Below are 131,274 nucleotides of genomic sequence, written 5' to 3' on the forward strand. Positions count from 1 at the left end.
TTTTAAAGTAGTTCTGGCTCATGTCAATGTTGCTGGATCAGGAACTGTAGAAGATATTTGTTTTAGTAACTTTGTAAAGATTTACTATGAGCTGGCAACTGTGACCAGGCAGTAGTCATTTTTTTTCCTTCTGCAAGATCCTGTGACATATGTACATTAAGTACATTGGCAAGTAACGCCAAAACTGCCATTCTTGATGCATGCATAGCTTTCTTGTTATTACTATTTTGTTCTACTGTTTGAAATGTTCGTTACTTTGTTAATAAATAATAACAGGAACAAAGAAGAGTTCTGTGCATTCTTTCCAAAAAAAAAAAGAAAAAGAAGTTTATTGAAATATGAAAGACCATTACAGTGAAAGTTGCAGGAAATAAAACATTTGCAATAATTCTCCGATATTTCTTAAAATTAAAAGAGAAAACCCACTTTTCAAAATAAATCAGAAATTTCCATCACAAGACAAAAACAACATAATTGTGTCAACATTTATACATATGCTTAAAAGCAACATAAATATACGCTTAGCAAGTGTACAGGTCTTTTCAATAAAAGGCAAAACAAAATTCACAGAAATAATATTCTTTACCACAATGAATAAATCTCTCATTCAGTCTTCAACAGTAACCAATCATGTATAACAACCAAAACCATACCATACAAATTAAATAATCATCACATTCTTATGAAAACATGACTAGCATTAACAAAACAAAATAAGTGAAGTCTTTGAACAGGTTATATATTTTATTGTTTGCACTAAAATACCAACATCACAACAGAAGCTGCTATTTTGATAACAGAGTAGTGTTTGGCAAACTTTATCAGTGTCCTTAGTGAAAATAATTCTAAAAATCTTCCACGATTTTAGCAAGGACTTGAGATTATTTTTACTCTCTAACATTCAAAAATATATATACACATCCTTTTTCGCTATTTACATATGTACATGATTTGTGAACAACAAGTTCAGACCACAGAAAGTGTCATGGAAATTTCAACTTACTAATGCAGATGTATACAGGATATGGAGGCCCAGTAAATACAAAATTCAATGCCAATAACTATTATTGCAGCAGTGGCATGATAATCAGCGATTTTTCCCTTCCCAATTTATGGTCATGTAAAATATTTACTTCAATGTAACTTCTACTCCAAGGGTATATGAAAAAAAATTCAAATTAACAAAAACATGCATCACTAAAATTAATTTCAATGGGAATAAATTCCAAGTTCGATTAAAAAATAGTCCATTGTATAATAAAAATTAATTAAACCCAAAATTCATAGATGAATGAAGATGACGGAACCAGAGGGATGTAATGCCAATTTATCAAATTTACAGAAGAGAAGAAATAATGTATTCTTAAGAATATGTCTGACTTAAAGAGTGTCGGTAAATTGAAGAGACGTGACTCCACCTTACTTCTAAGGATTGGAAGTGGAGTTTGAGTTTTAAGTCCACTTTTATGCACAAAAAGGCTAATTGGGACTGAACTACAGTTTAATGTGGGGTTCCAACCACTATGTACCTCCACCGGGTATCGAACCCAGGGCCCCTTGATTACAACGTGACGACATTACCACGACACTATTGGGGAGACTGATTAGACGTGGAGATCTGAAGAGTTCTTCAGAGGAGTTTATTTAAACAAAACCGGAAACTGCATTTTTGGAGTTACGTTCCAGTGGTTCTCATACGACAAATTCACTACATTTATAAACAGGTAACGGGTAACGTTTCACAAACTTCCTCCCATATTAATCTTCTAAGAGCTCAGCTGATATCTACATTGTAGCTAATTTAAAATAATTTTTAAATAATTATGAATGGCAAAATGTCTGCAACTCCATCAAGTCAACCTGGTACTGTTTATCTGTGAAATATTCCAGATTCATGTATAAGTTTTATGTAAATGTTTAAAAATTATGAAGAGAAATGCAAAGTTGTTTAATCCAGTTTGTGTTTTTGTCCTGTGTAACAGATTATATTAAACCATATTCTAATAATAAAACTACGTGGAAAGTAATCACACATCATATGCTGCAAGTCATAACTCTTACTGAATACTTTTAACAACAAAATTCATCACACTTGTATTTTGTGTAAAGTATTAGAGTTCTAAAAGATATCAATCTGTACCTCTGAATAATTCTGAATTGATACAAATACAGATGATCAGGTGAAACTGATAGATCTGTATTGGATCAACCAGTTATACTTCTTACATGATAATTCATCACTTTTTATCAGAGTATCAATGAAACAAATGCATGTAGTAATTAAGGATAAACATGTCAAAATTTCATTTCAGAAATAATTACTTTTCACTTTCGAAAATGTCCAGTAGGAATTAATTGGAAGGTGACCCCCTAAATATATATCTCTGACCATTGAAATGATGTGTAACTCAAGCTGTTCATGAAATTTTTCAATGCTCCGAAAAGTAGCAATTTTAGTAGAATTTGAATTTTGCATGTGTAAATATAACTAGGGGTGTGGAGGAAACTGAAAAGTCGGTACCAGGACGAGGAAAAAAAAAAATCCATCCCAATCTTGACATCAGGAAATGATTTCCCAACTTTTCGGGATTCCGAACTGTCGAGAAATCCTAATTGGTCATTTTTTAAAAGTGGTTAATTCTCAATGTTTTCTTCATCATAAGTGTCAGACACTTCTTGGAAGTTGCTAGTTTTAATTTCAGAAATGCTAAAAACAATAACTTAAGGGAAAATGATGTTTAGAATTTGAGATTTCCAGTGTCGAGAAATTTTGAACATTATCCATCCCGACCAAAAATATTCTGTTCTGCACACCCTTAAATATATCATGTCTGGAGATTGCCAATAAATGGTTATTTATGAACAAATTATCGAACTAAATAGCACTTTCAAAACTGTAAAATGTGTTGAAACATTGGAGTAAATAAAACATTTAAGTCACTGCAAATACGGTGTTTAGCTTTACTGTTAAATATTTCCTTTTAGTTTATTAATTTCTACCACCTCTTTCATTCCTCAAAACATGACTTCTGTAACTTTGAAGACCAGGATAATCTGTAAAATACTGTCAAATTAATTTTAATGATGAATCAGAATTATTATTTTTTGTCCCCTCAAAAATTATTATTTGAGGCACCAAAAAATTAAAATTGTAGTCACGGACACTTCTCGATTGTAACAACTCCGTTGACTTTCAATGCTGTCACTACAACCCAGAAATGTCCGTGACTGTACATAGCTGCAAGTATTGGCTAGAGTATATGTGAAAATGCAGTAGTTATAGTTCTCTGAGACTGTATTTGTGTGTGAAGGGAAGGAGTTACAATGTGGCTAAGAAACTATGTAGTGTTTGCTGTTATGTGGCTAAAAAACTAGAAAAATAAATATGATGCTGGAAATGCAAAATAAAGATATCACCTTATTTTGAAACTGTACGAGTAGTGATCACGCTTAAATTACCCACAATGCAAGACTGAATCAGCACGATTTACCTCAGCATTAATGCTTTAAACAACAGAATACCCCTATAAAATCCTGCATACATAATTCTTCTATTTACAAAAAGGCACTTTCAGCATAATTAAACTAGAGGAAAAAGGGGCATAATACTAAAAAAACTTTGTTAATATTAACTAATGCAATGTACTCTCATACAAATCCATGTCCACACAAGAAAATATATTTTTGTTCACTTGCAGTTTTTCAAATATAAGGTAAAATTGCAGAGGTGTCAATTTTTCTGAAAGTATAAAATATATGGAGATATATAATGTTTACACTGACTATAGTTTGCATCACATTTTGACGTGCAGAAACATTTTTGTGATCTTTGGGTTTGTTATTGTGGGAGTATCATGCCAACAATTATGCATTATAAGATGTTTATCATAATTTGATGATTTAAAAAGAGCTTGTTTCTTGTTTACAATGATTAAAATATAATTTTATACCATACAATTTTTAGCATGGGCATGGTCTACAAATTATGTTAAAAATATGACAATATGAGATACTCAAGATTATTATGCAGGAAAGAAAATTCCTTTACTGATTGGACAATCTTGTCAACTTTAATTGCCTGACTGGCTTACTGGCAAATATATACAATTTTCAGCTTAATAAGAAACTCAACCTATGCTTGTACAAGATGGAAGAGAAATTTGCAAGACCCATGTTAATTGTTAAGAAGAGCAATGAGATGAAATGGAAGGATCCAAGAACTGAAAAGTGAACCCCTCTAAGATACAGGAAATTTTACCTATCTAGGAAGTGTACTTACAATAAAAGGAGGGGCAGCTGATTATGTAAATGGATCTTTGTGCAGCTTTACTCAATACGGAAAAGTTAGATCATAACTACAGAAATGAAACTGAGAAACTTGAGAATTCAAATCAGTAATGGTACACGGAACTAAATCCTGGAAAGTTACAGATCAAATTAAGATGGTGCCAAGTTACGGATGCAATTTGCCAACATTTGAACAGCGTTATGCTTCATGCTGTATTTATAATGGTCACGAGAAGCCTGCACATGAAAAATGTTGTCTGTAATCAGTTTCTTGAATTTGAGGAACATGAATCTAGCTAATATTTACTGTCAGCTTCGTGAGGTTTACGGAGAACATGCTTTGAGTAATTCGAAGGTACGGAGATGTGTGTGACTCTTTAATGAAAGACGCAGAAATATGCATAATGATCTGCCAAGCAGCCAACGGTTTGTTTAAGCTAAGTTTATGCACAGATATGCCAATCAGGACTGGACCTACAGTTTAAAGTGGGATTCGAACCACCATATGCCTCCATCCGTATCGACCCTGGAAGCCTTTTATTACAAGGCGACGATGTTACCACTGCACCATTGGGAAGGCTTGTGGTGCATGCAGTTGGAAGAGAAGATTAGAAGAACTGTCTGAAAAACTACAAGACACATGCTGCTTTCTACTGTGGAGACACCATATATGTTAACAATACAACTAATCCTGCCACTCACCAGTGTATTGAACTAGCGCAAAGCTGCCAGTCCACAAAGAAACTTCCACAATTACCAACTATTTTCTCACAACAAACTATTTCCTATATATTGTCATTCGATTTTTATTACACTCTGAAGTTGTATACTTCCCTTTTGGACATCCTGTATTTAAATACTTTTTTCCCTGTTATCTATGATTATGTGAACGCAAATTCTTGTTGGAATGAATCAAGTTATGTTACAAGCCACAAATGGCGAAGTCTACAGATATAAATGATGACTAGCATGATCAATGTTTGCCCTATTAGTAGTTTCAGTGTACACTGGGGTAAGATAATGTTGATGATTTTCATCAAAACAGAGGCAAGATGCACAACACATTTGCTAATGAGGAAAAAAATTATTTATCAGATATGGCTGACATATAATTTGTTCTTGCTCCGTCCCACAATGTATTTCCCAATCAATCACTTTCTCACCAAGAAGATCATTACTTTTCTTCACTACACACTATTATTTTATGTGTTTTTTGACATCGACTGTACCACAAATTTACACATGCTCATAAGAAGGATACTTTTCAAACAACCCTCGTACACAATATTAGCCACTTTTTCACCACACACATATAAACAAAGTGACAATTATTTTGTATTAATCTAAATAGATAAAAATTGTTACCTCTGCATATTCTACCCCATGCATACAATAAAATCAAATACAAAAGATATATTAACTGCATTTGTAACCAATAAAAATTACACTTCCAATTAGCATGTCTTAAGAATACTTTTTCAAAGGACATAGGACACAACATTCTTATAGATATTGGCAGACTGAATGGAATGTTACACATTTCTGCCTTCAAATAAGAACTCAAATTATAATATTCACTTTTGTTGTAAAATAAACTCTGGTTATAAAATTATGTCCCCCTTCCTGTAAATCAACTAGCATTTACAAGATTTATTAAGATTTACAAGACGTTTTGGTTGGCAAAAATGTCTCATTTACACTACACAAGGAGTATTATGACCATAATATTTTGGTATATCAATATCCACACATGCTCACTATGATTGTATTAATTATATGTATTATGCTACTTATAATCCCATAAGGCAAAGAAATGATTAATGCTTGCTTTCTTGTGCAGGTTTTGTGATGACTAATATCCACTTTTTGCAAATCAGTTACGAGTATACCCACCATATTCACTTAACCCCATATATACATAGTTAACCATACATAAAAGCCTGAAGTATGATCCGTTTAGAATTGAATAAGGTGAACGCTGCACCAACATGACCTATAAACATCGTAGAAATATTGACAGGTACACGGGCAATAAGAAAATAAGAAAGCAGTACCAACAAAGTGGTACGGGAGGTAATCACAGATTCAGAAAGGCAACAAACCTTTGTCACAACTCATCCTTAATATTCACCCAGTACGACGACGACGATTGTTCAGAATCGGAGAATCCTCTCGGCAGGTCGTTTACCGTATCCGATTTTGCTAACGCAGAATGTCTTGTGTATTTTCGAAAGCTCTCAAAAATATTTCTAAACTGTTCACTGTTCAAGTCAATTATGTTGGTTGTTGAAAAGGCAAGATGGATTTCTTTAAGATTCTGCAAACGCCTCATCAAGTGATTCAGTTCCTTCATCAATAAACCATGATGATTCCATAGGATCTTTAGCTTGTCTTGCAACACGACATTATCTGACGACGTCGCTAATTCAGATATGGTCCTGTTTAACGACATGCGAACGCTTCGGAGTCTGTGAGAAGTCACTTGATGCTGCTGCAAAGCTTCATAAATGTTCTCTAAACAATCGTGGCGAACCTGCTTTATGCATTCTTTGTCGCACAATGTCAAGGCTGCTTGTAGCCTGGTCTCTAGCTGAATATTTGCCAGGACAAAGTTCAATAAGTTCGTGACAGTTATAGGAAGGTTCTGTGGGAAGACGCGGGACTCAGATTTCCTGTGAAAAGGAAGTTCAGAAATGAGTTAAGTTTTGGAAAAAGAAACGCTTATTAATGCAATGCAAATATATTCCATCAACCTTAGGGCTGATCTGATACCCATACAGATTACGATACTCTTATAGATTCCCACCAATTCTGGTATCAATGATTGATTGTAACAATGAAAAGTTGTGTTCAACATATACAAGGGTTGATCAAATGAAAAGGTACGAAACGTCATAACAACGGAATCGTTTATATAATACCGATGCCGCGATGGGAGAACGTAGCGTGATATGTAGGGGTGCGATTGGAGTCGTCCACGCAGCATCGGAGCATACAGGGTAACGCGCATGCGCAGTAGAGAGAGCAGAGGCTCCGATACAGAGAGCCGTCCAAGTGACGCGGCAGTGCGTGTTTGGACAGGATGGCGTTAACATTGGCAAATTCGACTGTTGAGGAGCAGCGAGGCGTTATCCGTTTTCTGACAACGGAAGGTGGCAAATTCGACTGTTGAGGAGCAGTGAGGCATTATCCGTTTTCTGACAACGGAAGGTGTTAAACCGGCCGATATTCATCGCTGGATGGTGAACGTTTACGGGGAAGACGAACGACCAGGGCTGCTCACGGAGAGTGTGGTTCTGCTCCATGATAACGTACGTCCACACGTCTCCAGGGTCACACACGCGGAACTGGCCAGGTTCAAGTGGGAGCAGCTAGACCATCCGCCCTACAGTCCGGACTTATCCCCCTGTGACTTCCATGTGTTTGGTCCCCTGAAAAAGCATCTCAAAGGAAAGCGCTTCACCTCGGACGATGAACTCAAGGATGCTGTGAAGGACTGGGTCGCATCACGACCAAAGGAATTCTGGGAAAAAGGAATCATTCGGCTCGTTCATCAATGGGATCAATGTGCTCAGGCATATGGAGGATACTTTGAATAAAGTATTCATTTACACCGACAGTGTCGTTTTGTACCTTTTCATTTGATCAACCCTTGTACATATATTAATATTATGTTTTTCAAAAAAGCCCTCTCAGGTTTACTACGATTTTTTGATTATGAAATTTCCTGACATTTCCAGGTTTTCCAGTCCAAAAATTAAATTTTTCCAAGCATGTTTATCATCATTTTTGCCTTTGAACCTTGTGTTTTTGAATTAATTATATAATATGTTAATTATTATGAATATTCACTTTCACAACTTTTACTTAGCAAATTTCATTCTACACACACAAGAACACGTGAAAATCAGAAGAGTAAAACGTAAAATTACAATCGGCATCAAATCTATTGGGTGCTATATTGTTTATTGAATTTGTGTTTTAAGTCCACTTTATGCACAGAAAGGCTAATCGGGACTGGACCTACAGTTTAAAGTGGGATCCGAACCACTATGTGCCTCCACCGGGTATCGAACCCGGGACCCCTTGATTACAAGGCGACGACTCTACCACTGCACCATCGGTGAGGCCCACTGGGTGCTATAGAGCGACCATAAACAAAAGAACCTTTGGTGAAAAGTCTCCGTGCACCTTTCCCTTCTGTTCAGCTCGGGCCATAAGGAAGCATGCTCCACTCTGCCCCTCCCCTCCATGCGGGAGTACGGTGCACAGGAGTCGCAGGTCTGCGCAGGCTTTTTTTTGCTTATGGTTCCACTGTACAATCACATGCATCTAGCCTTCAAGCTAAGGTAACAGAGGTACATTATTTCACCATTAACAGATCTCCACAATTTAAAAACAACAGAAAAAGTTCATAAACCATACACAATTTTTCATTCTCTGGCAGATTTATAGTGTGCTAGAAAATGCTGCTTTTTTGCTTACATTTATAAGTACACAGCATCTTGAGAAACTTTTGTTCCATATAGAAATTCTATAGGAAATGCCAACAAGACTAAAATCTATAAAATAATAGACGATGACCTCATCTTCACCAACCTTTCCAATAATTATGATCATATTGTCAATGTACTTTAGTTATCAATCAGATATCTGCACTGCAAGTTTTACTTTGATATTCTTTCTAATATCTAGTATTATACAAGTGAAAATTTATTACAGAAATTCGAAGGAACCATAATTTTGCACAAGACAGAGTCATAAGAACGAAAGAAACAAGTTTCTAAACTGAATCTTTTTTGGGATTGAAATCGCAAGAACCGAATCCAGAAGTGGAAGTGAACGGCTTGTTTATTTTGCAACTTTTTCTCTTGCAGTTTCAAAATGCATGTAAATTCCATACGATCTGCAAAATTCCCTGTTTACCAGACACACAGCAAACCTGCATCTGTACAGGTACCGGTCCAAAGCAATATGAACTAAGTCCTAATACAGCTCAACCAACATGAAAAAACCTCAGCAAACTAAAGTGGACAGTCATTTGTTTTCTCCTTTTGCTTGTACTCAAATGTTACCATATGTACAATTTCCCTCCCTTGCTTCATGTAAAAAATATCAACAAGGTAATGTTATATATTTGCTCTTGTTGTTAATGGCTTTCACCTTGATGTTACATAGGAGAGCCAAAAAGTAACCTCAATATTTTTTTAATTAGCAGAAAATGTTCAATAGGATTGAAAACAATCATTTTTCAACATAATCTCTACCACATTCAATGCAGGTGTCTCCGAGTTTCACTAATGCCCATATTCCAAGAGGGAAATAAAAATCCGACTGACTGTGTAATCACTCATGCATCACCTGTTTCACTTCAACGGAACTTTTTGCCACTTAGAGCCTCTTTAAGGGGGTCAAACACATGATAATCACCCAGTGCTATGCAGGATGTGGGAGATGCTCTAAATAAAGTTCTGTAATTTTTATGCTGTTGCATGAGCGGTATGTGGCCTCGCGTAATCTTGGTGCAAGAGCACACCAGAAATGAGCAAACCACGATGTTTTTACCTGATTGCAGGTTTCAAGCAGTTCTCAAGTAGGGATGGCCAAACGGATCCGGATCCGAAAGTTCCGGATCTGGATCCGGATCCGAAAATCCGGATCCGAGAGTTTCGTATCTCAATCCCATTATAATATTACCACACCTTAAAAGGTATTATGATCTTCGATTACAAAGAATTTTTTCATTAGTTAGTCCTACAAGAATTTTTAAAACTGTTGTTCCTAAAATACTTTGCTACGCATCGGCTAACACACATGTGTACAAAAATAATCTTACTTGTTTAACATAAAATGTCAGAGGTGATTTTGTAAATGCCATTGAAACGAATGTGTATTCATTCGAATGTATTGGAAATGGAAACACACATAAATGTGAGACATTCCATTCCAGGATGCAACCTTTAACACATATAACAAGATAGAACTGTTATACCAAAATTATACAACTTTTCTACAGTTACAGTTTTACAAATTAAAATAAAACATTATAATATATGCAGTGTTATATAATTACAAAGTGTAAGACTTACAAGGGAGGTTATCTAAGTGTCCCCCTCCGATTTCCATGAAACTTGGCAGGTGTATAGTGGGGCCCAATGGAAGAAATATGTATTTTTTGTTTCAGCTCAAAAACGGTTTTAGGGGGTAAAACCCCCTCAAATGTCAAGATGAGGACAAATTGAAGTGAGGATCTGACCCCTGTGTCCCACTCTGATTTCCATGATACTTGGCAGGTGTGTGTATAAACGGGCCCAAAGGAAAACATACGTGTTTTTTGTTTCGGCTAAAAAACTGTTTTAGGGGGCAACCCCCCTCAAATGTCAATATGAGGACAAATTTAAGTAGGCATTTGACCTCCGTGTCCCCCTCCGATTTCCATGAAACTTGGCAGGTGTATAGTGGGGCCCAAAGGAAGAAATACGTGTTTTTTTGTTTCAGCTTAAAAACGGTTTTAGGGGGCAAAATCCACTCAAATGTCAAGATGAGGACAAATTGACGTGGGGATCATCTGACCCCTGTGTCCCCCTCCGATTTCCATGAAATTTGGCAGGTGTATAGAGAAGACCTATGCACCCTGTTTCTTCCTATGCCATATTTACGTAGTTTCGGCTTCAGATCCCCACTTCAATTTCTCCTCATCTTGACATTTGAGGGGGGAGTTGCCCCCTAAAACAGTTTTTTAGCTGAAACACAAAAACACGTATTTCTTCCTTTGGGCCCCTCTATACACCTGCCAAGTTTCATGGAAATCGGAGGGGGAGACTTAGACCTCCCTTGTATGTGTATTAATTAATTACAAATCGCGCACGCGTGCCCACACACTATATACGAGGTGTGGCTAGAAAAAAAACGGATTAATGTTGCTGTCGACAAACGGCTAGCGCGTCAAGGATAAGCGGTGCATGGGTGTATCACGTGATATCTTGCCTACCGGTTGTGTGATTGCCCAGGGTGCGCGGCGCTCAGTTCTTCTGTAGTTTGTGGACGAAGTGAACCGTACATCTGTGCTCCGTCGGAAAAGAAATTTAGATGTGAAAGTGGAACAGTGTATCAATCTGAAGTTTCTTATCAAACTCGGAAAATCCGCCACAGAAACTTATGGTTTGTTGAAGGAAGTGTACGGAGATGTGTGTTTATCACGCACTCAAGTATTTGAGTGGTTTCAAAGGTTTAGAGACGGACGAGAAGCGATTGCAAACGACAAGCGTCCTGGACGGTCTTGCACGTCAAAAACGGAATCAAACATTGCAAATGTCGGTAAATTGATTCAAATTGTGTACCCGAAGGTCAAACTATCAACCAACAATATTTCATTACGATGCTGACGACCCTTCGTGGGCGAGTAAGAAGACGACGACCTGATTTGTGGAAAAGCAAGTCATGGATTCTTCATCAGGACAATGTTTCTGCCCGGACGACACTGTCAGTCAAGGCTTTATTGGCCAAGTATGGGATCCCAGTGTTAGAACATCCACCCTATTCACCGGATCTCGCTGAGTGTGACTTTTTTTTATTCCCAAAGGTCAAATCAGCACTGAAAGAAACCAGATTTAAGACCGTAGAATGTGTGAAAACAAAAGCGACGGAGGTCATGAACATGGTTTCCGAAAATGATTTCCAGCACTGTCTCCAGCAATGGAAGATTCGTATGGAGCGGTGTATCGATAGTGCAGGGGAGTACTTTGAAGGGGATAATGTTCATATTGTACAAAATAACCAATAAAAGATTTTGTAGCAACAGTCCGATTTTTTTCTAGCCACACCTCGTATATATGTGTATGTATGTATATTATTATATATATATATTAGCAGGTAACAATATGTTATAAACACATTCTTACTTTCCAAAGAAGCGCATGTGGGATGGCAAAACGGATCCGGATCCAAAATTACCGGATCTGGATCCGAAAGTACCGGATGTGGATCCGAAAGTACCGGATCTGGATCCCAAAGTACCGAATCTGGATCCAAAAGTACCGGATCCGGATCCGAAAGTACTGGATGCGGATCTGAAAATTCCAGATCCGCGTATCCGGATCTGAAAAATTTTAGGATCCGCAACCAACCAGATCCGGATTTTGGATCTGCCAGGATCCGGATCTGGCCATCCCTATTCTCAAGCAGATCACAATACAACTCACTCTTAACATTGCATCCTCTGTTCATGTAATGTCCTAGGGTTGGACTTGTACAGTCCTACAAGAGCATAATTGAAGGGCGAGGCCTACCAGAGCAAGCTCTGTTAGTCAGAGTTGACACTCCACTTTTAAACTTTCTGTGCCACTCATAAACCTGCTGAAGCGACACACAGGAATCCCCATACTGCATCTTCATCCTCCAATGAATGTCTGTTGCTTTTGCACCCTCATTTCCCAAAAACAGAATAACAGCCTGCTGCTTCTCTGTGATGCGTGCGTCTCCAAAGGGGCGGCCATCTTGATGTGGTCCCCGACATCACATTTTCCATCAGAGCATGTGGTTATGTACAACCCAATAGTATGTGTGTGTGCGAGAGTGTATATATGTTATTTATATGTGATGTACATCAACTACATTATTCTGATTTTTTATTGCTATATTAAGGTTACTTTTTTTACTCTGCCTCACACAAACACCTGGCACTGATGTGTTGACGAAGTCTGTGAATTGTGGCAACACAAGGGCAGGATTACATGGTAAACAGGTGATCACATTGCCTACATTCCATTTGCTTGCTTAAGGTTGAAAATTCCACAACAGCACCAGAAGGACCCTCCCATCATGTTGGTTGAGCTGTAAATACACTATAGTTTTGTAACGACATGGAATTATTGCTTGTTACATGCTACGAACATACAATTCAATGTGCTTAATTCCCACATTAAAAAAAATCTTCACAAATGTAAGAACTTTTAGTTAGTAATGCACCACAGCCTGCAGTGAAAAAAAGGATGCACCCTTACCTGTATGCAGGGAAAAAGACAACAGTAGGATACTTCTCCATCATATACTCCCATGAAAGGTCATTGTTCTCGCCATCTATGTGGGCGAAGATAAGGTTCTTCACCCTTGAGAAGTACTTGGCAACAGTGAGGTAGGTGTGGGATATTCCTCCACAAAATCCACAGTACGGAGCTCTGTACAGCAACACCACATCCTAGAACACCAGGGGATTTACTGAAGGCCAAACAACGCATATCAGTACAGCCAACACCTTGAACCCATGGAAGAGGTAAAGTAGTCTATTCAAAAAGTTGCATGCTACTATGCCTTCAGTGTACTTTGGTAAATAAAATATCTTCAATGAATACTTTCAATTCTGAGTAAGATTTAATTATGTTTGGTTTGATTTATTTTACTTTGCTTTTCTGCCACTTTTGGCTAATTGCGAAGATGAGGAGTGCTTAGCGTAGCATACTGTTTTAACCACTCTGCCAGCATCTAATTATGTTGTTGACAAAGTTATGGATTATATTTATATTTATAAAAATTTCAAGATGAAATATACACTTTACTTGCAAAATGAATGATAGAAATAACATTTGTGCATCAGCACTTACGGGTGGGCTAATATGAAATGTTGGTCAATACCAATAAAGTACTGATACTAATAACCAATATTCTACCGATTTGAAATGGTCCTTGAAAAACCTGAATGGTTGGTTTATTGAGCTCCTTGGTAAATGACTTCAGTGCAAAAGAAGTAGCATATTTAGACATTTACTTCTTTAAAAAGTAAGGCATGGAGATTAGCCATTTGATACGGTCCAGGTGTTAAGTGTATGGCTACAAGGCATGGTCTTCACGGCCAGAAGAAGAAAAATCATAAGCAGATGTATTCTGTATGCATTCTTGCTGTATCATGATTCAATGTACTTGAATGTTTCGGACATAACGTCCATTTTCTATTAAATATGTTAATTGTTCACTGTCTGGTTTTTATCTTGTGCAACTTATATTAATCTACATTACCAAGTCCTTCACTCCGAACCTATCAATTTGGCACCGATGGCAGAATCTTGCATTAAGAAATAAGATATATATAGATAATATATCAGATCCATAAAATAATCTGTAATTTTACTGATAAATCTATACACAAAGATGCCTATATAAGCCAATACCGATAAGAGTACCAATTAATATGTCCGATCTCTAGGATATTTACATTTACTCCTGTCAAATTATATGGGGCCAAGCCCCTTATCGTAGCCAAGAACCAACATTTGTCGCTAAAAACTCAAATATCCTAACCTAGATTAAAATCTGATGCTGTAAAGGGGTGCTCAGCACATGTCATAGGTCCAGATGCTGAGCATCATTGGTCTGGAACATTGCAGTTATGGGGTGCACTATGAGGCGAGTGTGACTTTTTCGTACATTGTGAAAGGGCCACCTCTTACTTGCAAAACAAATCTGAAAATAGTTTAAGGGCGGACCAATACCGATGCATATGCCCAGTATTTTGTTAATTTGAACACCCACAAGTTTGCATTGTCCTCCTTGATGGCACAGTGGTAATGCTGTCAGCATGTAATCAAGGGTCCCAGGTTCAAGTTTTGCTGGAAGTATATTGCACAATGGTTTAGACCCCACTTATAGGTCCAGTCACAATTAGCCTATCTGTACATAAATTGGATTTAAAATGAACTCTGAGAAGGCAGGGTTGCCTTTATATTAATTCATGAATTTTTTTAAAAAAATCTTTTATCACTGTTATTGTACAAGGCATGTTTAATAAGTAATCATAATTTTCCGGCTGTATTTCATCATCAGATGTGAAGTGTTTCACTCAATGAGCCTCCTTAAGTGGTCCAATAATTGATAAGAGGCCAAGTCCAGAGAGTAAGGAGGATGTTGGATAATCGCATTCATAAATCAATAATGGTGAGCCAGTTTAATGCACTCAGCATTTCAGTAACAAATCACCAATCACATCTCCAGTTTCGAGCACACCACTTAGTGGTGCCACACTACAGGGTTTCAGCCATTAACACAAGGGCCTCACGTAAAACAAGCATGGACTTTTAATTTCAAACATCCTTTGTACAGATATATAATTGTAATGTTATTAGTGTTCAAAGTTATTATATTAACACATCCGAATAGTATTTCAGTTTCGTTCTCAACACGGAGGATAAAAATAATGATTTTTATTTTAAAAAATCATTTATGTTGATCTTTTATTTCAATCAGATTTTTTTAATAAAACACACTTAAAATTGCTTGCATGGTTTTTGGCACCACACATATAGATAAAGGCTTTTTCTAGTAAATGGCCCTGTAAAATATTTGAACAGTTTGATTAAAGCAAATAAAAAAAAATATATGTAAATATACATTTTTCTTTTTCTGAAATGTTTGTTGAGTGTATTAATAAAACTATAATAATTTCAGCAACTTTTCTTCCAGTGAAAATAAAACACACTGGATTTACCCTATAATCGTAACAAAATATTAACTTAAATATTTTTTATAGTGTTTGTAGCTGAATTTTGGAGATTTATTTAATGGTAGTTGCAAAAATATCAGCTGCCATGTTTATTTACAGTTACATGATAATGACACTATCCATATTTTGTATATTTTTCTACACAAAATGTTTGCTATTGTTGCCTATAAAAATCATTGCATTTTAAAACAAGAGAAATGTGTGTTTACATTTCCGTTCGTATGAGCTTCACACCATTAGTACATGTATTCTATTTCCTTTCTTTTTCTTTCCTTGACCCTAATAAACATCATTAAATGATTATGAGATTAATGTACTTTCACCAAAAGTGATTCTCATATCTACAAAATCATTGTGTATATTATTCTGTGAATTATTTATTTAAAGTGATTTTTTTTTCAAAATATTGGCTGGTTTTGGTAATATAATTTCAACCAATAGTTTCTGATAGCGATACCAATACAGCATAAGTATTGGTTCTGCCGTAATATTTTCCTGAGAAAAATTTAAAAAATACATGTAACTTACCTTAGAATCATTTAATGCAACTTGTTCAAATGTCTCAGTATTGAGCTCCTCTATGCAGACCAAAGAGCTTTCATCGCAAGTTTTAGTGGATGTTGTTTTGAAACGTAATGATCTTCTCAGTTTACCAGAAGTGAAATCCACAATAAATTCTACGAGTGAAGCTTTACCAAATTGTTTCTCCATGACGTAGTGGGTCTCATGCTGAAAAATAAAACAAACTGCAAACTCTCAAGTTCTAAACAACAGGTTATAAGACGATCACCCGGCACTCAGCCAGTCATTTAATCTGGTATTACTCCCTTCATAAACTCATGTCTCAACATCAACAATTGCCTCAGCTTACTATCGGATGTTGAACTAACTACAGCATGTTCAAAAAGTGACACAACCTTATGGGAAATCTCCTGAATTGCTCTTGTTTCGTTATAGGTGCTGAATAACTGAGCAGCCATGGGCTATACGTTGCAACAGTGTATATGCATTGTGACAAGAGTACATCCGCACCAGCAGTTATGCTTTGACCCAGAGGACCTACGCAGAGAAGTACGGAACAAATCCTCCATCAAGCGACTGTACGACAAGTTCCAGGTGAAGGGAAGTGTAGTGGACGCACCGAGAAGTGGTCGATCAAGGTTGGTAACAGAAGAAAAGTTGGCCGATGTGCGAGCTGCATATGTTGACAGTCCAAAAAAATCAGTCCGACGTCTTTCAAGCTAGTCCGGGCTCTCCATTGCCAGTGCACACACGGCATTGCGGAAGTGTTTGAAATTGTACCCCTATAAAGTTAAGAGTGGTCCAGCAACTTGAGTATTTTCCAGGACGACTGATCTCAGTGGGGTTATGGGCACCGCGACCTCCAGATTTATCGCCTCCAGACTTCTTCTTGTGGGGTTATCTTGCGGGCTCCGTCTACGTTACTCATCTGCACAGTATTCCAGAATTGAAAGACAATATTTGTATCTGTGTTGGTAACATCTCACAGATAACATTGAAAAGGGTTTTCAACAACATGGTTCGTCGTGTCCACTTGTGTGAAGAACAAAACGGCAGTAACTTCCAGCACTTAATGTAAAAAAATGTAATAAGAAATGTTTTCCCATAAGGTTGCATAACTTTTTGAACACCCTTTATAATTGTACCAAGCAGAGTAAACACAGGTTGTGCTATTAGCCTCAAGCATCAGATTACCAATGCAAATGAAGGTTGGGGCATAAGTCATGGAAACTATTTTTTTTCGCAAGAATGCGGGATTGCAATGAAAATCCGAAATACACAAATGGAAGTGCACAGTGTGTTGTAATGTGGAATGTATGAACACTAGGGATGGGCCAATATGAAATTTTGGCCGATACCGATAAAGTAACGATATAAAATTTACTGATACCAATAACCGATATTCTACTGATACGATATAATATTAGAAATTGTCCTTGAAGAAGCTGAAAGGTTCATTGACCTCCTTAATAAATGTGCGTTTTGAGGTGACTGCAGTGAAAAAGAAATTGCATATTTAGAAATTTACTTTTTTAGAAATTAGGGCATGGAGATTATCCATAAAAATTACAACAAAATGGCAGAATTTTCCACTAAATTATCAGATATTTATCGATATATCGGATCGGTAAAATAATCGGTAATTTTACCGATAAACCGATATGCCTATATCGACCGATACCGATAGAGTACCGATTAATTGGTCCCATCCCTAATGAACACCCTTTAAGATAGCATCATTCCACATGTGTTTACATGTCACAAAGCATACATTAGCATTACAGGAAGAAAGAGGCAAATACTACGGTAGGATACTATTCCCTCAGTTTCCACCAGCTCCCTGTGGAATTCTCTCGCAAAGAATGGCTATTTTAATACACGGAACGGCATTACCACCGCCCTCTGTACAATAATCGTTCATCACTTTGCCATCTAGTGACATGTCCACATACTACGGGTGCCATGTCTCTGGGACATACAATCATATCGTGTTACCACCGTTTAACTTTCAGAAAAATATAGTTGCCATGACTTATGCCCCAGCTCTTTTGAAATTCAAAAACATATAGTGCACAAAAGTTGCACTATTGTACCAATACATCACACAAAAAAAATTAGCCAAATTGAAAGATTTCTAGCCGTGCCTCTTCGGGCTTGAACTTTTACTTCTTCAATGATACTTGTGGATTTACAATGTATTGTTTAATTAAATTCATGGGAAAAGGTGAAGAAAATAGCTTTGTGTTTATCTACACAGTACAATGAACCAGCAAGAATAGAAAATTTTGGATCAATAGGGTTCGGAATGGGAAGGGGGAGGTGGAGCAGAGGCCAGAGACCATCGTCACCACATGTTACTGCACGGGCGAAGGGTTTTTGCCAAAGTGGTTCACGAGGTTGTGCTAAAAGTTTTCACGTACACTTAATTTCAGCCCTGCATTGTAGTTTCGACATTGAAGTTTCAGAATGCAGTAGTGTTTGTACTGAGAACAGATTTGGATGTGTGCGCGTTTGTGGTGACCATGGCTACTGCTAAATTATCTGTTCGTACAAGAAGCAACATAAGTACGAGTTACGAATCTTTATTCGGAACTCCTTCTGCTTTCAGTTCCAGGACGTTACCTTCATACAGTGATGTGATTAGATGCTATAGACTTACTCGTCTACAATTGAAAGGGGAGGGGAGCAAAGAACCAGCAATTCGTTCCATTTGCGAAGAAGTGGCAAAAAAGTTGGGAGAAGTGTGGTTGCGATTCTCAGTTCCTACAGTTTCCTTTTATAGGATTTCTAGTATGATAGATGAATATCACAAAAGTGTCAGGGCTATTGAAAAATATGAAAAAAATAACCAACCAGAAAAAAACGAGAAATTTAAAGAAGATTTCCAAAAACTTTTTCATATTGCTAGTTGCAAATGTGCGGATTTCAGTTCGTGCAGATGTGAAAAATCTAAGAAAATACCTGAAAAGGAGAGACAGTTTATTATAGATCAGAGAACCGACAGAAAAATGGCAATAGGTACCGTCGATGTACTGGAAACTAAAACTCTTCTGAAAAGGGAAGAAAGGAGAGTAAGTAAACGTGCTGCCGTAGAAGATCATTTGCAAGAACCGTCGACCAGTGGGATGCAAGCGACAGCATGTGATTCAGGCAGTTCGTCAGAAGTGGAAACCGTAAGTGACAGTGACTTTAAGTGGTCTTATCCCCTAGAGTCTCGACCAAAGAGGCGAAAAAGACAGTATTCAATACACATGAGGGCACCACTCCAAAACTTAGATAAAGTAAAGGATAAAACTGGTGTGACTTTAAGAAAGGTCGCTGCTATCGCTTCTGCCGTTTTAGAAGATTTGAACATAATTTCACACAAAGATCAACAGAAAGTGATAGACAAAAGTAAGGTTCAAAGAGAGGTTGCAAAAAGTTTTGTGCACAAAAGAGAACTTAATGAAGGCATTAAACCTCAAAGTTTATATTTTGACGGTAAGAAGGATGAGACTGTAATGTTAAAGAAGACTGGCTATCAAAAACACAAAAGAACTGCAAATCAAGAACACTATGTGTTAGTTGAAGAACCAAACAGTCTATACCTTGGCCATGCATCGGTGTCAGGATCATCCAGTTATTAACATTGGAATTTCGATAATTCAGAAGCTGAAAGATAATAATGTGGACTTGATAGATTTGCAATGGTTAATTTGCCTCCTGCATTTCAATGAATTACCACTTCGACACATGCTAAAGACAATTGATGGACACACAACAGAACCTTATACATTTTCGGGCCCTGTAGGAAAAATGCTCCATAATTGCGAGGAAAGGCCAGTTACGAACTTCCGAGGCTATACCTGCCGAAATGCCAGCCTTAGATATACATGATTTGAGCTCAAATCAGCAGTACCTTCTGCAAATATGTGAAGCTGTAATCAGTGGCAAGTGCGACACACGTTTAGGAAACAAGAAGCCCGGAAAATTATCTCATGCTAGATGGCTTACTACTGCCTGTCGCCTTTACATTTCCACAGAAAACGCAACAGAAGAACTGAAGATTCTTGCTAAGTTCGTTGTGTATGTTTATGCCCCTGTTTGGTCCTCTGTGAAATCAAACCCGACATGCAAAGATGGGGCTAGGCACTTGTATCTGGCAATTAAGCTCTCAAGGTACCTTGAGGAACCTTTGAAAACTGTAGTGAGTAAGGTGATCGCCAGGAATTAATTTTTTGCACATCCAGAGAATTTGTTGCTCAGTATGCTGACATGATAAGCGTGAAGTCTGAGAAATATCTGCGAGAAGGGATTTTAGATGCTTGGGCAAGGAAAACATCCAGTGAAGGGTCAATACGTAAGTTCAAAGTGTCAGAAATAAATTTCATGGCAGAGGACTACATCAGCATGATAGACTGGGATGTGTGCCTTGTAACAGAGCCTCCCTTAGTTGCCCATTTGAATTCCGAGGACATTGAGAAGATGGTGGATGACCAGAATATTGCAGAAACAACAATTGCATCCTTCCCGTGTCACACTCAAGCAGTTGAGACTGGTTAAAATAGTGAGTGAGGCTTCAGCATCTGTTTTTGGTGAAAGATGCTTGTATCAGATCTAAACTTGATGCAAGAAAGCATCTGATTATTTTGAGCAAGGAAAGAAGTAAAACTGAAATTAAAATAACAGTTTAGGGGAGGGAAAAGTGGATGGAGGAAGGGTGGGATGGAACTCGCTGGCAGCCACCTCCACGCGGTAAGTTCTGGATTGGTGCAACCTGCAGCATTATACTAAACTAGACCAGACATGCACGCACATGGATATATTTTGGTTTCAAAGCTATATTTGTTTCTGTTGTAACTAATCTCAATAGTTACATTTCGTTATAAAAGTTGCCGTTTGCATCAAGCGAAGAACTGCACTTTCTTCCATTGGGCACAATAACTAGACCCCTGGGAGGCACGGCTAGATAATCTTCAATTTGGCTAAAAAAAAATTGTGAGATGTTCTGCTACCATTACACAACTTTTGCACACTATACGTTTTTAAATTTTTGAAAAAAAAATTTGGGGTCCTATTATCAGTGGACCTGACGCATGAACAATGTTGAGTGGAACAAGCTGAATACACAAGAGGGAGTCACCCCAAAGAAGGTCTGTACTCGTGCTACTCCATCACGTTGCATGGCACCTGCTAAATGACCGACTTGATGTTCTATGGTGTAGGGATGCAAGTGGAGACACAAGTCAAAGATTGAGTTGTGGTCACAATCATCCCCACGTTCCGATTGTGAACGGAAAGAGAGAAGCAAGGCACCAGACATTCAATGCCCAATTTATAAATTAAGCAATCTATCCTGTAGATGGCAGTTAAAAAAAAAAAAAACCTACTGAAAGGTTGACTGCTGACATGAACACATGAAATACTTTTTACGTACTCCTTTCATTAAATAATTTAGGTAAATGTACACTTTATGCATAAATAATTTCCTTAACTTCAAAGCCTAACATACTTTTACAACAGGATATTCACTGGAGTTTCTCATTTTTCATTTTCATTGTACCTGTGCAGCAGGTATGAATCTCACCATGAACATGATGAGAACAGTGAGTGTTTGGGACAGATTAGTGTATGTATTATTATTTGTGTTATCAATGTGTGAAAATTTGTGTATCTTAAGTATTCATTATACTTGTCGCCACTAGGTGGCAGGACAGTGCAGACTCTGCTTCGGAGACTGTGCAGGGCGTGGTACATTACGGGAAATACCCGCACTGTACGAATAACAACGAGAGATCAGCGAGAGACATTGCTACACGGTGGTCGACTCCATTCCAATGTAGTCCAGTGTCAGTGTACATTAAATAGCGTATATAATCAGTCCAGTGTTTAAATAAGAAACGCAACATTTTATGGTCATCTCCGGGCAGGATTAGTTTCCCAAGTGAACAATCTCTGTGAAATATGACGTGTTACGCATCAGAACAAACGTCTCGACTCGCCCGCCATGGAAAGAACAAGTGTTTTCGCGCGGTGTCGAAGTGACTTTGTATGCAGTGTTCCAGTTACAGATGTGTACTGACATTCGTACTTACGTCAATGTACGGTTGCATGTTATGTGCTCAATCGTAGAACTTTCTGTGTTACAGTACTTATTTCGTATTACGTGTAATTTTCGATCACAACCGTTACGCGTGTGGTTTGAACAGACATTCCGTATCGTTATCGTGCGTACGTCGAATGTTTTGTTATAAGACCGAGTTATACACGGTTGTATTCAGTGGACAATAAGTTATCTGCTACGATAACTCATCACGGGACTGAGTATCATAAATTTGGACAGTTTCAAGCATCCACTACAGTATCCTGCTGTCGGCTGAAGTGACGTCATCGCCAACACCCAGGGAAGCTTCAGGTCAAGGTCAGTAGTTAGATAGGCTCGCACCATATTTTGTTTACTCTTTCCTCACGTACAATTTCCTACATATCTTTCCCTCTTTCTTTCGCGATGGATGAAGAAGAGAAAAGAGTGTTGATACGTAGGAGAGCTGGATTTAGGGGCCAGTTAACACGAACACAAGCATTTGTCAATGCCTTTGAAGATACGGGGGAAGTTCAAGAAGTAAGGGTCCGTTTGCAGAATTTAACACCTTTGTGGGAAAAATATGATGAAGTTCAAACACGTTTAGAAGTAGAAGATATAAACGAGAATCATGAACCTCACAGGGGGGATTTTGAAGAAGTTTACTACAAGGTACGGGGTAAAATGGAATCCATTATAGAGAAACATAAACAAGCACAAGCTGCACCTACAAATGGATCGGATGTTGTAAACAATGCTTCATCATTAGGTACCAAGCACATCAAATTACCCACGGTATCTTTACCCACGTTTCACGGTAATTATCAGGATTGGTTAGCATATTCAGATGCATTTCAGGCTATGGTTCACACAAATGACAATATTCCTAAAATACAGAAATTCCACTACTTACGTTCATCATTGGAATCTGAAGCAAGAACACTTATAGATACTTTGCCCATGACTGATTCAAATTACGATATTGCATGGCAATTGTTGAAAGATAGGTATGAAAATAAACGACTGATAGCAGCAAGTCATGTCAATAACATCTTGCATGTGAACGCAATTAACAAGGAAAATGCCACAGAATTACGTCAGTTCATCAATGACGTCACCAGTAACTTAAATGCTCTTCGAGCCCTTGAATTACAAACACCGTTAGAAGATGTTATTTTGATACATCATTTTTTGGCTCAACTAGATTCTCACACAAGAAGGGAATGGGAATTAAGCCATACCGATCAGTCGTTCCCTACACTAAAGGAACTGTTCACCTTTCTAGAACAAAAATGTCAAGCTTTGGAATCAATGAAGTCTGTTCACGTAAACAAAAATGTCAATGAAAACAAGGTTAGCCCTAAACAGAAACACACCCGTCAGTCAAATTCTTACCTGACAACTACAAATACACAATGCTATTTCTGTAAATTAGCACATTCCTTATATTCATGTAAGTCTTTTGCAGGCGCAAGTCTGAAGCAGAAACAAGAGTGTGTGCGCAACAACAAACTTTGTTATAATTGTCTCAGATCGAATCATAATTTTAGGAACTGTACTTCAGGGAATTGTAGACGCTGTGGATTGAAACACAATTCACTGTTGCATCCAGACGAAGGCGGTAAACGAGGAGGTCCTCTAAGGCAAGACCAGCCAAGGAATGACTCACCAGACACGAGGAACGAAGCTGCAAGGACAACTTCAGTACAATCTTCATACTGCACATTTAAGAGTAAACCAAGATCACACGTTCTGCTATCAACAGCTTTAGTAGAAGTCGTCGATTCTAGGGGACAGCCACATACATGTAGAGCTCTCCTGGACAGTGGGTCTCAGTCAAATTTCATCAAGGAAGATCTTGTTCAGAGACTACAGTTGCGAAAGCAGAAAAATCATATTCCAATCAGAGGAATCAATAATGTTTCATCGGAAGCCAAGCACAGTGTCGACATTCAGCTGCGCTCAAGAGTGTCAGACTTCCAGACTTCACTTACTTGTCTGATACTCCCACGCATCACAGGGAACGTACCTTCTCAAGTTATTCATCATGAACATTGGAACCTACCAACCGACATTGAGTTAGCAGATCCAGATTTCTACAAACCAGAAGGGATAGATCTACTAATTGGATCGGAACTTTACTTGCACTTACTTCTTCCTGAGAGACAAACGAGAGATGAAAACTATCCAGTTCTTCAAAACACTGAATTAGGTTGGATTTTAGCTGGTCGGATGGAACAGCCTGTACAACCTAGTACACCCACAGTAACATGTTTTGTACGCATGGAGGATAATTTGGATTCTCAATTACGGCGTTTTTTCGAGTTGGAGGAAATGTACTCGAAACCAAAAACAGCTGAAGAAGTAGATTGTGAAAACCACTTTAATCAACACACCACCAGAGATGAAACAGGGCGTTTCATTGTTCGTCTCCCATTTCGATCAGATCATACAGAGCTAGGACATTCATACAACCAGGCATTATTCAGATTACATCAGTTAGAGAAGAGGTTTCAACTTCAACCAGAGTTGAAAGAGGAGTATAGCAGAATACTCGAGGAGTATGAAATGCTGGGACACATGAAGCCAGTACAACCAGATCCAAATGAAGCTGATGACGACGTGTCATACTATTTACCACATCATCCAGTATTCAAACCTAGCAGCAGCAGCACGAAGACCAGAATTGTTTTTGATGCATCAGCAAAAACAACAAATGGAGTCTCATTAAACGATATACTGATGGTCGGTCCAACCACACATGACGATCTTCAGTCTATAGCTCTTCGCTTCAGAACGCACAAGGTTGTATTTACGGCAGACGCCGAGAAGATGTTCAGACAAATTCTGATTCATCCAGATGACACTAAGTTTCAACGCATACTTTGGAGAAAATCTACAGATATGCCAGTACAGACGTTCGAGCTCACAAGAGTCACATTTGGTTTGGCATCATCACCATTTTTGGCGACCAAAACATTGCAGCAGTTAGCTGAAGAGGAAGCAACCAAGTTTCCGAATGCATCCAAAGTTTTACAACGAGATGTTTACGTTGATGACCTTCTCACTGGAGCCAACAGTATTGAAGAAGCTAGACAATTGCAAGGAGAACTAATCGATTTACTGAATTCAGCAGGATTCTCTTTGAAGAAATGGTGTTCTAATCATCCAGAACTTCTTGAAGCAGTACCAGCTACTCATAGAGAAATGCAACTACCATTTCAGTTTGACAAGGGAGCGAGCGTTACGGCTTTAGGCCTCACGTGGGATCCAGTCACCGATAAATTGCAAGCAAATAACAAGGAGATAGTGTCATGTTATGAAGACAACATCACTAAACGACAAGTAGCTTCTATTATCGCATCAATCTTTGATCCTTTGGGACTAGTGAGTCCAATAGTAATTTCTTACAAGATGTTTCTACAACAATTATGGTTCCATAACATGGAATGGGACGATAAGTTACCAGATCAACTCAACATGGAGTGGAAACGTTTGTTTCGACAGTTACCAAACATTAATCAGATACAAGTTAGCAGATTTGTGCTAGTTCAAGGAAAAGTGGTTGACATTCAACTCCACGGATTTTCAGATGCATCGCAAGTTGCATATGGCTGTTGTTTGTATCTTAGATCAACAAATGAAAATGGTGAAACCACTGTACATTTACTTTGTTCACGTTCGCGTGTGGCACCTATAAGAAGAATCACTCTTCCTCGTCTTGAATTGTGCGCTGCCTTGTTGCTGGCGAAACTAACACACAAGGTGTTACAACTACTACAATTGGAAGTCAGTAGAATGAATCTATGGACCGATTCGAAGATCGTACTGGCGTGGCTTGCATCACCTGCAAGACGATGGAAAACCTTTGTAGCGAATAGAGTTTCACAAATTCAAGAATGTACGAAGCCTCAGTACTGGAAACATGTAGTGTCAGCACAGAACCCCGCAGATTTAATCAGCAGAGGGACAAATGTAGACTCACTACACACCTCTCAAATGTGGTTTCATGGCCCTGATTGGCTATCACTTCCAGCAACAGCATGGCCTTCGAGTCCAACATCGTCAAGGGATGATGACTTCGAACTCGACGAACTTGAAGAACAAAGAACAACTACAGTAAGTCTAGTCATAAATGCACCAAAAATAGAATTTATCAGCAGATTTTCGTCGTTATTGAAACTTCAAAGAGTGATTGCATATTGTTTGAGATTTCTACACAATGCGAGGAACAAACAAGAGAAACACATAGGATCATTGTCAGCAAGTGACTTAAGATCAGCATTGCATACTTGCATTAGAAGCGTGCAACACGAAGTTTATGGCAAGGAAATACGAGAATTGTCTTCTAACAGTCAGGTGTCAAAGGATAGTCAACTTTCAGACTTGCATCCTTTCCTAGATGACAAACAAGTACTCAGAGTTGGAGGAAGACTTAGGCACTCACAGCTACCATATGATAGCAAACATCAAATCATATTGCCACCGAAACATCATTTAACTGAATTGATCATTCTTTCAGAACACCACAGGTTATTACATGCAGCACCACAACTCCTTATATCTTCATTACGACAGGAGTACTGGATACCAAGAGCCAGACAAGTGGTCAGAGCTATTCTGCATAAGTGCCTCATTTGTTTCAAATTAAGAGCATCTATTTCCAACCAACTCATGGGACAATTACCACCATCCAGAATACAGTCCACTAGACCATTTCTAAACACTGGAATTGATTACGCTGGACCAATTATCATAAAGCCGTCAATCACTAGAAGCAAATCAAGGCTGAAAGCATATGTAGCAGTATTTGTATGCTTTGCCACAAAGGCCATACACCTAGAATTGGTCGGAGATCTCAGCACCAAGTCATTCATTGCTGCTTTGCGAAGATTTACGGCACGCAGAGGAAAATGTTTGAACTTGTACAGCGATAACGGAAGAAATTTCGTCGGTGCCAATCGTGAATTACAAGACTTGAAGAATTTATTCCAATCATCAGACTTCAGCAAGTCTTTAGAAGACCATGCAGCTCAGGAAGGATTCAAATGGCATTTTCTACCACCCAATAGCCCAAATATGGCTGGACTTTGTGAAGCAAGAGTGAAGTCCATGAAGCATCACCTGAGGAGAATCGTAGGGAACTCTGCTCTCACTTTCGAAGAACTTGAAACACTCTTAGTTCAAATCGAAGCCTGTCTTAACTCCAGGCCCCTCACAGTATTGTCACATGACCCTACAGATCCCAGTTTTATAACCCCTGGCCATTTCCTTATTGGTGCACCCCTAACTAGTTTTCCTGAGCCTAGTCTAACTAACATCAAAGAATCCAGTTTATCCAGATGGAAGAAATTGCAGCAGATGTACCAACAACTATGGGACCGTTGGTCAAAGGACTACTTGCATTCCCTGCAGCAGAGGGCCAAGTGGAACACCCAAAAGAAGAATTTGGAACCAGGAACAGTGGTCTTAGTGAAGGAAGATCACCTACCTCCACTTACATGGAAACTTGCTATAGTTGAACAAGTGCATCCTGGTGCGGATGGACTAGTGCGTGTTGCAACTGTTCGCACTTCGTCTTCAACTTATAAACGTCCAGTTAACAAACTAGTGCCTCTTCCAGTAGATCATTAGTGGTACTTTTGTTGATCGACTCGATCAAGAGGGGGGACTATGTTTGGGACAGATTAGTGTATGTATTATTATTTGTGTTATCAATGTGTGAAAATTTGTGTATCTTAAGTATTCATTATACTTGTCGCCACTAGGTGGCAGGACAGTGCAGACTCTGCTTCGGAGACTGTGCAGGGCGTGGTACATTACGGGAAATACCCGCACTGTACGAATAACAACGAGAGATCAGCGAGAGACATTGCTACACGGTGGTCGACTCCATTCCAATGTAGTCCAGTGTCAGTGTACATTAAATAGCGTATATAATCAGTCCAGTGTTTAAATAAGAAACGCAACAGTGAGAAAGGTATTCTTGGGAAAATGTCTAGTTACTGTCAAGTTGAACCTGGTAGGAAATACAGAAGTAGTAGTATTGGAAAAGAAAAAAGAAGGGGAGTGATCAAATCAGAGAAATCAACACAGGAGAGAGGTGTGTCCGAGATCGGAGAGGTATATCAGCTGAGAGATTCAGCCTGAAGAGACTGGTAACTTCCATCTTTCATTCCTTATAGCTGTGCATCCTCAACAAGAGAATAATATTGGACTTCAAAAATATATATTGTTAGACATGGGAAGATCTAATCTTACATTTACTAGAACCAGTACCTCCATATTAACAGAGAGAGAGATTATGCGAATATTCCATGCTCTTAAGAGGTTTGATTTGTTATTTTAGAGTAGTTTTTTTTTCAACTTTTGGCTAACTGCGACGAGGAAGAGTGTAAAACCCAGAGTTTTTTGTGTAGCTAATTAAATTTTTTGAATGTGTCAGATACCAAGGTGATGCAAGTCTGACGGCAATGGCGCAGCGACTTGAACATTACTCCAAGGAGGAGGTGCGCAGTGTTATTCGTTTCTTATGGGTCAAGGGAAAGAAACCATCTGAAATTCATCGAGAATTGTTGGAGGTCTATGGAGAGAGTGTTATGTCGCAGAAACAAGTGTATGTGTGGTGTAACTCATTTGCAAGTGGTAGGAGTAGCGTGACAGATGATGACAGAAGTGGCAGACCAGCAACGTCCATCACAGACAGCAATGTGTGAGACGTGGATCCGATGATTCGTGAAGACAGAAGAGTCAGGTTGCATGACATTGCTGATGCATTGAACATCTCATATGGTTCAGTGAGGGGTATCGTCCATGACCAACTTGGCTTCAGGAAAGTGTGTGCATGCTGGGTGCCCAAAAATCTGAGTGAGGACCAAAAACACCACCGAATGGGCATTTCCCTGACCCACCTCAAACGATATGCCCACGAAGGCAGTGGTTCCTATGTCGAATTTTAGTGTGATACCATGTGTTAAACATACTACAGTTTCATATTTTTTCTATGCACGTTTTTCAATAAATCGAAAATTCACCTTACTTTTTGATACAACCTAGTAATTAAATTGATTAAGGGACACACAAAGAATACCCATGCCGGGATTTAACAGGGTGTCCCATTTTTTAGAAACGAAAATCCCTGACTTTTCCAGGGTTTCTAGACCGATAACTAAACTTTCCATGTAAAGTCATTAGGTCAATTCATGTATTTAAATATGTGTAAGAACCTAAACACACATTTTAGCTAAACAAGACTTAGAATCAAACTTAACCAAGTTTTTAGGATATTCACTTTACATGTTAAAAGTAATAAGAAGAGAAACTGAAGAGAATTTGACTGCTGGATAGATGCTTGAGGGGTGAGCTTTTATATCTTGACTAATGGTAAGAAAGAAATCTTTTAACAAAACAATTATAAGAAATATAGCATAATTATAGTGAAATTTAGTAACACATGTTACTAACCATACAGAAGTCAAAAATTTCAATAAGAAAATGATAACAGTTAATAGCCACTTACTGTTGTAGATTTCTACTTCACAAGATTTCAAAACATGAAACATTTTTCGGCAGTAATTAATATGCAATTTCTACTGCAACTACCACTAATACTCAGTATACCTAATTGAAGCGCAGTTGGTCCACAACAAATTAAAAATTTCTTGCTTGTCCCTTGTTTAACAACCTACTTTTAGTGCACTACTACAATTTTATTTCCAGAAATGCAGTAAAATTTCTGACATTTCCATGACTTTTCCAGAAGAAATTAATTCCCTGACATTTTCATGAGTTTTCCAGAAGAAATAATTTCCCTGGCATTTCCATGCCTTTTCCAAAAGAAATAAATTCCCTAACTTTTCAAGGATTTCCAGACTGGTAGACACCCTGTTCGAATCTGGAAATCCTGGCTCAGATTTGAATCACAGCCTTAAGAGGTACGAGACTGTACAAATAATCAAAGCTTCTACCAAGTATAGTGATGAAGGAATTGGGAGCATAAAAATCGAAATATCAATTTTGTTAAAACATCGCTCTGAAGCTCGCCAGTTGAACGCTCATTCACCCCAACTTCTACTGTATACAGAACCGAGCAACACGAAATTTCCACTCGGCTCTGAACAGTCAGCAAGGCAACGACCCTTACTAGCAGTGAGTGCACCTCCACTGTAATTTCCACCAGCACCAAGGATACCCCAGGTCAACAGCTGGAGGTGCAAAGTCCACCACGTCACAAAGAAATTCTGAAGTATAAAAACACCTGGAGATGGTAAATCGACACCACATCATCTACAACACGAGGCGGCAACAAGTGTGCAGCACGATTGCAGCGGTCCGGACTACAGAGAGCAAGAAGCCAGCCCGAGTCCAGAGAACTAACGTTCCAACAATAAAGCTGTTCAATCTACTGCCGCCTCTTATCACCGTCAACATCTAGGCCAGCGGTCTCTCCAGCGTCTCCCACCATCTCCAGGTTACCGATCTCCGTCCAACCGTAGCCAATGCCAGAACCAGAAGGCCAGATCATCAAGCAAGGCGTGAGTAGCGTTCAAACGACTAAGGCTCCCAACATCCTTCATCCACACCATTCAGGGTAGAGGTGGTCCAGCGAGACCCAAATTGAAACTTTAACTTTAACTGAGGTATGTCCTGGTGTGACTCAATCCTGTACCTAACCTGATGTCACTCTACAATATACATGGTATCTATTTACCCACATGTACATACCTCAGCATCAAATATGACCACAGCAGTTTTGTCTTTCCGAGTCATAATATCAATTCCTAGCCTTTCAGCAAATTTATGATACTTGAGTGAATCCATGGCCAACAGGGCAAGGGTCTTGTTCGTCCTGCATGCCAATGCAGTGATATTAGGTATGGTGTTCAAGTGCACTTCTTTGGGGAAGACAACCCCATGCAACAGCTTCCCGTGGTATATCCTCTTGCACTTCTCCTCCTCAAAGTGTGCCGTCAAGTCATCAATTTCACTGCTGATCGACTTCTTAATCACTTCTTCCTCTCTGCGCAACAATTCTTCTTCTCTGCGGTCTCCTGAAGTGTCGTTCGACTGGCAGCAAATGGACAGGTACGAAAATGGATTGTAATGGTTTGGAAAAGTTTCCTGACATCCGCCGGAGAACATCACGGACAATCCCTCCAAGCTTCCCGAGTCTATCATGCTGCACGAAATGCTCTCCCCGAAAAACGAGAAGGAGTCGTGGTTCCACGTTTGCATGCAAACATCACATATTTTATCCTGCTTTGTTTTCGTGACATGTTCGTTTACTACCACCGTCTGGCAACAGGAGTCATTGATTAAGGGCTTTGCACTGCCTGCATGAGAAACAACTTGCAGCTTTTGCTTTATCCATGGGATGCAATTCTTTTCAGCACTCTTGTATCTGTTCTTATTTCCTGTGAAAGTAATAAAAATGTCATTAACGAATGATCTACTATCATTTATTAACTGCAACAAGAACACTTTTGAATTGATACTTGTGTTAATGTTAGCGAAAAAAATAGAAATAAATATCTGATGAAGGGAGTGTGTTTTCTCATGAAAAGTTACATAAAAAATGTTCAAATGCTTGTAATATATAACCTAAACTAAACAGCATTTTGTACATCCTGTCAAGTTTCCTGAGATCACCGATCGTTGGCATTTCTAGCAGAAACCACACGGTATTGCCGCCGTAGACCAAGTTGGGGAAAGCCGAGGTCAGGTTGTTTGTAAGATATGTGTGAATGCACAAATTCAGCACCACACATATAAGACAAACTTCTTGCAGACACAAACAAAGCATGTGAAAGTTAAGAGCACAACATGGCAACAGCATCTGTGTAAGTGCTTCTCTTCAAGCTTCCACTTGCTCCCTGCTGCCCAGCAGACAACTATTTCCTAGCTTTTCATTGCCACCGAAACTGTCGAGTGCTTGCTGGTGCATGAAACGTGACAGGTTGTAACATACGCAGTGTACAAGAATAATTCTACATGCAAGCAATACATACATGTAAGAAAAAATAATTGGACATTATCCACCATCTAGTTTACTCTTTGTTTAACTTAACATTTCGAGAGTGTCTCTCTCTCATCAACTTTTGTTACTTGAAATGACAAAGTGAACATTTAATAAAATGCATACACATTTATCATTCCTTTATCAATTTGGTAAATACACACAGAGATCATCGATACACATCAACATTTTTTGTAAGCGACTCCATAGCTGTATTTTATCAATGTTTGTTTTTACTTCATCCAAAAACTTTTATACACCTTACGTTTAAGTAGAGCACAATTTTCTTGTTTAAGGTTTCAAAAATATCCCCATAGACAAAGTTAATGCCCAGGTGTAATTTTCATGTCTCTATCACTTTTTGTACAAAAGTTACATGCGTTCAAAATCTCTGTTGCACGAATTTTTGGACGGCCTGTAGAAGGTTCATTAGGTGAACCAACCACATTAAAGTACATAAACATTCCCATAACTGTACTCATGAAATGGAGTGTGGTATTGCAGTGTATTGGGAAAGAAGGTTATTCCCTTCTTAATATTTGCAGTCCATTGCACATAACAATTGTTCATATCCCATATGTGTATCTTTAATTTTGGTTGCAAAGTATTGGAACTGAATACTTACTCCTATGGTTGCTTGGAAGGTGTTCTAAAATCCACTTCACATAGCCAGTATCAACGCAGTTGTAATATTCCATTCCAACCTCCTTCAGCTGTAATAAATTTGTAAATTTAGATAAAATCCTACAAACACCGTTTCTTTGCATACATACTGAAAGCCAACCTATTTCTTCAACATTGCCATTGGGTACATAATGCCTGCCAGATGAATCTAACCTGTAATAGAGCAAATATAATATCGCTCATCAGTGCATCATTGGGAGGGGGGGGGGGATAAGAAAATTCTCAAAAAGCAACCTCCTCATGTACTTCAATCATTGGGTCATATGTTACTATCTTAACCATCATAAGAAAAATACAATGTTGTATGGAAAAAGTTCCACGTTTCCAGTCAGCTGTTGCTCTTGAGATATGAAGAATTGTTACCACTTATGCACACTTCTGCTACTGGTGTTAAAATCCAATTACTGTATTGTGATGTGATTCCCAATAACTCACTGAAAAGAGAAAATTGGGACTACACCAAGGTTTAAACCTGGGACAACAAGATACCAACCTAAATGCACTGCCATGAAAATAGATGGTTGGGTAGAATTGCACTGGTGCCACATATGGGGAGAAGCAAAGTGAGAGATGGACAAAAGCCGCTGGTTCCCGTGCAATGCGTGACAATGTCAACCGAGCTGCGTTGCCTAATTCGAGCATCAGACAGACCTCTCTCTCCGGGGCACTTTTGTGCCATCCGTGAGCTTTCAAGCAGACACTGTCACTTTGTATCACATGGATTACAAAGACCAACTCTACAATGAGATCTGTCATTCTCTTAAACCTCCAAACACACGGGGTTGTGCTCTAATGTGGCAACAGCTCGAACTTCTGCTACCTGCCTAATTTCATGACTGTGTGTTTAGTTTTCCTTTCGACTCAGATTGCTGTTCTAGACATTATACTGTTTCTGAAATTGAAACAACTGATTTCCAAACTAAATTAGCTATTAGTAGGGACATGCATATTTCGTTTTTCACGAAATGTGAAATAACACACTGTAAAGTTCATTTTTCATGTTTTTGAAAGGTGTAAAGTGCATTTTGCTACCATATTCTGTCATGAAATGAAATGAAAAATAAACTCCTAAACACAAAATTTAGAGTTTATTTATTGACATGACACTTTCTGAAGTCTGAATTATACAAAACAGAAATTTGGCTATAGTATTATATTGATGCAAAACTTAGTCCCTAACATTGAAAGATTGATTGATTTGCTTTATTTCACTTCACTTTTTGTGCCACTTTTGGCTAATTTGCAAACATGAGGATGAGTGATGATATGATGAATAGACTTTCACAAACATCCATGCCCAGGCTGAGATTCGAACCCGGGACCCCTGGTATCATATCAGGATGTGCTAACTACTCCGCCATGGGGGCAGGCCCTTACATTGAAAGAGGAACATAAATTAAGAGTACTTGAAAACAAAATCCTTAGAAACATATTTGGACCTAAAAGGGATGAGGAGACAGGTGAGTGGAGAAGGTTACATAATTTAGAACTACATAATTTGTATTAATCTTCAGATATTATTAGAATCGTTAAATCACGAAGACTTAAGTGGGCAGGCCATGTGGCACGAATGGGAGATGAAAGAAGAGTTTGCAGGATTCTTGTTGTTGAAACATGATGGTAAGAGACCTGTAGGAAGGCCAAGACGAAGATGGAGGGATATCGTTGAGATGGGCCTAAAGGAAATCGGTAAGGATGGAAAAGACTGGATTGATCTTGTCCAGGATAGGGACAGACGGAAGGCTTGTGTTGCTGCAGCTATAAATCTTTGGGTTTTTAGAAGGCTAGAGAGAGAGTTAGAATTATCCTGAGTGTTATTCAAATCACAGAAAATTGATTAATTTTGCTGGAAATTATTGAGAAGCAGTAATTGAGTTGTTGGTGTTTTTAAGTCCACTTTATGCACAGCAAGGCTAATCGGGACTGGACATACAGTTTAAAGTGGGATCCAAACTATGTGCCTCCACTGGGAATCAAACCCGGGACCCCTTGATTACAAGGCAGCAACGCTACAACTTTTGAGAAGCAGTAGTTTTGAAATCAAATTTAGGGTTACATTTATCATTTTAACATCAATAGGTCCTTTTATATACAACTTTTGATCATGAAATGTGCCCAGTTTTTGTACTGAAATCCTGCTATTTTATTCACCATAAATATGAGACTCTAGCCATTAGCTATATCTTTTGAGGGGACGAGAAACAGTTTTAAATAAAGTGCCCATCAAGTCTCTTAAAATGCCTACATTTCAAGGTGTGAACAGCTGCAGTTGCAACCTGGAACACCATGAATTATTAAGAAACACAAGTTATTATTATTAATTATAAGAGAAATGAGGTTGCACCAACAATTGAGGAGAGGGAGAGAGGGGGAGGGTATCCAGAAAAAAAATTAGCTTCACCATATATCTGCAGATGGATAACGACAATTCAGGACAAGCCTCTGTTGTTGCAACATGCAATACAGATAAATAAATAACCAGAATATACGATACACAATAAGAAAATAAATAACACCATTAAGCCTTGTTTCCATGATTATGAAAAATATAAATATGCTGACCAAGGCCTATTTATATATTTATATTTTTTAAGAAAATGAATATTCAATTACAACTAGCATCGGACACTTCACACTCACCACATCAAAATTAGGTGTAGAGTCCAAAAATGGATTTCTTGGTGTAAATAGGAACAAAACTGGTCCATCACCCACAAAGGTCGAGAGGGACATGCTCTTCACTCCGGGAGGGGACACCCAAAATGCTGGTTGATGAATGTGGCTAAAAATCCATTTCAGAAGAGATTCTGGAGTAAATGGTTCTTCCTCAGGGTAAGGCTGAAAGAAATACATGGAAGTGTGAATTATACATTTGTAAGCAACTAGCTAATAATTACTACATAATACATACACAGGGTGTTTCTGTGACCTTCAATCAAACTGGCAGCGTGGATGGCGACTGGCCCAAGTATCAATATAAGGAACCCCAGGCATTGAAAAGTTATGAACCAAAACAATTTGGGGCTGCCTATGAGTGGAATAAGAAAACTCACATATGCAGCTTCTAGATTTAAGGCAAAGAGGGACAATTACGCACCAGGCATGCATTTATTCCAATATCGTCGGAATGAGCAATGCTACTAAAAAGATCTCCGCCAGAAACGAAGAGTATGAATTTCTCCCCATGTGGCAAGTGGAAGCAGTTTCCTAAGTTGACTATTAAGCCTTATACGATTTTTGAAAAATATGATGAATTAGTATTTACCGAATCCCATGTATTCCTTATGGGACATCAACTTCAACTTCAAGTTACGGCTCATCAAATGGGAGTTTCGACTTTTCCTACTACTATGACATAGTTCAACGTGTCCTTTTTCCGTCCATGTACTTTTCTACGTCATCGGATGTTTGATATTCCCGAGAGAACGAATAAAATAATGGTCCCATAAGCCTAGTGCATTTCTCCTTGCCTCCTACGGCCATCCTGGCAGTGTTGCCAAACCTGATGTGCATAATAGAGCTAAATTTCACCATTAATATAGCTAAAGAGAACTTTCAAGGAGCTAGATTAACGAAGGCTGCATAAAGTGCCTACTAGGGTAATTTTAGTTGTCAGAGGGGTGGGGGTGCTGCTATTACCATTAGCTTTAAAGTGATGGCAATTTATTCTTAGTTTTCACCGCCTAGATTCGGCGGCATCACCCATCTCTATAATCCAATGATGTTAATATAAAATCGAAAATAAAGGGTTCCTGGATAACAAAATTGTCATCTTCATCTTAGCCACAGCGCTATATATAAAAATACATGGGGAGGAAAGAAGAGGTGGGTGACGCAGCCTATAGCTATACGAATATCACGTCACGTGCAAAAAATGTACACTCATGCAAAAGTTGGTATTTATGGGCCGGAGCCAGTGGTGGCATCATAGTGGGGCAGAGGGCGGGTGCCACAGTTCAGTCAAATGAGTGCACGAAAGAGCCAGATCTGGCTCCAAAGAGCGAAGTTGGCAACAGTGATCAGCAGCTGCCCCAGCGAGAAAGACCTAGGGGAAATTATCCCTCCTCGCCTTAATACGGACATTACTAAAGTGTATCGTAGCACTCTACGTTGAGCATCGATGCAGGCATGACAGCATTGCAAGAAACTCTGTTACATCTGCTCTAACATCCCTGGAGTCGTTATGACGATATCACAGGCAGCAAGGATTCTTGCCAGGAGGGAGCTGCCATTTGGATCAACTACCATAATGTTTTAGTCATAGAGTGCTATGACACACTGTAGTTATGTCTGTATTAAATATAGAAGCTGCATCTTTCAGTTGTCTTAATTCACTGTCATAGACAGCCCCAACTTGTTTTGGCTTACAACTTTTTAATGATGCGTTTCTGGACTAGAGTTCCTTGTCTCATATTGGTACTTAGGTCAAGTTTCCATCCACAGTGCAACTTTGACTCAAGGCCATTGAAACACCCTGTATGTAAGATTCTCTTCCAAGGAAGTGTTATTGTGTGTTATTGTTATATTTCATCCCCCTAATGAATCTCCTAAATTATAATTAGTGATTGAAGTAGGGGGATGCCATTCCTCAGTCAGAGAAATTCGAATCAGCTAATTTGCTTAATACATCTCACAGTCAGGATATTTTGCACATGTATCCCCTCTATGAATTGTTGTTGAGTTAGTGGTTTAAGTCCACTTTATGCACAGGAAGGTTAATTGGGACTGGACCTACAGTTTAAAGTTGGATCCGAACTACCGTGCCTCCACTAGGTATTGAAGCCGGGACCCCTTGATTACTAGACGACGATGTTACCACCATGTTATTGGGAGGCCCATGATGAGCACTGGTTACAATTACGAAAAATTTAAGTTAAGAAATGTGTAAAGGGATTTCTACTACATGAAAACGTAACGAACTGCTGGAGAAGAAAAAATATAATGTTGGAAATTTATTTGACCAATTATGACCAGCTGTCATATTTCTCAATAGGGAAATATGAGATATCGTATTTCACTGTATAATGGTCACACAGATTTTATGTCATTTTTTTTTCTTTACGTGAAGCTTTCTATTTTAAAAAATGTGATTAAAAATAATTTATTACTATGCAAACTGTCTTTGGGCAAGATTAGGATGTAGGGAATACTCATGTATATACGATAAAATTCAATTGTGCAAATCGACGCACATCGTTTCTTCGTGACAGTTGAGTGAACATTTTTTTGGTCTGAAATAAAAGTTAACACATTAGTTGTTATTGATTTGTACATTATAGTCGAAATGTTACAGTTGAGAAAATTTACTAAAGTGTTGCGATGTACGTATGAAGTTAGAAATATTAAATCTTGTGTGTCCAAAAATTCTGTGCCACTGCCGTGGTTTCATTATCGGATGCGACAGTTATGCAATGAAAGGTTATAAATCGATTCTTGAACTGAAAAAGCAGGGTGTGACCATTATGCAGTGGTGGTGATTATATGGTGAAAAACTGTAAATCGTTTGGTTGCACTAAGTTCAATACGACTTTATAACATACTGAACTGTATTTAGCTTAACACTTTCGTTCAAGCTACAAGCAGGATTTTCAGTTTTTCACAAAGCCAGATTTACTGTGTAAAGTAGAGATGAAAATAACCTTTTACAAACTTTTATTTCTGAATTTCTAATTGACAAACAATTATGAGTAGGTCCTTGGTAAGTCTCCTTCACCTGATTTATACTGAAAGGTTGAGATACAGGAATTTACGGAGAATGCCCTGATTGTCTTGGTGAAGATTAAAAATGTAACCATACTTAAAAATTAACACAAAATAGAAGCTAATACACACATTGAGAAATATTACTCATGGTTGTATAGTTCAGCGCTGTACTTTTAACTTTGCAATGATCGACGCTAAAAAGGCCATATATTTGAGAGCTTTCAACACTTAAACAAGACTCACTATCAAAATCACCGAGCACTTATATTCTTCAATCTGGTTAGCACTTCTTCCTGTCTGTATCCTTAAAAAGTTGCGGTAGAAGCCACCTCTCACTGATCCATCACACTACAAGTGTTTTCTTCTTTCAAACTACGAGTTCAACATTCGTGTTCTCTTTTGGGCTCGAACTATCCATGCACTTTTGTGTTCCGTGGTGACGAAATCTAAAAAATGTCAAAAGCTCGAACGACTGCTAACTTTTCACGTTTTTCCAGCAACGTGCACCCGGACATCAACCACAAAGACGTGACGCTGTAACTCTCTTTCGCAGACTGTTGCAACTAACTCGTGTCGAAATTCACAAGCGCTTATTTTCCATTGTCTTTGGGACTCAGTCTATTATTTAAGAGGGGAGTAAAGTCTTTTTCATCCTCATTCGTTCCAAAGCATATGCCCTACAACAATCAGTTATAGATGCCCCTTCCCCAAAAAAATAAATTTGATGGACTGATCAAGGAGAGCTAATGTCTTTACAATTCTCTATATCTCCTTAAATTTTTGACCAGACCTCGTATATATATTTCTTTACTCAAATTTATTTCAATAGAGTACCATCAACCTTTCCATCTGTTTTACATAACAATTGTTCCATTTTTATTTTTTGAACAAAAATTTCAAAAGAAAGATAATATCAGATCAATTTTTACAATCATAATAGTGATATTCAATTCAATTTTTTTTTTCTTTTCCAACCTCATAGTATGGACATTTTCAATTAAAATATATGAATAACCGCCATTTTGCAAACATTCAAGAGTATTCATCATCCTATACAATCTTTTCATCACATAGTACATACCTTCATACATTACATATCTCTAATCAACACCATTACAATATTTAACATTATATATACTCTTATGTGATCAGAAGTATCCGGACATCCACCTGAAAATAAAGTACAAGTTTGGGCAACCATCCATCGGGAACACTGGCAGTCAATACAGTGTTGGCCCACCCTTAGCCTTGATGACAGCGTTCGCTCTCACAGGCATACTTTCAATCAGGTGCCGGAAGGTTTCCCGAGGAATGGCAGCCCATTCCTCGCAGAGCGCCAAAATGAGAAGAGGTATTGATGTGGATCGGTGTGGTTTTACACGAAGTCGGCATTCCAAAACATCCCAGAGATGTTCTATGGGTTTCAAATCAGGACTCTGCGCAGGCCAGTCCATTAGTGGGACGTTGTTGTCGTCAAACCACTCCTCCACAAGCCCTGCAGTATGGACGGGTGCTCGATCGTGTTGAAATACACAATTGTAATCCCCGAACTGGTCTTCGATGGTAGGCAGCATGAAAGCTGTTAAAATGTCAACGTAAGCTTGTGCCGTGACATTGCCATGTAAAGCAAGAAGGGGGCCAAGCCCCCTCCAGGAGAAACATGACCACACTGTAACCCCGCCACCTCCGAATTTCACTGTCGGCACTATACAGGCTGGTAGATGTGGTTCACCAGGCATTCGCCACATCCACACCCTATCATCGGATCGCCACATTGTGTACTGTGATTCATCACTCCACACAACTGTTTTCCACAGTTCTATGGTCCAGTTTCGACGCTCCTTGTACCACACGAGGCGACGTTTGGCATTTTTCTGTGTGATGTTTGACTTATGGGCAGCTGCTCGGCCATGGAAACCAAATTGCCGGATCTTGTGCCAAACAGTAATGGTGCTTGGAGTAGATCCTGATGTAGTTCGGAATTCCTGTGTGATGGTGGCGATGGATGATTGACGATAATGCTGTACGACCCTCTTCAACACTCGATGGTCTCTGGAGGTCAACATGGGAGGTTGGCCTGCACGCTTTTGGGTTATACACATACCTTCACTATGACATTGGAAACAGTGGACAGAGGGATGTTTAGGAGGGTGGAAATCTCACACAGAGACTTCCTACACAAGTGGCACCCAACCAACTGACCACGTTGAAAGTCTGTGAATTCCTCAGACCATCCCATACTGCTGTCTCACACTGTCTGCAGAATCCTGAGTTCGCCGACTGATGTGTTCGACACGGTAGATGGCAGTACTGTGTCGCCCTCTATGATAAACAGACGTTTCGCGGTGTGTCCGGATACTTTTGATCACATAGAGTATATACATATATTTAAATTTTACAGCCTTTACTTTATCAACTTGACTCTATGACTGATAAAATTTGTCAAAAATTATCCTTTCTAACAATCATATTCTGAAATATCCTCTTCAGCGGATTTGGGTAGAATAGTACCAAAAATTTTTATTCTTGATTTTACTACTATCTTTTAAATAGGATCAACCACAAAGAAGTGACGCTGTAACTCTCTTTCGCCGACTTTTGCAAATAACTTGCGCCGAAATTCACAAGCGCTTATTTTCCATTGTCTTTGGGGTCTCAGTCTATTATTTAAGAGGGGAGTAAAGTCTTTTTCATCCTCATTCGTTCCGATGCATAAGTCCTACAACAATCGGTTATAACTTATGTACAAAATTGTATTGTATAATATCTTTCAAGTTTAGTCCATTTTTTTAAAAAAAAAAGTTACTGTGGCAAAACGATGTTCATTAAAGTTAAGCATAGTGAAAAACAGAAAAAAATATAATAAAAATAGTTCACAACTACAAAATATGCCTAAAGTTTCAATTATATTTATAATTAGGGCCTAGGACTTTTACATATTTTACCAATTTTGCATTTTTACAACATATTTCTTCAATTTTCTCGTAATAAGACATAGTTCTGTATCATTTCATAATTGTCTTGCATATAATCGGTTATTTTATAATTTATTCTTTGTATCTTTAGCACAAGGGATAGTTTATATTATCGATGGCAGGATACGGAAAGTACAGATGAAGAAATTAAAAGAATATGCAGTCTTTTCTTACCAACTAGAACTGTACAATACACCCCCCTTTTTTTATCCCGCTGACAATTGTTAGCCTTGCTAACATTATTGAGAAAAAATGTTCTCTGCCATTGTTGTGCGGAAACTAGAATCACCGTAAACAAGTTTCAATTGGTCTAATTTCTTCACCTTTTTTTCGGTTCTCACAACAATCAGTCGAAAGTAAAAATAATATTCGGTACATTACAGTCCCTACTCTATCGGCAATCGAGTATGCGAGTTTCAAGATCACTTGTCGTTTGAGCCAAGCACGTATCAGTGTATCCACCTATCTCTGGAGCAGGCGAACGAAAAGTCGTCTCTGCGCAAGTAGTGACGTGAGACAGCTCCACCAGTGAACACGTGAGAGGAATGGAATTGCATGGAAGGGGAAAAATGATTGCAGTTACCAGCCTTCGTAGCACTGTGAACTGCTTTGCTCTGCCCACTTCCACCTTCTTTGTTGTGCACATTTTTGGCTTTACTTGGAATATTTCTGCAATTTTCTGACATATTTTTCAATTTCTATAACATAATTACATACAAAATTTTCAATTTTTATGACAATTACATATATATTTTACAATTTTATGCAACAAAGTCTCGGGCCCTATTTATAATGTATTACACAAGAAACACTTCAACAATTTAAGAAAAATTTATTGGCAATTGGCAATTTCATAAAAGTTCTCAAGCACCATACTCACAATTGAACTATTCCACAACTGGAGAATAACTTTTGGTGAATGAAACCCAACTATGTCCTTTGGCATGGTGATGTTGGTGCCCACAGCGAAGGCCACTTCATGCGCCGGGTCTTGTTCCATAGCCCTCAACGAAGCTACGTAGAAAGTATTATAGAGCTGAGATTCTCCTGGTGTGTTGAAATCAAATCGACCGACAACAACTGCCTGTCAACGACAAATAATGGATTATGAACTGCCTTAAACTAAAAGTAAACATATTGCTAGCTATGTTAGTTTCCAAGGTTTTGTGACATGAACAACTACAGGGTGCGGAAGAAATACAGCGATGATTTAAAAATTGCGCCACCAGAATCTCCCGACATATGGCGTGCAAATTTGTGTGTGACTGTGTGCAACAGTGCATAGCCTTCAGTAGCCATGGAGTGTTGGTCAAATGGTCATAGTGCATTCGCAGCGGAATGTTACTTAAAGAATAACGATTCTGCCACTATAACGCAACGTAGAATCATGCGTCAGTTAAACAATGGGAGAAATGGGACACGACAGACAATTTTCAATTGGAAGAAACTTCAGAATGACTGTCAAATTCCTCTGGATATGCTGCACAAGGCTAGACTGCTGTACGTTGATGTGCAGAGGTTCGTATGAAGGAGAATGCTGCCCACCTGAGTGACACTATTTTAAAGACACAGGCATCACATTAAATGCTTTTGTATGTACTTTTTAATTATGTAAGTGTTTTCATGGTTATTCTGAAGTGTAATATAGATTTTGCAAAAATTAAATAGTCTCAATATTTCTGCCGCACCCTGTAGATAGGTGAATAAGAGAATTTTTGTTGTGCTATACTTCCATTTTGGTACTTCTGACAAGTTTCTCAGATGCAAATGTATCACATCTTCCAGACAATCAAACTTAATGTTAGAAGCACCTGTTTCAGAGATGATAATGAAATTGACGCACAGTTGGACATACCCATCAACCTATTCATCTACAAGATGTTTTAAAAAATGGGCATTTTAGTTTGTTGTGGGAAATATTTTGTCATGGTGTTGGCAACACTCACCGACATTCACTTATGTAACAAATCCACATGATTTGTTGAAACTTGGGACTGATGGAGTGGATTGAAACATGCAGTTGCTGTTATGACATTTTGTAAAAATATTTATCATATTGCAGATTGGTGCGTATTACTCACTATTAAATGAAATAAACAATGTTAAATTGTATAAAGTTAAATTTAACACTACTTACGTTAGTAAGTATGAAGCTTTTTTTGGAACAACGTTTTCAGGGTCCTACTGCCTTCTTCATCAGGTTCGTAAATACTTTCCTAAGCACTGAACATAGAACATAAAAATATTAATTGTACTGTTGCTGTTAACACACTGGGGTCTCACGATGGGCATAGTCTGCAGTGCACTTAAAGTCAATGTGGACAAACGACGGGCATAGCCCGTACTGCAGTATGCAATCGCTTTGCCGATTGAACGACGGGCTATGTTCGTACTTTGTCTCATGTGCATTTTCATTCAAGCCCATCTGTTGAAATTCCGACCGCTAGGTGACTCACGTGCTATTTTTATCTCGCACCTGTGACTGTTTGTTGTCGGGTTGATGTACGTTGAATTGGAATGGCGTCGTTAGATCCAGACTGCATAGCGTAAATTCTGCATGAGGATTCCGCCTCAGAGTCTGAAGTTAGCGACAATTTTGATGATGCAGATGAATTTGAAGATTTGGAAGGTAGGTTATATTCATAATAATTATTGTCAACAATATAAACAGTGTTGCAAACTTTAGAATTTTATGAATGAAGTGAGAAGAGGTCATTTTTTTGGGTCTATTCATCTTGCCTCTTGCTTGATTCTCCTACATGCACTGATGTATTTTTAGTTTTTCCATTTATTATTTTGTATAGTGTATGTCAAATGAAAATTTATTTTATTTATTTATTTGTTTAATTTTTACAGATGACCCAGAACCAACTGATACATCGTCTGGTCCTGTCCTGCAGCCACTTTTTCATACAAAAGATAGTTACGTGTAATTTGTAATTATTTTTTCTTATGTGCACATAAGAAGTATTCTTATGCAAGATTCAAAAGATGTATTGATAGTTTATGTAGTTAATTATTGAAATTTGCAGATTACGAACTTAAAATATCTCTATATACAATGTTGTACTTTTTTTTCACAAAACATTCCTGAAAAAAATAATTCAAAAATGTCTGAAAATGAAAAGAAAAACAAATTTTTGTTCATTGAAAAGAGGAAGTTTTGTAGATTCAAGAAATGTGTGGTAAATAAAAACAAATTAAAAATATTTTTTTTCTATGATTTTTTGAAAAGCAACCGAAAACCGCAGTCCAGAGGTAAAAATGCTGTATTATGAGGCCAGACCCGAATGTGTTAAATTACATGATTTAATTCTTACTGATTATGTCTTCTGTGGAGGTATTGGAACATGTCATGGTTGTGTTCTCAGACTCTTTGAACGTGAGCATTAAGATTTTTACCAAGTTGGGTTTAACCTAAACCAAGGATAGAAACAGTTTTTTCTTTCTCATTTTAATCAACAGTGAAGTAGATAAAAAAGAGAAGGTTGAACATTACCACATTAAAAGCAATAGTTTGATACAGGCTGCATATAATAAACTTGAAACATTATAAACAAATTGTAATGTGCAATTTTCATGAAGGCGGTGTATTTATGGCTGACATAAGAAAACATTTTTCAATATTTGCAAACTGCAAAGTAGTCTGACGTTTAACCCATTAACTGCAGCAGAGCTATATATACACACACTAAAATGGGGGCTCTTTTGCGGAATGTCTATATATAGATGGTATTTCAAAATTAACGGTTCTTGTATTGCGGCAAGTCATTTTATAGACAACACTTTTTCGTGCTATTATTAGTCTATGTGGGCTATTGGCTATCAAAAAAATATTGTGGGTGCTCTCCGTTACTGAAAAATATTTTTTGCAATATGGAACTAGAGCTGCGGTGGTCTAGTTGGTAGCGTCCGGAAGAGGGGGCAAGGGGGGCTGTGCCCCCCCCCCGGAAAATGAAAGTCAACCAAAAATTATGTATTTCACACATATAATTTCATTTTAGCCACAATAATATGTGTTAATTATTGTATGAACATCATAAATTTAAGCAATATTTTTTTAGGAACCAACACTTTTGTTGGAGAAAATGTGCCTTGTTCGTCCCCCTCTCCTCCCCTGGAAAAAATCCTGCAGACGTCCATGGTTGGTACGGTGTATGAATGCCATGTGGGAGACTTTGATCGATTCACGCGGGTTGGTGTTCTGAGGTCGGAATTTTACCAGCCTAGTCCTTGCACAAAGCAGCCCTGGGACTCAACCAGCCTCAAATCAATGTGTACTTGGGGGGCACCCCTGGAGGGTAAAGGTGGTCGGAGCATGGTGCTGATCACATCACCTCCAAAATAACAGAGATCAAAAATATGTAGTGGGGGAGTGGGTCCCTACCCCCCCCCCCATCCCCTTCAAGGCATGGTGCTGCATCCAGGCGAAATCTCACCTTTCACCTTACCTAATATGGAATGTTTATTTGCGGCAGAGTCTATATATAAATTGTTTCCCTTAGCTTCATTTTGCGGCATGACTTTTTATAGTTAGTTTTTGCATTATTTACGATGACACGAATTTGCAGTTGCATCTATATATAGATGATTTTTTTCCTTGCACATCCCTTCAACGTCGCCCCAGGGAAGGGGTTAAACTGAGAATTAAGATAAAGATACTATTGACTTAAGAAACAATTACATTAATTGTAAGTTTCAATAGATTCTTAAACAGTGTCACAAGGTTAGCTAATAAACAATAGAGAGTTCCACTCCAGAAACTAGTGGCTTTGCAGTTTTCAGTGGGTTCTATTAGCCATGCGAATGTGTCAACCTATGGAATAAAAAGTAGCAATTTCGGCTAAAAATCTGGAGGTTTCAAGTTCGAAGAGTAGTGCAACCACATAACAGATTATTCCATCAGTCATCAAAAACACTTTTCCCCATAAAGATTCCAATGGGGTCAGACTTAAAATGGGAACATGTATTTAAAAATTAAGTTTTCAAAACCAAGATACATGTATTTTACCATTTTACTCAGAAAAATAAATTACAGAATTGTCCTTCCATCTCCAGTCATTTCTAAATTTACCACGTACCTAAAATTATCAGTAATTTTACAGATAAATTATTGATCAATTTTTCCTCAACCTTTTGTTGGTCGCTTATGTTGGAGTAACAGCAATGGTCGACATGTTAGCGTGACACTAACACCTTCATTTTTTTTCAAATTTAGTTTATCTTTTTTGGTTCTCAATATTATTTTTGTTCATAATGTGAATATACCACATTGTTGTTTCGTCACGTCCAGTGTACTGTGGCCCATGGACATTTCTTTGAGTTTGAATGATATCTTAGCTGGCTGATACTTTACTGTTGCTGCCATGATCACTTATGCCAGACTGCTCCACATCACTATCTTCTGAATAGAGAATATTGCTCTGCCCCTCATGTATACTTTCATAGTCTCTATTGTGTATTAACCATTGCAATGAGTATTGTCCATCATGAAAAAAGTCACTTAAACACAAGAAAGACAATAAAAATCACAGAAAAAAAATGAAAAAGAAACCAACAAAACAGTCCCGCGGTTGGTCAACATGTGAGCATCACGCTAACATTTTCACAATTTGTTGACAGGATCACGGCACAGCTCCTAATAATGGAAGGAAGGTAACGCTCCCCCGATTATATTTTCCAAACTGTAATAAAACAAAGAACTTTCTTATTTTACAATAAACATATAAGCAGATGAATTTCAATGTTAGCACAGTGCTAACATGTCAACCAATGGCAAGTTAATCCCGTGCTTCACAGTTACAATCCTGTACAGCCTTATTACAACAAACCAAATATGCTGTATACTATTAACATAATGTTCAGACTTACATCATAAATGCTCATCAACTCGACAATGTCACGGTTGGAGGTGACACGTTCTAACGGACGAAGCACTGCTCTGAGAAAGCGTATCATCTGAGGAGCATCTCGTATCCCTCGGTACTGTATGCCATTTAAGCGCTGCGGGTACACAATCAGAATCGGGAAACTTGGGATCTTCGTGAAGTGATGGCGGCATTCGCCCTCTGGATACCAACAGTTTATTGCTGCAAAATATATCTGGAAAGAAAACGTCAAACTCTTACTTCAAACAGGAACATTTTTAGAATATGACAGTATATTTTTCATGGGCTTATAATCATGACTATATGTCAAATCACAAACCCTGACACCTTCTGTAAACAAAACCACCTGCATGCAGAAAGCATTGCAAACTCATAGAAGTATAATAATCCACACGAAAATCCAGCGTTGTTACAGGATTCATTACGTAAGGTAAAACAATGGCTAATTTGTAGTATGGGATACGCTGCCGCAAATGACGTCTCACTTTAAACCCAATGCTCTTTCTTTTTTTACTTATTGCTTCACCTTTATGGTTAACTCTTTGCACCAGTAATCATTTCCCATAAATTTGGCTTCTTTCTTTGAATATATTTTACTTGCATTTTTTAGACAAAATGATATAACATGGTAATGTATATTTCTAAGGATGATATAGATAGGAGTGTATTTGAAATTTGTTTGTAGATTTTATGTAAATTGTATCTTATGTAAATAAAATATATAATGGGCATAAACAGCCATATGCATTGCTGTAAGTCCAATAAATATATTGATGATGATCAAAACAAGACAAAAAGTTCGTAAATTTATTGCGGTTGGAAACTTTGACAAGCATCCTAATAACGATTTTTGTTCCGCCAAATATAGTGCAATTCGTAAAATAACTTGGTGACATGGCAAGGCAAGGTAAGTGTGAACATTTTGTAGTAATATAACTTTCAATGAGCTTAGAGATTTGTGTACATAATGATATTTTATAACATTGGTTATTTTCTAAAAATAATCATGTGAACAGCAAGGAAGTAGTGCAACTTAGTAATATTGCCTGACTTAGCCTTAGAAAAATAACATGCCGAGTTCTATGCGTGAGGGAAAGTCTCCGTGTTCTCCGAGCTTGTTTTCAAAACACCAGCAAGGACAGCCTTTGCAAAGGGGTGAGAAACAGATTCTACTCAATATTTATGTAACGTTCTGTCAGTAGTATCCTGAGAAACCAGTAAATGAAGTGGTTAAGTTGGTATCCCAGTGCAGTGGTGTGTCAGTGTCTGCAGTTTTAAGGGTTATGAAAGAGAGAATGACCGGGAGAGTAACAATGTATGCGGCTGCATATTCGTCTGATGTTTTGAGAGCGGGTTCTCACATTCAGAGGCTCTTATATAAAATGAATAGGTGCGGCGAACTATGAGTGTAACAGCAGATGATTGCGGTCATGGATCAGCTGACGCGGAGTGATACATCGAATCGGTGAGACCGTTTGTTTACAGAAGGTCTCAGGGATGGTGATTTAGACCTTAGAGTCATCTATTTTATGGTAAATAAAATATCATAATTTCAGTACAAACACTGAGCATATTTCAGGATCAAAAGCAGTATATAAAATAATATTTTGGTGTTAAAAATGGTGAATAAAATCCCTCAAGTAGGGTAATAGTTAGAACTCTTGCATTTGCTGCAAGCAGACCAGGTATGATTCCAGAGTGGATAATGAGTTCACATTTCATTTTTCCAAGTAGTTTATATTCACGATTGATCATCAGGCATGTGCTCAATAAATAGTGTATGGTGGTAATTAATTTTACTTCCTTAGCAGGAACAAACATTAGATAAAAAAAAAGTTGTGTATAACAGAGGAACCAGATAATATTTTTATTTTCTACCATTTAATCCAAAGAATAAATGGATCCACAGCTCTCAAAATGTATAGTTTTCTTTGTGAGAGGTCACACAATATGAACTTTATGAGTAACTTTTAAAGCGTTTTCTTTAACGGAATGTGTAAAAGTTAATAAAAAATACAAAAACTATGAATTTCAGTACACTAACTGTACAAAGTGTAAGAAAAAATAATGAACAACAGTGTTCGATAATCACTCATACGGAGGATCGAGTAACAAAGTATCTCCATTTATATAATAATAATAATAAATATTAATAAATTTGGAATTAAAATTGGTTATTTTTAATAACTTATAATAGTTATTATTTAAAATGACAAGTATAACCTTGGTAATAATTACTCTTGTCGTTATTATTTCTACTAATCAAATTTTATCAGTGGCCTCCCCCTCCCCTCTACAAATATTTCTGGTGACGCCCATACTGAAAAGGGTTGAGCCTCCTCCTGAAATAATATCCTGGCTACGGGCCTGAACATATGTGTATGACCATCAAAACCTTTTACCTCCTCATGGTAGTACTTTGCAACAGCCTCGAACTGCCACCTGACTTCTAGACTCTCAGCATCCCAAGGGGCATAGTACATCACAAAGGAGACATCCGATTCGCTGATGTGGCGAAATGCCTCGCTCAGCTGACCCTGGTAGAAGTCCTCCACGAGAGACGATTGCTGGAAGAAAGGTCCCGGAGCTGGAGCCTTGGAGATCTTTGGTGGTCTGTTAAAAGAACATAACAGAGTAACAACCATATTATAAGGGTAGGGGTACGCACAATAACCATAAAATTCAAAATCCTGCAATACATTTCACTCTTATTTGTGGTCAGTTCAGATCGTGTAATATTTTTATTTCAAGTTCTCCATGTATATAAGGATGACATTTGCAGTATTCCTACTTATTGTGTGAAACCAAATTCCCTGCTTTATCAATATTCCAGACCATAATTTGTTCTGGGATTTTGGACGTTCGTTCCTCAGAAAGTCACTCATCCATGAAGATGAGAGCATGTCTGTGAAGAGAGTAAATATCCCAGTTTTTAACCCACTTTGCAAAATATATGGGATTACCCCCTTTTTTAAAGAAATGTCCCGGTATCCCGGAAAATGTTCTCGGGATGACCATTTGTCCCGTATTTAGCTAAAGGAATAACGAATTCAAATTTCAAAATCATTATATACAAAAATAAATTAATAACAAAAAAGGTCCTCTTAAAAGATGCCGAGAGTTTACTCAAATATTAATATATTTTGTCAAAATGTTAAAAATTAGGGATTAACAATGCTTTAAACAGCAATTGATTTTGTAATGTTTAAAAATTTTATAAAAAATAAATGGAACTATATACATGTCTATATAATCTGTATGTCCAGTTTCTTTATTTTAGAAATCTGACAACCCTATCTCTGAGCAACGGATTCCGAAATCCTGGAGGGAATTATAAAACACATATAAGTACTTTTTTATAGATTCCTTACTCAGAAAATACGAATTGGGACAGAAATACAGGATGATTTGAACGATAAAAACATGTTCCATGAGCAATACAACATAATCATCGATTAAATATGCTGTGATGAAACACATTTGAACATATCCTTTAGTTTTTTTTTGGAACAGTCACAGTAGATCTAAATTCTGCCACCAGGTGCCAGGCTGAGCAGTTGCAAAATGGCTGCCATAACTGGCGAAACATTCTTGAACATGTTGACTACATGGCTTATGCCACAGCTGACACATGACAGTGCAGACTTTATCTATCAGCTCGATGAAGCCCAATGCCGCCACCACCCTAACGTAAGGGAGTTCCTTAATGAGAGATTGTCACATCACATTGATGGACTGGGCGTGCAGCTAACAATTACTGTGCCGACGTGTGCAGAGTAATGAAGGGTGCTCACCAGGGGAAAGGCTAAGGGGGTTGAAGCCTCCCTCCCCCCGAAATCCTATAAATATCTAATTTAAATAGTGTATAGTGGTAATTAATTTTACTTTCTTAGCAAGATTAACATTCAATCGAAAAAAGTTTAGTGTATAATAAAGCAGCCAGCTTATATTTTGATATTCTACAATTTAACCCAAAGAATAAATGGATCCACAGCTCCCAAAATTTATAGTTTTCTTTGTGAGAGGTCACACAATATAAACTTTATGAGTAAAATTATCCCTTATCTTTTAAAGGAATGTGTAAAAGCTAACAAAATACAATAACTATGAATTTCAGTATACAAACTGTACAAAATGTAAGAAAAATAATGGACAACAGTTGTGTTGTATATTAACTCATGGTAGATCGAGTAGCAAAGTAACAACATTTACATAATAATAATAATAGTCATAATGATAATGGGTAATTCCATGTCAAATCAACCAGTGAATAAACCTATGATGTCATGGATTTGACTAAATTTTGGTATACATGTTTCTTATCTGAAATATAGAAAATATTTATTTTTATTTTTAATGTTGCCGGTTTTTGAGTTGTTGAACTTTAAAAAATTGACAAAATTGCCCAAAAACCACTTGCCGCTGAAACCTTAAAATACAATTTGCAAGAGACCTGTTTCAACTACAGGGCTGGGCATGGTCTCATATTAAAGCTTATGAAGAGAGCTTTCATTTGATATACAACATGCTTGGTTTATAATTATTTTTTTTTGCAAAAACAAATTTTTAGTTTTTTATTTCAAAATTTTATTTTACAATTTTCAAAAATGAATTGGGTGCAAATACAAACAAAGAACATGTGAAACATCACAATAACATCTTGTTGCTGAGAAAAATAAAGCAGATATGTACATAAAAAATATGTTCTCTCTCACACACAAGTGCAACTTTCTACAGTGTTTTTCAGTGAAATATCAGTGTTCATTATAATGTGCACATTGCAAACATACTTTATTATACAATTCTGTGCATAATCCAGTGGTGCAAATATGAGAATCAATATGTTTTGTATTCAGAGAATGATAGGAATCGACAATGAAAGAGTAAATAAAAAAAAAAGCATTCTCCATACATTACATTTATATAGCAATTACCTTATTCTTCTTGGATTAAGCCTGAAGCACAGAAAGCAGAATGAAGTAAAAAAAAAAGCAAATTACACAGATTACATGACTGTTGTTAAAACCAAATGGGTTATCATCTTGATGTGCAAGGTGCCTGCACCACATTTCTCTAATTTTGATATGATTTTGGTACTATTATCGTATGAGGGAAACACCTACGAATCATATATTTCGGACTTCTTTACATTGCTAACGTGTTATTTTCGAATGCGGAACATTTCTTAAGGTGAAATAATGCATTTCTAACTAAGATAATGTCTATTTCTTCTATTTACGAGTACTTACTGTTACTTGTTGTTTCGAATCTGTAACACATTATGGCCGTGATAGCGTACTGGTTTAGGGGGCGTTCTGAGAGTGTTTTGTCGATTTATGCAGTGTTGCAACCTCGTTCACCGGAAAATATCTACTTTCGTGCCTGGATTTGAAATTATGCTAATACGTCGCAAACCATTGACGTTAGCCTCACAAACCATTCACGTTAGACCCAAAAACCATTTTCCGTAAGGTTAGGTTAGGTTAGGCAAGCATAGTTAAAAAAAAAATTAAAAATACTCGACACGGGGTTCTAGTGAAAACACGGCGAGGCTGAAACACTGGCTACGGGGTTGCATCATCTTAACACACGGAACATTGCACCCTCATGCAGAAAGCAAATGGCGGGACCAGAAACAGCGTGTCGGACAGAGATTTTCGCAGAAAACAACACGCATTCACATTAAAATGGATCAAATCTATATTCAGGAACTTCCACAACGCTAAAGAAAAGATTTCCGTAAGTACTTTCTCCGGTAAATTTGAAGAAATCCGTTTCCCTCATACGATAATGTTACCATGATTTTAACCCTCCATCAGTTGTGTTGTATCTGTGAGATACATGCAAGGAGTTAGAGCCAAAGCGTAATTGGAATAAACCAGCAACCAAAATAAATATGTTCTTTTTTTATATGTAATATTCATTCTTTGCAAGGTATCATAAAAGGTACTCATTGGTAAGTGCGACATTTTTTTTTACTTTCTTGGAAACGATTAGGCTTGCGCTTCTAAGCCTCTCAGTAAATGCTTTCCCTCTTTGTCTGAATACAGATAACTACAGCCTCTGCCTGGTGCCCCTTTGTCCATGGGCTTAGTAGGCTGTTTGTATCTGTGAGATACAGAGTGACCGATCTAGTTCTGGTTAATATTAGCACACTTTCCTTATAGAATTTACTGTTAGCATACGGAAAAACTCCTGAATTCATTCATTCCATGCTCTGCAGCAGTGATGGTGAATGCAATTAATACAATATCATCAGTGATAAGGGTCTGTCTGCGATTGTGATAATGCAGAGGTAAGAGAAGATAATTTGGAGACTGAACTGGAATGTGATGACTATGCAATGAACAGCAGTGTTACCCAAATAAATACATTTGATGTACGGTAACAATAAATAGCATATGGAGTGCTAAAGAAATGTCTTTAAGGTGCTTAAGAATCATCATGTGTAGTACTGAAATAAAATAAGGTAAAAATTAAAAAGTAATCATGAATATGTTAGTGAAACCGTACTAGTATCTCACAGATACAGCGTCACCAATCTTGTTATTTTTCAGGTATGACCGATGAAGGGTTAAACCAATCAAACACATCAGATAGATCATCACATATCAATATTTTTACGTAAGAAATATTCCCATCACCTGGCTTCATAATGCTAATAGACAAGCTTCCAGAGTTAAAAATGACAGGACCTTCCAACATGTTTTTATTGCTTTTTAATTATTAAGAACTTGACCATCCTCCTGATGAAGCCTCATGATGTGGTGAAAGCTACATGTCAATCTATGTGCTGTCAAATATAAACAGGCTCGTGAAAATTGCCTGGACATTTAATTTTCATTGATATTTTTACTGGGGCACAAGTGCGAGATGTACAATTCCTTTTAGACCAACATTTTATTGCCAGTGATGAAGTGAATTCTGTAGTTTTTCTGCCAACCATCTCGCAAATTATAAAAACAGATATCCATAAACAATCATGATAATAATTATATTATTTGTCACAATGCCTTTAAAGATGATAATTCTACTTCAATATTAGCACCACCATACAAATATCCAATTGTATAATTTTAGGACTAAATTCTATGTTAAAGTAACAATACTACAGAGCATTCCCCCGACATTCGCTAAAAGACTCGGCAGCAAGCGGCTCGGCATCAGCGCTTGTCTTTTCCGGGGAACGGGTCCGTGACAGTCACTTATATTAAACCTCGTAAAAAAGTTTAGAGTAACAGGGTCAGTTCTGAATAAAAGTGGAAAGAAAAATGGGGAAATAAAGTATACAAAGACATTCCGCACACCATCCTTGAGCTAAAAGAGAGTATTGTATGAAAAATCAGGAGAATTACAGTAGACAAACTTGCACGTGTAAATGCCAATTTCCTTCGGAGATGCCAGGAATGTGTTGCAGCAGAGGGACATCATTTTCAACATCTTCTCTAGTCAAGGTTAGTACACAATATGAAAACGGTAATTTTAATGGCCGACTCTAGCAACTGTCGCTGACCCGTTCACCGGGAAAGACAAGTGATGATGCCGGGCAGCTTGCTGCCGAGTCTCGTAGCGAATGTCAGGGAATGCTCTGTATAAATTAGCCATAAAACATGCAAAATTAAACACAGAAATTTAAACAAGCCATAAACAATAGTACATTGTTGAGAAAATCTACATTAAATTTATTCAATAAACAAATAAACCGAAGTCAAGGTTTGATTTAACTTACATAAGATCAGCATGGAGGGGGGATCAAGAAACTAATATAAGTAAATAACTGTAAAGAAAGGAAGAACCATAAATAATCCTTTTGTCTGAATTTGATCCAAGTACAAATGAATGTGTTCCAAAAAAGCACTATGCCATCCAAAAATTTTCACTTTTCAAGATGCATCTCCGTGTGAAAATAAACGTTTTACTTTCAGACAGTATTAATTTTATTACTCGTTAAGTGGTCATCCCGCAAATCATAGAAATGTAACAATATGCTTCCAAAATTTTATACATTAGTTTCTGCTCACGAATCACATTTTCATGCCCTAAGTTGACAGTTCTGGCACCTAACTGATACATATTAAATGTCAAATGGCAACCAAATATCGAAGTCTGGTTTCGTGAACCTGGGCCTCTCCTCGCTTACGAGAAAGTCGACAAGTTTTGAAGATTATGATTGTTATGAATGAAAAATGTGTTTTTATGTACTAAAATTTTCTGCATGTAGTAATCGTTTAGATTCTGCATGCCATTGGCTTCCTACCCAGTGTGTTACATGCTGAATTTGATGAATTATGAATTACAGTAATATTTATGTTGGATTTAAAATTGCATGCATTTTGCCACAGTCCACGGAAAAGTACCCTTCCTTACATTTTATTCATATATTATCAGTTCCTTATATCACTGAGAGAGGCAGGATACACTGTAAAAATGTAAGATTATATTGTTAAATCAGTGTTATCAGTGCTTCAAGTGAAATAACTACACTATAAATGCTCACATGCTGTGTCATATCAGTAGGAATGTGACTTTTCTACAAAAAAAGGTTTAATTAATTTTTAAAAAAGTATTATCCCAATGAAATGTTTAACTAACTTTCAATGACAAAACCAAATTGTGAGCACCTGACGAGACCACATTCAATAATAACTTTTCCTGTAAAGTAATACTATTAAATTATGAGTTGAGAAGATTAAATTATACGCAATGATTTAAAAAAAGATCTGTTTGCAGAGTAAGTAGGGATGCAGGCAAGATATGAGTATCAAAATATTAAATGTAGGAATGTCTAAAACAAAGCTCTGTAACTTTTAAGAAAAGAAAAAGAGGAAAGTTTTATGTTCAATCCTCGTGCTCAATGTCAAATTTACGTTTTTTGCAGACTGTCTCTGTAGTCAGATTCAAAGTAGAACTACTAAAAAATACACTGGCACTTCTTAACCCCTTAAGTGTGGCTAGCGTATATATACACCATCTGCATTGTGCTGATGTAGTGCGGAAGACGTATATATACGCTTTATGTTTGTTTCAACTATATTCGATTTATTGTGGCATATATAGTTACACAGACGTTTGGTGAGATAGTTCTAGCTGTAGTAGAAACAAAAAATAGTAGCAAGAGACGAAAAGAAATTAGAAGGGGAAAATTAGTTTAGTCTTCTTCTTTTTCATCTTTTTCCATACTGAATTTGATGAAAAAACCTACATTTTCCAGTAGCAACGTCTTCAACAAATTCCACACTTAAGGCGTTAACCTATTGAAAATAGCTTCAGCATGTCATTCCAGGAAAATAAACTGACAATTACTACATAAGCCCACATGAAAATTAAATGTATTCCATGGCTTGTCAGAAAAAAACAATTGACATTCCATTTTTTTAAATATAAAATCACACATTTCCAGATTGGGCAATGGTTCCGATTGTCTTATGATTTTCTTTCAAATCCCCCTAGCGGAAAGACTAATTACACTGGTCTACAAAATTCAACTTTGTAAGATTTTCGAGCACCAAAATGGGTTATCCTCATGTATTTCGACCTGCTGAACACGAATCTGGCATTGGTTTTTCCACAGCACCCTCAGTTTTTGTGTAAAGTGTACTATTCGCTATGTAATGCTATTAGGTTTCTATGATGCTCAAACAATATGATTTTGTCTCTAAATACTAATATATCAACACAAAAGTCCATAAAATGCTAGTGAAATATTTTTCATACATATCTAGATTACTTTTGGACGTTTGCTGCGCCTCTTATGGGTGCCACTACTATCCTGCAGTAGTGTCCAACAGTAGTCAGCCATCATACTTGTTGCACATTGCCCCTGATAGCATTGCTCCAATTTAGATATGGTCTGATGAAATCGTTCCCCATGTTCATCGGAGACTTGTCCAAGAGCACCAGCAGGAAAAGAATTCAAGTGTGAGTGGAGAACGTGCATTTTGAAAGACATGTTACAACAGAGCTTACGGTAAGACTGTAGTAGTTCGTTGACAAACACATCACTATTGTCTGCTCTCTTGTTTCCAAAAAAATCAGAACACAGTTTTTTGAAAGAATTCCAGCAGTCCAGTTCAAGAGTGCTCAAAGCTGTGACAAAATCAGGATCGTGAAGAAGCCGTCTAATTTGAGGGCCAACGAACACACCAGCTTTCACTTTGGCTTTAGTCAACGCAGGGAATTTCTGACGTAAGTACATAAAACCAGGTCCATCTTTGTCCATTGCAACAACGAATGACTTCATAAGTCCAAGTTTTATGTGAAGTGGTGGTAACAAAATGTCTTTCAAGTTCACCAATGGAACGTTTGCTACGTTCTTGCAACCAGGTTCCATTTGTGTACGGGCAGGCCAAATCCTTGTGTCGTATTGACTTTTTCGATCACGGCTATCCCACTCACAAAGGAAACAGCAATGCTTTGTATACCCAGATTGTAATCCTGTAAGTATCCCAATTACTTTAAAGTCAGCACAGATTTGCCACTTGTGGATGTTATATTGAACTTTATTCAACAAAAGTTCCATACTGCTGTATGTTTCCTTCATTTTAGTGGCATAAGCTACGGGAATAGGAGGATAAACATTGCTATTGTGCAGGAGTACCGCTTTGAGGCTAGTTTTGGAGGCATCAACGAATAGTCGCCATTCCACTGGTATATGTTTCAGTCCCATAGCATTAATTAGACACTTCACATCATTGCAGTAACAGAGTGAGTCTACCATGACAAAGAATGGTGTGAAGGCAGCTGACGATTTTGAAAGAAACAAACCCTTAGCATTTTTCTGTAGTAAATTCCACTGTTTCGGACGCGACCCCAGAAGTTCAGCTTGTGCCTTAGAAAGATTCAGGACCCTAACAAGATCATTCAAATCGTTTTGTGTCAGGAGATGTGGCGTCATTTCTTCGTAATCGAAATCAGAGCTTTCATTCTCCGTGTCTGTATTAGCATCGACCTGGGTTTCATCTTCCAATGACCATGTCTCTGGAGGAACGGGGACAGGTAAGGAGGAACTGTGCACTACGGGTCGAATAGCTGACTTGATGTTGGGATACTTGATCTTCTTTCTATCCTTGCCCTTCATCCCTGCTATTTTAATCATGCAGAAATAGCAATCATCTACGTGATTAGTCGGCTCCCTCCATACCATCGGGATAGCAAAAGGCATTGCAACTTTACCTTTGTTCTTCATCCAACCATTCAGACGAGACGAACAGTTCACACAGACAATATGTGGTGCCCATTTTCGATCCTTCATCACCTAACTTGCACCCGAAATAAAGATCATACAATTTCTTAAGTACGGGTGTCACATGTCGTCTGCATGATTTAATAGTGTACTCCCCACAGATGTAGCAAAAGTTATTTGGATGATTTAAACATTCCCGTGATATTGTACAAACACTAACACAACTGAACCAATAAAAAATAGACAACGAAACACTCAGCACAAGGTATAGTTACATCGCACTAATCACACTCGTCAATGAACAGTCAAACAAAGGAAGCATTTCCTCACGACTGAGAACATGGTGTTCAGAAACAATAGACAATGAGTCAGATGCACTGTTGCCATGTTGTGTACAATCGATACGCCTTGCACGAAGCTCTTTCAAGGTACTCTGTACCAATTCTCCGGCTCATATCACATTTCTCATGTAACTTAAACATTTGTCGAGTAAAGGAAAAGGATGGGGGGGGATTGGCTGATCCTGTGAGCCTAAGACTCCAATGCATTCGTTTCGAGCCCGCAGTATTAAACAGTACCAGTTGGGGGAACTTAACATGCGGGAACAAACGACACAATCTTCCTGTCAAGCGTAATATGTATGTATAGCATTGCTTATTATAACAATTCTTATATAATGAAATATTTTTAAAACTGTGGGTGCTACACAGAAACTAATAACATTTTCGGGCTTAGGGGGTCAAAATACATAAGAAACACCCATTTCTATTCTTGAAAATTTTTCATTGTTGACCAGTGTTATCGTAGAATCTTGGCAATCATTGTCACATGTGACTTGAATCTTCCTTAAAGTAATGAGCACTGTGTGAAATTTTTCAAAAAAAGTAATTTTGAACCTTCTGAAACTAATCAGCACAGTCTTCATTTTGAAAAAGTCCAATTTATGGGTAAAATAAGATGTTAGAGGTACCTTGCACAAAACACCCCATATTGCACCGTTCATGCATTGCACAGACTACCACCTAAACTAACTATGACAGTATTTAGCGGTATTATTTTAATAAGAGAACCATTTAGGGTTGTTATCAAAATTCTAAGGGAACTAAACCTGACCCTTCTACCCTAACTATGGAAGCATGTATTGAACAAAATCTTCGAAAATTTTGGCAGCAAGAATTATATAGAAATATGTGGGGCCCAAGTTCCTTTTGTTTTATTGCGACTGCGGAGTTTTAGCGATTACTTAAGATATTGTTCAATATATGCTTTCGTAGTTAGGCAGGCCAGATTTGGTTCTCTTAGCATTAAAATAAAGTCGCTAAATGCATTCTTCTACGGTTCCGATTTACTTCTACATTAATTTCCAATGTCTATGATACTTACAGTCGCTTGTCAACTGAAAATACATTGTCCATGGGAAGCACGCATGCTTCCTTAAGGTGATTTTTAAGTTGTTTCTTTGGTAAATATTTACTATCACCCAAACAGGTTTCCGATGGACAGTTTGCACTTTCCATATGTTATTTACGAAGAAAATATTGGAAGCCCTCTTGCATACTTCAGATACACCATAACTAGACATATGATGGGGAAAAGGCAGTATGTGATACTTTGATGCAATTTAAACCATAGTACAATCAACACACAAACACAACGTTATCATGTTGTTATGAATAATACAACAAATTGTAGGTGCAAGGTAGATTACTATCAATCGTTTATGAAGGAAGAGGTGGGCGTTTAAGATGGTTCAATGCTCTTTGGAAAATTTTAAATATGGTGAATACTTACGAGTTTTGCAAAGCTGCGTACGATGTAAATACTATAGCTAAAACGAAACATAGTTCTCTCCCGTATATGTACATCTTGGTAGCAAAATGACTCTCTGATGAGCCACGTGTGCTATCTTCTGCATCTCGATAATCTGAATCTGTCGACATAATCAAGGGCATTTCCAAAAAGCATGGCTGTGTTCACAATTATACGGAATGCCACCAGTTCTTGCAAGTGTCTCATAAAACCATCATCTCGTCTGTTACAACTACATGATCATATGGAATATTGACTGAATGAAACACGAAAATTATTTCCCAACTCTGAGATATTCTCCAACAGCTGATGACACTTTGCATAACACTCACACCCACCAATAACACCGGAACACGTAATCTGAAAAACGATGACTTTTCGTTCTTCTTCTGTCTAAAAATATTGAGTCGTTTATGAACGAACTGGTTCTCTCGAACTGTTCATTTCGGTGAATGGCTGTCTTTCTAGCGGGACAGGGGTGTGCGGTATCATAATTTTTGGCAGTATCTGCTGCCACGTTCTTTTTCTGCTGGAACCTCAAAAAAGATGCGCGTGGCAGTAGACTCGGTCTTTGTTTTATCGTGATTTCATCATGCTATGCAGTGGCGAAGCTTGGTCTTAAGGGGAAGGCAAGCAATGCAGTACTCCGAAAGAGTGGGAGAGGGGGTTGTTGTCCCAGTTTTTCTAGGAGAGAAAGGGCATTTTAAATAATAATAATAATAATCCTCAACTCCTCTCTCAACAGCCATGCTTGTTAGTTCAAATTCTTGGTCACGTTATTGATATAACTTGCTATTACTTACAGTTTCCCGTACACAATTTGAAATATCCATGTTTGTTTTGGTAAATTCTCAGCACACCAAACAAAAGAGAACTCTTACTTGAACCACTCGTTCTTCCCACACAAATGGAAAATGTTCCGAAAAGCTCCGAAACTAACAGAAAAGTGATACCAACTTCGTTGTAAAAATTATTGTTCACGGTAGAATAAAATAACTGACTTGAAGCTTAAAATTATATGAAGCATTGGAATAATAAGTCATTAGAACAGGAATAAAATACGCCGGTTCTTTTTTTTGACTATGTATCATATTAATAAAAATAGTATTTTGAGTTTGATAGCATTTAGGACTTAACGTTTTTGCTATTTGCAGGTCTCAGAAGAGTGTTTCATTGCTTTCTTGACATAAGTGTTATCGAAAAAACATCAGTTTATTGACTTCGTTTGTATGGAAACTCACGAGAAATATCGTGTAAATTATTTAGTAGTAGTTGTCAACACTGGCGTGGCGTTGCAATTTGAGATGAGAGAGTGTGAGGCGGACAATAGCCAGCTGTTCTGCAGATTCCAGTTCTCTCCAACGCCGGGGACAACATGTTTACCTGCACGTTTTACAAATCGTGAAAGTTAAAGTAATGCTTTAAAGTATGTTTACGTGGAATTGGAACAGTTATAATGATTTATTTCAATAATTCTGTGTTTATAATAAAGCAAATATCCATCTTCGATATCGTGTTAACACTTATATGCTTTCTGCTAGTAGTGTCTGCTGTCTGCTTGGCTCGGCTGTTTTCGAGAAGCCGAAAAGCTCCGAAAAGCAGAGCTTTTATTAGTGGTTTGGGGACCGTACCTTCACCAGCATCTACCCTTCGCCATATGATACTTCAGAAGCGTTGGTTTCCCGCGCAGTGGCTGCAAGCAGAGAGTTTGGTGCTTGCCAACGGGCTGCTGAGAGAGTTTGCGGCCGTAAAATTTCGCGAAATCGAGTGCGATAGAAACTAAATAAGGCACTCAACATTAAATACATTAAATAGTATTTTAATAGTGCAAGCAGTGCTTGCATTGCTTGTACTATATCTTCGCCACTGATGCTATGTATGCAATTACGTCTGTAACACATACTGTGAAGTTGTAGCGATTACTTCCACAAAAATGTTTGGCCGAGTCTGCTGCCACGCACGTGTCAGCAGTAAGAATAAGCGTCAAATTTGCTGCTGCCACGTAATTCGTCTGCTAAGAGTATGTTACAAATCTTAAGAACTGATTAAGACGAGAGAAATGCAAATTTATGATTAGTGGGAATGAATGTACAGGCAATTTAGAATCTTTTTTTTTAGAAAGCATTTAGCGATATTATTTTAATGCTAAAGCCCCTATCACACGGAACTGGATTTCTAGTTGGAATGCCCTAGTTGGCGATGAACTGACTTTCTGGGTAGTAATCATGGCCGCCTGGCTGACTTCTTGACTGGTTTTGAGGAATAGGACATGTTCTAATTGCTAATAACTTCTTCGACTAGATTCTGTGGAACAGCCAATCAGAGCAAAGTTTGGCCATGTGAAGATAATCTGTGAGTTTGTAAAGTAGCCTTTTTTTGTCTGTGGCTTCCGAGTGCATACAACACGAAAGGCATGTGTACAATTGAAAAAGCTAAAATATTCTTCCATACGTGTAGAGTAAACGTTGTAAAGTATGTATTTTATCAGCGCCGTTCTTCTCTACCTAAAACCATTTAATGCGATGCGATATTTTTCTCGGTTGGATAGTTATCGTATTTTAAAAGTGTGAAGTGATACGTTGTTTACATCTCGCGCGGCCGCCATTATAGGAACGAAAGACTATCGACAAGTACGGTATAACAAGTACCGTGTGAGGCGAAAACTAGCAAATGGGTAGCCAGTCCAGCGTCAACTAGAGCATTCCAACTAGAAATCCAGTTCCGTGTGATAGGGGCTTAACAGAACCTAACCTAACTACGAGAGCATTTAGGTTTATTATTAGAAGAATGCTGAGGGACCTAATCTTAAAACAGTTTTGTGAAAGTAATCGCTGCAACTTCAAAGTATGTGTTACAGACGTAATTCGCGATTAAAATTAACCGATGCGCCATCTGGTGGGATTTTCAAGAAGTACTCTAAGTAGGATACGTTGTGTTGAAGTCCTTTAAAGCATGGGGAATATGCGAGAGAGTAAGGTATACTGTTCAGGTTTTTTTTTGTTGTTCTAAATCGTTTTATGGGTCAGAACAAATTAAAAGTTTTCATCCGTTTCCACCTCGTGGGGGGGATATAACACTGTAATTCGGCAAGGAAATTACGAAGAATGCACGAGTCTGCTTACTTTATTTTTCGAGAGGTAAATATATATTACCATGAAAGTAAAGTTTCAAATTGTACTTTATAAATAAAGTTGTTTTTTTTTGTTTTGTTTTTTCTAAAAACCATGAAGCGTCTTACCCAATGCGTCCATGTATTATCGGTATTACGTATGTGTGAAATTTGGAACAGGTGCGAGTCGATTAAGGGAGAAGATGAAAATAGTTTGAGAATGACTTAATGTCAAATGTAACCAGAAAAAAAAGTGGACATGCTAATGTTACTGTTTCATTCAGTACGATGTCCTTTTTCAGTGAGTATAGCCTGGTCATGAAATCGTGAATATTATTATTAAACCAGCCATTCTATTTCGAGAAAGAACTGCAACGATATGTTCGCAATTGTCTCCTGTCCCAGCTTTTCAATAACAGGTCAATTTCAATTCCTTTATTTTCAAATAATTTCCGAGAACCCCAGTTACAACATGACGTGCAGATGATACAGCACTGCTTTAGACAACCAGTGAGTATACATAGTTTCGTCTGCATTTTTCGTGTTATTTTTGCCTATCATAATTAAATGCTTCGTTCTCAGTACAGCTTTACGTTTGTTAGAGTACCTGAAATTCACATCGCATTGGCAATATTTAAAAATAATGCGTAATTTAAACGTTCTCTACCACGCCAGTCATGACAACACGCTGCTATTTTGTACTACTGCTGAATGTAAACAAAGATTAATCCTACTTAGAGCGGCCCTATTGGAAGCGACACTAGCGCTCAGGTGGTAATTTTAATCGCGAATTGCATACATAGCACGATGAAATCACGATAAAACAAAGACCGAGTCTACTGCCACGCGCATCTTTTTTGAGATTCCACCAGAAAAAGAACGTGGCAGCAGAGACTGCCAAAATGTTTTAAGATTAGGTCCCTCAGCATTTTTCTAATAATAAACCTAAATGCTCTCGTAGTTAGGTTAAGTTCTGTTAGCATTAAAATAATATCGCTAAATGTTTTCTAAAGATAAAGGTTCTAAATTACCTGTACATTCATTCCCACTAATCACAAACTTGCATTTCTCTCGTCTTAATCTGTTCTTAAGATTTGTAACATCCTTTTAGCAGACGAATTACGTGGCAGGAGCAAATTTGACGCTTATTCTTACTGCTGACACGTGCGTGGCAGCAGACTCGGCCATAATAATAATTATTGTTATTTTACAATAATGACTATTATAAGTTAATAAAATATTCGATTTTCAATCCTAGTTTATTGTTATTATTACATATGGAGAGACTTTGCTACTCGATCCATTGTATCAGTGTTGTCACAATTGTTGTCCATTATATTTCTTATATTTTGTACAGAAAGTGTACTGAAAAACATAGTTATTGTAGTTTGTTATTTACCTTTACACAATTGTTCAAAAAAAGGCTTTAACAGTTAATATTAAATTTTATTAATAAAGTTTATATTCTGTGACCTCTCACAAAGAAAACTATAAGTTTTGGAAGTTGTAGATCCATTTATTCTTTGGATTAAATGGTAGAATATAAAAATATAACATGGTTTCTATATTATACACTAAACATTTTTCGATGTAATGCAGTTTTTACTGTGGTTATAACTTCATTTCTGTTATTAACAATAACATTCAAATTATATATTTGCAGGATTTTGGGGGGGGGGCCTTGAGCCCCTTTAGCCCTCCCTCTGGCTACCTGCCTGCTCACAACCCTACAACAGCTCCTATGTAGGCGCTATAATAGACTGATTCATTTTACTTCGCATTTCTGTCATTTTCTGCTAATCGCGAAGATAAGGATGAATGATGATTCAATTGAAGAAGGAACACTCACAAAGAACACCAAGCCAAATCCGGGATTCGAACCCGGGACCTCTGGCGGGCTGTGCTAATCAGCCGCCACGTAGGTCGGCCCAAACAGAATGAGAACTAGTTGTTCTTTCTTGGCATGTCTAGAAATTTCGCAAAGAGTGTAAAGAGGCAAATTTTTAGTCATAACTGCTATGTCTTACCTACCATATTTTTCATGCACGTCTTGTTCCATCTTTATTTTTTCTAAAGCTACTCGAGTGAGGATGAAAGGGTGATTTTTAGTTCAAACCTATCAGTATTTCTTAGACTGCCAAATGTTTGTTTTTTCTTCTGAGATAGATCAATTATATACATTTCACACATGTAATTTCTTTTCAGTCACAGTAATTTATGTTAAGTCTTAGGCCTATACGGTGTTGCAGGAATATATGATCACTTCATATTTAGACTGAAGTAGAGTTTTTGAGTGGGCAACACTATTTATTATGAGGGAAAATATGTCTCCTTTGCCCCCTCCATGGAAGAAAATCCTGCGGACGTCTATGTGACCTTGATTATATCTTTTGCCTTATACATAAAAGGTGCACCTTGCTGTCAGACAAAAGCTCTTTCTAAACGGTTCATTCTTCACCCAATATATCGTACCACCTCACTCAATAAACCTTGGGCGAAATCATTAATATTGTGTTTATCCATAATTTATTACTCAACGTGAGTACAATTAAACTCTCTATATTTTTAAAAATCAAGTGTGGTGAGTTTGTACGGTAAGATGCTTACTTTAGTAGATTAAAATTTAACATTTGTGACTATGAAATCATATGAATAGTTTTCGAATCAATTTCAGTTTGTTGAGCATCATTAAAACATTAATTTATGTACATTACATTTATTGTCTACAATAATATATTGAATGAAAGAAGCAGACTCCTTTTTTACAGACGTTAAAACGTAAATAATATATATAAGGCTACATTAACTTCACAGGCATACAGTGAATTGGAAATAAGTGTAAGGTTACATTGAAAATAGCAGAATTCAAGCAGGTATCACAGCCAAAACAAACCTAACCTAGTGCTAGAAGTCAAATTTGTTCGAACTAAACCTAACCAATTGTATACTACACTAGATAGATCTCAGTGATCTTATTGCTAGCAGATGAGACAAATCCGAGACTATCTTTACTCTTCTAGAGCTAAGCTAACATTCTATTTCTAGTCTACAGGCGCGGATCCACGGGGAGGGTGATAGGGGCGGTCGCCCCTCCCAACTGTCAGGTGTTAGGTAATATTATTACGCCTAATATTTTTGAAGACTCAAATGCTCTGTCTTCTGTTTAACAGGCTTGAGAATATTTTTAATGTTTGATATAAATCCACTTTATGCGCGTTTAAATTTGGATCCGCACCACTGTGCAACATTTCTCCAAAGTTGATTGGGTCTGAGAACCCTTGATATAAGTTTTTGTTTTATTTTTTTTGATTTTCCCCAGATTCAGTTTACCGTAACAATAGAAGGAATTATGATAACGACATACAACAATAACTATCTATTCCAGAGACCTGTAACCCTATATTTGCAAAGCAGTAATCTCTAGAATATGGAAGTTAGCATGCTCCCTGTTCACACACGCTACAATATATTGTTTACATAAAACATTGCTTGCAGGTTAGAATTGTTTCTTGGTGAGGTACGTGACTGAAAATCGCCCCTCCCAACTGTAACTTCTGGATCCGCCACTGCTAGTCTAATGCTCTGCCTCAGAGGGTGTAATTCTGAATGATTGATTTAAAAGTTTTGGGTGCGTCGACACGCATGGCTATTTTGCACCCTTTAACTGTATGTGTGGAAGATTCCCTTATCTAAAACCCTTACCTCAAAATTAAAAAAGGGGTGTGAAAACCCCCCTGGGAAAGGTTAAAAAATGCAGTTTGTAAATGGGCTTGCATGGGACAAACACAACACATTAAAAAGGTAAGACGACTTGAAAACCTACCTCAGATACAGTGGAAGAGGCTAACTCTTCTCAAAAAGCTAAAAACATTGGGTAAGACACATATAGAAGACAAATCGTGGGGAAAGTTAAAACCCTGTCTGGGGTAATTAAAACCTGAAGAATGTTCCGAATACTTAAAACAACGTTGCAACTACTACACAAACGAGGTTCCAATCCTTGCAGCAAATGACGACGTGTGAGACGGCTGTGTCCGATACGGAGCCGCGTTACTATGACTTCTTCCCGGCGCGGCGGGAGGGACGGGACGAGGAACGCTAAGCACCAGCTTGTTCCCCCTTATCCCATTCAACTCCTCCTGCCACTGATTGAGTTAGTGTTGTAAGTCCACTTTGTGCACAGTAAGGCTAATCGGGACTGGACCTACAGTTTAAAGTTGTATTCGAACCACTATGAGCCTCCACCGGGTATCGAACCTGGGACCCCTTGATTGCAAGGCGACGACTGGAAGACAAGAGTTAGCTATGAAACCAAAATTGTGAAGAAGTTAATGATTCTTATTCTCGTTCGAAAGTTATGTACACTGTTGTAATTTAGTATTTATTTCCAGATTTTGATAAGAAGCAAGATGGTGATAAAGCTTCAAAAGGCTTGCTTTCGATTTAGCTTGAAGAGGGCGTCCATCTTCATTGCTCTCTTGGACCTAGTAAGTTCTAGTTACATAATCATTAATATGAAGTCTAATACTTATTTAAGTTAATTATTGATGATAAGGATGAATGAGGTGGTCGCGGTGGCTCAGTCGGTAACGCGTCTGACTACCATGCTAAAGGTCCCGGGTTCGATCCCCGGCCGGTTCAAATCCGGGAACTTTTCTAACGATGGAAGCGGGCCCGGCGCCCACCCAGCGTCGAATAACATGGCTACCTGGGGGAAACCCTGGGGGGTAAAGACGGTCAGGGGCGTGATGCTGATCACATCACCTCCACTGACGACCGGATCAAGAAAGTGTGGGCGTTACCCCCACACCCCCTATATGCCTTCATGGCGTTGTGCTATGCACAGGGGAGCACTTTACCTTTTTACCTTTTATGAGGATGAATGATGAGAGGAAAGAACAAATGTATACTGTTTTATTTTCCTATAGTTTACGGTTATTGCAAGCATAAGAAAATAGTTTTTCGTTGTGACGTTTCAGGAGAACACACGTTCCCTTCATCAGACACTTATTTTAAATAAAAAATAATGTCCTCAAATTTATTTTTTTATCTGAAATATAAAAAAAAAGGACTGCTTCTTTTCACAGTTAAGTTGCTATATTACAACAATGTAACATTGACAACATCCATTACATAACGGATTTAAAAAATTGCTAACCATTGTTATAACTGTATTTTTAGTCAAAATGAAAATAAATGTCTGATGAAGGGAGCGTGTGTTCTTCTGAAACGTCACAACGAAAAACTGTTTTCTTATGCTTGTAATAACCGTAAACTACAGGAAAATAATTGTACAATGCAAGCAATGCGTACATACAAGAAAAACTAGTATACTGTTTTATTGTATTAATAGGTATGAAGGGCGTATAGTGTTTGTGCATGGACATGGGCGTCGCCAGAAATTTTTGCAGGGGGTGGGGGAGGGTCGGGCTAATGATAAAAGTTGAATAGTAGATAAATAATAAGTATCGTTACCACGGTTATAAATGTTGTTATAAAATAATAAATATTACAAACTAACAATAATAAATTTTATTCGAAATAATTATAATTATGTAAATGGGGAGACTCAATCCACCAAACGAGTTAATACCAGCACTACCACAACTATTTTCCATTATTTCTTTTGCATTTTATGGAGTTAGAATCTGAATGCATTTTGATATTAACCTTTGCACGTCTCGTTCAAGAAAAGGCTTTAAATGTTAGGGGATTTTTCTTATAAAGTTTGTTGTGTGGCCTCTCACCTAAAACTGTAATTATTAGAATTTTGAAAACTCTGAAACCATTTGTTCTTCGCATGAAATGGTAGAATATAACCTTGTTCCTGTATTCTTCACTCAATGTTTTCGATGCAATGCATTTTTACTTTGATTATTCTGAACTTTATTTGTATTCTTAACAATAAGAGTTAACAAACTTTCGGCTTTCTTGTATCTTTAAATGGAATATGTCAATTTCCAGGGGGGTCCACCGACCCGTTTGACACCCCCTCCCGACGCCCATGTGCGTGGACCCACCGATAATCTCTATATTAGAAGAATTCAAACTTCCGTGGCACCAATGTTCTCTGCCCCCACCCTCCTTTTCATTTCTTCTCTCTGTGGTTCAGAGACTAATTTACAATTATAGCACCATTAAGCCTTGTTTTCATGATATGAAAAACTCAATATGCTGACCAAGGCAGTAATTTATTGAGTTTTTCTAATTTACAAGTAAATATAGTTTCTTGCAGCAGATTCAAAACAACTACAGATAATTTATTATTTTCCAATATTAGGCAATGTATTCTGCTGACACACAGGTATAACACAACTAACGAATAAAGGTGTATGGGAAAGTTAACACGAGATATCTGCTAGAGAACGAATTAGAATAATTAAATTATATAGGAAATAATGCACACCCTTCTCTTCGTAGTGCTTGGAACTTGATAGGTTTGAAAATACTTAAATTGTATTTAAGGGCATAATATTGTTTAGTAACGGTGATAACATTCCTCTACACGAAATTTCTAAGTGAGAGTACTAGGGGGGGGCAACTGACCCCTCTTGACCCCCGTGCGCACGCCTATGAACACAAATCCACATCCAACTTGGAACCTCACAGGGTGACCGAGAGCGTTGAATGGTTGAGGGTTCCTGGTTCGAATCTTGGCCTGGAGATGAGCGTAAATATCCCAATGTCCCTACCTCAGTTCCATTAACGTCTTTCGAAGCTACAGATTACTCACACACATACTCAGGCACGTAGCCAGGGGGAGGGCTGAAGCCCCCCGAAATCCTTCAAATATCTAATTTAAATAGCGTACAGTAATAATTAATTTGACTTCATTAGCAGGATTAAACATCTTGTGTAATAAGTTGTAACATATTGAGAAATTCATCTTTAGTTCTTCTACCCCCAACCTGGTGGCTGCTGATAAGCGAGGAGCCAGCTCCGAAATAAATTTCTGGCTACGGGCCTGCCTGTAAATACTGTACAGTCACAGGCAATAAAAATGGGACACCTAGATCCTGAAATACTCGCTTCCCTGCAAGGCGTTATGTGTGTTGCCTAACTCTACGGTGTTGCAATTGAAAATTTGCTATTAAAATAATACATTTATCACCGTAGGGTTAGGCAACACACATAACATCTTGCAGGGAAGCGAATATTTCAGGATCTAGGTGTCCCATTTTTATTGATGGTGACTGTACATTGTGTTTTAAAAGTCCTGCAGGATTCTAAAAAGCTTTAGCTTTTAAAGTAATAGGTTTATTACAACGAAATATTGTTTGTTACACAGAGAAAAGTTTAAAATTAACGTTTGATGTAGTTTGCTGCATCGCCAGATCTCCAGCTGTGCACCATTCACGTCCAAACACTCTTGCAATCTTCATTTGAATCCGCGAATTACGTTCTAATGGTGCTCGTCCGGAATGTTGTGAATCATTACACGTACCTTGAACTTCAGGTCGTCAAGATCTGTCGGTTTCTGTGTCCCCACAACCAGTAATCGCAAGGTGTAAGGTTTGGTGACCTTACGGGCTAAGGTCTTTTTCCCTGCATCGACGCCATCTTATAATCACGTGATCGCGTGATCACCTGCACACACGTCATTCTGCAGTGTGGGCAGAACAATATTGAAAAGTTTCCTCTGTGTAAAGAAACAATATTTCGTTGTAATAAACGTATCACTTAGAAGTGATAGCTTTTTAGATTCCTGCAGGACTTTTAAAACACGCTGTATATAAGGGTGAACAAAAGGCATGGAACCCACATATAAAACTGGCTGACACACACTAATAGAGTTCTAGATAAATGCAAGCCCACTTTATGCCTAGAAAGCCTAATCGGGACTGGCCTATAGTTTAAAATGGGACCCAAAAAGAAATTCACAAAAACGACGTAGAGTCAGGGAGTATGAGAGTGAAAATTAGGTCGGTCGCAAGATTGACAGGATAGATAAACTTAACTTCTGAGAACTTTTCTGTCAATGAAATGAATATTTGAAACCAGAAGGAGGATGCAGGTAAGCAGACGCAAATACAAATACCCCCTCAGTAAAGGATATAACAATATTGGCAACTTACTTTGTTGCAGGTCGGTTCCTTGACGACTACCGTTGCGGCGATTGAGAGTATTCAAAATGGCCGCTGGCAGGAGGACAAAGTTGCGGAGAATGGGGATACGAAAGGTAGGCTACATGCCCAAACTGCAATCTGTATCTTAATATTCAATCAAATTACTTTTCCTTTCCATTGGTATACAAAGAAAGAGCTTTAATGTTTCAAAAATTCAGATTTTTATTTGGTGTCGTGACCCAGAGATGGAAAATGTTGAAGCTGTAACTTGCTTTCAAATCTGTGTCGCGTGGTTGCAAACATGCAGGTTGAACTGTCTACGCTGTTAGAAATTACTGTAAAATTTACAATATTCTATCGTTAAAATTTAACAGTGTGCCTGTTAATTTCCTAATACGGGAATCTCGTGAGGGCATGCGTATTCGTGACGTCATTTGTCTGTGCTGTGGCTAGAATGAGAAGCAAAGATGGCGCTACTTACCGCTTGAAAATATCAGACTTTTAAAAACTCAATATGCTGACCAAGGCAGAAATTTATTTTATTTTAAAACATAAACTAAACGTAACGTTTCAACCTTCTACAGTAGCAAGGTCTTCTTCAGACTCTGTACCAAGAACAAATGAAACAAGGTACAAAACAGGAAGATATATATATACACAAAAATCACTCCCCTCCAGACACAAGATTATTAGAAAGTTGTTTTTTTCTGGAACATTCCAGCAGGTGACCTTCCCTTGTCAACTGTACTTTCACCTGACAGACGATTTAGCTAACCATTTCCTTTCATCTGGAAAGTGGTTGGACTCTTTATCTCACGCTCTTTTTCCTTATCCTTTTCTTTCTTCATTCCTCTTCCTTCTTCTCTACTCTTTCGCTTTTGTTCTTTCCACTATTTCTAACACCTTTTTCCATTCTTTGTTTATCTTCAGTCAGACTTTTGTTTCTTAGTCTGAAATACAGGCGTCCTATATAATCATAATTAAAGAACGGAACTTTATGTGCTAAAACACTCAGAAATATTTTTTTTATGTGTCATAAATGTTGAAAATATGTGATAAAAACAGGAAAATATGTGACAAAAAAAACCATTTGGTAACAAAAACAAAAGATTACATGCATTTTGAACACCTGAAATCAGTTTCTAAATGCTCACCTCTTAGTGAGCTATTTTTTGGAGGAGTTGCAGTGGAGCAGCATAGTTTCTTCCAAATTCTCCATTGTAAATCTGTGACGATCATCTCTAAAAAGCATCTTATATTGTGAGAAAGATCGCTCCACGTCACAAGAAACAATTCTTGCATATTTGAAGCACGAAATGTCACTAACGCTGAAGTTTACCAAAGCTTCCTCTTCCTCTACTTCACCTTTCAAAACACGTGCAACTTGGCACAAAGTTTGAAAACATTGTTTTTCCCCCCAAAATGTCTGTACATTTAGAGATTAGCATTTGTATGTTAGATCCAGTAGGAGTAATATTTCCCCCCAATAGGATCGTAGGCGAGGTGCCAGAAGTCTGCCAGCGAGCGTGTTCAAAGACAAAACAAACCTGACACTCTCAATATGAAAGAGGTGCGGAGAATAAACATATTTCCTTCGAGGATTTCGAGGTAGCTGAAGTCAATGAGCGATTTTATGTATTTAAAATGAAAATTCGCAAAATATGTATTTACATATGGAAAACTGGAAAATATGTGTTTTTATGTAAAATAAAATTTGCTGTGTTGACATATAAGGCTATGATCAGAATTTTGGCAAAGACGAGGGGGTCTATCTTATCGCAGAAAAAAACATTTATTTACCTAAAGTTCCGTTCGCTAATCATAATATATATATAATATATATATATGTATATATATATATATATATATATATATATATATATATATATCGTATTATTACGTGACAGCAATAGACAGAATATGTTTAAGGTTAAAACCAAGAATTATTGAACCTAATAAATGTTTCCAAATTGTTGTTTCTTTTAAATTTCAATGCAACACCGGTGTTTAATCGTATCGAATAACAATCTCTATCATATTTTTATTTTGAATATTTTTCATAGAATTTTGACGCTATAGTAAATTTACACGATTTTATTCTGTAATGAAACGAATAATGAATATTTACTAATTGGGATTAAAATATTTTAACACTATTTTTATGTAGATCTTTGTTTAGAATATAATTTCTGTAATTTTGGATATTTTTAAGTATCAAAACAATCCACGAAGGTAATATGATCAAATCAGTTGCTTAATTGGAATCAATAGCGTCATAAACCTGTAACAAACCGTAGGCAAACTATTATTTCTTTGGAGCGACCACAAAGAAAAGAACATTCGGCGAAAAGTCTCCGTGCATCCTTCCACTCTGCCCCTCCCCTTCACGCGCGATTACGATGCACAGGAGACGAGTTTCTGCCAAGTTTCTTTTGCCTGTTGTTCCACTATATCTGTTCTCCAAACAATGATATTCCCCCAACTGACGTTTGTGCCTTGCCTATCAGTACCTTCGGATTTTCAGCGCTGAAGGTTCAGTGAACGTCATCGCCTATTCCACCACTTAACGTTCGAATTTTCATCACAAATTGTTTCAAAATGGAGTTGCTCTTTTCTCTGCAGTTTCGGCTGTTGCTTCGTTTTTTTTATGGAAACACCGTTGTTGAATGAATTTAAAAGAACAACTAAGGATAGTACGAAAGAAGAGGAAGATTTATTTCTACTTACAAGTGCAGTGACAGAACACACACATTTATTCTGTAGATTTCCGGCCCGTAATTCACTTCCATCGTTCTCATCGACGCCATTGTAGCTCATCGTTAGCGACTACAATTACCCACAATTCCTAAAATCCACCGCTTGCACCAGCCCCTGTTTGTGGTGGAAGAGGTGGAATCTGATGGATTCATCGATGAATATCCTAATGAAAATGTAGAAGTCAGAGCTGAAAATCCGAATGTGCGGAATGGTTCAAACAACTCGGCGCGCATGCGCACCCTAGCGATCGCAGCGCTGCTGCGGCACAAATTGCAAACGGAACTTACTATGCACATATAATCAATTGCTTCAAATTGTCTTACAGCATCAAGAGAAATCCTTATCGGAGGCATGGCACTTGCAGTCACTCTGTTCCTCTTCAATGTCCTTCTTCTTGTGGGAGCTTTAAAGGTAAGAAAGTACAGTCTTAGAAAAAAATACCTGGGCCACGGGACGTAGAATTTCGTAACGTCTTAAAGCCTGTTGTTTATGCAACCCAAATAACAAAATATTCGCTTAAGTTTGCCTGGTGATTCTGAGTTTTCGGGAAGGATTGAGCTTTGATAGCATGAGTCACATGACTCGTGCCCCAGCCACAACAAACAGCTGGGTGCTACGATGCCTCCAGAAGAAAATTTCAGGAACTGGTTTCTTGACAAGAGCTACTCGTAAGGAAATACTATTCTTTCAAGTGATATTAGAGTCATCGTCAAGAAGGTTCGCTGAAATGATGGTTCTCATCACAGACCACATGCCACACGTTAATTGTTTAAGTCCAGTTCACGCACTGGACCTACAGATTAAAATGGGATCCGAACCAAATGCCTCTCTATTTTTATTGAATTCGGAAGCCTTTCATTACATGGCGAAGACGTTACCACTACGACATCAAAGAGGCAATGGAACCCCTTGAGAAATAGATAAGCGAAAATTGCTACGTGACAAACCATATTTGCCCGTAAATTTTAAAAATAAGACAATATTTTGTACTGACAGCTTCGAACCGTGGGAGAGGCATATATTTTTTTGTACCATCGTCCATTTCACGAGTTTATAATTCTTCCTCACCGACACAAGTAACGCGAGTGGTAGAAGAAAAGCGAAGTAAAATAACTGAAACAGAAATAAAAGGAAAAAGCGAAATGAATTTTATTCATAATATTCTGCAGTCACTTGAGTTGTATTCACGGGATGCTATCTTTAAAGAAAGCCGTGGTCTCTTCCTTGTTTCGCTTTCTTTGTGCTCTTGCTTCCCCCATCACGATTGGTCTAAAACTAATTAATGCGACGTTAATTAAACAATCCAAACAACGAAACAATGCACAATCAACTGCACAAAACAACATTCCAAATGTTTTCGAATCGGAAACAATTGAGATGCTGTAAAATGACTTAAGATGCAGTAATAAAGTGGGAATTCGGTACCGTATAGAATTAAATCGGTAGAGATGTTCGATTTGATTGGATGTTTGTTATTTAGATTTGCTATTCTTTCACTTTTGGCAAATAGCGACGATGAAGATGAGTGATGCTATGATGAAATTGATGAAGGGACACTTACCAAGGACACCCACGCCCAAGTCGAGATTCTAACCAGGGACCCATGGCATCGTAGCGCGCTGTGCTAACCACTCTTCCATGGAGTGGACATTATAGCATATTTTGTGTGCTCAATTGGGATCAATCAATGGAATGAATAGGCATATTATATGATTAATAAATTCATATCATAATACCACGTCATATTATTCGGCACGAAGTAACATCAGAGACATTCAATCTTGCATTTTTGCCTTTCAACTAATTCTTTGAATTCAGGTTAATCACAACAATAAGATAAATTATGAAGCAAATGATAGTGAATGTGGGATATTATTACGAATTACCTGACAGAAACAACATTAAGCAGGCTCGGTGGTCAAGCTCATTAAGTGATTGACATTCGATATCGTCGCAAAAGTTCCCGGGTTTGAGTACCGTCCTTGTCGGGGGTATTTGATTATTTCGTCATCAATTTCATGTAATGGTCACTCGTCCTTATCGTCGCGATCATCGAACAGGGAATAAAAATTATAAAAATAAATACGATGGAAGAGTACTTATTTCATCTCTCACGAAATCTCCTACAAAACCGGAATATATAAAATACATGTATATTCATTCACATACATTTTCGATTTCTATATTTAACTAATGGAGACCGAGAACGGGAGAGCAATTTTCAATTCGACAAACCGAGAGACGGAGAAACTGTAAAGTCTCGTTTCTTCTTGGCACCTCCGTAATCGAGTTGTTCTGTTTGTCATTGGCTTTGTATTGACAATTATTCTCATTATTCTTCCCCTGCAGGTAAACCATAACGATGAATTATGATGAAATGAAGCAGATAAAAGGGCAAGAACAAGAAAGTCATGCCTGTTCGGGACTCCAACCCAGAACCTTATGTAACGAGATTTGAAATTCTGGAGAAGGCGTCCGTGTTTCGCTTGGTTTTCTCTTTATATTATCATACATGTATAATAAAAATGGATCTGATACGATATGTTGCGATTCATAATTGTGCTGGTTAGATGCTACAGATGTGAACTCCATCCTGCAATATATTATTCCCTTTTGTTTCGTATCTGGTTGAACATGAAATTTTCTTGCACTGTGACAATTTCTTTCTTAGTTTTGGTTTGGTGTTCAGATATGCTAATCTGGACTCGACCTTTAGTTTAAAGTGGGATACTAACCACTATGTGCATCCACCGTGTATCAAACCCGGGATCCACTGATTACAAGGCGACGACGTTATCACTACGCCATCGAGGAGGACCCATGACAAAATGTTATTCACTCGATCTCTACCATAATTTATTTCAGCATTTACATTTTCGTTTTCTTCTTCTTTTTTCCTTTTGTTAACTACTCTTATACAACTCTTTTTGCGTCTTCGAATTTCTTCTTGTTTCAGGAAAAAATAATACATGCAGGCTGTATAAAAATCATCCGTTCAAATAGATAAAACGTTCACTCTCGAGAACTCATTTACATGTTTATCACTAACGTAACCATTAGGAAGGAAACTATTGAAATGCTAACTGATATAACTGCAGATGAAACAATACTTACAGCCACTGACGAAATATCTATTCTTGTGTAGCCTCACAGACAACAAGTATATGGTGAGTCATTCACTCTTGCTGACTACGGGCGAAGGTCACTGAACTAAAGGGTGGTGGCAAGCAAGCAGGCTTCTGCTCTACCAAAGATGAGGTCACGTGTTCCAGTTATCAATGGCGTACGAAATAAGGAGGAACACAGCTATCTGACGTATGTTTTGGTCCCGTCATTGCACTTTATCGTCGTGGCCTTGAAGTTCCCTCAGGGCACTCCTACGTAAAGGCTTCTCAGCTAGAAGGATATCTTCCCCATTGACTGGAGGAAAAGTGGGTGCGTATAGAGGTCCTTCAACTTTCGTATTCTTTTTCATTTCAGAACCCGTGCTGTATCGTCGACTTAATCCAATCTATCCGATGTGGGTTTTAGGTTCTGTTTCTGTTCGGTTATTTCACGTTGTCTTCCTGCTTATGTTATTCGCGACGAAGGTTCTGGATTCGATAATCTGGACAATAACGGGATTGTGTTGGTTGCTTGATTTGGTGTCTTAAGTCCACTTTATGTCCTGTTAAGCTAATCGTGAATGGACCTACAGTTTAAAGGGGGATCCGAACCACTATGTTCCTCCACCGAGTATCGAACCCGGGATCCCTTAATTACAAGGCGCCCACGATCCCACTACGCCATCGGGGATTGTGTTCGAAACGAATGAATCAAATTTGAGTGATATGATATGCAACCATTGGAAGACTATTGAAAGAAAAGCTATGGGAACCTGCCAGTTTTTCTACTGCAGACAGGAAACCATAAACATGGAGGAGAAGCTTATATTCTATGAAACCTGACGCTATGTGCTCGAATACTTGCTAAATATAATCCATAGAGGCATAGCAACGTTAAAGAACCTCTTATATGATACATATAGGTTTAAAAAGATGGAAATACAAAGATTGTGTGCGCCTCACTGATGGCGTAATGGTAAGGCCTTGTAATCAAGGGGTCTGGGGTACGATACCAGGTGATCGCACATAGTGGTTCGGATCCCACTTTAAACTGTATGCACTTCAGATTAGTCTATCTGTGCCGGTGACTTATTCGGTAACGCGTCTGACTACCATGCTATAGGCCCCGGGTTCGATTCCCGGCCGGTTCAAGCCCGGGAACTTTTCTAACGTTGGAAGCGGCCCCAGCGCCCACCCAGCGTCGAATGACATGGGTACCTGGGGGAAACCCTGGGGGTAAAAGCGGTCAGGGGCGTGATGCTGATCACATCACCCCAACTCACGAACGAATCAAGAAAGTGTGGGGCGGCGTGATGCTGATCACATCACCCCCACTCACGAACGAATCAAGAAAGTGTGGGGCGTTACCCCCACACCCCCTATACGCCTTCATGGCGTAGCCCCAACCACAGGTAAGAACTTTATTATTTATTATTTTTTTTTTGCATAAAGTGGACTTACAACAAAATTTAAATTTGCGATAAAGATTATGATAAGGTATTAAAGAATTGGGTCTAACACATTTTTTTATTGTTTACCAATGACATTGTTAACTAATATTCTTAATTTCAGTTTCAAGATGAAATCGGCTACGAAATAAAAGGAGTGGGTTCATATTTCTGTTACGAAATTCCACTTTTGTAGTAGACCTGTGCCACACTAAGATGTGACAATAAACAAATCTGAGACACTTTCAAAGTATTTAATTGATATCTACGTATTTGGGAAAAATCTTTCAATATAATACTTTTTTTGGACGCGTCAAATCATAGTATTTAATTCCTGTTTTAGCAGCTTTAAGAAACCTGATTTGGGGGGGGGGGGGTTACAAATGCCCTTTCTGCTCCCGTCAAGTTACGCCTATGACAAACAGGAATTCAAAGTAAAAGACTGTCCCGACTAAATCGGGAGACACATCTGATAGATTTACAATTGGGAAAATCATAATTAAGCGTGTAGTTGAAAACAACCTATTTTCATATATTGCATGCAGCTCTACTTTTTCTGCAATGTGGATCAAGAACTGGGGACGTGGAGAAGCACAACACTCCACGTAACCAATAGTCACGTGACCCTCTTTGCTTTCCTGCCATGTTGACCTTCGCGTGGAACACATTTCTCGGTGTTAAGACAGGCAAAATCACCCGATCTTCGAAGGGTGCAATATGTGTTGCCTACCCTCCTGCATTACTTGCTCCTATTAAAGCCTTATGGGGAAGAACTTTTTTCCATGACTGTACAATGGTGGAAAAAAGTTCTTCCCCTTAAGACTTTAATGCCATTATATAATGCCGGAAGGGTAGGCAACACACATTGCACCATTAGGTGATCGGGTGATTCTGTCTGTATCAAGAGCAACTCGTCTTTCATGCAATAGCCAACAGACACAGGAAATGTAGGAATGTCACGTGACTTGTCAGGTGGATTGTTGTTCGTCAGAAAATCGCCTTTTCTCTAGCCAGGTCGCGGAACCGACAAGAGCTACACGTTATATCTTCGAAAATGATTCGCTTAAAAACGTTGAACGAAACGCTAAAATAATTCTTGCCTTAATTACATAGTCTACTATATGTGCCGCAGTAGCTCAGTCGTTAGGGCGTTTTATTATCATGCGAGAGATCTGGGTTCGATCACCGACGGGGGAGAATCGGGATTTTGTCCACCTGTTCAAGCGACTCCGGTGCCCACTTAGCGTCGTATAAGTGGGTACCTGGATGGAACTCGGGGGGAAGTAAGGCGGCCAGGGGCGTGGTGCTGATCACATCATCCCCACTTTGTGCCAAATCAAGAAAGCTTGGGGCCTTATCTCCACACCCCCTACACGCCTTCCTTCAAAGCACAAGGTAGCACTTTGCTTTTTAATTTACTATATACATCCCGATTTTGTCGGAACAGAACTTCCCAATCTCTACGTGGACTTTCTTCAAAGTTCCTTAGGGATGTGAATAGGCTCCAATTTTTCTTCACACAATATGTGATATTTCGTTATAAGAACAACAGCCGATATCCTTTGTATGCGTGTGTGTGCGTGGGGGGGGGGGGGTTGTAATCCAAACATGTGAGGCGATCATTTTCCAACTACTCCATTCTCAGAAATAAATCTCAGTTCCACACACTGAAAATGTAGCACTTTCTACATCTTAGCATGCAAATATCAATTAGCAAAGCAATGTGTGGAAAGGAAAAAAAATAACGATTTGTAACGGCACTCTGAAAATTTCGTCGTTTTTTTTTTTTCTAATTTGAACTGACATTCATTAACAATCCCAATATTGACGAAAGAATAGCTTAGTCGTTCTGCTACTTTCAATTCTTCATAAGCGTAGTCACCGTAACTCTCTCTCTCTTAGTCTTCCCGATGGCGCAGTAGTAGCGGAGTGGCCTTGTAATCAAGGAGTCCCCGGTTCGATACCCGGTGGAGACACATAGTGGTTCGGATCCCACTTTAAACTGTAGATATCAGTGCCGATTAGCCTTACTGTGCACAAAGTGGACTTAAAATACAAAATGAAAATAAAGATAAATATCACCGTAACTCCCTACAAAGCCAGAGAATCCAGGTTCGAAACCTGCTGTGGCTTAGATGTAGCATTGCATTCGTATCATTACCCATCATCTTCATCGTCGCGATTATCGCAAGAGGTAAAAAGGCGACACAAAATCTGAATATTGGTTACGTTGGATACGTGGTAGAATTGTCTTAAAAATCACTTACTGTGATGTAATAGGGATTTTGATTAGAGACCATGTCTATAATACATATCGTTGTTGCGAACAATAAGTAGTTTTTCACGTTCACCACACTCTTTAGTTGTTTAGAAATCGTAAGGAAGAAGGATCTATAAATTTCTGCTTTCACATGTCAATGAAACTTTAACATAAGTTCAGTGTAGGTCACAAAAGAGATTTACATATTGTTATGATATCTATCACGAAATCTAATTCCAAAAGACTACACGATACTGCACCTTACGTTCCTATAAACGTTGACCATTAGTCTGGAGGAAAAAAAAGTAAGATTTCTGTGCTTCCTTGAGCAGAGATAAGGCGCCTGCCTGCTTATAGCAAACAAGGACCAACCGCTTCGATCAGTGACCTTTATTGCCAGAGTGACTCACGCCAGGCTGCGCTCGTTCCAGTGTGGGTATAAAACAGGTATTTTATTTCGTTCGTTAGAATCCACAGTTATATCAAGCTAACATTCTAATATTTTCGTAAAATATGTAGTAAACAAGTTGTATACATTATGGTCTTCCAGAGTGTTGTTGCCTACACGCGGGAGATGGGGGTGTTGTAAACATTTCTGAACCCAAAGGTCGAGCACGAAGGAAAAGTCGTATAAGCATTGGAGGTAATAACAAGGTAATAGAAGTTGAAGGAAATGTTGGAATACATTATATTAGAAATTGAGTAAAAACAGTTTTCATCACAAATAGGGCTATCAGATCACTCTTCAGCGGAAAGTAGGACAAATTATCTCAAAATGTTGGACAAGAACGCATTTGCAGTAAATATAATAAGTTACTATAAAAACGGCGTACGCTTTTAGAAGGAACATGAGTTCGGCCAATACCCGGCCAGTGCTACTGCGCCGTTGCCAAACTAACCGCTAGCGCAAGGAAAGGACAGAAGATTCGCGATGTATCCATTATTTTGATAATGCATGTACAGTATATATGAGTACAGTGAAATAATATACAGTATACCCTCGTTAACACGAATCCCAAGGGACCGAAAAATCAAGAGTTCGTGTTAAAAAAAAATCGTGCTAACCGGGGACTCAAATTTTATTGTTGCAATACAGTTCTTTCTACACATTAACCATTTACAATACTTATTTTGTATGTCACCATAGAAAACACTACTACATTAATTATTTTTTAAAAAAAGTACTCACAGATCATTTTCTGGTGAAAAACAGTTCTGTATGTGTTGTGATGACACAGATTCCCAGGATGCGGTGATAGTTTTTATTGTATCAAGCACACTCCTACTTGGGGTTTCAGTCTTCTACGTTTTAAAGAATAGAAAAACACATCGGAACACACAACTGAATTTGTTGGTTAAATACGTATAAGCTCATTGTTGACGCGGTGATGGCGATTGTCGAGCAATTGCACCCAAGTTTTAATATTTATGTTACTCGTACTGGCTATGTTTTAAAGAATAGAAAAACACCTTTGAACACATTGTTGATCTTAATCTGTTGGTTACAATACTGTATAAGTTGATTGTTGGCAAGATGATAGAGATTGTTGAGCGATTTCTTACATACCTAGCAGAGGAACGACAGAGGAACAACAAAAAAAAATATGAAAAACTTTGAAAGTTCGTGTTAAATGAGATCAAATGACACAACGGACTGAAAAACAGTTCGTAATTCGTGGTAACCGAAATTCGCGTTAACCGATAAAACTTTCTATAAGATATAATACATCCCTGCCGGGACCAACATTTTGTTCATGTTAACCGAGTGTTCGTCTTAAGCGAGTTTGTGTTAACGAGGGTTTACTGTAGTGAATATTTCTACACAGGATTATAATATCATATCACTGTAGCATATACGAGAAACCCATACCTGAAAGAAGCTCTCGTCGTCTTCCTCGGTCTCCGTGTCACTCATTTCACTCATTTCCGAGTCACTCTCCTAGAGGTTAATGATTAGATTTTGCACCCTTGGTGCCTGTACTACTGGTGCTAGGTTTCGAGAGTGACATTACTTAAAATAAAAAGAACACACGGAACACACATTATTGTACGAAAGGGCTGTATTTAATCTTTCCACAAACTGTTCTTTGTGGCGCACGAGTGAACGATAAGCGAATAATTTTACATCAGCCTTGCTACGAAAACGCTGAACTCAACCTGACCCAGACTTTCAATGTTCGAGAACAATGAAGGGTCATTGTTTATATCGAGACGAATTTAACACCCACAGTTTTCCTTAGACACAACAACTCAGCTGCGTCAACACGGTGGCAATGAAAAAAAAAGGCTGAAGGAAATGAAAGGTGACGTTTCCCTTGTTTCTTCAAGGAACGATAACTCCGTCTGTAGGCGACGGAAATTCATGGGACTTGGACAGTCAGGTTCAAAATGTCTTTCCCCATCTTATGATGAACCTTAAAGTGGTGAGTTTTATGAAAACATCTTGCGCGCAAGAAAAATACAGAACACGGCTTTTAACTTCCGCGCCGCAGTCTCCTAACTGTACAACGTTGCACTCCTGCCATTGGCTCATTGTCACGCACACCCTCTACGTGGCCCCTCCCTATATCGCTTCTAAAAGCGTGCGTCGTATAGGACATCTTAGCATTTTATAACGAGAAAATTAATGTTGAAGTGAACGGTTGAGTTCAAAATTCCTCAACTGTTAATTAATAGCACGGCCGTATGTGATATCAACTTGTGTATGCAAGACAGAACGTTTTCCGTCGAGACGGGGCCAGGAAGGGAAAACAATCCATGAATTCGGGAAGGAAAAAGTTCACAATTTCGTAAACAAACTCTGGAAGTTCTTGCTTATTGAAATATAAAAGACTACTATACACTGGGAAAAAACAGAATTGTGTGCTTTATTTCTCCAATAAGGACTGTTTATGTAAATTCTGTTGAGTTGAGTTGAGTTGAGTTGGTGTTTTAAGTCCACTTGATGCACAGTAAGGCTAATCGGGACTGGATATACAGTTTAAAGTGGGATCCGAACCACTTGTGCCTCCACCGGATATCGAACCCGGGACTCATTGATTACAATGCGGCGACGCTACCACTGCGCCATCGGGGAGGCCCTATGTAATTTCTGGAATGAAACTTGTTACTTAGAACAAATTACCCACACTTAGAGTATCGATAAAATTTCACAAAGTAAGCATTTTTATCCATATATCCGGACTTCTCCGGATCTAGAAAATCGGGAAGTATTTTCTGAGCTTGGATTGGATTTATCTTTTTCAAACATCCAGTAGTAATCGTGCACACTCTTTGTTTTAAGAATACTTCTCCAAGGAACCACATTTTCTCAGACTTCCCTCAGATTTTCTGTTTCTCAATATAATTTGAAGTTACGTGATGCACAAAATACATATAAGACATTTGTGATTTCTTTCAAATCCCTTCCGGAGGCCAGACACAACTCTAAAATCTAAGACACGTCCGGAAATAAGAATGCTTCTTATCACCTCTTTTTGTTTTCTTATTTAGCGTCGTTTTTCTTTCACCTTTTGCTAATCGCGAGGACGAGGATGAGTGATACGATGAAATTGATGAAGGGGCACTCACAAAGAACACCCATGCCCACGACGGGATTCGAAACCAGGACATCAGACATCGTAGCGCACTGTACTAACCACTCCGTCACGGACGGAATTCTTATAGCCCTAATCGTTCCACAAGCATTTTTCCTATCTTTAACTACGCACGAAACATAAAGAACAATCACGTAAATAAACAGTTGCCAGTTCACACTCTAACCATAAAATAAACATACGCATGTGAAAATGCAATATAATATTTATTTTTAGGTAGTTGTTGATTTATTATTGTATATTAAGGAAATATATTAATGATAAAATGACGGAAGTAGAGGAACATCTCCAATGAAACACTCATGCCTTATGGATATTTGTATTTCTTGCCGAACAAGGTTCCGAATTAGAATTCCGACCAAGGTGGGTTCATTGTGTATGTTCATTCATGTGTTTAATGTAATCATATATCGTCGTCATGAATAATTTAACTTCAGAGGAATTAAACTGAGGTAATTACTAATAAAAACAATAACAAAACAAATTTGATCTTAAAGCCCTGGCTGGTTTTGCGCTACATACTCCATCACGGGGACTGGCACTTTACGTAGGTGTAGACACGCTTCGTACAATTTGATGATATCGCGATTACATAATGGATGTGCAGCCACTTAACTGGACGCCCAAAATTCCCATTTTATTACTAAATTCTAAATTAGCATCATATCAGATAGTTTACCTATTCATAATACGAGTCGCTTTGGTGCACCTTGTGGATTGTTTGGTTGGTTGGTTGCGGCAGGCAAAGTGGAGGCAAAATGACAATGAAGCAGAAGGAGAGGGGGGGGGGGTTAAATAAATCTTTCTACATGCAACTGAGTCGCTGCGTGAAATCGCTGAAAATGTAATTTATTAATTTATTAATTTTGCTTATTTTATATTGCTTTTCTAGCCCTTGCGTCAACAAAGGCGATGAGGATGATTAATCAAGTTATGAAATGGATGATAGGACATAATGATCCATGCATTACACAAAATTCTAAGTTAGGACTAATGAATATCAATTCGTCTTTTGATTTGTCAAGTAGTTGTCTTTAACTCCAATCTTTTTCAAGGAGTTCTGGGTTGACAGCATATGTATTGCTCTATGATGATTTGATGAAATCCATCACTTTAGTGAACTTTCTTGACAATGACTCTAATATCAGTAAAGAGAACATTTCCTCACGAGTAGTTGTTCAGAAACCAATTCCTGAAACTTTTCTGGAGGTCTCATGGCACCCAGCTGTTTGTTATGGCTGGTCCTGGGGGTATGACTCACGCTGCTGTCAATACTCAATCGTTCCTGAGAAGTCAGGTTCACCAGGCAAACCTAAGCGATAACTTTGATATTTGGGTTGCATAGACAACAGGCTTTAAGATGTTACGATATCGTAGTTCACGTGGCCCATAAACTACTTTCTCTGACTGTACATATAATCTAGAATTTCCAGGTATCTTTTTGTTTCAAGTTCCCCATAAAAAATTCCCGGTGCCTATAATAGTCATTAGCTCCATTACAGGAAACCAAGTTTTTGCCCAAAAATTACTCTTCCATCCTCAAATCTGTGTTTGTAGAGTTCACGTATACATAGGATATAACTAAGGAACTCCTCTCGATAGAGACTTAAGTGAATATTACAATAATGGACGAGCAATCTAATTCAGGAGGCCACATTGGTCAAATCCGCAGACAGTCTCTGGGAATGAAAATATAATTTCCTTTCATCAGTACCACCCCAGAGAAATGCTAAGGTGACTAAGGCCACGGACGTAACCTTTCATTTCTTTGTCCACTTATGTTTGTTTTGCCCAACAGAAGGTTCCATAATAATTAAAGCAAAACAATTAAAACTCAGAGAATTGCCCCTCTTACACCGGCATACAAACATCTGTTAGTCAAACTTCAACCTCCCTATAACGCCACTAGTACAAAACATCCCATGCCATTGTAGTTTGTATCCCCTTAACCCACCTGGTACAATACATCTCGTGTCAGTGTAGTTCCTACCCAAACACCATCAATACAAAAACATCTCACAGCAGTGTAGTTTGTACCCTCTATAACGCCACTAGTACAGAAATTTTAGAATTAGAATTAAAAATTATTTATTCATGGGTGAAGTTCAGTGTTGTGTCAGTGTAATTTCTACCCCCTGTATCACCACCGGTACAAACGCATCCTGTGTTATTGTAGTTTCTACCCCCTGTAACATCACCAGTGCAAAAGCCTCTCGTGTCTGTGCAGTTTCTACTAACTACAACATCACCAGTACAAGACACCCTGTATCCATGTATTTAAAGTCCATTTTATCATCGGATAAAGTAATCGAGACTGGACCTAGACAAGGGGCGAAATCATTGAAGATTGGTGGTGGGGGGGAAGGGAGATCTTAATCTACACACGCACACACACACACATATACAAATATATACATATTTATACATATAATACATATTTATAATAATAAATATACAAGTAAATTAAGATTTAAAATACATTATTATTATTATTATTATTATTATTATTATTATTAAGTATATACATATACTTTTATATACTATATCAGATAATTAAAAAGTAGAAAACTAATTCCTATACTGACTGGTTGAAGATGTCAATAAATGACAAAAATTGTTCAAATATTTTTATTATCTTGGGTTAAGTTTTTGTTTAGTTTTTCCTTTCTATTAGTATAAATCAATTAGATTTCATAGTTATATTTGTCTTGCATTGTTATTTTACCTTTATTTTGATTATATTATATAAATGTAACAATTGTTATTGGTGTAAGATCTGTAAATAGTCTCTTGAATGAGAGAGAGAGAGGGAGAAAGTATGCAACACTCACAAACACATTACTTTGTGTGTTTTCGATATTATCCTTAGTAAAGGAAGAAAACGAAGAAAAAATAATTGCTCGCCTTGTGTTTTTATAACAAACAGTCTCTTCCCCGGAAATTTTTAGTGGGGGGGGGGGTTGAAGCTTAGACTGTAGGTGGGGAGGGGGGTAATCCCCCCTTTCCCCCCAGGATTTCGCACCCTGGACCTAGACCTATACAGTTTAAAGCAGGGTTGTTAAAGGTCCAGGAATTTTAAATAAATTCAATTCCGGTCCAGGAGAGAAAATCATCAAGCGTAAATGGGTTCTGGACCGTAAAGAACCTTTTTATCTGTAAAGTATTACAGTTCGGTCCAGGAACCTTTTTTCCCGATCAATTTAAATACGGTCCAGAAACCTTTTTTCAGGATGAATTTAAATACTGTCCGAGAACCTTTTTTCCGAACTAATTTAAATTCTGTCCAGGAACCTTTATCAATTTAAATACTGTCCAGGAACTTATTTTCCGAATCAGTTTAATAGGGTCCAATACGCAACTTGGACCGAATACGGACCTGACGATAAACAATTATCCACTTGTGAGCATGAAAGACTAATCCAGGTGCTGGCTGCCTCGAGAATCTAAGGTACAAGGTAGAAATGGGCGAAACGCAAACGCTGCAGTCACGTTGCCCCTTTCCATGTAGCCCCATTCTCTCGCGCGCGTTTCTTCACTTGGTTGTAGCAGCACTGCCCTTCCCTGTTTGTAATATCTGCTGGGAACGCAGCAGCCTCACGTTACCTCATCGACGGCTCCTATTGGCTGCGGTTCCTGGATCGGATGCCGGAGCAACACGTGACGGGTTTGCTTGAACTCAATGTGACGCCATATAGTCCATTGCGTTATGTACAGTAACTCTTCGACAAGGGGGTTTTTGAATCTTGCCCACGAGAGAACAACAGCGTTTTGATTTATTCCCTGCGCTACGTTTTCTACAACCGCAGTATGACAACGTACTCGCGGACATTTTTAGAAGGCAACTTTTAATCGGTCAAGCCTGGTCTGTAATTGTAAATAAATTCAATCCCGGACTGGGAGAGAAAATCAGCAAACGTAAATGAGTTCTAGACAGTGTAGAACCTTTTGATATTTAAATCATTTCAATTCGGTGCAGGGACCTTTTTCCGGATCAATTTAAATACGGTCCAGGAACCTCTTTTCCGGATGAATTTAAATTCGGTCCAGGAACCTTTTTCCAGAATGAATTTCAATTCTGTCCAGGAACCCTTTTTCCGGATGAATTTAAACTCGGTCCAGGAACCTTTTTTCAATGAAACAATACGCAACATGGACCGAATTTAAATTATGCAAGAAAAAAGGTTCCGGTCCTGCAGCGGAACCCAATAGAACCCATTAGAATTTATAGGTTTCTGGACCTTCAACAACCCTGCTTTAAAGTGGAATCCGGAGCGCGCTATGCAATGCGCCATCACCCGAGATCGAACCTGCGAACCCCTTATTGCAAGACGGCAATGGGGAGTGCCATCATCGAATCCCGTGGTTTCTTTTGAAGCATAATACAGCGTGTCCAGATATCATTCACCCCATAAATGTTGTCCACAAGAAACTTTCTCCGCAAGTGGAGTGGAGGTCGCATCTAAAAGAATGTCTTCCATGTACTTGGCAACACTCGGTACCATCATGCATTGCGGCAAGACACTAAAATGGCGACGGTGGAGCAAAAGGCAATGAGTGTGTTGTGTGGTTGTGGGAAACAAAATCTGTACAAAATTCCCTAGATTTCTTTTTGTGGGGGTTACGTGAAGGACATATTCTACAGCAAGGAAGTTACGGACTTGATGGAATTGAAGTCCAGGATCGAGGAGGCCGTGGCACGTGAAGTGAGTTCATCAATACACTTGATATTGTTAAAGTCACTCGGGGTGTCCATGTAGAGGTTTATTAATAATGAGAACTATGTTCACTAAACATTCTTTGAATCAGTAAATGCAATGCCACGTATGTTGTTTCCGAGATACTTTATACAGTAAAGATATGTGGATCTGTTATCGGATGAATATTTTATGGACACCCTGTAATCAAATTTAATGCACTTCATCAGAGCCGGCCCTAGGGACTCAGGCTGAAAAGGACCCGTACTTCAGGGGCGGACGCTGGTGGTTTCAATAAGCAAATACAACATCTCCTCAAATGATAAAATAATAATAATAAATATAGAATAAAATTGGTTTATTTTTGTTAGTTTATTATAGTTATAGTTTATAATAATTATCATAATAATGATAATAATTATTGTTTATGTTATTATTTGTAACTATTCAGGTTTTATGTATAGCCTGACCCCGCATACTGAAGAGAACCTTCCACAGTAATATTTCGTATCGTTGTAGGAAGAACCAAAATATCTACTGCCATGGATTATATGGAACTCCTTTCTGGCGACCATTGTCTTCCTCTACCACGTGACCGTGTCTGTTGCTCGTTTGACGTTGAACCCGGGTTGGAAGTCTGCAGGGTGGATGATGGTCGCTTGGATAAGCGAGGGTGAGTAATGATGGGGGCAAAAGTTCACTTTATGCCACTGGCATACGCGGAATTTTTTTTGGGGAGGAGCTGGAATTGTAAAGGTGTAGCTGCTTTCTAAGGGGCGGTATACACAATAAGATATTTTATATCCTTAGAACTTGACTCTAAACAATGGGATTTAAATGGGGAAAGGTGCATTTACCATTCCGTTTTCCCCGAATTCCTCACTGCTTTTATTTGAAAATATTGATTTTTTTCAAAATTTCGGAGCGGGCTGCAGCCCCAACAGCTCCCTTCTGCGTACGCCAGTGTTATATTCCAGGGGCTTATCCAGAATTTTCCATCCGGGAGCACAACGTCGTTTCTAGAGGGGCGTGGTAAAGGCACTTTTAGCGCTAAAACCAGTGGCGTGCCAAGGGAGGTGTTAGTGGGGGTTATAACCCCCTTCCTTTTGGCAGTGCAGGTTAGGCTCGATTTAGACGAAAGCATTTCCTTTAACATTTTTGCTTCCAAAAGTGTTATAGCAGATAGTACTTCACACGAAAGCATTTTATGTAAAATTTCAGTAAGCTTTTGCGATTACAATGTGTAATATATACAGCACGAAAGGCACGTCGAGTTACGCCGTCTATGGTGAGTTCATGTTGTTTACAATTGAAAGAACTAAAATATTCTCTTCCATGCGTGTAAGTAAACGATATAAAGCATGTATTTAAGCAGCGCCATTGATTAGTACCTAAAACCATTTAATAGGAAACCTTATTCCTCTTGGTTGAATAGTTATCGAGTTTTTAAAATTCGAAGTGATACATTGTTTACATCTCACGCGGCCGCCATTACTTATACACTCGTGACCTAGAGGTCGCTTCTGATTAGTTACGCTACGAAAAATGCTACGGACCGAGCCTATCGTTGAGAAATGCCATGAAATATGCCATGGCATCTGAAACGCAATAAGATTTTTCACTTTTCATGGTAGCATTTTGGTCATGCCATATATGCTTTCGTCTAAAGCCGGATTTAGAGTATCCTGGGGGAAGTGTAACAACTTTCCCCCTGAGATCTCGGCCTGTGTATGGGACCGGTGGCCATCCACCACCGTGAGAAAATTGGGTAGCTAAGAAAGAGTAGCGGTAGCCCTGTCATGAAAATCTACAACAACGACTGGGGGTTCGTCGTTCTGACCACACGTCACCCTGTAACTGGTTGCATGATCTTCCACCTCGGAAGGAGGGAGTGAGGCTGGCAGTCGGTAGGTAGGCCTTGGCCCTTAAAGGGGTGTTGCACCAAGGGTCATTATTATTGACTGATTGATTGATTGATTTGCTGTTTCAAGCCCAGTTTATGCAACGACGCTACCACTGCGCCATCTGGGAGGGCCCTGGTTATTATTATTAAAAAAAGAAAGATACATGGAATTCTAGTTACATATAATTTGTATTACACTATATGTTTTTTTTTGTGTAACAGCAGCTCATTTCTTTAAACATGTCAATATGGTGCTTGAACTTTACATAATATTTCGTATTTTTTTACATAGCTGTTCTTGTGTACTTCATTCTGGTGGTGTACAGCTATTACCGAGATTTGAAGGCAATGAAATGCAGTCGTCAGGTTTACATAGATGAGAAATCAGTGCTGCCTTAGCTGTTGGACAATGGTTTTTACTTTTATAATAATAGTGCATTTGTATTGTATGATTCAATTTGCATGACGAATTATGAATTTTTGAAATATCAGTTAATAAAGGTTGAAGTAAACTGACTTGGAAAAATGAAGTTTAATTTGCATCATCTTTCTTTTAAAATTAGGATTGCTTTTATATGTTTAGACAAATGCATTTCGTTCTTCTTTTGTTATTTTAGCAATGTTTTCTGCGGTGGTCTTGTTTACTGTCAACAGTACCGTTTTGAGAAACTAACAAAACTAAAGGAAGCACTTTCATGTACAGTCATGGACACTTCTGGGTTGTAACAACCCAATTGACTACCAATGTGATCATTACAACTGAGAAGTGTCCGTGACTGTACGAACAATCAGTACAATAAAAAAAGTGAGCCATGCTTTCCTGTTTGGTGTTATGTGTGTTGTCTAACTCTAAGGCGATGGTCGGTTGAAGACTTGCTATTGAAGTTCTCTCATCGCCGAAGAGTTATACAACCCGCATAACGCAATGCAGGAGACTTCCGTCTCGCACAACAAGAAGCACCCAACCTTCCCGATGGCGTAGTGATAACGTCGTCGCCTTGTAATCAAGGGGTCCCGGGTGGAGGCACATTGCATAGTCGTTCGGATACCACTTTAAAACTGTAGGTCCAGTCTCGATTAGCCTTTCTGTGCATGAAGTGGACTTAAAACAACAATTCAAACAAACAAGAAGCACCCAACTTTTCGCTTCATTATGCCTCATCCAGCGTTCCCTGTTTCATAGACTGCCCAGCTAATAATTTAACAAACCAAATAGAGCCCGATACGCTTTAAGGGTGGGGTGATCATTCGACAGAAGAAAAACATACTGTTGCTTCGGAGAACAGAACCTCAAATGTTTACCGTTACAGGTGGTTGGACGGATCACGATGTCAACTGTACCCATTTCTCGAAATTTCTGAATACATTTTGTAAGTGACATTTTTATAATCTTTTACAATAGCACGATATTATCGGAAAGTCCTCCACTAGTTTCTCCTGGGTTAACATCTTCCCCAACCAATCCACCAAGAACGAAATATATATTGGTTCAAACAAGTTAATAGTGAAAGTTACGTTAAAATGAAGCACACCATCATGTTTCTCGTGAAATTCTAGTCCATTTTGATATGCTACATGACCACTTTTCCAATTAAAAAAAATGAAATTGACTCCAAGATGGCGAGTTTTAAGACTGCCGCCATGTTGGTTTCTGTATTAGTACCATGTATTAGTGTGTATCTCACTGATGGCGAAGAGGTAATGTCGTCGCCTTGTAATCAAGGGGTTCCGAGTTCGATACCCGGTGAAGGCACATAGGGGTTCGGTTTTTCATTTTAAACTGAAAGTCCAGCCCCGATTTGCCTATCTGTGCGTAAAGTTGACTTAAAAATCAAACTGAAAACTCATGAATCAGTGTTTTTCCATCCGTGTTTGTTGTAAATGAGTTCTTCCACACTTATATGCAGGCACTGGCGTAAGCAGGATATTTTTTCGGAAGGAACTGGAATTGTAAAGGTGAATAGTGCTTAGCTGCTTTCTAGGGCCATATATGAGGGGCAGTCAAATGAAGACCGAACACTCACCATAAAACACATTCCTCGCAAGAGTTGGCAACACTGTTGTTACGTATCGATAATGCCATCTGTAAGGTAGGAGAAATGCATAGTGAAAACGCACAGGTCGACACAGTTGCTTCGTCATTGCTCAGGAGGTGAGCGTAGTGAAAAGTGTGTTCATCCAGAATTGGAAATGGAGGCAAGCAGAGAAGAGCAGAGAGGTGTGGTTCGTTTCTTGGTGGCTGAGGGTGCTGGAACATGCGAAATTCATCGTCGCATATCTGCAATGTATGGCGAACACTGCATGTCCCTGACAAGTGTGCACGAGTGGCAGAAGAGATTCCGCGAAGGGCGCACATCACTGCAAGACGATCCGCGCCCGGGACAGGCCCATCGAGCCATTACGCCTGAGGTGATTGCGAGGATCGATGGTCTGATCCGGGAAGACCGACGAATCACAGAGGAAGAAATTCGTGTTCAGGTTGGCATTACTCATGGCTCTGTGCATGCCATTATCAAAGATCACCTGCAGTTCCGAAAAATTTGCACGCAGTGTGTTCCGCATCAACTGACGGAGGGACAAAAGATTGACAGAATGACTGCATGTCTGAGTCATTTGCAGCGGTACCACGAGGAAGAGTATGCGTTTCTGTGACGTATCATCACAGGGGACGAAACGTTGTGCCACCATTTTGAGCCCGAGAGCAAACAGCAAAGCCAACAATGGAAACACGTCGATTCTCCCCCGCCAAAGAAATCCAAGGCTGTCCATACGAGTTCCGGTAAGGTCATGTTGAGCTTCTTCTTTGACTGCAAGGGCCCTCTGCTTGTCGACTTCCTAGAGCGTGGAGCCACAATCAATGCACAGCACTATGCAGACATGTTGCAGAAACTGCGACGCGCCATAAAGTCAAAACGCCCTGGAATGCTGTCGGACGGAATCATCCTTTTGCATGATAACGCCCGTCCCCTTACTGCCAATCTGGTCAGGGATAAGCTTCAGACATTTGGCTGGGAAACGCTTGAACATCCTCCGTATAGCCCCGATATTTCCCCTTGTGACTGAAGAAAGACATTCGTGGACGTCGGTTTCATTCGGACGAGGAAGTGCAACAGTGGGTGAGGTTGTGGATCCGTCAGCGACCTACCTCTTTCTACAAGACTGGAATTTATGGTCTAGTCTCCCAGTGGGATAAATGTCTTAACACTTGTGGCAATTACTTTTGAATAGAACAAACTCCATTGTCACTTTGTAGCAGGTGTTCGGTTTTAATTTGACTACCCCTCATATATCTGCATACGCAATAAGATATTTCGTATATTAAAAACTTTTCAGTTTCAAAAATTTCAATCGGAGCCATTTTAAGAAGGTTTCCCATTTATTACTCTGATATTTCCCGAGTTCTTCACTGCTTTAATTTGAAAAAAAATATTTTCTCAAAATTTCGGAGGGGCCCCTCTTCGTACGCCAGTGCATAACGGGATGTAAGGAGTGTCTCTGAAAGCACTCAAATGTCAACCTCTATTTCACGCAGTACACAGCAGGCTGCAATTTTGCAGGCTGACGAGGCTCTGGTGCCTGACCCACAGCTGTAACACAATGAAGCCTTGTCTCCGTGACGGAAAAAAAACACTACATATGATGGCCAAGACAGTCTATATTTCAGTAAAAAACACTTAACAACATTACGTTTCAACCCTCTCTCAGGGTCTTCCTCGGTCTTGAAACTCTAGAGGGTTGAAATGTAACGTTAAGTTTTTATACTGAAGTATACTGCCTTGGTTAGCAAACGTAGGTTTTTTTTTTCGGTAAGATTTTACAATACCGGACGCTTCCGTAATTTCTACCCTACTTTTTATAGTCACGAAATACGTAGTCCCGATGAAGTATCTGAGGTTAACATGTGGGGGTGACGTGTAGAAATTGTTAATTGACGTGTAGAAGTTGCAAAATAAGCTTTTCAATTACCGCGATCATTCTCCGTAAACAAGCATGGAGACCATGTTTGAGATGTAGAACGGGGACTGCTTTGATTAGAGGTAAGTTTGTCAACAGTGCATCGAGCGTTCAATTGTAATTTACGAAAATGGCGTCTTTCGTGAGGAAAAATTGTTTGCTGTTATAGTGCTACAAAACTAAGATTTCGTTAATGTATGTGCTCACAATTGGCCATCAAACAATTCCCTGATATCCCCACGAACCATTCCAGGTAAGGTTAGGTTAGGTTAGGCAAGCATAGTTAAAATTCTGTTCTTAAAACAATTCACATGGATTTCGAAAAAAAAAACACATTCTTTTCTTTCCGCTTATTTCCTATTTTCAAAACGCGGCCCCACATTTTAACTTCATATTCGTGATTACGAGGCCTCAATTAATGGTTATGCCAAATATGAAAGAAATCGTAGAGGCGTCCGGTATTGTAAAATCACTCCCTTTTTTCTGACCCATTGCCTCTGAAGGGCTTATACTGTATCGTCGATATGAGCTTGTGAATAGTCCTTCACTTATCTGATCTTATCACCATTCATACCCATCGCCGCGATTCGCCGGAACTGGCAGAAAAGCAACACGAAATAAATAACATCAAAACCATATTTCCAGACCACGTTGTAGTACTTCTAGCTTGCTACTGGCGAGCGTATGAGGCTTCACCACATCTAGCTTCTGCACATGCGCAGAACGAAATGGTGGGAGGAGCTTTCCGTGCTGCGTCATGCGGCCGTTGTGCAGAGACATGCGCAGTAGGCTTTCTGCGCTTGCTCAGTAGAGCGAGAGGCTATAAAATATGTGCGTGAGTCACGACCTGAGATTTGGCCAAATATAAAGCAACCAAAACACAACAATGCTGTGGCACAGTGTATGGTTGCCAAGAAATGTGGTAAACAATATTGCGTTCTTATTCAAGAAAGAAAAATGAGGAAAAAAAAGTTGAGGTAGTTCTTCGTCCCGTCCACTTACCCTGAGCGCCGTCTTGTCAAGCCACTAAACGACTGTAATTAGAATTGTTAGTGCGTTTCACAGGCAGAACGTAACCCAAGTCACCAGCTTCTTAGTTTCATATGCTTGGTAACTAAGTTTATTATGTCCATAATTATTGGTATAGTAAGGTTATTAAGCAAAGGCATCGCTTGAAAACTTCGCATGGAGTGCGATGGAGTAAATGTTATCAGGTAGATTCCTGCTATGGTGATATTACAATATTCTCCTTGTCTTTCTTTCTTCTTTGTCTTTCTTTCTTCTTTGTCTTTCTTTCGTTTCTTCTTTTTCTGTTTATCTCTCTCTCAAGGGCGCCCGCAGGGAGGAGCCAGGGGGGCACTTGCCACCCCCATGAGATTTCTGGTAGAGTTAATGTCTAATTCGAATGGTGAAATTTTAGCGATATTTTACAACAAAAAATATTGTTTTTTTGGGACTTACAGTAACAACTGTTATTATTATTATTGAAATAGGGTTACATTGAAACTTACAGTCTCTTTCACACTCAATCTAACTACACTAGTGTCCAAAATTAAAGCCTGAGACACTAATGTACTCTCCAAATACATTATAGCCCCATGTTTGGTCTTTTGCCTAGTGGTAGTCTTCCTCTCAGAATAGATCCAGTCTAGCCGGATTTCTCCCTTGGGGAAGCCTCCATTTCATGCAGGCATGCTCTAGTAACGAACTACCTACAGGATATCTGGTATCATGCTTCCTGGTTTATAGTCTTGTTAGAAAAGACTTTTACCAAGTGTCGAAATTTGAAAGAGTTGAAAAGACTACAAGAGAGTGAATGGGAACTCCCAATAAAAACACAGCAAGCTGGGGAAAAACCTCGGCCGCATCTTGAATTAGCATGAGTTTAATCTAAATCCTAGTGTGGTAGGATCCCGCACGTTAGAAGGGGGAGGAACTTCTCACACCCTAATGGTTCAATCCTAGGAGAGAGGATGATATCGGGAATTTAGAGATGAAGGTGTAGGTTCAGCCCGAAGGCCATCAGGAATTTCTAAGTGTGAGTAGGACCTACACATTCCGACTGACAACCGTAATTTTGGAGAAGAGCCGAACGAAGGTTAATTTTGATACACAGGCCGAAAAGTTAGCCGGATCGAAGATTTAAAAAGACGTATGTGTAAAAGGAGGAGAAGTTGTTGTCAGGTCAAGTCCGTTGGGAGACATCTCGTCTGCTTCTCCGGGCATCGGCGCTTCAGTTTCGGGTCCGGGCGTTGGACAGCATTGGCTTCTCCTAGCCTCCAGAAACCGATTCGGGTTGCTCTCCTACCCGGGGGCACCATTCTTGATTCCCATGTGCCTGCCTATACCCCTTAGGTCATTTCCGAGTCGGAGTAATTATCATTTTAGGATGACACGACAACCACATGGTCCCTGGTGCCTCCTCCCAAAGGCGCGAAAGAGTGCGGTGCTGTCGGGGTTAACCAATCCCCTACAGACTTGGGTGAATCGGCCCTTTTGAGGGCCACTTGCCTTTCGCCCGGTTCGGATTAGCTTCTTCTGCCCTTCGCCTTTCTCCTCCTCATTCCTGCTTTTTGCCCAGGTCCACGTGCTCCTCCCTCCTCAGGATGAGCTTTCGAGCGGCTGTTGCTAGGTAACTTCCCCTCCCGCGACATCCTCGTTTTTGCGTTCTTCCCGGCCTTATTTTTCACCACTAGGGCTTGTGCCGGGCGCCCGGTGGTGCAGCTACCCGCATCGGGAGTTGTTACCTTACCCTGGGTTACACTGCTTGATCCCTAACGCGACAATGGTCTCTTCCTTAAGTTCCCGGCAAAAAGTACTTTGTCCTGAAAAGGACTCAGCGCTTAGTGGCTTAGTGCTTCCGGTCCTGAAAAGGACTTTCAGACACTGACGGTGTTTGTTCTTCCCTTGGCAAGGGCATCTTGAATTTCTCTACGAGCGTTGGTTGCCCTAAGAAGGACCGTCCGCCACTCGGGAGGTATTTAGGGTCCTTGCAGTAGCATCCAGGGAACTACCTACTCTAAGCTTTCCCCGTTGGATGAGGGAACTTCAGAGTCGTCTCGTCCGGCAGGCAAACGTGAACGTACGTCCGGGTACGTGAGTCGTGTGTCGAGCTGTGCGCTTGGTTGTCACCGTTAGGTATCCACGCACCCCCCTCCCACCAATTCGCTGTGGGGATCGAAGTGGCTGCCGAAGTCCCACGATGCTCGCAGACTACTGCCACCCGTCGGCTCCTATCCTGGAAAATCGACGTGGCTCTCGCGGCCTGCGGTCTGGTACTGGACTCAATCATGTTCTCTATGCAAGCTGCCACTCTTGCCCTGCCAAAAGCTCCCTTCCCAAATTTTGATAGAGAGCATGTCCAGCGCCGGCGCTTGGAGCCACCAGTCCATCGACGTCTACCAACTGAGCTCCTAGCCAAGCTCTCGCCTTTATAAAGGGTCGGCGACGCTAGCGTAAGCGAGTGGAGGAAATTAGAACTATAAAAAGTGTATTCAACCCTGAATATTGACTATATACAAAAATTAAATTCTCAATTTCTTAGATTCTAAGAAAGCTTATGCATATAGAGGTGGATCCCGTACAATTTGTAACGAGACGGGTTCGTTACACTCTCCTTCTTTCATCATTTCTTTCTTTCTACTTTATGTTTTCTATTTTTCTTTTCATTTTCTCTCTTTCTTCCTAGTATAACTCTACTCTCAATTCTTGACGCACGAAAATCGTAGCAAAACCACTAGATACAAACATTAGACTACTCATCCAAACAACTTCACACCAAGATGGCGCCGTTAAACCCAAGTTGCCGCTTCCTAAGGAAGATGGCAGCACCCACCAATATTTGCCCTAGAGATTGAGATATTCCGCGCTTTCCAGAATTCATCAGCGTGCATCAAACTGGTGAACCAAAAATGATGTCAAATTCGGTGAAATCCTGAAAGCTTCTACTGAAACAAATGAAGACTACTTAGGAAAAAGTCACTGGTAGTGACCAAATCACAGAAGATAGTTTATCTATTATATATTTTCATTTAACGACATCTCATTTTGCATGTGCACTACGAATTTAAGTGGTCTTGTTTGTAAAAATATCGATAATTGCAAATGAAGGCTTTCCTGCATGTTAAAGTAGAACACGGACGCATGTTTTGATGCATCAGCAAACTTTATTTCACTTTGCGTGCAAGTGAAGGAGCAGTAGGCTACTATTATAAATACCGACAGTTTATGCCTGCATCCAGTTTATTCGCCCTCCGTGCAACAAAATCGGCGTGACATTCCGTACTATTACCTACAGAACGCATACCATGAACCAGAACAAGTTTCAAAGCAGACGACGCCATTTCGATTGACTCCCTCTGGAGGCCGGTGCAAAATGATGACGTCACGGTTTAACCTGGGGAAAGCTTTGCCGAAGCTTTTCCCAGGTTATCGGTTAGTTCGTATGAACTTTCCAGTGTGTGGTTAGAGATCGGTTAGTTCATTGAACTCTCCAGCCTAACTATTGCCTATTTTTGGGGGGAGCAGGAAAAGGTTTTATAAGCTCTTGCCTTGACTCATCTCACCCAATAGGTCAATAGGTGCCGGGGGTTGCCAAGAGTTGATATTTTCCTGGAGATGAGACCTGCTCGAAGAAAAGGTTTTATAAGGTTTTGTAAGGTTAAACCGTGACGTCAACAATTTGCATCATTTTCCCGTGCACCGGTGGATTCTGAAAAGCGTCTATTGTGGTGCACGGTATTACCCGCAATACCCCCACCTTACCTATTATCACGAGATTCGAGGTCGAAAACTAGACAGGCTCAGTAACATTTCTACTTAAAGAGTGTAAAGGCTTTTCTCCATGTCGAAGTGTAAATGCTTAACAAGTGTAGGATATTATTTACGACAACCTGAGAGGGTATTTTACTATTATTTCTAGGTTCAACTAGGTAAGTGGATAGACAAAAGAAGAAACAATGCAAGGCCTCACCCTACGAACCACGCATATTCATGCAAAGACAAGGTAAGCAATACAGCACCCATTAGTCCACAACCAATATTGTCATTAGAGAATATAGTATAAAAAAGATTAGATTTGTCCAGAATAAATAATCCATAATAGCATAGAAGCAATAATGAAATAAATTCATACACATGTTAATGAACACATGTTAATGGGCACATATCCATAAGCTCATCCACATACATATATTTACATTATACACACACACACACATATTTATGTCGATATAGGAATACACATAGAACATATTCTACAATAAATAATAAATACAATAAATAATCAACCATTTGCGAAAGTATCTGTCAAGTGTGGCTCTTATAGCATTTTTATATTCTAAAATATTAAGATTAAAATCAATATTTAGATTTGTGGATGTTATCTGTCTATTATACATACTACTCATTCTAATTAATGATGAGTCAAATAAAGTGCACGAACATGGTGATGGACAATTTGCACGGTAATATTCATGGATCCCAGTGCCCACTGTACGCAGCTGATTTCTAGGAGGACGGCATACACAATAAGATATTTCGTATATTTAGAACCAAATTTTCGGAGGAGACTGCGTACGCTAGTGGCCCAATCACTCAGAAATGGTCAAATATGTATGTCCCCTCAGTTTTTCTTCATAACATGCGTTTGTGCATATTTTACCAAAAAATAAGCCAAATCATGATTATAAGCCTGTAGCGTTCAAAGGTGAGTTCATCTTCCAATGCAACAAGGTGAACTTGCCTTAACCATTACAGACGTCCTCTCGTTAATTAGAAATGCAACCCCTTACGTTCTACTGTAACACGGTATTTCCTATCTCTTGCAGAATGTTATAGCTGGTTGTGACATGATGCTTCTTGAAATTTTGACCGCCGTTGTCTTTGGGGTCGTTCTGTGGTTGCTTCCAGTGCCTGGAATCTCCAAAGATGAGGAGGAGGAATTCCAGAGCGCTGTGTTGGAGTTATATAACCTAGCTGTAGGATATTTCACCAAGTCCAAAGGTGAGGCTTGTGATAATCTGTCGTCGTCACCTTCATTGTTAATGTAATCATCATCATCAATAAGAGGCAAATAGGCACCAAAATGATTGGAATCACAGAATAAAGTTTGTTAGAAGCTGCAAACAAAATGACTTCTCACCAGAACTTAGTAGAAATCATGTATATTCATTTAGAGTTACCAAATACTTTAATCAGTTTCCAAATTAAAGCCCGCGTCACACGGAACTGGATTTCCAGTAGGTATGCCCTAGTTGGCGCTGGACTGGTTACCAATTTGCTAGTTTTCGCCTCACACGATACTAATCAGCATACTTGTCGATAGTCTTTTGTTTCCATACGAGGGAAGTTGTAATGGCGGCCGCGTGAGATGTAAAAAATGTATCACTTCACATTTTTAAAAGCCGATAACTATTCAACCGAGAGGAATAACGTTTCGTATAAAACGTTATTAGGTACAAAACAATGGCGCTGCTTAAATACATACTCTACAAGTTTACTGTACACGTATGGAAGAATATTTTAGTTGTTTCAAATGTAAACACCGTGATGGTGTAACTCAATGAGCCTTTTTCATGCTGTATACGTTATACATTGCTGGAGTAACACTAGGAAACCACAGACAAAAACGCTCCTTTGCGCACTCACAGATTATCTTCACATGGCGAAACTTTGGTCTGATTGACTGTTTCACAGAATCCAGTCGAGGAAAGCAAGTAGCAATTAGAACATGTCCTATTCCTCCAAACCAGTCAAGCAGTCAGCCAGACGGCCATGATTGCTACCTAGAAAGTTAGTTCAGCGCCAACTAGGGCATTCCTACTAGAAATCCAGTTCCGTGCGATAGGGGCTTTAGTAAGGACTACCACTATTTTTGGTTTACGATTACCAAAACGCTTAACCCAATGTGTTTTGTTAATTCATCTTTCAAAGGCACCAAAATAGACTATGAAAACGGGCTTGATATTTCAGTTTTCTTTGTCTTTTGTATACTTACGATTATTGTGACTGCCGAGAACAGCCGAATGCTGCCGAACATAGTCGATTATCGCTCAACTCAGCGATGACTTCGTCCAGCTAACAACATTGCACTCGATAGGACATGCAGATGGAGGGTTGGGCACGGAAAGTAGTACTAGGCTCTCATTTCGATGCTTTAAACATAGCCCCTTGTATATTTCTAATTGTTTCATGCTGTCATCTGACTAATTTCGCACAAATATAAGAATATCCTGGCTTATTTTTTAAGTCCTTCTCTACAATATTTCAAATGCAATTGTTTTATCATTTTGCTTTGACATCGCCGCATCTCCCGATGACCGGACGTCTCGCCCCTGGAACCAGGATTAGTTCCAGGAACCCATAAATTGTAGTGGGTTCTCCAATTTAATTTCGGTCCAAGTTGCGTTTTGTTTCATTGAAAAAAGGTTCGTGGACAGAATTTAAATTGATCCGGAAAAGAAATGTTCCAGAACCGAATTGAACTTATTTACAGATAAAAAGGTTTTTTACGGTCCAGGACTCATTTACACTTGCTGATTTTCTCTCCTGGACCGGAATTGAATTTACTTAAAATTCATGAACCCTTTAACACTGCCTGGAACCCAGATACTTAACTGAGTCCACCAAAATGTGTGGACCTCCTGGGGTCATTAGGACTCCTGGTCCTGGTGCTGGATTCGGTACTCGGTCGAGGCACATAGTGGTTTGGATTCCACTCTAAACTGTAGGTCCAGTCCCAATTAGTCTATCTGTGAATAAAGTAGACTTAAAAACTCAAACTCATACTCCTGGGACCATTGTTTCCGTCCTTTTAACAGCAGTGTATGTTCTCAAAGTCCCAGAAGACTTTGATGCCAATATCCAGCTGCGATCTTCGTATATCCCAGAGAGAGATTAAGAGTAAATTACTGACCTAATCACAACCAATCTGTTTGTTACAGAAATCGACGAACCTGAGACAAATTCATGCTTTCTGAATGACATCGACGCGCTGGCTGTGGTGAAGAGGGATAAGCCGTTCATCGTACCTTTGAACTTGAAGAGACCGCCGCAGCCAGAGTGGTTGGTTGAGCTGCAGAAGGTGATCGAGAAGAACCTGATGCTGGCCGTCTCCCAATTTGGCGAACACCAACTCATAGAAGATCCCGAAGCAGCCGCCCACAGCGTCTACGTGGCGGCAAAGTCCTTCTTCGATTACCAAAAGAGGCGCAGGATGATTCGAAAGGTACGGTTCGGTTATATTCGTAATATCTCTGTCTCGCACAAGCAGGCCGAGAGCGAGTTACCGCTCTCGAATGCTCCAATCGCTGAGCGTGAAACCTAGCGGGCAGCTGACGTCTTCCACGCTCTACACAAGGCCTGGGCAACGAGTCTTATTTGTGAAAGAGCGCTCTCTTAAGCACGCGTTGAACTCTGAGCGAGCAGGGTTTCACTTATCGCACGCCGTATTAAGACCGTCGTCTACTGACGTCAGCGAGGAATGCCTTCCTTGTTAGGTTAGGTCTGTTAGATTTATTTACACACATTCAACGGCACTATGGTTAGCGTATGACTGTCGGCACGGGGTATAATTTTTAGGAGCAAAGAAAGTAATTACATATAGTAAAATGTGTAAAAAAGTCGGCGTTCAAATAATTTAAATTTTCAAAAGGAATTTTTGCATAACTTGCATTGATAATTATTGGTCCTTGTTTTTGAGGGAATCTTAAAGGAGAAAATAGGGAAAATGCCGGATAGTGTTAATTCCCAGGAATTCAAGGTTGGCCTGTGTCTTGTACTTTGCCGGGCTCTCTGGTAGAGTGGTTAGCGAAATGCTAACAATACAAGGATCCCAATTTCGTATCCTTGATAAAACCTTGTTAGATTTGACAATTCTTATTTTATGCCGATTTACTGTCACGTGTGGCTAATCGCGACAATGGGATTGAATACTGAGTAGTTAATTGACACTCACTCATGCCCAGACTAGGACTCGAAAGTGGATTTCTTGGTGCCAAGGGTCACTCAAAGATCTTGACCACGGAGGCCACTCCGTGCAGAGGTGTAACTTGGGAGCTTAACTTTGGGGGGAGAATCAAAAAGTTTTCAAACCATAAAAATATAACCCAGGAGTATTTTGATAAATAACTATTACATTTGCGAAATCAGAAAAAATACTCGTTATATCGTTATGCTTTTATCCTCAGGTTCCAAGAGATTAACGAAGTACCATTAACTTGTAAGTTTTCATAAACCTGAAAATTGGGAAATTATGGAGGGGCAAGAGCCTCCCTTATCCCCGCAAAGTTACGCCCATGGCTCCACGTGTACACTCCATTTTTATTTCAGCATTCATTATCCTTCCAAATCAGTGGCGTGCCCAAGGGGGGTTAGTTGGGGTTACAATCCACTCCATTTGGCCCAGTATTCCTAAAAAAAGAACATCAAATGCAGGAAAATGAGGGCTGACTACTAAAAAAAATGTATACCTAACCCCCTCCTTTCGAAAATCCTGGGCACGCCACTGTTCCAAATAACCAAAGAAGTAGATGAGCGAGGGAAAATAGTAATAGTAATAGTAATAATAATAGTAACTTCTGGAGTGAATTAGATTTATATTTCTGTAATAGTAAAGGATCGTTTTATAGTCTGGGATGCTAAAATCAGATCGAGTCTAGCTCTGAAAAAAATATTCAAAATTGGGGATGTTTTTAACCCTCTGTCTGCTCAAGTTGCCAGTGTTTCTTAAGTCTAAGATTACGGTTGGCTACAACTGTCCATTGCCCCACTGGTGGCTACGCATCTGTTTCAGTCAACAAAGCCTTGTTCAGTGGGATGCACAGTGATTGCCCTGCAAATTGTCCATGACTAATTTCATTAATTTTTCTTTGGCATCCTACATAGTTTTAAGGAATTGGCTTTTAAGCGTTGGTACAGAGTTGAAGCTTTGATTGCATAAAATAAACTAAATTAACATAGTGATGGACAATTTACTTGGTAATACTTATGGATACCACTTTACCTAGGGAAGGTTACACTTCGATACAAGAAAATCAAATTTAATCCACTTCTGAAAATAGATAGGTTCATAACAAAATGTTAAAATGTGCTGAATATGACCGAAAGATTGTTCAAATATGCTAAGTCATACAAAAATGGGCAAATATACATCCATATGCCCTGACGAAGAACCTTACTCTATATAATTCAGTAGAACATGTTTCCAACAACACGAATTTCTATATAATTCAGTAGAACATGGAAGGTCATGCTAATTATACCACTGGTGATTTGTGAAATTAATGTCACAATAACATTGATATTACATCATGTTACTAGATTCGCTGGCTATTATTATTATAGGTATTGGTTTCTACACAGATCACAATGCGTGATTTAAAGTAGCATAATGAAATAAAATAACGTATTTATAACTATCAATTCATTACTAATTGGCTTGTTCATTGTTTTTACAGCTAGCCAGGATGTCGAAATATAAACCTGAGTTTTACTTCATTCCTGCTCAAAAGGGAAGAATCTTCTCACAATAGACAAATTTTCTAGGCTGCTTTTTCCCTAATACTGTATCCACCATAACAAGTTGTATACATTTGTGGGGATTTTTACTTATTGTAAATAAAGATGCTAATGTAATGTATAGTAATATATTTTTGGTTCTTTGGTTAGGTGATAATTAATTGCATTTTGATGCATTCTAGCGCTATGACTTATCTATCATCATCTATGATATCATTACCGTATGTTAACTTTGGCCTTCGCACAGGGTGAGCACAAAGTCTCGTCACCCAAAGGTGTACCAAGGTTTTGGGGGTTGAACACCTTCCACAAATATTTTCGAAACAATAATTGCAGTTAATACGAAAGAGTGAAAAAAAGCTTCCCTTGTTCACTTATTTTCTATTATATGTATATACACATGTATGTGTGTATACACGCGCACACATCATGTAAAATTATTTAGCTACTTCCAAAATATGACATTACGAACCTCTAAACCCTTAACTGACACTACAAGTGCAGTCCTCGTTCGTAACGAAAACTTGGCCATCAACTATTAATTTATTGTAACTAATGAAGGCCCGTCTTCCCTCTCTCCTGGCATCCCTCATGTGCTCCGTGAGAAGTTGCCTCTGCCTCAGGATCTGCGGCGAGAAGTCTTCTCGGAGGAATATGGAGGTGCCCTGTAGCTTCTTCCGACTTGCCAATATCTCTTCCTTCTTCTTGTAATGGTGGAACTTCACGATGATCGGCCTGCAACCCGAGACTTTGTAGTTGAGCCTGTGTGCTCTCTCCACCGCGAGATCGTCGAGGTCCACGTTCAGCTTCTCCCTCGCCAGATCCCTGATCTTCTCCTCCGACTGTTGCCAGGTCTCATATCCGGTTTCTTCCACACCATCGAAAATTAAATTATTACGTTTCGAATGGCCCACAACTTTGTCGACCTCCGTCTCCGCCGAACACAATCTCCGCCACAGCGCGTCGTTCTCTTCTCGGAGCGCCCCGTTCTCGTTCTCCAGCTCTTCCAATCTCCTTCCAATCGCGGCCATCCCCGCCTCGATGTTGGCAGTCTTTTCGTAAACATCTTGCAAAGTTCCTAATTTTTCATTGATGTTCCGGATCGCCGTTGGGACACTGTCCAGCACCTTTAGTCTATCCAGAATGCAGTCCAGGTCATTCTAAATGGGCAGGGAAATTATGAATGGGCTCTACCGGAAGGGGCTGTTTCCGGAAAAATGGTCGGATACCATCATTTGCCCCATCTACAAGGGTAAAGGGGAAAAAAGTAATCCTAACAATTACATGGGGGTCTCATTACTGTCCGTACTGAGCAAAGTGTACTGCCAGATATTATATAGACGATTACAAAAATGGTGCGAAATTTTTGATGTTCTTTCTCCTCTGCAAGCTGGATTTCGGAAAAATGTTCAGACAATAGACAATGTACTTTTATTGCAGACATTGATACAAGAAAAACTAGGGGTCAAAAGGGGGAAATTATATTGCTGCTACGTGGATTTCGAAAAGGCTTTTGACACGGTAAACAGGCAAATGTTGTGGGCAAAATTGTGGGACGTTGGGGTATCCGCAAGAATGATCAGAGCTCTCCAAGCGGCATATGAAAAAGTTAAGTTTTGCGTGAAGTGCGGGAATGAGGGCGTAACAGGGTCAAATGAATCAATACTGGGGGTGAAGCAGGGGTGCGTTCTCTCCCCTCTGCTGTTTATCCTCTTCATCACGATATCGTGGAGGAAATAACGCAGAGGGACACGGATCCACCAACGATATCCGACGTAAAGGTACCACTTTTGTTATACGCAGACGACCTGGTACTGATTTCGAACACAACAGCAGGTCTACAGAACGGTCTAGACACGTTACACGGATATTGCGGGAAATGGGCCATGCGAGTAAATATGAAGAAGACCAAAATAATGGTATTTAAGAATGGGTACGTATTTGGTAAGGATGAACAATGGAAATACGGGGAGTCAAGTGTCGATAGGGTGAAGCAGTACGATTATTTAGGCATGGTGATGACAATGACGGGTAGGTGGGCAAAGCACGTACACATGAATAAATGTAAAGCAATTTTTGCGTTATAAAAAACAAGAAAAATAAAATACAAAGTACCAAATATTCCAATCAAAATTCTGGAGAGTGTCTACGAGGCCACAGTTAAGGCAACACTATTCTATGGCATCGAACTATGGGTCTGGGAGGGAGGGGAAACCGTAAACGTCGTACAGTCTAGATTCCTATAACAAGGGCTAGGAGTAGGGAGGGGTACGCCAACATGTGGGGCGCTTAGGGAAATGGGAAAATTAAGAGAGGAAGTGGATGCCAAAATGAGGAGCATTAAATACTGGGCAAAACTGATCACCACGGAGGGGGGAAATTTGAAGAAACTCTGTGTACAATCACAGATAAGGGGGGGGGGTAATGGGAGGCACTGGGTAGCAAAAATAAAGACGGAATTATACAGTATAGGGCTAGGATGGATGTGGGAAGGGGGAATAGAGGGGAGGATTGATACGCAGATGCTAGGGGCCATACGTGCCAGGCTGGAAGATATTTCCAAACAGAAAATTTTGACAGAATGCGACGCAAAAATATTGTTACCATCGGCGAAAATAGTAGATACGGATCGAGAATGGGGAAGGAGGAACTACGTACATTTGTGTGGGGCAAAAGAAAGGTCAGGTTTGGCCTGGTTCAGACTGGGGGGATGGACACAAGTTAGACTTAAACGGGAGGACGGGAGCGTAGAATGCCCGTTATGCGGCGAAGACGAGACGAAATTTCACATTTTCCTCCAGTGTAAAGAAACAGGGGAGGCAAGACAAAAATATATCAGGGAAATAAATGAAGATAACATTGAGATTATAATGACAAGCGTTATTAGGAGGGAGAGACCGAGAGGGGGGGAGGCGCAAATAAGGAATCTGGGAACTTTCCTACACTACGCCTGGGTAATGAGATCAAAGAAGCTCAATGGGGATAGCGAACATGTGTGAAAGGGGGGAGGGGTACTAAATAAATAAATTAATAAATAAATTTGAGAAAATTTAGAAACCACTCAGGTAACAGGGCAAGTATAGGGAAAGATTTCAAATGACATAGTGTTTGTGAACTCCCAAGCAGTGGTGAAGGTGGAAGCAGACTAAAAAGGAGGAAGGGTATAGGGAAAGCACACGAAAATTTTGCACTTGTATGGTATGTATAGCTGTAACGGCTCATACTGGAAATAAATTCTATTCTATTCTATTCTATTCACTACAAGTGAAATAGGTTAACCGCAATTAGTAAATGCCAAAAAAGCAAACATTTCCGTTCCCCACAAAAGTGGCTATTTATCGAAAAGAAAACGTCCATAAAAAACGGATTTTTTTTGCATCTCAATAACTAACTGACTAACTCTCTAACCTTCTTAAACCCGAAGGTTTATGACTGCAGCAACACAAGCCTTCCATCTGTCCCTATCCTGAGCAACATCTATATACTCTTTTCCATCCCTACCGATTTCCTTTAGGTCCATCTCAACGTTATCCCTCCATCTTCGTCTTGGCCTTGCTACAAATCTTACCATCAGGTTTCCCAACAAGAATCCTGTAAACTCTTCCCTCTCCCATTCGTGACACATGGCCTGCCCATCTAAGTCTTCTTGATTTAATTATTCTAATAATATGTGGACAAGAATACATATTATGGATTTCTAAATTATGTAACCTTCTCCACTTACCTGTACCCTCATCCCTTTTAGGTGCAAATACTTTTATAAGGATTTTATTTTCTTTATTTATATTATGTTCCTCTTTTAATGTAAGGGGCCAATTTTTACATTGCTTTACGTTGTCCTAATATCGTCAGAAAATTTCTGGGTACGAAACTGATTGCAGATGAGTCATCGCGCCTCCCCTCGAAAATACCCAAAGTAATATTTTCCTCCAAGTATAAATCCAAATTGAACATTGGTTGAATGAGCAGAACAAATTTTCTGTTAACGAACGAGCCTTTTATTTGCCTCGCAATTTCACTGTATTATCCAAAGTCCCTGCATTTATAGTTGCTGTTGAAGTGCTGTTGCGATAAGAGGAAGCTGTTGCTGTTCTACAGCTGCTGGTAGTAACGGATGACCACGTAAATCATATACGATGAAGCAGCTGCAAGGAGAAAGAGAAAGAAGAAAGTGTTAATTACAGTAAGTACGAGGATCATTTGAAAAGAAAGTGATTACATGTTCATTCTTATTGTGAAGGATAAGTCACTACGTTCTTAATAGCCAGCCTCCGGCCTAGTATAGCACATGTTACTAAATTTCTGGCAATTTCCTCACGTCAGCGGAATCGTTTTCAGTATTTCACTAAAGGACCTAAGGTATGCACTATCCTATTGATGGTCTTGAGCTGCGGCTCGATTAAACAAAGGAGAAACAGTTGTACTGGATTTTCATTCATACGGTGGGTCTAGTACAGTCAACGGCAAAGATAATGGTAAGCAAATTGTCCACCACTATTTTAATTACTTTTTATTCTACATCCTGTGCTGTGTAAAGGAATGAAACTATGTTGGTTCGAAGCAGGCATTCTTCTCTGCTTATTGACGTCATTATTCAATTAATTGTCATCACATTGTGTAATACAGACCGAATGAAAATGGTGGTGGACAATTCGCCTACTGTTTCTTTCGCCGTTGAGTGTACAAGTCTCCTCAAAGATATAATAATAATAATAGTAGTAGTAAAGTAAAAAGTTAAAAGTAACGTGCTCCCCTGTGTTTTGCACCACGCCATGAATGCGTAACGGGGGTGTGGAGTTAGGGCCCCACACGTTCTTGATCACAGTTGAAGGTGGGGGTGATGTGATCAGCACCACGCCCCTGACGCTTTTACCCTCCAGAGCTTCCTCCAGGTACCCCTTTATACGACGCTGGAGCCGCTTGAACAGGTGGGAAAAATCCTGGTCTTTCGAATGGTAATCAGACGGCCTAACGATTTTTTTTTAAAGGAATACCCCTAAGCAGTAGTATCCCCCGTTTTTTCACTTTTTTCTCAAGTTTTACATTTCTCAGTCTCTCTCAATTTTCAGTTTTTCTCATTTGGAGAAACACAAATATCTGTGTCTTACCCGGGATTCAAACCCGGAACCTCTGGCATCGCAGCGCGCTGTGCTAACCACTTCTCCACCGGGGCCGACAACGACTGAGCTACCGCGGGCCTGTAAAGGATCTTTGAGCTTCCGAAAAAGCTGACTATAGAGGGACACTCTAGCACTTTCCAATCCCAATGTCTTGCAGTGGACTTGAATTTTTGTAAAGCTCAACTAACTCGGAATGAGTTGAAATTTCGCGATCTTGGCAGTAAAAAAAAATACAGGGGAAATAGAAAGTCAATACGGGAGCTGGAAGAATAAAAAAATAAAAAAATAAATCGAGAGTTGGTCAACTTAATCGTACACGATCACCATGCGAAAAAATAAACCGGTGCACTTCATTACAACTTCATTCACAACGCAGTATTGTCCTAAAATATACTTAATTATATAGTTAGTAAGGCACGTATTCTCTTTAAGCTCTCCACTTACCTATATAAAGCCCAATAGATGCTGGGATGGAGACCAGGAAATTGATCTTCGTGTTCCAGGAGTGAAAATGCTGAATCATATACATGATGCGCAGGAGGTCACTAATGTACTTAATGATGTCCTTCGTTGCTACAACTAGCCATGGAATGAGGAGCCATCTGTTTTCCTGAAAAAGAACTAACGTTATCGAATGACGTTACCGTCTGCTAGAGAACGTTTGCCTAAAATAGGCAGTTTAAGCTCATTCCCACGATCCCTCACTGGTGCGCTCAATTCTCTCTCCCTCCACAATGGTATGGCGACAGTGTTGCCAGTGACATAGGACTACAGACAATGGAAATAGTCTGATATCACAACTTTAGGAACATGCTACCTCCATGTTTCTTAATGGACGCCTGGTGCTGCCATCTCTATTCCTCTTTGGCAAACTATTTACATTACTTGGTCTTATTGGGTACGTAACAAACATTACTTCGTTTTGCCATTTTCTTCTTGATTAAGGCCAAAAAGGTAGTTCCTTTTGATCCAATTCTAAGCAGATTCACAGTTACGTGAATCGTACTTAACTTTCAAATCGGTGTTTCAAGGTCAAGTTGTCTAGCTACATGCTGGGATGGAGACCATGTTGCCATATGTCACAAAAACTGGAGTCTGTCTGAAGTACGAATTAATGTGCTTCTTAGGGGGGAATCAGTCATGAAATGCATATAATTTGTGGTTGAGGTTGCCAGTTCTTGTAAGGGGACACACAGAGAATGGGCAGTGGTGGTCGGTAGTTAAGAATGAGGTACGGGGGAGAGTGTGGTGAAACACAAATATGTAGCAACGCCGTAAACCTAACTCCGAGCTATGTGTTGGAAGAGTAGAGAGGTGCTAAAACCTCATTTTTAGAAAACAAAAAAACAAAAACAACTCAGTCATAGCCGGACTTCATTTATGTTACTGCATTAACATTTTATTGTAGCACCTTTACTTAACAATTGCAAATAGACACCCAGCCATACTTAACTCGCAAGAAAAAATAGTTTAAAGGAAGGGAGAAAGGACGAAGAAACAAACAGAAGGAACAGAGAAGGAAGCAAGGAGATAAGGGAAAGAGAAAATAATGAAACAGAAGGAGAAACAGAGAGAGAGAAACAGGAAGAAGGAAAAGATATTAAATTAAAGAGAGAGAAAGAGCACGAGAGAGAGAAAGTGATAAAGCAAGAAAAAAGGAAATAGAGATAATGAATAGAGAAGAAATGAAACAGAACGAGGGAAATGAAGTAAGGAAGAAGAAAATATAAAAGGAAGGGAGAAAGAAACAAAACGTGGGTGAGAAAGAGAAAAATCGGAAAGAGAAGGGAAATGAAAGCATAGGGAGAATGCTAAAGAGAGATAACAATAGGGAGAGGAGGATATAGTTGAAGGAAAGAGAAAAATATACGAAATTAAAATTTACTTACGAGCATAGCCCCGAGGAGGAGAAGCGCGTTTACTGAAAAAATCAAAGAAAACTAATATTAATATTACATATATGAATTTAATATCCATTTAACTTCTATACTCATATAATGTTCGTTAGAATATCGAAAAATAATCTTTAAAGATGAGATAAACTATATCTATAAAAATCTATGTATGCGTGTATATACAGGGTGTTTTCGGGCTGATAATACAAACTTTCAGGGATGATGGAGAAGGGCAAATGTATCGTATCAATTTGAGATAAGGAGCCCTGGTCCGGAAACGACTTAGTCGAAAGATATAAGCGAAAATCGGTGTATGAAGATGTAATACTTTTATTACCTGCACAAGTTTCACAAGCTGCTACATTCACAACAGTTGTTCAAAGTGGCGTCCCCCAGCTTCGCTGCAGACATGACATCGTCGCACAAAGTACTGACGTACCCGTTGGAACAACCTCGGGGTCGTTCGAACAATGTCACATTCAGCGAGAGTTCCTGTCAGGAGATCCTCTTCAGTCTCGACAGGTGTCTGGACAAAACTTTGTGCGACGATGTCCTGCCTGCAGTGAAGCTGGGGGACGCCACTTTGAACAACTGTTGTGAATGTAGAAACTTGTGTAGGTAATAATAGTATTACATCTTCATACACCGATTTTCGCTTATAACTTTCGACTAAGTCGTTTCCGGACAAGGGTTCCTTATCTCAAATTGATACATGTGCCCTTCTCCATCATCCCTGAAACTTTGGATCATCAGCCCGGAAACACCCTGTATGTATGTTTGTTCTGGCATAACTCTCGAACGCCTGGAGCGATTTCAACCAAACTTGGTACACATATCACTTGCAATGTTTAATTAAAAAAAAGAAGATATCTCAGAAGTGGCAGATTAAAATTTTATTGTATTTCAATGTAATGCTATTCAATGAAGTAAGAATTCATTCTGAAACAAAATCTTAGCATCTTGTGTGAACGAAGGCTGACAAGACTTGGACTAACTACACTCGGGAGTATACGTAGTACTGCATGAAACCATTTTCGTGACAGAAATCGTATACACGTATGTGTAAAATATCCGTCCTGGTAGTTTCAGCCCACAAACATCTATGTCATTTTCATTTATCGCTGTATTGATAAGAGACTAAACTACATTTTAACATGGAGATAATTACTATATTTACTTATGTTTCAATTTCAATGCGTCTTTCACATCACGACCCATATTTGAGGACCCAATACCACAGACAAATTACGGTTTTTCTTGTACTACTGGGCTTCGGGAGTATACCGCTCGTTTTGCCTGTTCGAGCGTTATTCGCTCGAGCGAAGAAGCTCTAAGTTCCGTACGCTATCTAGCGTCATCTGTGCGAACTATTTGGCGCTCGAGCGAAATCATCTCGCTGCAGTACTCGTACTCTACTCAGGAGGGTTCATGTTTTAGTTCCATGACGTACCTGGTGCATGAGTTGAATTATTCACATACACAGGAATGAAAAACTGTGCTATAGTGTTGTACAGCAGTGTGCATAAGCATTACCAGGCAAGATGTCCGTCATTATTTTCAATAATTTTCTCTTGCATCTTACACATTTTTTAAATTTAATTTTTGTTATTTAGCGTCGCTTTTCTGCCACTTTAGGATAATCGCGACAATAAAGATGGTGATGATATCACAGCGCGCTACGACCCCAGGGATCCCGTGTTCGAATCCCCGCCCGGGCATGGGTGTCCTTTGTGTGTCGCTAGAGCAATCAGCATCAAACGTATAGGGCCCGAAGTCAGCCACTGTTGAAAATGAATGCTGGGATGGTACTTTCAATGAAGATCATGGGCACTTCCTCCCACTTCCCTGTCGCCCTCGTCTCTCCGTCGTGGTGACCTAATAGACACATACCTGGTATGTTTATTTCCGAGTGCGTCTGGGTCCACCAAATGGTGGCTGTAGTGTTGTCATCTTTCGCCGTGATGGTCACTTTCAGGTCCATGATGATTGGGATCTGCAATGACGGCGATGAAGACTTTTATGCACAAGAATAGAACATAAAATCTTGTACACAAATCGTTAACTTATTCTGGCACATGTTATCCCATTAACTGGACATAGGCTATCAGGCCCGTAGCCAGGATTTTATTTCGGGGGGGGGCTAATCCCTTATCAGCACGGGCGTCGCCAGAGATATTTGTGGGGGGGGGCAGGCCACTGATAAAACTATTAGTTGAAATAATATTAATAATAATTATTATTATTACCACGGTTATAATTGTAATTTTTACAATAATAACTATTATAAGTTATTAAAAATAAATCATTTTAATCCAAATTTACTGTTGTTGTTATTGTTATTGTTATTATTATTATTATATACATGGAGAGACTTTGCAACTCGATCTACAACTGTTGTCCATTATTTTTCCTACATTTTGTAGTTAGTGTACTGAAATCCATAGTTATTGTATTTTGTTATTCCATTTTTACGTATTCCGTTAAAAAAAGGCTTTAAAAGTTTATATTGTGGGACCTCCCACAAAGAAAACTATAAATTTTGGAAGCTGTGGATCTATTTATTATTTGTATTAAATGGTAGAATTTAAAAATAAAACCTGGTTCCTGTATTATGCACTAAACGTTTTTCGATCAAATGTTTAATCCTGCTAACGAAGTAAAATTAATTACCACTCTATACTTTTTAAATGAGAAATTTGTAGGATTTCGGGGGGGGGGGTGGCTTCAGAACCCTTCGGCTTCCCCTGGCTATAGTACTTTACATTTAAATCGGTATTTCAAGGTCATGTTGTCTAGCGCCGCCTTCAGTGTTGCCAACTCAGCAATTTTCTCGCAAGATCTGGGGGTCTGTTTGAAATACGAATTAAATTTGCTTCTTAAGGGGAATGCCTTCCATTGATAGAGGTAGAGGTTTATAGTCATGAACATGAAACGCATATAACAAGTGCACTCTTTAGAGGAGACAAGACTATTATTATTAACATTTGCGGGAATAAAACATTAAAATGATGTAAAACTACATATACATTTTCTCACCAAATATTGTTAACCCTCGATATTCAAAAGAAGGGGGGGCCTTGAGCGCATAGATTATCACCTACGATACATCTGCAATCCCCACCACCGACAAAGAGAGGATAGATGGGAAGAGGTGCTTCCTTGAAAGTTGTATAGAAGCATTAGACAAAGGATAATAATAATATCCAATTAACATTGCGTGTTAATCAGGCGTGCCTAATAGCATTGAATTTATAATTGGGCTCGCGCTAGTCTTTGATGCGAGTTGTCTGGGCCTTGAATCTGAGTGAGAACTACAAAATTTCGGCATTTGCCCACCACAGTGAGGACAAAAAGTAGTAGAAGGCTCCGACCAATTGAAAGCCAGAAAACAGCTGCGATGGGACTCGAAGCGCTGACCACGTACACCCAACGAAAGCCAATTAGAAATTAGGATAAAGTAAAGGTCATGCTTACGTACCATGCACAACATGGCGACAATTATGGTTCCTGCCCGGGGTGATCTACCGAGAAAGCTGATTTTCTGCGGCTTGGGCTGGTGAAAGACTTTCTCCTCGGCCTCTGCCTCCTTCTCTATTGGCACTTTCACCGGCTGCTTTAATGGAGTGTGGCCTCTCTTGTTCGCAGACATTTTGCTGAAATTAACAATTGGACACACACAAAGTGAATACTCCAATATTACTAATTTTACGTTTCTCTTCTGCCTTTTAGGCAATGAAGATGAATGATGATTACATGCAATTGATGAATGGATACTCACAAAGAGACATGAATAAGCCGGGACTCGAAACTAGTACCCTCTGTCGTGAGATCACGAGTCTCGAGTGCCACACATATTGCCTACAACTCACAAAAACCATAATAATTTTTCATTAATGCTTCTTGTTTATGGAAGTGCAGTTGTTTACTAATTATAATAATTACGAAGGATGATCGAAAAAAAAAGGTTACAAAGCCTATTATGACGTATGTGTTAGACATAGCTGGAAGATCAACACACCTGATGATGGAGGGCACTCAACACTAGTCCTCGATGTAATCATCTTTTTTGTTCAAGCACTTGTCACAACGGTAGATGAGGTTTTCCATACCGGTTGCACAGAAATCCGCGTCAAGTTCTCGTAGCCACCGTGAGGCAGCTCTTTTGACATCATCACATGTCAGATAATGGTGGCCAGCCAACCAAATGGTAGTCCCAGCTCAGCTGATATTGAGCGAAATGTTTTTCTTCTGTCCTCACGAATACACTCATTCACATGAGAACAGTTCAAGTCAGTGGTTGAGGTACTGGGCCTACCGCTGTGTCCAGGGTTGTCATTAACAATACTGGTCATTCCTTCGTTGAAGCCACGACACCACTTCGCTACATGTTGCCTTGAAATTGTCCCCTCTCCATACACCTCCACAATCTGCCTACGAATGTCAGCATGTGTAGTGTTTTTGGCCCACAGGAACCGCACCTCTGCCCTCACTTCTACTCTTGACCAATTTTCTAGACGAGTCACCATTTTAAATGTCCACTTCTCGGGTATATATGGTCAGAATCCGAAGTCCTCAAACTCGCAACAAGACAAACATGTTATTAATTTACACATAAATTTTCGTTACGTTACAGTGAATAAAACTAAAGTTATATGCTTTGTAACATTTTTTTCCGATCATCCCTCGTACATAAATTACCACCATTGCCAGCCAATTGCACACTGTCACTGGCATGAGTGTCTTGAATGACATTCAAAGGCCCACCATGTTCATTTTGCCTTCTATTTACGTAACATTCATATTTTTATGAACCAAATTAATAGAAAAATATTTGGAACACCCTAGGGAACAATGTAATTGATTTTCAATTTTTTTTAAAAAAAATCACAGCAAAAAAATCGAAAAAATAGACAGCCCCTTCGGGTTAAGACAGAGATACAGTCACGGACATTCTGAGTTGTAACGATTCCATTGAAAGTTAATGGGTTGTTACAACCAGAAGTGTCCGTGACTATACAAATATGTCGGTGGATCAGTAGCAGATGCCCTTGATGGTTAGGTATCCAAAAATGTTATAGCACCAGTGCATCGTTGTTGAAACAGTAATTTTTTAAAGTTTTCCATGATGGAGAGAAAGCGAAAGATACCTTATGTCTTACTCATCATTAAAAAATTCTCTTGGGAAAATGGACCTGAAGATAGTCCTTAACCTTCAATTTCTACCATGAAATGCGTATATTGGAAAGATCATTTAGTTGTTAATTTCTTAGAGTGGATGCTTACCTCAAGTCTGCTGAACGCAAGTGTCGTGTGATGTCAACTGTCACTGGTTTAGCCAAGTGAACATCGTCCAATTGTTTACTTCCGGGCGCTGTGGAGAGTGTGCGTTTGAGCTAACCGTTTCGTGGCCCTCCAAGAATCCATCCGCCACTGGTCACCGGGCAACTCTAACAATGTAGATGCTTCATTGTTGATGACATTGGTTTGTAAATGGGAACAGTTGAACTGATGCTGTTTGTCAGTAAAGTACGAAAGGTTTACAGTCATTTCTGTAGGATTGTTTCAAGGTGACACGTGTCTCTTGTCATCCCGGTCTGAAAGCTCGGTTAGGCGTTGAACAGTCTCCGGCAGTGGCGAAGCGTGACATTTTTACGTAGTCATCGGAAGACTTGCCAAACGTCACGGTCAATCTTTCAACCGTGGAGGGGGAGGGGGATTTCTACCTTGATAATGATGATAACAGTGTTCGTACAGAAGTAGACATGGCATTCATTTTCTTCTACGTTGTATATGATCGTAAAATGAGGAAGACGAAACTTTCTTAAATTCTACCCGAAAAATGGAAAAATTGTTAAACGTCTCTCTCCAAAATCCGGGTAGTAAAATTTCCTAATCGAGATTTTAAATTTTCTGGAATCCTGATGTTGTTGACCATCCCTGGTGTGAAAGTAAGATATGTTAGGGAAAAGGTTCTGTCTAAGTATGTATGTCTGTCACCTCGAGAACAAAAATCTTGATCAGTCTTGTCATTCATAAGCATAGTAAACACAAAAAAACATTGAAGTACTTCGTGTTTTGTGAAGTAAGAACATTATTTTCAGAAAACGATATTTGAACCGCAGGATCATAAGAAAGAAAGAAATTGAAAAGGAGAAATACTGTGAAGGAAATACAATGGATCCAGAACTGCTCTCCCCCCCCCCCAGCTCTTTCTAGCACTAACTGTGGGGAAATTTATGCATTTGCTTACTTATGACGTCACTGAAAGCCTGCCGTGTTTGTAAACAAGGGGGCTGAAAAAAAGGCCTCTTATGACCAGACCTTCAAGAGCGGGGGAAAAGCGGTCGAAGGACCTTGGATTCACAGATACCACCCTGCCACCTACATAGATGACAAATTAATTGATTGGTTGATTGATTTGGTTTATCTCACTTGCATTTCTGCCACTTTTGGCTAATCGCAACGAGAATGAATAGATGATATGACGAAATTGAAGATGGGACACTCACAAATAACAGCCACGCCCACGCCAGGATTCGAACTAGGGATCCCTGATGTCGTAGCTTGCTGTGATAACCACTCTGCCAGGGAGGTCAGCTGGTGACGAATTAAATGGTCACACTCAGCACAACAAATGCACGAACTTCCTTAAATGTACGTAATACACCACAAATAAATACATGCACTATAATGTACGCCAAACACCAACATTCTTCTGCTAAGCATCACATAAAAATATACAACCAAAGAGAAATGTATACATCAACAATACCTTTACAATAAAGTATGAATTTCCCTGTGGTACAACTTTTGTCTCGTGACTGCCACATGTACCTTTTACCAACAGTCGAAGCTTGGAAGAGAATGCGATTAAGATTTTGTCTTTAATAAGATTGTTTTAGTGTAACTTACAGTGCCATAAGTAGACTATGTAAATTATATGCAATGTAATGTAATCTACGCATGGACTACCTACGTGTAGACAAGTCGTGGCAGTGGTGTGGTGATGTTCTCAAAATTGTAAGCAATTGTAATAATAACCGCATAATTAACCAGCGCCTTCTCAGTAGAACTGCAACCAGTTCAAGAACAGGGTTGGCAAAATTTGTGTTTTTTTTAAAAAGAACAAAACAAACTGTTTTTTTTGTTTAAAACATGTTTTTTTTGTTTTAAACATAGTTTTAAACATGAGTTAAAAAAAACATGTTTTAAACATGTTTTAAACAAAACAAATTCAACCTTTTCCCAGCAAATTATAGTTAATGTCGTTAAAGAGAAAAAATACTCATTTTTATGAGTACAATGGCGACAAGGACAGTTTATTTACCTTTGGAGATAAGGTTTACCATACAGCAGGGTCGGGGTGTGCAGTACAGAATTTTTTGGGTCGGGACGGGAAATTCTTTAAATCCCGACATTCGGGACGGGGAAAATTCTAAATTTCCCGAAAAAGTCGGAAAATTTTCGGGACGGGATGTGTTCGAAATTTCCCAAAGCTCTTGAAATCTCGTATTCTACCCGTAATTTCCATCTTAAGTGCTTGTTTTTGCACTTCTGATACAAAACCACAACGCAGAGAACGTCTAGAATTGACGACGTTTTAAAATGACCATTCGGAATTTCCAGACTGCTTGGGATCCCAAAAAGTCGGGAAGTCGGGATCGGGACGGAAATTTTCTTTCCCGATCCCGGTCCCGACTTTTCGGGATCTCGCACACTGCAGGCATAGGCGCCGTCTCCATGGGGCTTGGGGGGGGGGGCTCAAGCCCCCCCAATATTAACAATGTGGGGGCAGAGCCCCCAAATAATTTTGCTTAAGAGGATCTAATGTATTATTTTGCTTCTCTTGTAAAGTTTACTCTGAATTGTGCCACATGAACTTAACTTTAAATAAACATTTAAAATTTTCTAAACCATCAACTTTGGGATACTGAAACCGCTAAACCATCAACTTTGGGAAGTCTATGACCAGAGACAGCAAAACGCATGATTTATTACTAGTATATACTAAGTATGTAATTATGAGTATTGTTAAAATGTTTACTAAAAAGGAGTTTCAAAAGACGATGTGCATGAACTAGGGTAGTGGATGGGACGTTCGGGCTACAAATGGCTCTCGCATGACATTCAGAACGAGATCATTGATATAAAAGGGAGATCTGTTTTGCGCTCCGTGGTAACAGATAATAAAAGTCGGGAATATTTTGCTATTATGGTTGACGAAACTTGTGACATATCCATCCGTGGACATTTAATATTCTGCATTCGAACTGTGAATAAAAAAATGATATTTTTGAGGAATTCATGGGCTTTTATTAGGGGTGTGCGGGATGGGATCGGGACGGGAAAAATTTCCCTACTGAGTTGGGAAATGTTCAAAATTTCCCGAAGCTCTGAAAATCTCGAATTATACACGTCATTTTCACTTTAAGTGATTTCTGGATTAAAAACTAACAATTTACGGTAAGTTCCAGAAATTGACAATGCAGAAAACGTCGAGAAATAACGACATTTTCAAATGAGCATTCGGTATTTCCCGACTGCACGGGATCCCGAAAATTCGGGAAATCATTTCCCGAAGTCCGGATCGGAACGGGACATTTTTTTCCCGATCCCGGTCCTGACTTTTCGGGGTCCCGCACACCGCTAGCTTTTATGAGATTCCGAACACTGAGGCCAAAACTTAAAAAACGGAGAGAGTGAGTCATTCATTAATTTATTTCAGTGAGCAGAGCCCCCCCCCAATAATTTTGACAAGTCGGCGCCCGTGACTGCAGGGACAAAAGTTGTGGGTAATAGCCCCCCTTTTTCCGCCACTACTGAAGTAGGTTAGGATTTATATTCATCTAAATTTCAAGAAACTAAATATTAGAGAATTCCTATCCTGGTCCTGAAAAAATCACGGTGAAATATTTCCTGCTGCCTGAACAGTTTATATAGCAGAAAACAACCTGCAGTGTCATAATAGATTCTCCAGATGAATTTTTTCAAAGTACAAAATTATGTTACCAAAAGTAAGCATCTGCGCTTCATTCAGTTATACAGACCAATGAATCGTATCGCAAAAAAAAAAAAAAAAAAAAAAAAAAAAAAAAAAAAAAATCACGTCATGATCAAAATCACGCATTGGGCCCGTTCCGAAAGTCGCACGAGTTTAACGCGTTAAACGAGTTATGGTAACTGGCCGTTCCAGAAGTGCTTCCGTGCGTTTCGTGAGTTTCATTATGCTGTCCCAAAAGTAGCATTCCGTGCGTTTCGTGCAAGAACGAAATTCACCAAACGCACGGGCCAGGAGGCTGGTTTGTTCCGTGAAAATCGTCTGCTCCTTGCAGACAATGTGCGTGCTGATTGATTCAAACTGCACTAGTTCGGAAAATGTATTATAATTTTAACAGATAGCGATATGAAGCAACATGCACAAAATGAGTATGCCTTGACCGTTCTTAGAATGTGATTAAAATGAATAACAGTGTACATAATAGAGTTTATTTTTGCCATAAGGACATTCCTTCCGCTGACGCCATGCGGAAACTTTCTCTAAACAAAACGCTGCGCCTGCGCTTTCGCCTTGAGTGTCCCATAAGTTCGTAAAATAACTGGTTTCACCAGATTCACGAGCCCAGTTATTTTCGCTGAATGCGTTCGTTTCGTTAAGACTTTCGGAACGCACCCATTGTGTATTTAGATATTAGTTTCCATTTCAAGCTTCCACCGGTCTCAAACTTACAGGACGATACGAAACAAGGAACTGAGAGGTTTCGATTTCTACAGTAAAGCACGGGTCTTTCTTGTCGCACAACAATTTTGCTACCTTGTGCATACATAGCAAGCCTGTCTAACCTAACAACATAGGCATTTGGCCTAAAATTAAAAAGCTTTCTCCCGTGACGTCAGAACATAAGGTTGCTCAAGTGTTGTGCGATAAGTGAGACCTGTAAAGCACGGATTAATTGACACAGATTAAATGAAAAACAGGGTTGCCAAACAAAAAAAATTATCACAGACTATAAAATATCTACCACCAAAATGTGTTTTAAACACTTGTCAAAAAAACATGTTTAAAACACATTGTTTTAAACGTTTAGAACATTTGTAAAAAAAACAAAGCCGTGTGTTTTAAACGTTTAAAACAAAGTGTTTTAAACACTTTTGTTTTAAACATGCCAACCCTGTTCAAGAATAATGAATTTCACAAAAGTCTTCATCAGAGGCACAATAACTAGTAGATTATTCATATTTACCTGAGAATGGAATAACAGAGTGCAAAGCCGTAGCATGTACATACACTCCTTTCACAATCAGCTGACTTCCAATCATATAAGGAGAATGACAAGTGTTACATTATCTGCATCATTTCCCAGTTTAGTGTTGCAACGTGTCCATCACTACAGACAGTTTCATAAATAACGTTGCACTCTTATCATGAAAACCTTAATTTTCTTTTGTTTTTTAACTAGTAGAGGTTTCTGCATGTAGGGTTGCGCAAGTATGCTGCAATTTAGGGAAGACCCATTGCTGATCCACATGTATTTTCAAGTCTGAATTAGTGCCCGTATATCTCAAGAGGAGGAATGTTTGGAATCTATGTGCAGTCACTTACGAGCCACCGCGAATTTCTTTCTACCCATCTGCGTGCGGTCTGAGGGCATCGGCGAACTTCCTCCTCTACTTGTAAACTTGCTGGCATGGTAAGCATGCATAGACACACTGAATTTTCATTTGCCCAGTGGCGTGGCGTGACTTTTTCAAAGATGTTACCCCCCAACCCCGCACCGAGAAAAAAGACCATGTCTTCCATCTAGCCACAAACACTCCTAGCAAGAACTACCACTCATGAGACAGTTACCGCGAAAATCCAACGAATAGTGGTCGAGCCTTGTCAATTCTTTATCTCTTGTTTCTTTGCAATTGCGGTGGAAAGGGGGAGAAGAATAACCACACATTTCTAGGGTCAGTTTGACCTTTGTGTGGTGAACAGACGACAGAACTCCCCTCCTCCAGTGACAGTCAATGTGGAAGGGAAGCCCAGCTGTACGTACTACTGTTGCCAACTTAGTATTTTGGAGCAAGATTTGTCCAAATCACGAAAAGCACCAAGGAACTACGTATCTTCTCGTCTTAATACCTAACTGGTCTCAGTTGTAGTTAAATCCAGCCTTGGCTTGGCAGTCTACCTCTAGTTGCTTCACAGAAATCGTATCCCCATTTCAGGCGGGATTTAGCTCTTTCTGCCAATGCAATGTGACAACACTGGCCTGTGTCCGGCAGGTCTCACCGGACCAACAATGGATTAAATTTTAATAAAAACTTGCTGTGTTTTAGAAGTTTCCACCAAATATGTGAAATTTACCAGAATAGAACATTTGCTCAGGTATGTACTATATATATATTTTTTTTTCAATAAAACGTGTATACTCATGCGCCGAACTTCATATGTGCGCCTTACTAGAACAGCATTTTGTGATGGTGTGATGAAGACAAGGGTCATTGGCCTCCCTAAATCCAATCTCTGTTTGTGTGTTTTGCTTTTTACTGACGAAAATCTTCAGTTGCCAACTTTAACATAATTTTAGCTTTCATCTCAAAACAAAAAAAATTGGCTTGGTTTAGCAATAAAATCTAAATCTTCCAAAAAAGCATTTAAAAGTTATTGATTTTATTGTTTATTGATTTGGTTTATTTTACTTCGCTTTTCTGGCACTTTTGGCTAATTGCAAAGATCGGGATGAGTGATGATATGATGAAATTTATGAATGGACACTCACAAACAGCCATGCCCAGGCCGGGATTCGAACCCGGTACCCCTGGCGTCGTAGCATATAAAAGTTACATTGATTAACATTTTATACATACATAGGAACATGGGTCAAGGATACTATTTAATTATTAATAATAATAATTCTTTAGATGAAGGGGAAAAATGGTCGAAAATGGGAAATTTTACCCCTTGGAAAGGGAAATTGTGATTACAGATTGTGGCAACACTGGAGCACACTTACCCCAAAGTCTTTCCCCGCTATTCCTTTGCATTGGCGCCGTCCCCTCTTGTTACCTCTTGAGGGTAGCGGTACGGCTTGCCTCTTCGCTTGTGTCGGCTGCAGAAGAAAAAAATGTCCTCTGCAATATCTACTCGACGGCAACGCTATTGGTTAACGTGTATTTAACAATATTGTCATTTTATTGAAGCAACTTTTTAATTCTTTACATTTTGCTGTTACGTGCGGTAACACCGGTTATATGCACGCCACGCCGCTGCATTTGACGTAGAATATCTATAAGTTTTAGGTTTCCAGAGGGCAAGAAACCACATCGCTGTATGACAATAAAAATAATACATTGTCATAACTACATTTGAAAATGGTTAGGCTAAGTCCAAAGTTCCACATTTGTGCTATATCTATAATAATTTAGTCATATGATTACTCAAAATTTATTCATATAATGCAATTAAATGTCTGAAATTATTATTTAAACTAATTTTATTAAATATGATGTTTAAAAAAGCCAATTTGTATATAATGACAAAATTATCGAATTGTGCAATATGTTGAATCCGTATTCATAACAGTTATTTTTGACTGACAATATGAAAAAACAAATATCTTCAATCATATGTGTTCTTTCAGGCAAGCAAGATAAGTTACATTCAAATTTATAATTAAATTTATTGAAATTATGTACATTTGCATTGACATCAAGGTTTATATACAAAGGTCAACTCTTTAAAATTGTTCAATGTTTAATATGATGTCATACTTGGTATTTTGTACCAACATTCAAAAAATAGTAATTGTAATCATTAGATAAGTATATTGTGATATACATAGTAAAATAGCTGTAACAGAGCAAATATGTACATTTACAACACAAACATTCAAGCTGTTAAGCACTTATGGACAAAAATATAAAACAAAAACAATTGAAGATAACACATACTAAAAAATCTGGCTTGAACTAGTTGCTCTAATACTAGTTGTCTGTGACTTTTAAAAAGAATCTCAAGATGGATGGTACATGAGTAAAAATGTGACGATTGGTGAAGGTTTGATATCATTAAAAATCTGGATCTTTTGAAAGATTATACTTGATAAGTTAATCTTTAATAGTTTGTTGAAACTATATAGAGACATTTTGTTGATAACAGAAGCTTGAAAATGCTTTTATAATGGAATAATCTGTATAACGAAAAAGGAAAGCTTTGGAACTGGTGTAAATTGCCTAGTTTAATAATTGAGAGCAGGAAATTATTATCTGCTGGCATCAGCATTAACTAGCTAGTAAATGAATATTGCAATTATCTAAAATGAAATGTTATGAGAAATAAGACTAAGTGAGTGTAATATTTTCTGCATTTTGGATGTGAACAAGCCAAATGTGAAGTTTTGAAAATTGAAGGAAGCCATCTTGTGGACCTGATTGAGGAACCTGACATGTTGAGTGTGCTCAGATGTAGAACTGACGCATGCCCAAATATTTAGAGAAGGACTTGCTCTGCCTCGCAAGGAGACAGTAAAGAAGTGTTTTCTTCATATAAATGTTCTTTCAAATAATTGCATAATTTGATGCTATTGTAATTTTTGTTGTTTCTAGTTTTTTTTAAATTTTTATCAATATAATAATTATAAAGTTATCAGTATATGTAAATTTAAATTTCCTTTTCAATATAGCACCATAGCTACCTATTGTGCTGATACTGAGTTTGAATTATACTGACAAAGTCGTTATATATTTAAGATTATGAGACGTCAGGTGATTAGTTGAAAAGGTTCAAGCTTATAATAATCTTTGTATTGTTTTGCTTCTTGTTCTGGTTTCTGAGGTTAGGTGTTTTTACCTTTAAATATGTCAGATCCAAATGGTGATTTCTGCTTGGCAGATGTTATGGCTGCTCTCAATGCTATCAAGGATGGCCAAACAGATCTCAAAGCTAATCAGGAGGATCTCAAAGCTAATCAGGACAAGACTAATGCTCAATTGACAGAGCTGAATGATATTATTAAAACTAGTATCTCAGAAGTCAGAGTGTTCAGAGGTGAAATCGAAGCTACTTGTACAGAGCTTAGAGAAGAGATCAAAGATGAACTCAAGGTGGGCGAAAATACAAAAATGGCGGCTATATGTGTGGAAAGAGCCCAGTTAATGTCAACCTCAGATAAGTTAGAGGAAATATATGATATGTCCAGGCTTCTGCAAGAACAGGGAGATAAAAGTGAAGAAGATGCAATTTATGTCAAAGAACAAAGTATCTTGAAACTAGGAGAGACTTACAAGAAAGATGGCAAAGCAAAAGAACTGTCTGAACTTATTAAGCAGACGAGACCCTTCCTCTGCACCATTAGTAAGGCAAAGGCAGCAAAATTGGTTCGTGCTCTGGTTGACATGTTCTTGGATCTGGAAGCCACCATTGGCAGTAAAGTTCAGTTGTGCAAGGAATGCATTGAGTGTACAAAACAAGATAAAAATACTATCCTCGGGCAGTATTTGGAAGCCTGCCTAATAGCTTTGTATTTTGACACTGGAATGTTTACTGAAGCTCTTCACTTAGGATCGACCTTATTAAGAGAACTGAATAAGTTTGATGACAAAATGTTATTGCTAGAGGTTCAACTTCTAGAAAGTAAAACTTACCATGCCTTGAGTAATCTTCCAAAAGCACGTGCAGCACTTACCTCAGCTCGGACTACAGCTAATTCAATATATTGCCCTACAAAACTACAAGCATCGCTTGATATGCAGTCAGGCATTCTTCATGCTGCTGATGAGATAGACTTCAAAACAGCATACTCTTACTTCTATGAAGCATTTGAAGGCTATGATAGTGTGGAAAGCTCAAAGGCTTTGACTGCATTGAAGTACATGCTGCTGTCTAAAATAATGTTGAACACACCAGAAGATGTTCAGCAGATCATAAGTGGGAAACTGGCTCTGAAGTATGCCGGAAGTGCAATTGAAGCTATGAAGTGTGTTGCTCAAGCAAGTCTTAAGAGATCTCTGGTAGACTTTCAGGAGGCTGTGGATCAGTTTAAAGAAGAACTGGAAAATGATCCAATTGTTCGAGCACATTTAGACAGCCTTTATGACACAATGTTGGAACAAAACCTTTGTCAAATCATCGAACCTTATTCTCATGTTCAGGTGGATTATGTTTCAAAATGCATTAAGCTACCTGTAAACCAAGTAGAGAAGAAACTTTCACAAATGAATTTGGACAAGGAGTTTCACGGTATTCTAGACCAAGGTGAAGGGGTGTTTCCCCAAAGTGTTCCAAATGTCCAGTGGAAGGATAGAATAAGGAAAGGCACCAAATTTAAATTGAAAGAAATTAATAAGACTGTTTTCACCAATTGCCCAGGTGCAAGGAGGAAAGTAACAACCCATCCTAAACATGTTCGTAAAAGAACATTCCGGCAGAGATGTTTGAAATTATGGAGGAGAAAATTTCGTCTAGAAGCATTCCATGCTTACTCCTCACATATTTGTACTTTGACTGTGATAACATACTTGATCATGCATCGTACACATGTACGCAGAAGATGTCACGATGATGTCATGAAGTTAAAGTTAACTTCAAATTTGTAATGTCTTAGACTTACATTTTAATCATTTGATTACTTACCTGTAATGTATCTTTTCAAAGGCATTGTTGCAGTGCGCAGACATGTCTTACTATATTATATTAGATATGTGACTGAAAATTACTTGATCGGTAAAGATTGTTACATACTTACAATGCTTATCATTTATGATTAAGTTTAGAATTACAGTAATATGAACTATGAGTGTTGTAACATTCTTATGTGGTTGCATATATTTGGAAAAAGTATGTTATGAAACACATAGTTTTATTAGTATGTGAATTAGAAACATACAGTTTAGCAAAATAACTTTATTGTGTACATGTAACATCTGATACTAAGAGTTATCTTGAATACTTTCACTATGACAGTATCAGTGTATGTTTTAGTTTGGATATTGTCGATGGAGTAAGATCAGTGGTTACATAGCTTGACATGTTGAGTCATGAATATAGTTCTGTTTCAATGCTGAAATGAATCAATCACATACGCAAACCCTAAAATTGAAAAATATTATCAAAGATTCTTTGTTTAAAGAAAAGAATTACACTTTACTTTGTTCTGTGTGAACATAAAGTATAACTTTGTGACCTAAGGATAGGTTCACATGCTTCCGATATCATGTGAAGTAAAGACATGTCGACTTTGAAGTGTTATAAGGGGATGTTGAAGAAACCGAAGACAGGTTTCATCCAAACACAGAAAAGTCTCGGAGCATCAAGCCTTAAAAGGTTCAAAATAATAATTTGGAATTTAATATCCTTTACCTCAGATTGCACGGTGATGGTAGGGGAGTAGTTTGAACACTCACACCCGATGGTAACCTGTTGTCTAGGTGGAGTAGTAGTATATTAATAAAGGGGTTCATGCATATTTATTCAATTTGTTCAGCAGCCTGATTCTTCTGTTGGAATACACTGTTAACAATAAAGGTGCGGTAATTTGGGCACACGTGTTAACATTTGACCACATGTGAGCTGACAACTTATTATGATTGTATACCCATCTGACTTTCAAAGATTTTTAATTTTAACAAAGATTGATTTGATGTACATCCTGAAATATTGTTGCAGGATAATTTAATCTATACTTACCATCCACAGAGTAAAGTAACTCTAAGGGTTGGTTGGTTGGGAGTTTCTTATTGACTGAGTGTCAAGGGTGGTATATAAGACCTCAGTTCTTTACTTTTTCGTTCTTTGTATATTAATTTTAGCATTATGAAATTGCTTATGCGAACATGTTGTTTATTTTGTTGGTTTGAAGGACAAAAGATACTTCTTCATTCCACAACCATACCCATAAGGGTTGGTTGGTTGGGAGTTTCTTATTGACTGAGTGTCAAGGGTGGTATATAAGACCTCAGTTCTTTATTTTTTAATTATTCATATATTAATTTTGGCATTATGAAATTGCTTATGCGAACATGTTGTTCATTTTGTTGGTTTGAAGGACAAAAGATACTTCTTCATTCCACAACCATACCCACAAGGGTTGGTTGGTTGGGAGTTTCTTATTGACTGAGTGTCAAGGGTGGTATATAAGACCTCAGTTCTTTATTTTTTAATTATTCATATATTAATTTTGGCATTATGAAATTGCTTATGCGAACATGTTGTTCATTTTGTTGGTTTGAAGGACAAAAGATACTTCTTCATTCCACAACCATACCCACAAGGGTTGGTTGGTTGGGAGTTTCTTATTGACTGAGTGTCAAGGGTGGTATATAAAACCTCAGTTCTTTACTTTTTTAATTATTCATATATTAATTTTGGCATTATGAAATTGCTTATGCTAACACGTTGTTTATTTTGTTGTTTTGAAGGACAAAAGATACTGCTTCATTTCACAACCATACCCATGAGGGTTGGTTGGTTGAGTTCTTCTTCTTAGGATGTGGGTTAAAGGTGGTACTGTGAGTCACAGTACTTTGTGCAGAATTTTTCTTTTGTCAGCTGTTAATGTCAAAATTTTCTCACTTTTCATGCTTCTTTCTTTGAGTCTGAAACATTAGTTCAGGTATGAAGTATTCCTCTGTAGAGTTTGCCTTAAGTTGATCTTCATGATCCGACATTGGTCTTCAATCATATTTCTTGATCCTTAGTTGTGTTGAACGGTGAAAAAATTTAATGTAACAAATATTCTTTGTTATTTGTATTTTGGAGTGCAAAAAATGTATAATATAATGTGATGGCATGTGCATAATAATTTTGAATGCTAAGATTTAGCTTTGGCTTGAAAAATATTTACTAGAGCACAAAGATTCCAAGAGTTGAATCGTAGGCTCAAATAGGAATGAACTTGACAAAGAGCAAAGAGATTCACGTGTTGATCCAAGCTTCAGTCAAGTAGTTGTTTCCTTTAAAAATGCTAGAATGCATTATGGCTCCAAAATGTGTTCACAAAGGGCTGAATAGTAAGTTCGAGCCGTGACGCTGCGAGTTTAGGAACAACAATTATTTATGATTTATAATTTTAGTGCGCACATCATAATTTATACATTTCTTGCATGAATTCATTTGCGATGTAAGAAATCTTATATTCAGCACTCCGTAAATCTGAGGATGTTTGCTTCTTGATGCAGGGACTTAGATTTTTGTCTTGTTAGCTGATCTTACCAGATAAATGGATGAATTCCCAATGGGAAACTTAGTTGGA

The 131,274-nt window shown here is 38.7% G+C and overlaps 6 protein-coding genes and 1 pseudogene across 6 annotated transcripts; 4 read left to right on the plus strand and 3 right to left on the minus strand.

The window, feature by feature from the left end:
- Window positions 1-725: 725 nt before the first annotated feature.
- On the minus strand, window positions 726-60,963 carry LOC145989980 (thioredoxin domain-containing protein 11). The gene is made up of 10 exons (XM_083125538.1): window positions 60,600-60,963; window positions 50,029-50,239; window positions 47,610-47,840; window positions 42,619-42,822; window positions 35,701-35,898; window positions 33,002-33,089; window positions 31,086-31,774; window positions 16,307-16,507; window positions 13,290-13,483; window positions 726-6,959 (listed from the first exon to the last, which is right to left on the minus strand). Exons 1-10 carry the CDS (start codon window positions 60,758-60,760, stop codon window positions 6,395-6,397), a joined length of 2,742 nt encoding a protein of 913 aa, XP_082981664.1. The 5' UTR covers window positions 60,761-60,963; the 3' UTR covers window positions 726-6,394.
- Window positions 60,964-66,226: 5,263 nt separating this feature from the next.
- Window positions 66,227-92,074, plus strand: LOC145990303 (uncharacterized). The gene is made up of 6 exons (XM_083125995.1): window positions 66,227-66,264; window positions 68,118-68,213; window positions 71,812-71,905; window positions 74,875-74,960; window positions 90,171-90,324; window positions 91,847-92,074. The coding sequence occupies exons 2-6, from the start codon at window positions 68,136-68,138 to the stop codon at window positions 91,951-91,953; spliced, it is 519 nt and encodes a 172-aa protein (XP_082982121.1). The 5' UTR covers window positions 66,227-66,264; window positions 68,118-68,135; the 3' UTR covers window positions 91,954-92,074.
- Window positions 92,075-93,744: 1,670 nt separating this feature from the next.
- Window positions 93,745-94,206, plus strand: LOC145990536 (protein GVQW3-like). The gene has a single exon (XM_083126229.1). It carries the CDS (start codon window positions 93,745-93,747, stop codon window positions 94,204-94,206), a length of 462 nt encoding a protein of 153 aa, XP_082982355.1.
- A 2,242-nt stretch (window positions 94,207-96,448) lies between these two features.
- Window positions 96,449-106,137, plus strand: LOC145990304 (uncharacterized). The gene is made up of 5 exons (XM_083125996.1): window positions 96,449-96,485; window positions 100,430-100,513; window positions 101,337-101,511; window positions 103,452-103,735; window positions 105,966-106,137. Exons 3-5 carry the CDS (start codon window positions 101,358-101,360, stop codon window positions 106,038-106,040), a joined length of 513 nt encoding a protein of 170 aa, XP_082982122.1. The 5' UTR covers window positions 96,449-96,485; window positions 100,430-100,513; window positions 101,337-101,357; the 3' UTR covers window positions 106,041-106,137.
- A 371-nt stretch (window positions 106,138-106,508) lies between these two features.
- On the minus strand, window positions 106,509-107,057 carry LOC145990537 (uncharacterized). The gene has a single exon (XM_083126231.1). It carries the CDS (start codon window positions 107,055-107,057, stop codon window positions 106,509-106,511), a length of 549 nt encoding a protein of 182 aa, XP_082982357.1.
- Window positions 107,058-109,847: 2,790 nt separating this feature from the next.
- LOC145990305 (uncharacterized) lies at window positions 109,848-118,466 on the minus strand. The gene is made up of 6 exons (XM_083125997.1): window positions 118,325-118,466; window positions 116,520-116,694; window positions 114,932-115,034; window positions 113,036-113,067; window positions 111,591-111,756; window positions 109,848-110,171 (listed from the first exon to the last, which is right to left on the minus strand). The coding sequence occupies exons 2-6, from the start codon at window positions 116,688-116,690 to the stop codon at window positions 110,119-110,121; spliced, it is 525 nt and encodes a 174-aa protein (XP_082982123.1). The 5' UTR covers window positions 116,691-116,694; window positions 118,325-118,466; the 3' UTR covers window positions 109,848-110,118.
- An 8,489-nt stretch (window positions 118,467-126,955) lies between these two features.
- Window positions 126,956-128,620, plus strand: LOC145990538 (26S proteasome non-ATPase regulatory subunit 11 pseudogene; annotated as a pseudogene).
- The last annotated feature ends 2,654 nt before the right edge of the window (window positions 128,621-131,274 follow it).

This window comes from Lepisma saccharinum, chromosome 7 (assembly GCF_977018435.1).
Source record: "Lepisma saccharinum chromosome 7, izLepSacc3.1, whole genome shotgun sequence".
Taxonomy (NCBI): Eukaryota; Metazoa; Arthropoda; class Insecta; order Zygentoma; family Lepismatidae; genus Lepisma; species Lepisma saccharinum.

Excerpts from the sequence above, each read along its gene's own strand:
- LOC145990303 (XM_083125995.1), top strand. The coding sequence starts at position 68,136 with ATGGTGATAAAGCTTCAAAAGGCTTGCTTTCGATTTAGCTTGAAGAGG. Across the intron at positions 68,214-71,811 it reads TCATTGCTCTCTTGGACCTA|GTCGGTTCCTTGACGACTAC; the intron begins GTAAGTTCTAGT and ends ACTTTGTTGCAG. Across the intron at positions 90,325-91,846 it reads GGTCGCTTGGATAAGCGAGG|CTGTTCTTGTGTACTTCATT; the intron begins GTGAGTAATGAT and ends TTTTTTACATAG.
- LOC145989980 (XM_083125538.1), bottom strand. The coding sequence starts at position 60,760 with ATGCCCTTGATTATGTCGACAGATTCAGATTATCGAGATGCAGAAGAT. Across the intron at positions 33,090-35,700 it reads CTACACCTAATTTTGATGTG|CTGAAGGAGGTTGGAATGGA; the intron begins GTGAGTGTGAAG and ends AATTTATTACAG. Across the intron at positions 6,960-13,289 it reads GTCTTTTTCCCTGCATACAG|GAAATCTGAGTCCCGCGTCT; the intron begins GTAAGGGTGCAT and ends TCCTTTTCACAG.
- LOC145990305 (XM_083125997.1), bottom strand. The coding sequence starts at position 116,690 with ATGTCTGCGAACAAGAGAGGCCACACTCCATTAAAGCAGCCGGTGAAA. Across the intron at positions 115,035-116,519 it reads TTGTCGCCATGTTGTGCATG|ATCCCAATCATCATGGACCT; the intron begins GTACGTAAGCAT and ends CCGTCATTGCAG. Across the intron at positions 111,757-113,035 it reads TCCTCCTCGGGGCTATGCTC|GAAAACAGATGGCTCCTCAT; the intron begins GTAAGTAAATTT and ends GTTCTTTTTCAG.
- LOC145990536 (XM_083126229.1), top strand. The coding sequence starts at position 93,745 with ATGGAGGCAAGCAGAGAAGAGCAGAGAGGTGTGGTTCGTTTCTTGGTG.
- LOC145990304 (XM_083125996.1), top strand. The coding sequence starts at position 101,358 with ATGATGCTTCTTGAAATTTTGACCGCCGTTGTCTTTGGGGTCGTTCTG. Across the intron at positions 101,512-103,451 it reads ATATTTCACCAAGTCCAAAG|AAATCGACGAACCTGAGACA; the intron begins GTGAGGCTTGTG and ends TGTTTGTTACAG. Across the intron at positions 103,736-105,965 it reads GGCGCAGGATGATTCGAAAG|CTAGCCAGGATGTCGAAATA; the intron begins GTACGGTTCGGT and ends TTGTTTTTACAG.
- LOC145990537 (XM_083126231.1), bottom strand. The coding sequence starts at position 107,057 with ATGGCCGCGATTGGAAGGAGATTGGAAGAGCTGGAGAACGAGAACGGG.